This window comes from Rattus rattus, chromosome 1 (assembly GCF_011064425.1).
Source record: "Rattus rattus isolate New Zealand chromosome 1, Rrattus_CSIRO_v1, whole genome shotgun sequence".
NCBI lineage: Eukaryota > Metazoa > Chordata > Mammalia > Rodentia > Muridae > Rattus > Rattus rattus.
The window spans coordinates 215698653-215842831 of record NC_046154.1 but is presented as its reverse complement, the minus strand read 5'-3'; the positions used below and the strand labels follow the sequence as shown (position 1 = coordinate 215842831).

The following is a 144179-nucleotide window of genomic DNA, read 5'->3' as shown; positions in this document are numbered from 1 at the left end:
ACCTACGGGTAAGAAGTGACTACTCTTAAGCACCATGAGTCACAATGACAGTAATTACACACATAGTCTTAAAATCTATGTTTACTGTTAATTTCAGGACAGTGAAAATCAGTGATCTATTTCATTTTTTTGTCTAAAGGTGTTTAAAAAAACCTCCTACTTACCCATGTGATGATGAGGGTAAATGTCAAAGGTCCTATGGGACTAAACGGGATGAATAAAGATTCCAATTCCAATCAGATGCCTTTACAGTCAGACATGGAATCAGCGTCCAAATTTTCATTCTGTTTATACTTGTGTAATTCTGTTCTGTTTATACTTGTGTAAATGAAAGGAGGGTGAAAGGGGGAAGATTCTCTCTCAGGCGGAAGAAATCGGGTGTGATATTCATTCTTAGTTACACGTTCATTTCTGGTGGAAAGCAGAAACCCTCATCTACAGGGAGTTTTCTCTTCACTTCACAGTATGAGGAGTACAACTCCTCCACGAGCTCCAGGAAAATGTGAAGTGTCATGCAAATAGAAGTAAAAGCCAGAACTTTCCAAAGATTAAAATGGGCTTTCTCAATCTCTACTTGTAATATTTTCAATTTATCACATGATAGACAAGGAAAACAAAACTCAGATCTGAGTGTTGGGAATGTATGATACACTTCTAAATTTTTTTAAGTGGATTCTCTTCAGAGCAAAAACTGAAGCCCAATTCGTCCTTTAACCTGCTAACATACCATCTCATAGGCATCCTGAGAGAAACACAAAACTAAGATACTTCCTTGTCACAAAAGTGTGAGATGAACATAGAAAGTTCTTTCAATGTTTTGTGGATATTACATGGATATTAAAGGCTATGGCTCTGCCTCATAGAACATAGAGATAAAATCATGTCAGAGTTTTCTCAATTTCTTGAAAAGAAATTAGTTTTCAAAATATATAAAGACATGTGCCAGTGTGGCTAAAATGTATTAATGAACGCTAGTTTTTGAGTACATAATTCTACTACCCCCAACACGTGCAAACTCATTCTGATCTTATAAGGTCCATCCTAGTCATCGATGTTGGTATTTGGATTTCCATATACACTTGCGTGTTACAGGATTTATCTCTTTATTTCCTTCAATAAGCTCTCAGTTGTGAGTTATTTTCTCTATTTAAAATATTACTCTCATTGTTTTCTCTTAAAAACATGTTTTGGAAAGGTATTTGCCACAGACAATTCTGATTGTATAGTATCTTGGCTAATGAAGTCATAGCCATTGTGTGTTTCTGCTATGTGGAGAATTACTGCATGGAATTCTTCCTATACGCTTACTAATTTTCATTTATTCTGGAAAAGTTTCCATTGAAAAGTGAGTGGAAAGTATTTACACATGTGTTTGTGGTAGGTTGGCCTTATAAACTGATGGCACTTGATCACCTGTTGCTGCTATGGCTCTAAATACAACAGAAGGGGATTATACAGGCTAACGGCTAGAGAATTTAAGAACCACATAAACTAAATACTTTGCTCAGAGTTGCAAAGCCTGCAAGTAAAAAGAAAAACAAAACAAAACACCACAAACCAAGGAAATCACACGTGGCAATGTATGGGAACAGTGAGTAGAATAGTTAAGTCTTTTATGACCAAGCTTTTACATGTACAGCTACAATTTCCCATTGATTAGTAATTACGTGCATCACACACACACACACACACACACACACACACACACACACAGAGAGAGAGAGAGAGAGAGAGAGAGAGAGAGAGAGAGAATAGACATACTGTACTTCATTCAGTTTCACAACCTTAGATCACACTTCATTAGCAGAAATTAAACAAGTATCCAATTTTCTCTCCATGTTCTTTACTACGTTAAAAACTAAGGTGGAGTCATTTGCATTTGTTAGTATTTCTTGAATATATTTTTGGTCGGAAAGTGATGAGTATATGGCAGAAGAGGAAAGATACACTTGGACAATCATTTTTGTCTAAGTCATTTACACTCTCAAATAGTTGCGGGAAAATACATTTTCTTTCCCATTCAAACCGTTGAAGTACTTTTGGCAAGGCAAATGAGGACAGTGAGGAGAATCTTCACCTGTGGCTTCCCAAGATCTCCCTCTCCTTATTTAATTCCAATTTCTCTTCCTCTCCCTGCACTGTTTGCCCAGACCTTAGGGTTTGTGAACAAAGCGCTCAAATGAGCCAATTCTTCCAACTTGCTTGCTAAGCCACTTTGGGAAAACAGCTAAACTTTTGCAGCTTTTTAGCATTAGTAAGATGGAAGGTTGGGCTTCACAGTGACAGAGGAGTCACCAGCAGAAACTTTAGTACCCACACCCCATCCACAGGCTCACCTCTGGCAGTCCAGTTCCAAGATTAACCTCTAATCTGTGTCCTGAAGGACTATCAGAGAAGTCAGGTCTACCCTGACTTGACTAGGCAGACCATGGAAAACAGAAGACACTTTCAGTCATCCACATCAAGCTGGTAGCTACCTTCTAGTGACTGTTCCTGGTCTGTGTCCCCTGGATGCTACTTATTCTACTTTTTCCTGGAGTTCTGGTGCCCACCAGGACGCCTTCAGGTCAGAGCCTCCACCACAGCTTGTTTCTTAGGTCTTTTCAGTACCTCTTTCCCGGAGTCAGCTCCCGCGAGTAGCTCTTTCAGTACCACAGTCTCTGGGCAGCTCCTGTGATCTGACTGGAGCTTCTGACTTGCTGCACGCAGTTTTGCTGGTTTTGGCTGCTGACCAGGGCGGGAGAGGTCGCCCACAGGCTAGCCCCTCCCCTTCCAAGCCTAAAGACACACCTCCTTCACGAGGCTTCTCCGACCAAGTCCAGCATCGCCACTGCGTGTTTGTTTTTGTTTAAACCCGGAAAGGGATAGAGGGGGAGGGCTGCTGAAGTTGAGGGGTGTAAACTAAGAGAACTGAAAAGACTTGTGGTTCGAAAGGTACAAGGCAGAGCAAAGCAGAGCAGGCAGAACAGGAGTGGGTCAGAAGACTGGAGACACACTTGGAAAGAAAGCTAAAAAGGTAGATGAGGCTGTTAGCCCATGCTTAAAAAGAATAAAAACGTGAAAAAACAACACAGCAAGGACATAGTGCTAGTGACTCTGCATGGGGAGATTATTGGCTTGATTGGTTGGTTTTTGTTTTCCCAGAGGATTTTGGTTTTGTATCTTGGACAGATTATTTTTGCTGTGCATGCACGTGTGTGTGTGTGTGTGTGTGTGTGTGTGTGTGTGTGTGTGTGTGTGTTACTAACATTTGAAGCTAGGACCTTGCATATGCTAAGCAAGCACTTTACCACTAAGCTACATCCCCTAGCCTTTTTCTCTGAGTTTCAAGTGTAAAATGAGGAAATCTCTGTCTCCCTTTTCAACATAACAAACATATTTCTGTCATAAACATATTTGCTGTACTGGTTTGTCATGTATTTTTCATGTCACATTTATGAAAACAAAAGCAAATGTGTAAACCCTTGGAGCTCTGGCTCTAAAAGATAGTTTTATTACTACTGTAATTAAAGACTATCTTGGGTTTTAAACAGTTAAATTTTAGAACTCTAACATGGGTATTTTATTACTCTTGGTTTTCATAGAAAACTAAATAAAAATGAACTTTTTCCGGTTCTTACAAGTAACTAATAATTTCCAGCAAATCTTTAAGGCCTCACTAATCTTTTTCGCTCCCTATCCAAGAAATATCTGCTCAACAAAATAAACTTCATATTTGGAGTAATTAGGCAATGCATAGTAATTTCTGGAAAACATATCAGAATTTATTCCTCAGCCCAGAGGGAGGTTTTGAATGGAACAGTTTGCCTCTAGATAAAGCAGCTTGATAGTTTCTAGGTGTATGCTTATTAGATGGGTCACTCTCCTGAATTTTGTCTTCAAAGCCACATCCATGGATATTAAAAAATTGTTGTTGTTGTTGTTGTTGTTGTTGTTGTTGTCGTTATGTCGTTGTTGGAAGTGGCAGCCTGCCTGTGAAGTTTGCTGTGGACGGGAAGAATCGAATGTTAGTAGAAAAGTGAACATAGTGAGACAAGGATGAGGCTAGAGATGGAACATGGTGCCCAGACACCTCTGACAGACGTAAGGAATTGAACGTAAGAGGATTAACTCACAAAATATATTCAATTGTGCGTTTGTGCACACATGTGTGGTGTGTGTGTGTGTATGTGTGTGCGCGCGTGCGCGTGTGCATACTCATGTAGTGGCAGAGGGGGTTTTAAAGGAGCTGGTTTTGGTTTTTGAGTTGTTTGTTGTGTTTTCAGAAAGGTGGGTGGAATGCATTTCATCAGGGTTACTGTCAAAAGTCTTTGACAGTGGTGGGTTTGGCTGTTGAATTCTGAGAGGGCAGGAAGGACAAGAAGGCTGTGCAGTCAGCAAAGGGAGGGAGTGATGACTGCCTTAGGAAAAGAGAATTAAGGTCATTTGCATTCATTCCCCTTCCCCACATGGTTCCTGGGCCAGAGGGCCAGTCCACAGCCCTTCCCTCTTTCTCTATTGCTTTTTTTTGTAAAGATCTAAGCTAACCTGTTAGAACCATCTGCTGAGTGGGGAAAAGGAGACCAGACCAGCACTCAGTTGCTGGCCCATTGGTCTGACGCTAGGAAGCACTGAAGCAGAGAAAAGGAAGGCAACAGGCAGATTTATGAGCAGCAATCTGTTACACCCCGCCCCACCCCACCCCCAGGCTCCTCTGCCGGGAGACAGCCTGGTAATCCATCAACCCCACTAATGAATTAATTAGTATTCCCAGTAATCCTGACCCCCAAGGAGACCTGCCCATAGGCCTGTAAGAAGAGTAGAAACTGCCTTCTGCAACCAGACACTGAAGCAGTGAGACCACTGTCTGACACTGGCCCTAGGGCACTGGGCTGAAAGCCACAGACGCTGTTGGTAACTGTCCCCAGATGTCCCTCCTTCTCGCCTTCCCTCAGGAGACCACTTGCCTTTGTTGAATGAAGACCACTACGTCCAAACACATGGGGTCTAGAGGCATAAATCAAGAGCTATAGGAGGCGAGAAACTGAGCTTCAGGAAGGGAATTACTGGGCTGCACAGAATCACAATAAAGTTTGAACAGGGCCTAAGCCTGGTCCACTTCCTGGGACTCGGGCAGCACTGGGTGGGGAACAGATTGAGAAGAAGGCAAAAGACACAGGTTCTGATCTACGGGAGTTTAGGGCTCAAGTAGTAAAGTGACAAAGAGTCAAAATTAATTGAGAAATGTTTTTAAACTAAGTGGTTTGTGACTTGAGATACTCCAAGTCTGTGAAGAATGACAGCAGGGAGACTCATCACCCCTCTTTACAACCACAAAATACTTCTCCTTTTTCTTAAATTTATTTATTTAATGTATATGAGTCCACTGTAACTGTCTTCAGGCACACCAGAGGAGGGCATCGGATCCCATTACAGATGGTTGTGACCACCATGTGGTTGCTGGGAATTGAACTCAGGACCTCTGGAAGAGCAGTCAGTGCTCTTAACCGCTGAGCCATCTCTCCAGCCCCACAAAATACTTCTCATTCTTCTCACAAATAGGATTCAATGGACTGCAAAAAGTAAATTAATTAATTAATTAATTAATTAATAAAAAGATTGGAAGGAGTATATACATACGTGTATTCTGAACCTTCATCTAGGACTAAACTCCATTTGTCTGGCAGTGCTAATTTTAATTCAGTAAAAGCAGGTGGACTTCTCAGGATCTTGAGAAGGTGTGGTCTAATGGCCCAAGCATAGTGTTCCCCAATGATCATGGTAGATCTCTGATCTCTCATGTGCTTTCTACCTCTAACATTCAGTAATGGCGACACTGTTATATGTCACAATCATCTTTTGAGACTGACTAATTCAAAGGTCTTCAGGTTTGATTAAAGCACCAAATTGGTTAGTGATCAGGTCATAGTCTAAGTGCCGGTGTGTCTCCATCTGTTTAACTGGTAATTTGCTTCGTTTTTCCTCTACTCCATTCATCCGAAGTCTGTACATCTGGGCATCTGTAGTATGCATCAGTCCAGCGTTGTCATATTATTCACATTTGCTTAAATCTGCTTAACCACTCTCTTTAGAAACCTCTGCGCTGTTGCCGTAAGCCTTCCTGGCAATTGCTGTTCCCAAAAGTCCTCTTGTATTCATTGGCTCTTAGAGCTACTATTTACGTATGACGGGACATCCGACAGCTTATTTTCTTCTCTACTCCTAAGCTCTACCATATGTAATGGGGGTAATAGGCTCAGCTAATGAATTTTATCTGACGAGTACACACAGTAACAGATGGTGAATTTGCCAAGTTCTTAGTTTAATGCCTGATACTTAGCAAGAGACCAGTAAGTGTTAGTTATTGGTATTTTATCTTAAACATTAGAATCTGATCTTTCATTGCCTACTGACCAAAGAGCTAATATCAGGATCTCTTACTACAAGATCTGTTTCTGTACTTCAGTGTTACAACAACAATCATGCCGTATTAATTTATCTATTAAATATGTTTTATGCCGCCTTGCCTACAGGCCAAGCTGATAGAGGCATTTTCTCACTTGAACGTCTCTCTTCCCAGACAACCTTAGCCTGTGTTGAGTAGAATAAAAAGCTAACTAGACAGAACCCTTAATTTTTAAAATATATAAATATAAATTAGATGATACATATTTTTACATGTATATAACATCTTTATATAAGGATATTTGCTACAACATAGATCTAAACCAAAAAAAGATGTTTTCATCTTTCGTAAGTATAAAATAGTAATTTGTAAGTTGTGAAAGTAAAATTGGTTTTAAAACATAACTAAAATATACTGTCTTTAAAATGCCATTTCTACCGTGTTAGTTACTTTTCCCGTTGTTGTAAAATATCTCTGACAGAAGCAACTACTGGCTTGCAGGTTGAGGGTACAGCCCATCGCTGTGTGGAGGGGTGGTGTCAGGAGTCTGAGGCACTTCTTATGGCATCCATAAGAAGTCAGGAAGCAGAGAGAAGTGAATGCTTGCGTTCAAATCACGTTCTTTTTCATTATTTCTCTCTTTTATGCACTTTAGAGCCTGTCTCTTAAAATGGAGCTACCCACCCAGGTCCAGTGTGGGCCTTCCCTGCACCGTGAAACTGACGAGTAGCACAGTCACTCACACGCCTAGAAGCTTGTTTCTATGGTGATTTTAAATTATGCTAAGTTGGCAATCAAGGGGAACAATTGAATCTACTCATTACTTCCCACAACTCCACCCTACCCTTCTCAACCCCAAGTCTTAAGAAAAATTTAAACTTGAGAAACTCCAATTTTACAGCTCCTCCGCCTAGAAAACACACAGTGTGAGTCAGTGGGGGTTTCCTGAACAGGGAAGTAGCTGAAACAACACAGTAAAGAGGTAAATACAGTGGAGTACAACCTTCAAGCACTTTCCGCTGTACTTGAGGAACAGACAGAGCACAGGTCAAAATTAAAACTGTTTCACTATGTAGACTCTTAAAGGGTATAACTTGGCCCTTCTAGATAGTCTCTGTTTTATGGTCGACCACTTCATGGTTAGTCTTTGCCATGGGCTTCCACTGGGGCAAATGAGTCACTCTGCAGTCCAAGCCTCCTCCACGACAAGGAAATGACACTCCTAAAACCGTGAGCCGAAATTACCGTCCTCTCTCGGTTTCTGTCCGTTATTTTGCTCACAGTTCACACAAAGTAACTAAAACCTACTGCTACGGTAAATGATTCTTCAACAACTTCCCAGTGTTACCTTGCTGTCGTCCTGATCCCATAGCTACAACTATTTTATTTTCTAAAACTTTTAATGTTAAAATGAGTTGAGAAGGCAGGGAATCAGACACAACAAAAAATACATTGCTGTGTTCACCCTTTGAGACTCAAACTGAATATTGCAATATATCAGAATTATGGAGAAGGGGGTAAAAAAAATAAGTAAGGAAAACAACATTCTCTTGAACAGTCCTTACATCAGCACTCTGAATATTTATCTCCTTTAGAAATACAGATTTGCTGATTTTTCTTGTCTGTAGTTTTACCTACAATCGTTCTTTTTCATAGATGTGATTGATTACTATTGTTATTACTTTTTAACTTGTTTGTCTTTTTGCCCCTGTTCATCAAACCCAAGGCCCAACACATCCTAAACAGGTATTTGGTGATAGAGAACAAATTTGACTAATTGATTCATCCAGTAAAGATTTGAGTGTTTCTCATGCATAATGGATATTAAGGATGCATCAGTGAGAAAAACAGAAATAGTGTTAGCTTACTTCCATGCCTCTCTACTGGTTTGATTTCTTATGTGTCTGAGTGCTTGTGTGTATACACATTTGTGTACCATGTGTGTGCCTGGTGCCCACTGAGTCCAGAAGAAGACATCTGATTCCTCTGGAACTGAAATTATGGATAGTTGAGAGCCACCATGTGGGTGCTGGAAACCAAAAATGAGTCCTCTGTAAAAGCAACCAGTACCATGGAGACTGAGCAATCTCTCCATGCCCTTATTTTTATTTTTAATATCTGAGCTCCAAGAAGATAAATATATTTAAGTGAAACTTCTGTAAGTTAGCTTTCCATTCCAGAAACCTACGTATTCCCAGGTATTCCTATATTGGTTATATATAGGTAGGTAATGGCCCTAGGGGGCCACTCTAAACAGGAATAGCCTATGAAAATTTGAGAAAAATAGTTCCCATTGCTACCTTTTACCTTCCTCTTCCAAACATAGCCCTGCCCATTTAATATATGTCCATATTTAGTCATATATGATGACCAAAAGTTCTGATTTACTTAATACATTCATAGCTTAGAATTACACATAAATAACATTTGAAATATAAATAAAAATATCCAATAAAAAAGAATTATACATAAAACAGTGGTTCCCAATTTACAACTTTAATTTTTATTTTATTAGTGTATAGACAGTTTTCAGAATTTCAGTCTCATCTGTCACTTTGTTAAGAAAGGGTCTCTTGTTTTTACTGCTGCATTGTGACCAGGCTAGTAGGCTGTGATTCTCTGGCCAAATCTCCTATCTCTGTCCCTGATTCCACTATAAAAATGCTAGGCATACAAATGGGCAGCACTATATTTGGTTTTTATATAGGCTCTTGAAATTGAACTCAGGATATCAGACTTGTGCAGCAAGAATTTTTTAGCCACTAGACTGACTCTGGCCCCTTTTTAATTATTTTAGAAGCTCTGTGACTTTCTAAACTATCCCAGCATGAGGCTCTTTGTAGGGTGTCTTTATTTACACTCTCCACTGAGGTGCAGAACTCAACTGTTCATGAACTCTTTAACTTCCCTTGACATTTCCTACTTTACTACACCATTAACGAAAGAAAGCCTTTGTTATCCAGGCTGTAAAAGATTGTGGTATTGAGGTTCAGAGGGGTCCTGGAGGGTTCTAGTGATGAGAACTGGAAAACTTCATTTTTAAAGTGAGGGAAGTAAAAAAAAATAGAAGAGGAAGAAAGAAGGAAAGACAGAGAGAGGGAGGGAGGAAAGAAGGAAGGAAGGAAGAAGAAAGAAGGAAGGAAGGAAGGAAGGAAGGAAGGAAGGAAGGAAGGAAGGAAGGAAGGAAGGAAAGTCCTTTTTATCTCATTCTGTGACTCGGTGAAAAGCCAGCCTCAGGAACATCTTCTTAGTATTCAACTGCCATCCCTTACCTTCACGCAGATGAATCAGAATTTATTTGTTAGGGCACAAATAAATCTTCCGGGTAAGCACTATTTCCCCTTCAGGCTAGGGTGGATGTAACCTCTGTAAAGGCTAAATTAAGACTCTGAATATTTTCTGTGGGTACCAGCTGAGGCGAGGCTGTATTCTATAGGAACCTCTTACAGTACTGTGGTATAGACGTTGCCACTTGCATTGCGAGTGCTCCTGAGCTTGACCGAGTGACTCAGCCTTGTCAAACAGCTGCTTGGAAGGGTGAGCCAGGGCGAGCCAGGAGGAATCAAGGCCGGCTCCTGCCATAACGTGTGCTTACAGCTTTGTTACTTGGGGATACAGGCTGCTCTATGCGGGTTTTTCAATCTCTCAGATAAAATTATTTTAAAACAGACTGAGAAGGAAATTTGAAGATGATTTTACTAAAGTTTGAAAAACATTAAGGCAGGAATGTTAAAAATCTGCCAAGAAGAGGAAGATGGATGGGGGAAAAGAAAGAGTCATGCTTCTGAGTTAAAGGAAGATGATAAGGGAGAGGTTACGGGAAGGGGAGGGAGAAGAGGAAATGGGCAAGGCGATGGGTAAGAAGGAGAGAGAAAGAGAGAGGGAAATGCACATTCACAGTTTACAGTTTCAGGACAAGCAAACTTAGGATTTGAGCTGGTATTCATAAAAAGAGAACTAAAGATAAGATGGAAAAGTCATACTTCTTCAGGTAAATCTCAGAAAAATGGGCACCCTGAGAGGTAAGAGTCCATAAGCAAACGCACTGAGGGAGGACATTCTTGGGTACCCAGTATACATTTCACTAAGGAGACGGCTTTCCCTTCCATCTCTCAAACATGCTCAGTGTGCACTGTGCAGACTGCAGCCAGGTCCGTTTGGATGAACTTTTCGTGTCCGTTCATTTTGTGCATAACTGTGTATTATTTTGATATAATATTTTGAGTAGTTAATAATGCCATGTTGATTTTTTGTTGCTGTTGTTTTGTTTTTGTTTGTTTGTTTTGCCCAAAATGATGTAACAGAGTAAATTAAGAAACATTAGGAAATAATTAATCCATCCATAAAGTAGCCATGTTTCCCAGGAGGAAGCAACATTTTTTAAAGATTTATTTATTTTATGTATGTGAGCACACTGTCACTGTCCTCAGACACACCAGTGATGACACCAGATCCCATTACAGATGGCTGTGAGCCACCATGTGGTTGCTGGGAATTGAACTCAGGACCCCTGAAGGAGCGGTCGTGCTCTTAGCCACTGAGCCCTCTCTCCAGACCCACAAATCTTAATGTGCCCAACAGAACCTTGCTCCTGCATCTGGTCTTGTCCTGTGCTGCTTCAGTAATCACTTGGGATGATTCTTCCCTCTTACGTGTGGTACTGCAAATGCTAAGAGAGTAATTATGACGTTCGTTTATTGTCAAAATCAGTGTTACTGGGTAGAGGGAAGGTGGCGTTCAAAGCTGTTCACAAGGAAAGGGTCAATATCCAGTGGCCCACAAGGATGGTGACTATCTGACCAGCTCTAACATAAGACTTTGGGGAATTAGCAAGACTTTGTTTCAAAATAAAGTGACTGGGGTGCTGGGTATATAGCTCAGTGCAACGCTCCCAGTGCACGCTGTTATATATCTTCAGCATGAAAATATTAGTTTTGCTTGGAGTTTTGAGAATGAATTAGACAACTAAATTCCCTGAGGTCTTAGGACACTAGACCTCAGTCCTTCCCTGTCCACTGACCCCTTACTTCTCAACTGTTCCAGAATAACATCCTAAATACCACCCTCCCCAACTACTTTAAGGTTTAAGGGGATTTCCATGTCCCTGTTCTGCCCATCACTATTGTGTACCCTCTTGTCCCTCCCTCCTCTCTCTTTCCTTTAGTGCACATGTCCCCCAATTTGATTTACTTCAGGATATTGCAATGGCTGGTCCTCAGAGAACCCCCAAAGGGAGCACTCCATCTGTCAGCTTTTCATCTTCTCCTCCCAGGCCTGCAGTCATTGCCCCCACCCCTCTCTTTCTATGCAGACTTTGTGTGCAAGTTGTTGAAGAGTTAGGTAAACTTCCCCTTCCCGACTGTCTCACATTGCCCTGCTTTCTGCCACCCTCACTCATCTTGATTCTGTTTCTGCCCTTAAGAAACCTTTGAAATCGTACAAGTCTGAGAACTTACAGCTCAGCGAAGCTACTTTGCCTGTTCTTCCCTACTGGGATGCCCTGTGATTTGCAATTAAGATGAAGCAGGGAACTGGGTCATCAGTAAACTCCGGACTAGGCACACTAGCAGAGGGGAGTAACAGTGCAGAAAATCCCCATCAGCAGATAATCTAAAATGATATCCTATTTAACAACTAGTATTTATTCAAATCTGTGAAAACACAAGGAAGAATGATATAGTAAATGCCCCGATTACTGACTCCCATTGTCTCCTTGATGGCTATGCAGCCAGACGAACAACTTCATTTGAGAAGCTGTAGTAGGTAGGAATGAACATGCAATGGCTCAAGGGTTGGGCTGGAGAGTTGCAGTAGGAGTTGGAGCTTAGACTCTGCTTTGAGACATCAGGCCTATGAACTTTTATGCTAGGAACTCAGCACCAAGTGTGAACTGGACACGTCTACACATCCTTTATCTTTAAGCTACACAGTAACCTATTTTATTTATATACCATGTATAAGTAAGCTGTCAGGGAGACCTTTCTCCTTGTTCTATCATTTCCAACCGGTGTCAAAAATTCACTGGCATTTTCTGGGGGAGAACGTTGCAAATCAGTAGTAGCATTTAAGATTTCAAGTGTTTGGAACAGTTCTAGAACAGCAAAGCATTCTACATATTAGACTTGTGTATTTTTTTTCTCTTTTGCTCAAAAGAATGAGAGATTTAAGTGCAGAAAATAAAGGAAAAAATACACAATACAGCTGAATAAAGTTACGTGTGAAGGTGGCTTTGAGGCAGGATAGAAAGGTAGGGAAAATTATGGGATGCCCCTCATTCCATGGTCTGGTTGAAACACCATCTCTCCAGCTCAGAGATGGCCATCCCCAAACAACTAACATTTGCTTTAGGTTTTTCCCCCCTCCCAGCCAGAAACCTGGAATTTTCTAGTCAGAAATCCCATTTATAATGAAATATATGTCTTCACTCCCCTGTACAATCCTAGTAGCTCTTAATTTTATTTTATCTGACGATAACCTCATCCAAGACATCTCCAGAGCTCTCTATAATCTCACCTAGTAAACAAGATAGGAAAAATAGGGGAAAGTTTTCTTAGCAACTCCTCAATAAGTAACCTGAGAACCACTAAAATGGAATCTATGGGTATTGCTTAGACACTTAATTACGACTCTCCCTTGAGAAGATCAGACCTCACCTGAGCATGTCTTAGGTGAGCATGTCTTTTTCTTTTTTTTAAACATTTATTTATTTATTATGTATACATCATACAGCTTTCTGCCTGCATGTATGCACCTGCAGGCCAGAAGAGGGCACCAGACCTGATTATAGATGGTTGTAAGCCACCATGTGGTTGCTGGGAATTGAACTCAGGACCTCTGGAAGAGCAGACAGTGCTCTTAACCTCTGAGCCATCTCTCCAGCCCGAGCATGTCTTTAGACACATATGTCTAAAGTCTTTTGATAAACAGCGACTCTCTTTGGGAAGCCTATATCCATGTTTGTATGCTGTATTTTCTCCTAGAGTTCCATGCTTTTGTGCTTTATTCTTTCCCCGAGTACCTTTTTAATTCAAAAAAAAAAAAAAAAAAAAAAAAGAGCTCTTCTGCACTCTGGCTCATTCTGAAATTCCTTTCTGCATCAAAGCAAAGTATCTGGTGCCACCTGCATTTAGGTCCCTATAAAAGTAAGCAAAGTTCTCAGGCTGCTGTGGGTGACAGCATAGGGCTGTCCACTGATGTCTTTTGTGAGGTTCAGTGAGGACCCATCATTGATTGTTTCTCTGCTCTACTCTGGGCTTGTGTGTTACTCTGTATTGCTTCCTTTGCTCCAACTTTCTGTCAAATGACCTAAATAGTGTTTATTAAGTGCCTTTAACACCAAAAGGAGAAACATTTTGGAGTTTCCATACCACATTCCTGGGTCAAATAGAGCACACTATAATTTACACAAAGGAGCAAAAACATGGAACCTTCAATGCCCTAACCACTGTTTTGTACCTAAGCTAGGCATCTTGAGACTCCAGTAAGGTGAATCAGCTCTGATGTAACACTTAAAGGTGATAACTTCATTCAGGAGCAGATTCTAGAATAAAACCACACTAGGGATGACCCCCAAACTCCATAAAGGCATGATCTGTTCCTTTCTACCAGCTCCCTAAAAGCATCCCTTCAATAGATCCTGCGTCTGTCTATAGAATGACATTTATCTCTCCCTCTTGCTCAAAATTTTCTGATGACTCCCTATTTATTTGGAGTAATGAGGCTTTTACAGTGACCAGTAAACTACACATCCTGTTCCCAGTCCCTGTAGGTGTCCTGATGTGATCATAGACCCTGCCTGGCTTGAACACTCTGCTCCAGAATTACTAGCTTCCTTACCAATCTTCAAAAACCCTGGCCACGACTCAGAGAATTCAATTGTTTCTTTTGGTAGCAGTGCTCTCACACTACATATGCATGCACACACCCTGTCTTATCTCTTGCAATTATTATTTCTAGCCAAATTATATTTAGACTAAATTATCATGTATCCTTGAATAAGTTTTTTTTTCCTTTTTTTTTTTTATTAACTTGAATATTTCTTATATACATTTCGAGTGTTATTCCCTTTCCCGGTTTCCGGGCAAACATCCCCCTCCCCCTCCCCTTCCTTATGGGTGTTCCTCCCCACCCTCCCCTATTGCCGCCCTCACCCCAACTGTCTAGTACACTGGGGTTCAGTCTTAGCAGGACCCAGGGCTTCCCCTTCCACTGGTGCTCTTACTAGGATATTCATTGCTACCTATGAGGTCAGAGTCCAGGGTCAGTCCATGTATAGTCTTTAGGTAGTGGCTTAGTCCCTGGAAGCTCTGGTTGCTTGGCATTGTTGTACATATGGGGTCTTGAGCCCCTTCAAGCTCTTCCAGTTCTTTCTCTGATTCCTTCAACGGGGGTCCTATTCTCAGTTCAGTGGTTTGCTGCTGACATTCACCTCTGTATTTGCTGTATTCTGGCTGTGTCTCTCAGGAGCGATCTACACTTCTGCACTTCTTTGCTTCATCCATCTTATCTAATTGGGTGGCTGTATATATATTTTACTACTTACTAAAATACAAGGTAAATTTTAAAATCCATGACACCGTTTCTGTGATAAAATAAGTTTTACTTTGCAGAAAATAGAATAGTTTCTTGTGCCTATGATAGCCCTTGCCTCATCATGCATTGTCACAGTTAATACCATTTGTTCATTTCTTCTGTGGCGGGCACACTGTTTTCATGTGGTGATGCGTCTCTTTCAATGGGTCCTCTGCAGTAGAAGAACAGCTTCTTATATGGGGGGAGGCGGTAAGAGGGCGTGGATGGGGAGGGGAACACCCTTATAGAAGGTGAGGTGAGTGGGGTTAGGGGGGCTTATGGACAGGAAACTGGGAAAAGGAATAACATTTGAAATGTAAATAAGAAATACTCAACAAAAAAGAAAAGAGGAAAAAAGAAAAAGAACTATGGCCATCTCGTCACACTGCCAATTGCAGAGTTTTCATTGACAGCTAAACACAGCTAAAATCACTGCGGATCTAGAAAAGAGCGGGGACACTAAGTCATTTTGCAATTACATGGCATCATTTAGATACAAATAGAAATTTAAATTTTACAAGTGTTCTTTAAACATCAGGTAAAAGCACTAATCTGTGACACTAGGGTGCTATTTGCACTTTAACCTGTCTTAGATTATTATGTTATGCTATGAGATGGCATGTGATTTTCCTTTAGATGAGGAGGCCTACTTGAAAATTTGTCATTCCCTTACGACTTCAGATCTAGTCGTGTTTTTGCTTCTTTCCTGTCATTACTTCCACAGAAATACCTTCCTCCATTTTATTCTTTTGGCTCTTCTTTTCTAATTTTCTAGAATTCAAAATTATCCTCACCTCTAACAATTCTGAACTGTATGCCCCTGGTGTGTGTGTGTGTGTGTGTGTGTGTGTGTGTGTGTGTGTGTGTGTGTGTGTGTGTGTGTGGGGGGGGGGGAGGACTTTTGATATCCTCACACCTACCTTCCGAGCCTAGGACAATAGCCATATACCACACACTTTACTTTTGCTGTGCTGGGCATTGATCCCTCACCAAGCATTCTACCAGAAGGGCTGAATCCTCAGTCACCTTCCTAACCCTTAATATGTATTCACACTTGTATCATGTCATCTTAATAGTTTTTAAAAAGTCAAGATATTTTGATTAAGAGAATATTTAAGTTGTTCTGCGATCGTTAGTTGATCTTTAAAATTAAGTAGTATTTGTATTTTTCCAATAAAACATAATGGAAAATATTGCCAGGTATATTCTTATTAGAGCCCCATTTTTCCTTTCTGATTATGAAATAAATTATGATTATGACCACAAAAACACATGGACTCCTGATTTCTAGACTATTGTGTCTGTTTTGGTGTCTAAAACATTTGGTCATGGGAAGACATAATTTTGTTAGACATGAATTTAAGGCCAGGGAGATGGCTCAGCAGGGAAAGTTGCTTCCTGCCAATACTGACCACCCTACTTGATCCCTGGAACCCACGTGGTGGAAGGAGAGAACCAACTGCCAAAAGCTGACCTCTGTCCTCTAGACTTTGGTCTTGACACACGCTACTTTGTACAAAAGAATAAACAAGTGTAGGAAAAATAAATTTAAGGTGATACTGTATCATTATCTGATTTCTACAATGTGATTTGCCGTGTGCTTTTTCAAACTAAAACCTAAAGCAATACAAACAAACAGTCACAAAAATTGTTATAATAATATATATATTAAAGATCAATACTTTCTAAAATTAGAGCTGGCCACACCTCATAAGTTATAGCTATGAAACTGAGCTGGCCAAATCAAAGGTGAAATTCAAACACAAGTTATTTTACATATTCCCAACAGCAAGTAAAATACTTCATGAAACACAGTTAATCTGTTTAAGGACAATGCACTCGGGTGTCTGAAGGGTCTGTTTCCAGGTAGTTGTAGCTCAGTGATAGAACGCTGCCTCACGTGTACTTATCCCCAGTGTTCCTCCACCCTCAAAGAAGCAACAACAATGACAAAACAAACAAACAAACAAAAACGACAATCTGTAGCCTTTTTACCTCCTGAAACACACTGTGCCTTTGACTATTTTGAGAGATAGTGCTATTATATGCCGTATGCGAATGTTATGCCAGATATAAAGAGGTAAATCACCCCTGGACCATGATGGCACATAAATTTGATATGGTCCAAGTATTTATGTCTAAATGTTTTGCAAACGATTTCTCTCTTCTGATGAGTGCTTTCCTCCCCATTCAGTCTCATCATTATCAGACCCTAGGAATGAGCCTTCCTAGTACCCTGAGATATAAAATAACATTTGACTTCTATGTGGATAAAATATGGTAGTTAGCCTACAGAAAGAACTATAAATTGAGCTTCTAGAAAAATAAATCATATTTATGTGAAAGATTTTAGTAGGTAAGTTGATTGATCAGAATTTTTGTGTTTGCAGAGAGTTGGAATGTTTTAGACCAGAGTAAAATTATCTTGGGCCATCACTAATACCTTTAATAGCTACTCATTACCCACCTTGTCTGACACAGTATCCTTGTCACATTATGTTAATCCTTTTGGAGCATTTTAATAGGCCATAAGCTTTTAGCAACACAAAAGATTAAAAAAAAAAAAAGTCTTCAGATAGCATCTGAAACCAAGTAAGGGATGTCCGTGCTTCTTTGCAACCTGACTGCTTGCTACTTCCAACCACGGATATGAAAAGTGCCCTGCATTTTTACTTTAATTTCTTCTGTAACTATAAAAGCTTCACAAGACTGCTACGATGTTGGAACGTGATATCTGAAGTAACCTAAATAGTGTTCCTGAGAGGTGGTCATTCATATTTGGCCCCAGCATAAATTTATATCTTATTATCATTGATGTGTCAGGACAAATTGGAGTGAAGCAACTGTCAACTAAGGAACGACATGATAGTCATTGAACCACCATAATTTTATAGGATTCCTCTTGTGGGACACCTCTTCAATAATATTTGTTCAGATTCCTTCTCCAAGTCTGTGTGTGTGTGTGTGTGTGTGTGTGTGTGTGTGTGCGTGTGCGTGTGCGTGTGCGTGTGCGTGTGTGTGTGTGTGTGTGTGTGGTGTGCACTCGTGGGTGTGCCCGCCTCGTATTCGTGGAGAAGTTGGAGGATGGCATCAGCTATCTTGCTCTACCACTTTCTCTCTTGTTCATCTGAGGCAAAATCTCTCTCTAAAACCGAAGCTGCTCATTACTGGCAAACCTAGAAAACCCTTTGTCTTTTCTGTCTCCTTCCCCGACAACTATATTTACAAACATGAAAGGATTACAATACATTTGTAATCCTTACATATCCCTGATATGATACTGGATCATTGGAGACCCTTCTTTGAATGCTTAGTTTCATTAACAAAATCTTAATAGACTGAAAGAGAAGCTCACGGTTTTGTTTTTTGGGTTTTTTGTTTTGTTTTGTTTTGTTTTTTAGTTTATAAGAACAGTCCCAGGGCAAGCTAGATCAAGACATCAGCAGCCACCAACAGAAAGGGAATGGAGAACGGAAGGGGGGAAATTCATGCTACTTGATGTAAGTTGACTGGAGTTAAGTTACAAGTCTGGCAAGAAGCTACATTGTGGGAGTGGGGTTTAGAGCGACTATAGGGAAGCCGATAGACCAACAATAGGGCGTTTAGGCTCTTGCCAACATCCAAAAGGAAGATAGAGAAAAGAAAGGAAAAGTTATACCTTGCTTGGTAAGGACCCTGAAATATTGGAAGACCCAACAGAAGCCCATGGGACTGTGCTAACCGATAGGAATTCTTGGAGGGAAAAAGAAAATTATCTTATTAAGGGAATAATTACTATTCCCACCTCTTTAGCAGGGCTTAAAGTGAACCCGCCAACCTGGAGGTAGTTCAACTTTCTTTAGTAATGGGTCCTTTAACCAAGCCATCGGACTGCCCAACTGGAATACTGCATCTCCATCCATTATAGCTTTCTCTTTATGGGCCTTTAATGCCTGCATAACGCAACTGTGTGGCCACACCTGCTGTTTTTTACCCCGGACCACGCACAGCCTGACCGTACTTGCCCTTGATGGTTGGAGATGAGGTGGTGTGGAATCAATGGCTCAGACTCAGAGCAGATGAGAATGGACAGCAAGTTCCTTTATTAATTCTCAGGGAACGCCTTCTATACTCTCCACCTGCATCCCATTGGTCCCAAGGAAGTGTGTCTTTACGTAGCAGTTCCCAATTGGCTGGCACTGTCTGACTCGCCAATCTTTAGGCTCTCGGGCTGTTTTCAATTAGGTCCTCATGCTGAAGCTGCCTCTGAGACTGCCTGACCCCCAACGTTTATTCAGAGGCCTGCTATTCCTCATACACACTTTACTTTTATATTAGTTCTGGGATCCAAACTTTGTTAAATTCTGTGCAGCAAGCAGTTTTCCCCACTATGCAATCTCCCTGGCCTCCTAAGTCTCTTGTGCTTACTGCACAGGAACTAAGAAGAGGACAAGGTAACCATGGATTTCTCTGTAAGCTTCAGAGAAAGTGTGGTCATGGCAGGTTAAAAGCGTGGCGCTTGCTCTTTTAGTACACAGTGCGTATAAAACCAGAAGTCCAATGCTTTCTTAAGGTAGCCTAGGGAACCAATACAGTGTTCTTGTTCTTTGGTCACACAGCACTCACTTTTCAAAAAAATATATTTTTTATTTTTTGAGATTATGACGTAATCGCATCATTTTCCCCATCCCTTTCCTCTCTCCAACCTACCCCTTGCCTGCTCATTCAAATTCATGGTCTCTTTTTAATTGTTACACACACGCACACCATACACACACACACACACACACACACACACACACACACACACACACACCACGATTATATGTATGCATCCACTTCTTAATTACCTAGGTACCAGACTGAAGTCTTCAAGAGAAAGGGCCTTTCTATTCCATAACACCGTTATCTTTAGAGTAATAATTGATATGGTGCAGATAAAACATATTCCGAATTTGCGTATGAAGAAACCAGGTGGCAAAGGAGTTCGAGGACTGCGAGGGGTAATACCAATGATCCGGTTAAAGTAATTCTACTGCAAGAATTTTTCTTTTTAATCCTTTAAATGTTATTCTTTTATGTCCCTACCAAAAAAAAAAAATAGTCCCATTACAGCAGTGCACTTGTTTGTGGATGAAATGGTACAGGCATACTTTGAAAGCCATGACTGGGGTAGCTCTAGACTTTAAGAAAAATACCTGTCCCTGTCAGCTAAAAGGTTTGGGCCCATAGAGCTCTATAAATAAAGCATCATTCTACTCCTCGACACTCATCTCTGTCCCATCCCTACCCAAGAATGTATTTGCGGTGTATCCATTCTGAGAGGGAAAATCAATCTTCTTTAATGGAGCAACAGTGGACGTATCAACCACACTCCAGAGCAGGCTCCACTCTCAGGAATTGACCAGTCCATGTGTTTTGGGTTTATCCGTATGCTTTTTAAATTCTTGTTCATTTGTTTGAAGAAAGAGAAAAACATAAAGTTGAGTGGGAGGAGAGTGGAAAAGGATCTGAGAGAAGCTGGAAGGTTATAAGAATGTGATCGATAAATATTTATGAAATTCTCAAAAATAGGTACTAAAACCGCCCTCTCCTCTGGGTACTTCCTTGATACCCTCTACACTTGTAAGCCATGAACTCGTTACGCCTTTCATGTCTCTCTCTTCATTCTCCTGGTCCAGAATTCCTATTTTCATTTTATTAGCCTTCTGAATGATTTTCAAAATTTTACTTAAAGGTCCTTCTTCAATCAGCATGCCTCTTCTGCCTACAGTACAGTCTATACATGTCTCCTGATTTCTAGTCATATAAACTTATTTCACATATATAAAGCCTGACTTCTCTTTTTGTTCTTGTGAGACAGTGTCTTATGTAGTCCAGGCTGCTCTTGAACCACATATACATCCAAAGATAGCCTTGAACTCCTGATTCCCCTGCCTTTTGTTCCCAAACATACGTGCTACTATGCTTAATGGCTAAGACTTTCTTCAAAGCAAGAATTATGACTTTACGTTTTCTGTCCCCTTCTTGTTAGTTACCACAGCATAAGACTGTAAGTTGATGTCTTTATGCAGGAAGGCAGGTACAGGATAGAACGAGGCCTGTCATTGGACAAGAAGGAAGAACGGATGGGAGAAAAGTTTTAGAAAGAGGAGAAGGAGTCGGATTGAGAAGAAGAGGAGCTGGGATAACGTGGCAGCAGATGTTAAGATTCTTCTCTGCACATAGATACAGGTTGATATGAATATTTTTAAGGGACCGATGTGTACAAGATGTTGTGCTGTCTAGATGGGCAAATTATATCTTATCAGTTGGATCAGAGGTTATTGTGTGGTGTGTTCTTTCAAGTGGCGACTTAACTGAGTTCAAGAGAAGGGGCGGGGGCGGAATTGAGACGCATGCCTGGCCAGGTAACAACCGGCCAAGGGAACTGTGAGTGAAAGCAAAGCAGCGAGGCACTGGAACGCAGACGGCCTGGGTTAGAGAGTACCATGGGGGCCAGTGTGGAGCCGCTGAGATAAATCAGCGCTGGTTCCTACGGCCCTGTGGCCGGACGGAGCCGAACGCAAGAGAGCGACTGCCAGGGTACTTACCGGAACCCGTTGCTCCGCCTTTTTTATTTACTGCAACATAAGATAAATATTAGCGTGACAAATATTGACAGATAAATTGTTTTTTGCAGTCCGGTCCTTTATTTTATTTTTGTACAGTAGGCCTCCTATGGGATGGGCTCCACAGCTCAGGCTCCTTTACGTTAGTCCTCACAAAGTACGCTTCTCTGGGTGGCGCAGGCTGGCGCTTCAGCTGAACCCAGCTGCCCTTCTCTTTGGCTTCCTTTTTCTTCTGGTCGTTCTCCTTCACCCGCTTCAGGTGTAGAACTAGAGTTTTAAAAAGGTTACTCATTGTCAGAGCCCGAATGTGCAGAACTAGAGTTTCATAAAGGTTGCTCATTGTCAGAGTCTGGATGTGCAGGGCCAGATGTGCCTGAGGGAGAGCCAGAGATAGGACTTGCCAAACCAGCTATCAGCCCCAAGGACATTGACTATCTGTAGCCACCCCCTCCCCTTCCTTCACCCCCCTGAGTGAGATGAGCCACCCTACCTGCCTGCCGAGCTGCTAGAGAGCACGTACTCCTTGCTGATGTAATTTCGCATAAAAGTAACTGTGCACCATTTGAATTGACCAATCATGTGTGCCGGCGGATGCCCCCTTACCTCCCTATATAAACCCCGAGTTTGGAAGCTCGGGGTCGATTCCTCTGTCTCCTGTGTGAGATACGAGTCGACCCGGGATCCCGCTAAGTCCTGGGATCTCGTTAATAAAGGTACCTCATGCTTTTACATCAAGAATGGCTACTCGTGATTCCTGGGGGCACCCCACCCCGCAATCGGAGCGAGAGATGCAGTTCCCCGTTTTGGGGTTCGCTCTTTCACAGGAAGCCGTCTCTGCCCTTCGAGTGTTTGATGGGCTCAATCCGCACACTGATCCTCTTGGCCAGAGTCTTGCCCTTAACTTACAAGTTTACAATGATGCCCACGGCATCCTGGGTGACACTGTAGACTCTTCAGGTTTTGTCGTGGTAACACGTATGGGACATTCCTTTTTGAACAGTGCCCTTGATGTCTACAATATCATCTTTCTTGTAGATTCGCAAGTATGTGGCCAAAGGAAGAACTCCATGTTTCCTAAAAGACCTAGAGAACATACTAAGTGCCTCTCTTTCTCTTTGTGTTCGTCATTTTGGTGAGTTAACTGGAAGATGGCTGCCGTGGCTGAAAGCAATTTTTTTCATTATTAAAGATATTTTTAAAAAGAAAGACCCTGTCATCATAAAAAAAAACCAAAAACTATTATTTTCCAGCCATAAACAGAAAAGGCATAGCTGAAAAGCAGTTCCTGAAAATGCTTTGTATTAATAATTAATAATTACGGTAGTATTATATTTTTTATGTGAGACAGAAGTAAAATGTATTTCTCAAGGTTTAGTGGCATATAACTGTAATTCCAGCTACCAGGGAAGCCAAGGTTGGATTATCAGACTTCAAGCCCTGCACATGCCACAGAATGCATTTGAAGCTAACCTGGGCAACCCAATATGACCCTGACTCCAAATAAAAAATTAAACAAGCACGGAGAATGTGACTCAGTAGTGTGGTGCCTTCTTCATAAGCGAAAGGCTCTGAACCCAACCCCCAGTACTGAGGAGATAGAACAAGAATTCAACAGCGATTACTGCAAGAAAGGAGACACAGACATGAGACAGAAAACTGTGCTTGGCAAGAACAGATGGACATGTGGAGGCGGTGGTCGAGGCTTTTTTAAGGAAAAGTCCCCTCCCATCCTCCCTTTGGCCCTACTGAGCTGACCACTGGCCGGAGTTTGGATGGGACTGTGGAGGTCCTTGGAGTAAAACTATATTCTCTCATATGGTCCTAATCTAATTCGAGGGGCCCAAATTGGCTGGGAAGGCAAAACCACCCAGGCAAAAAGAGTCAAATATCCTTGGTAAATATTGGCACTGCTCATTTACTCTTTATTGGACCAGCACCCCAAAGATAGGAGATAATTAGTCAGCCTGCTGGTCTGCATTCTAATTCAATCTGGACAGCTGCGCCAGGAGCTTGTATTAGCATGACACTGGGAGGTGGAGAATACAATTACCAAGCAATAGAGGGAAGGAGCAAAGGGATCTTGACCAATGTATGCCCGCAAGGATGCGGTGGGGGATGGGTGGCTCGGAGGATGAGATTCCCCTGGGAGAAAGGAAAAAGAAAGTAGTTTCTGGCCAGGGATCAACAGAGACATTAGTTTGGCTTTAGAGAAATTACAACATGTACAGGTGTGAGTGCATGCTTGTCAAGAGTACGTGTGTGTGTGTGTGTGTGTGTGTGTGTGTGTGATGTGTGTGGTGTGTGTGTGTGTGTGATGTGTGTGTGTGTGTGTGTGTGTGATGTGTGTGTGTGTGTGTGTGTGTGATGTGTGTGGTGTGTGTGTTGTGTGTGTGATGTGTGTGTGCGTGTGCGTGAGGGCATGTGTGTGTGTGGTGTGTGTGTGTGGTGTATGGTGTGTGTGTGTGGGGGGTGTGGTGTGGGTGGTGTGGTGTGTGTGTGTGGTGTGTGTGTGTGTGGTGTGTTGTGTGGTGTGTGGGGGTGTGTGTGTGGTGTGTGTGTGATGTGTGTGTGTGTGTGTGTGTGTGTGTGTGATGTGTGTGGTGTGTGTGTGTGTGTGTGTGTGTGTGTGTGGTGTGTGTGTGTGTGTGTGGTGTGTGTGTGTGTGTGTGTGTGTGTGTGGTGTGTGTGTGGTGTGTGTGTGTGTGGTGTGTGTGGTGTGTGTGGTGTGTGTGTGGTGTGTTTTTGTGGTGTGTGTGTTTTGTGTACTGTATTTGTGTGTATATGTGTGTGTGTTGGAAGTGGTGTGTGTGATGTGTGTGTGGTGTGTGTGTGTTGTGTGTGTGTGGGTTGTGTGTTTGTGTGTGTGTGTGTGTGGTGTTGTTGTGGTTTGTGTGTAGTGTGTGTGTGTTTTTTTGTGTGTGTAGTGTGTGGTTGTGTGGTGTGTGTTTGTTTGTGAGCTTGTGTAGTATGTGTAGTGTATATGTTGTGTGTGTGTAGTATGTGTATGTATGTGTGTGTAGTGTGTGTGTATGTGTGTTTGTGGTGTGTGTGTTGTTGTTGTGGGTTTTGTTTGTTTTGGTTTGTGTGGGTGTGTGTGGGTGTGGTGTGTGTTTGTGTTTGTTTGTTTTTGTTGTTTGTGTGTGGTGGGCGTGTGTTTGTTTTTTGTGTGTGTGTGTGTTTGTGTGTGGTTGTGTGTGTGTGTTATGTGTGTGTTGTGTGTGTTGTGTGTGTGTGTGTGTGGGGTGTGTGTGTGGTGTGTGGGGTGTGGGTATGTGTGAGTGAGTGTGTGAGAGTGTGAGTGTGTGGTGTGTGTGTGTGTGTGTGTGTGTGTGTGTGTGTGTGTGTGTGTGTGGTGTGTGTGTGTGTGTGTGTGTGTGTGTGTGTGGTGTGTGTGTGTGTGTGATGTGTTTGTGGTGTGTGTGATGTGTGGTATGTGTGGTGTGTGTGGTGTGTGTGTGGTGTGTGTGTGGTTGTGTGTGTGTGTGTGTGTGTGTGTGTGTGGGTGTGTGTGTGTGTGTGTGTGTGGTTGTGTGTGTGTGTGTGTGTGTGTTGTGTGTGTGTGTGTGTGTGTGTGTGTGTGTGTGGGTTGTTGTGTGTGTGTATGTGGTGTGTGTGTGTGTGTGTGTGTGTGTGTGTGTGTGTGTTGTGGTATGTGTGTGTGTGTGTGTTGTGGGTGTGTGTGTGTGTGTGTGTGTGTGGGTGTTGTGTGGGTGTGTGTGGTGTGTGTTGGTGTGTGGTGTGTGTGTGTGTGTGTGTGTGTGTGGTGTGTGTGTGTGTGGTGTGTGTGTGTGTGTGTGTGGGATGTGTGTGTGTGTGTGTGTTGTGTGTGTGTGTATGTGTGGTGTGTGTGTGTTGTGGTTTGTGTGTGTGTGTGTGTGTGTGTGGTGTGTGGGGGGTGTGTGTGTATGTGGTGGTATGTGTGTGTGTGGTGTGTGTGTGTGGTGTGTGTGTAGTGTGTGTGTGTGTGTATAGTTTGTGTGATGTGTGTGTGGTGTGTATGTATGTGGTGTGTATGTATGTGTGTGTGTTTGTGTGTGTGTGTGTGGTATGTATGTATGTGGTGTGTGTGTCTGTGTGGTGTGTGTGGTGTGTGTGTGTGGTGTGTGTAGACTGTGTGTGTGTGATGTGTGGTGTGTGTTGAGTGTGTGTGTGTGTGTGCATGCGCTTGTACAGTGGTGTCTGGAGAGGAGGATTTGTAGCTGAGAACTGGTCCGTTCTGCATGATGAATATGAGTCTGAGAGATCCTTTCTGGGATCCTTTCTGGGTAACCCAGGTGCGAGGGTAGGGGTTGCTGTAGCAAGTTATGGTTGACCTGGGGGAGATATTCTCATATATATTTCCTCTCAATGTGGGAAGCAACGAAGGCCTGAGTGTTGCCCACCTGCTGCGTTACTGCAGTTTAAGGCAGAATAGCTGTAGTTTAGAGAGCAATCCTTAGCTCATTCCTCCCAAGGGGAAAAGCCTCCAGCTACTGATTTGCTTCCAGGTTGTTTACTTTGTGTTGAGCTCTGCTAAGGAGCTTATGGCTATTATCATACAGGGTCTTTACAAAGCCAAGCAAAGCATTAAGTATTATAATCCACCCACGCACCAACTGAAAAATCTGAGGTTCAGGAAAATAAAACAAGATGCTCACAGTCACATGTTCGCAAATGTTGAAGGCAGGACCCAAATCCAGGCAGGACCCAAATCCAGGCCAGACCAATTGTAAATGTGCTTTCCCCATTCACACATGGAGAACTGGGCCTCACAGCAACAGAGCCACTTAATCTAGCTGTAAACATGACCTGGTGTCAGAACCGGAAGTAGACTTCCATCTCGTGAGTTTGCTCTTCGGTAGGATACCCATGGTATTGCTTACCAGAGGTAGAGCTGGATATTCAGGAAAAAAAAATAAAAATAAAAACCAGGTTTCCTTGCCCTCAATCTGATGCTTTCACTGATAGAAGTGGTAAGAGGATACGAGCTGTGCTATTAGCCTATTTACTGTGGAGTAGTTTCACATACCCCCTATTTAGCATCCCTTCCTTGTCATATGAGTAGACAAAGACTTCAGGGCACTGGAGTTTGCCCAAACTCAAATACCAAGTAAATGATAGACTCAAGACTCAAATCCAACAACTCTCTGGGAAGCATACTGGCCTCTTCCTGCATGGTGCCAACCCCACCTCTATACCCCAACAGACTTCCTTTGAAAAGGAAAAGTAACTATACCTCTGAAGTGCATAAAACTTATCTTTAGGATATTGGAAGATCGAGGAGGTGCCAGGCTTAGTGGCACACCCTTAACCCCAGCACTCTGGAGGCGGAGGCAGATGAATCTCTGTGAGTTAGAGGCCAACCTGATCAACATGGTAAGTTCCAGCTAGGACCTACATATTGAGGTCTTATCTAAAAAAAAAAAAAAAAGTAGGATGACATTTGACGGATGGACTTACTAAGAATCACATGTTTTTTAGCCCTCAGAATTAATACTCCTCATGGCTCTCAACCTCCCCCCTGCTTTGTATAAACCTTCAGAATAATTCTCTTTCACCCTACTTGCCTCGAGGATTAGGAGGGCAGAGACAGGGCCCAGATCTTTCTTCTGCCCCACGCAATGAGACGGCCACTTCTTCAGCTTTTTCCAATAACAGCCTCTCTGGGCTTTGAGAGGCAGTGGGAGTGAGGGAAGAACTCGCCAGTTTCCTCTAGTGAAGGAAGCGGGATGCTCTGCCTGACTTCGGGACAGATAGAGCCGGTCTTGTCCTAATAGCTCAGCTGCACAGCATCTGCTCTATACCCAGGAGTGGATCTTCTCTAGGGTCTCTGCCAACCTCCAGGGCTCTGGAAAGAAGAACCAAACAGGGCACAGATGAGCCCTTTTCCCTGAAGCCTGTGGACATCGCTGTGCCACTGCAAATAGCCCACGCGCAGGAAGCCAGAAGGGGTATGAGTATAGAGACATCGACAGCCCACGGGCAGCCTCTTAAGGCCACATCCCCGGAGAAAACCAACAGTCTTTTTCCTAGCAGATTTTTCTACTGTAGATTTCCTCATGATCTCACTGCAAACGGGTGAGGGAATATGGAGTAGATGTCATTTGTCTAACCCGTAGATGAAAATCTACTGTCTACATAGCTAGTGGAACATGCAAGCCGTTCTTCCTTTTCAAGGCTCCTATTTTAGTCGTGTCCCCTTTTGAGGTAAGGAGGAAGCATTTGAGGGAGTAGGTTGAAAAGATGGAGAAGGGTAGCCATGGGGGTGACAGACATCAGGAGTGCGATCTGTGAGGTAAAGATGCTGCTTCTCCATGATATGCAGTTTTCATTTCTCATTTCATTTTTTTTAAAGTCTAGAATTGTTCTTTCATCTTTCTCCATCTCTCATGACATTGGCATTTTTGAAGAATATGGTGTGTCATTGTAGAATGTTCTTGAGTTTGATCTCTCCATAGTTCATGTAAGGAGATTTGGACAGATGGTTGCTGTGAGTGATGCTATCTAAGTGTACAGCACCAAGAGACATGCGGGAAGGCTCTGCCTTCTATGGGGGTTGTAGTCACACTATCTGATAGGTTATTTCTCCACTAGTGCAATGAGCCAATTCAAGCCAGATTAGATTATATTAAAGGCAGGTGTATTGGAAAGCTTGTCTCGAGCCGGAGAGTTCAATGTTCCCAAGAAAAGAGGCCAGGGAAATTGCCATGAGAGGGGATGGGACAGGGAAAAGAGAAAAAGGCACACACAGAGAAAGAGGAGAAAGAGAAGAGAGCAAGAACAACAGACCAAAATGTCTGGATCACATAGGGAAATGCCTCTGTAAGAAAGGCAGCCCAGTGCTTAGACTGGAAAGTTCAAGGCTAGGGGCAGAGTATGACAGGTAGGGACTAAGGGATGATGAGAGAACCTGAAAGCCAAGTCTGCTTTGATGTATAAAATATGAACCCCAGTTCCTTGTACCAAGGGAGGGTCTGAGACCAAACACTTTCTCTCAGCTATACATTTATTTATGGTTTTTCTTTTAAAATTATTAAATTCTTTTAAGTACTTTAAAGTTACATAAACATTCCATTCCTATCAAACTTTCAACTTTAAACTATCAGTTTCGGATATTTCATGTGTCCAGTGATAAATCAATAAAAATTGAGCTTATTGGGATAAAGTTAGAGCTACGTTTAGAAACAGCACCATGAGAAGAGGAGGGAGAGAGAGGGAAGAAGGAAGAGAGGGAAGTAGAGAAAGAGGGGAGGAAGGAGGAAGATTTTTGTACTCTAGCTCCTATATACTATCAACTTTCCTTCTGCCTGAAACTCTGATACTGGGTTCAGAAAATATGTAAACCTCGAGTCTAACACAAAATCTCCATAGATTGGGTGATGATGGGGCTGTTTCCCAAGTCAAGCCCAGTTAGTAAAATGCCACACTACATTCTTCAAAAATGTCAATGTCATAAAAGATGGATGGAGATGAAAGAACAGTTCTGGACTTAAAAAGATAATTGAAAACTGCATGCAATGCACGATCCTGAAAGTTTAAGGTAAGTTTTGTGCATGTATATGTGGTGTCTGCATGTGTTCAATGTTTTTGGGGTTGTGAGTATACTGACAGAGTCTGATGTTGAGATGTCTTCCTCAGTTGCTTCTCCAACTTTGTTTTTCCTTTTGACAGGCTCTCTTACTAAACCCAGAGCTTGCTATTTGGATTAAGATGGCTACCCTGTTACATTCAAGGACCTGCCTGTCTCTAATCAGCCCCCAGCCAGCAGGGTTGCAGGTATGAAGTGTCACATGTACTTTTCCTAGGGTGCTAACGATCCAAACTCCAGCCCTCATACTTGCCCAAGAAACACTTTTCCCATTGAACCATCTCCCTAGCCCAGAAAGTAAATTTTTAATTAAATCTGTATGTTAGAGTTAGATAGCAGTATTGCATCATTGTGAAATTTCTTGATTTTCATAATTACAGTTTAGCTATGAAAATGACTTCGTTTTAAGCTGGATAGTAAGTGAGTATGCATTGTGTCTACAGGACATTCTCAGAAAGTTCAGGAGGAAGGTATGATAAAGCAAGGTAATAGCCATAAATTATAATGACAGTCATAGAGTTACAACCCCTGTAAGTTTGAAATACTTTCAAAACAACTGGGTATTTCCACCACGTTAGATCCTGAGACAAGGCACTGAGTTCCTGCATCTAGCCTCACAGCATGTCATCCTAGGGTTCAATCATTTCCCACTGACAATGTAACCACTTGATTTTCTTCAAATCTGCCTAGCACTTCACATCTTAGTGTGAGCTCAATCCGTGTGCTTTTTGTCTAGCCAGACCTTTTTGTGCTACCTCACCTTTGAAATTCTGTTCAACCTTGGGCATCCTTAATTAAATATGAGCAATTTAAGAAAAAAAAAACCCTTTACTGTGTATTTAGCTGCAAATGTGTTCTCTCCATTAGATAAACACACTGGTCTGCATGCTGCTGCATTCTGCTCTGATTGAGGTCAACCTAGGAAATAAGAACTTTGTAATTGCCACTCCAAAATGGATGTCGGCTACCACCTGGTGGTCATCAACGGTACAGCGGCTTGATCGTTTCTTTTGAACTCAACTTTGTAGGAGGAAACATCTGATTAAAAAAAAAATCATTTCATTCATCAATCGAACCCCATAACCTTTTAAAATACTGTTTTAACAACAGCTAATTAATGTTGTTTGTTTTTAAGTAGTACTTACTAATCGATATTATAAGCAAACAAACTGCAAAGGATTTTATTTCATTTCATCATTTTACAATTAAACATAAAATCCTCTGGGTGAAGCCTCTCAGAGGACAGCCATGTTAGGTTTCTGTCTGCAAGCATAACAGAGTATCATTAATAGTGTCAGGAATTTGGTGCTTGCCCCTAGCATGGGTCTCAAGTTTGGCTGGTTATTGGCTGGCCATTCCCTCAGTCTCTGCTCCCTCCCCAGTGCCTGCATTTCTTGTGGACAGGATAAATTTGGAGTTGAAAGTTTTGTGGGTGGGTTGGTGTCTCTGTTGCTCCATTGGGGTTCCTGCCTGGATACAGGAGATGGCTTCTTCAGGTTCCATCTCCCCGATGCTGTGAGTCACGGCTAAGGTCACCCCCATTGATTTTTAGGCACTTCCCTTATCCCAGGTCTCTGTCTTGTCCTGGTGATTCCCCCTCACCTCCTCACCCCGTCCGATTTTCATTCATTCTCATGGCCATCTAGCCTTCTCTCCTGTCCCTCCCCATACCTGATCCTGAGTCCCCCACATTCCCCTCCCCGTCCCCTCACAGTTCCCTCCCTCAATCTGCCTCTAATTTAACCCCCGTAAGTGAGATTCAAGCATTCTTGCTTGTGCCTTCCTTCTGTGGGTCTGGCTGACTCAGACAGATGCCAACATCCACAGCCAAACAGTGAATGAAGCTTGGGGACTCTTATAGAAGAATAAAAGGAAGGATTGTGGCCCGAAGAGGATAGGAACTTCACAGGAAGACCAACGGAGTCAACTAACCTTGACCTTTGGTGCTCTCAGAGACTGAACCACCAGCCAAAAAACATACATGGACTAGACCTAGGTCTCTTTGCACATGTGTAGCAGATGTGCAGCTTGGCCCTTATGCGAGTCCCGAACAACTGGAGTAGGGGGTGGGGGCCATCCCCAAAGATGTTGCCTGTACTTGGGATATGCTCTTCTAGCTGGGCTGCCTTGTCTGGCCTCAGTGGGAGAGGAAGTACCTAGCCTTGCAGAGAATTGAAGTGACAGGGTTGGGGTGGGGGTAGGGGTGACACACCCACAGAGTGCCCACCCGCTGAGAGGAGAAGGGGAGGGGAGGGAGGAAGGATTGTGTGAGGAGGGGACAGTGAGCAGGATGTAAAGTGAATAAGTAAAAAACAAGAAGTAATTAATTAATTAAAAACTAGTTAACATCTACAGTGGATTTTATTAGCATCTGCCAAAAAAAAAAATAAGAAAAAGAAAGGAAGAAAGAGAAAAAAGAAGGAAAGTATTTGAAGGGAAGCAGAGCAAGGTCAGAAGGGCTGCCTTCTCTGAACACGCATCAGAAGACATCATTTAAATGAGAGCTACAGCAAGTTAGAGTCCATTCACTTTAAGGTGCTTAGGTCATACCGATACCCATTCTCTTTTTCATGACTGTGGTCTTCAGACGCCCACAGTGCGAGACACAGGGGGTGGAGGTGAGTGCATGCTTGGGCAAGACAAGGCCCCAACCCTCACAATTCAGTTCCACCTTCCCCAGCTGGCGAGTCACTTCCTTCCAGGGTCCGTCCCTGCCTCTGAAACCGTCTCTCTTCTTTCCTCCCCTCTTCTACTCTGTGCCCTCCTTCCTTTCTTTTTATAAAGTAACTTTTAAAACATTATTTATCTATTCACTTCAAAAGGCCCTCTTTCTGACAAGGAGAGCTCTGAAGCAAGTCTCCTGCACTGACCCCTCTCAGGAGCGTCTGTAGACATCTTCTGTTCAGAAATCAGCTGTTGTCTCATTTCCTTTGAGGAACTGATGCTTAAGACTGCATTCCTCCCTTCCTCCACATCACCCACGGTGTCCTGCCAGCCTTGGGAGTGGGGGTGACACAGATGTCCTGATTCTGACTGAGCACCCTGACAGTTATGAGTCTCTACATTAACCCTGCCCATTGCAGAAGGAAGTTTCTCCGATTAGCATATTTTGAAATTTTAATCTCCAAGGTGATATTAAAAGATGGTGATTTAGGAAATGATTTGTTCATGAGGACAGAGCCTGTGTGGATTGAATTAATACCCTTGTTTTTTTAAAAAAAAAAAAATCTAGAGGGCTAGCTCGCCCTCATCATCATGTGAAGACAGACAAAAGACGTGAACTAGGCAGCGACTCCTGGCCAGACACAGAATGTACTCTCAATTTGAGCATGGATTTCAAGCCTTACTGATGAGAAATCGATTCCTTTTGCTTATAAACTACCCACTTTATTTTTATTATTACAGCCTGCTGTATGACACTATTCCTAGGGAGATCTGAATGAACATTTACTCTCCCCAGATAGAGAACTGAGGACGGACCAAAGAGAGGACGCCGTCTAAGTTCAACATGGTGAAACAGTGTGTTTTCATTGAGTTACTTATAGAAATATGGGTGAGGGATTACTTATAAGAACAGAAATAACTCAAAAATGGCAACATTGCCAAAACCCCACCGCAGTATGAGCGAAGCATGCGAACGTTGGAGACCTGGAGCACACTGCATAGCCTAAATGCACCGGGGGATCTGGTCTGAAAGCTTTTTCCACATTGTTCCCCTGATCTCTGCCTCCTCTAGGAAGCTTGGTTAGTGTGTGGACATCTCTCAACAGTCCTTACCGCTTTGTAAGTGTGCAGAGAAAGCAAACTATGGAATTTGACACTTCAGTTTCAGGGACTTCTTGAAGATTTTGAATTGTTTACTTCCTGGGTTTTAATATCATAAAGGAATGTTTCAATGGACTTTAGAATATTCCAATCTTAAGACTCTTCCTTCTAAGATCAAGTCTTTTATATCAGAAGAAATTGCAACACAACATATCCCAGATAGACTAGGAAAGCTTCAATTCTAAATTGCCTGTTTTTCTTTCTACCTCATCTACCTTCCTATGCGAGGTTACTTTAAACCTTCTTTTCTTCTAGGTAGAGAGAGCAGATCTGAAACTATTAAAGTCCGTGGATCTCTACAAATAGTTGGTTTGTTTGCTTGTCTGTCGTAAACTCTCAGGGTAATGGCTCCCATACTCAATCCCCAAATGTCCTTCTCCACTGTAGGTCCATCTCATCCTAGGTGTTAGCAATTCCTCTAGGCTCCACCCAATAGTTAGCTAGCAACAGTCAGGTATGAGCCTGGCTCACATAGGAAGACTTCGGACTGTTGAAGGCTCTCACGCTCTCCCTCTCCCTCTTCGTCTCCCTCCCCCCTCCTCCTTTCCCTTCCCTCTCTTTCCTAGGTGTCCCCAGCTGGTTTCTTCTCTCTTCTTCTTTCTTCTCTTTCTATCCTTCTCTGTCCCCCTTTCCCTGCCTTCCCCCTTTCCAGTTCTCTGCTCCCCTCCCTAGCTCCCTTCCACCAATAAACTTCCTTTTGTCCTTGGCTTGTCCTGTGGCTTGATTCTTCAGGGGGACACCTTGGCAGGGCCCGCTGAGGTGCTCACTCCCGCATTATTACACCTCAGTTCATAAAACAAAACATTAGGGTTGGTTAAAAAAAAAATCTAAATTCATTTGGGATCTCCATAAGCCCCAGTGCTTCTGAACTGAAAGGGCTTGGACAGAAGAGAGTTGGTCCATGGACTATAGGCACATCAAACAGTGCACGTGAGTACACAGCCAAAGACACAAATACCAGTGTATAACTAGAAAAAATCATAAACAAGGGACAACTTTCCAAAACTAATACCCTCAATCACACCTCAAAAAAGACAAAGCAGGGTTAGTGAGGTGACTGGGTGAGTATAGCACTGGGAATCACCACAAGGTGGCAAGAGAATCTAAGCATTGTTCTCTAACCTGCATGCACACCTTGTGTGTGTGTGTGTGTGTGTGTGTGTGTGTGTGCGCGCGCGCGCGCACACACACACACACATACACTTGCCAGAAACAAATACAGGCAGTCATTCAGGAAAAAAAATCCACTTTCCTTGAAGATGCACATTTCAAATCTGTTTATGAACATTTCCAAGAAGTTAAGCTTTAAATATACAATCTGATCTCTTCCTCCTCCTCCTCCTCCTCCTCCTCCTCCTCCTCTTCTTCTTCTTCTTTTTATTTATTTATTTTTTTTATTAACTTGAGTATTTCTTATATACATTTCGAGAATACACTGTTTTCTTAGTTCTTTAAATTCGCTGCTTCTTCTTCTTCTTCTTCTTCTTCTTCTTCTTCTTCTTCTTCTTCTTCTTCTTCTTCTTCTTCTTCTTCTTCTTCTTCTTCGTATTTCCCCAATTTATCTCATCACAGAACCACACATGTAAGAAGTAATGCTTTTCCTTCCGACACTTGTGCCCATGGACATGAGCATTCACATATGGACATTTGGAAGGTGACCAGTACCACAGCTTTAGTGGACTTGATGTCTAAAAGAACATCTGAGTGTTCTAAGTTCCGCTGGACTTCAATTTCTCTAGTCAGAGGAAATCCCTACACCAAGAGGAGTGATTCGAGAGAAGGCACAGGCTAGAAGAGTGAGAGTCCACTTCTCAAGATCCTTCACTTCCAGAATGCAGAGGAAAGGACAGCAGTCCCTAGACAGACACACTTCTCCTTGTAAGAGACCCCTGATGAGCTGCCACTGTCTTCTCCTTTCTAAGTACAGCGTCCCACTAAAGCCCAGGCTGGCCTGGGTGACACTATGTAGTGCTTGACAACCTTTTTGCTTTGCTTCCTAAGTGCTAAGATTATAGTCAGGAGCCCCACATCTGGCTGTCCTCCTACTCTGGTGCTTTGATATACGGAGGAAACAAATCACATGAGCAGATAAAAAACAATAGATCCCTACACCAAGTAGTGTTTTTTCATATCACGGGAGCCCAGCTTCGAATGGAGCAGATGTCGTGCATCTGGGCTGGGGCAGAGGGGCCCAGCTGCTAGGCAGAGCCGGGCTCTGAGCGGCAGCTTCTTCTCTGAGCAGCTGTCCTGGTTATGCCCCAGGTCTGGGCAACCTTCCAGATGAGCCTTAGCTCCTCAGCTTCAAACTTGTGCCTGGCCCCTCCATCTGTCTGATGGGCCCATCAGAGCTCAGAAGTAGCTTGGACATTTGTGTGCACAGATATTATTCAAAGATGATACAGATTTGGTTTGAAGTGGAGTAGAATCTTTATTATGTTTTCTGTTACATGTATAACTTTTTACCATATCCTCATCCTCCATAACAAGTCACATGATAGATATTAGACAATGAAGAGAAATAATTAGTATAGATGCTATAGGGATTTTTTTTTTACTGAACAATCACTTTAAGTAAATAAATCATGTAAATCCTTAATTTTAGAGGCATTTACTTATTGTATAAAAACATTGAATTTTTTATTAACATGAGATAAAGCTTCCATCTATTAGCTCTCTTTTGTTAGCTCACAAAACTGAAAAAAAAATGCCTTAGTTATTCTTCTACGAAAGCATCCCAGCAATGTGGTGAAACATAAGAGACTAGAAATATTTTCAAATTTACCAAAGCAATATAATTGTATCAGTGTTATTCTCTTAAAATACTTTTTGTAGCAATTTAGCTAGCAAGAGAACATATTTTTAAAAAGTTCTCATTTGTAGAATAAAAACACTTGGAACATATTTTTGCAGTATCTTTATTACAAATGATGTCCCGGTAGATGATAAAATGTCTGAGCTCTCTGACATCATTCATCATGATGTCATTCATCATGATGTCATTCATCATTTCCCTCTTCTCCATCATGTAATGGCATGTGTAACAGTCATTTCACTAAACCCAAGAGACTTAGTCAGGACTGCCCTCCTTTTAGTTCTGGAGAAACCAGAATATAAAAATACTAGTAAGTTGTTGTTCACATATACACTCTAAAGGGGCTAGAGCTGTACTGAATGAAGTTAAATTCCCTCCTCCAACAAGGTAAAAGTCTGACTAGAAACACCAAAACTCAATGACCACAGCACTTGCTAATATCGTGCACTTTTCATTTCAAAATGTCTTCCAATTACACTTTTGTTTCTTCAGTGAAATTCACCAAGACATTAGATACACACAAATAATGATTTTTGCCTTTATTTATATATCTTCGGCCTGCCATTTTTATTATAAGTGGCTATTTATTTCTCATTAAAGCTCATTACAAGTTTAAAAATTCAGGTCCATGTGTTTTTCTTCTTTAATTTGTAAGAGAAACTCTCTCTAGGTTGCTACCTTTCAGCTCACAGTGCTCTGGCCCCAGTGTCCTACTGGGGGCACTGCAGGTGAGCCACACCGTTCCCAGCCAATTTTCTTTATTGCTAAGCAAGAGGAAACAGACATAACTTTACTGCTGGTTTCATGTTGTCACCCTTTCACTCTCCATTGAAACAATTCTTTGATATCTCCCTTCCTTCAAATATAGACACGACGACAATGGAGTGTTTTTGAAACTCATGTTCAATAAAGTAAACAGAATAATAAAAACAGATACTAGTTTTATAAGTTTATACTCATTTATTAGTAAAGATATTAGTAATAACTAATGTAATATCCACAGGTAATATACAATTTTATCCATAAAACTCAGTCATTTACAAAAGTAGAATTTTACCAATCTGTCACACCTACAGTTGGGTTTCTACGCAAGCCAACTCATATAATAAAGATAAGAATAAGTGCATATTTTTAAAACTCCAATGTATCTAGCACACATGTGCTAATAATGTTTTTGGATAATTAAGGTAGGGACAGTGTACTTTATAATAAACTTTTTTTTAAAAATGAAAAGCTATATCTACCAGATGCCATGTGAAAAACGAGCCCAGAGCTACTGCAGTGGACACGCGGGATAGCAAGCAACTCCTTTTTATGAGCTGGAAGGACAAGTGGACATGTACATGTGGGTCAATATATCTGTTGCAGTTGAAACAGATTCTACAGAAAACAGTCAATATGTCTAACGGTTGTGTTCTGGCATTAGGCAGAGCTCTTAGTTGCCATATGTGAAGTATGTCCTCCCAAAACACTCTCATGTCTTGTTCAAGCCCTATGACCTTTCAGTACCAGACTACTTTTGCCATTTTCAATGAAAATATGTAAGGTGACTTCCTGTTACAAGGAAGTGAAATTTTAAGTGTTAGCTATTAATGTCTGAAGAAATTCTGTGCAAACACAGTTAAATAGTTCATTTCAAATTTTATAATCAAGTATTTAAAATCAACATTGTTGATTGTGGCTACAGTAACAACCTATTACAAAGAATCAACTATTTTCAAACAATTTACTTTAGGGTTGAGTTCTCAAATCATAAAAAAGTGAATAAAAGAGGTGGCTCTTTGAAATATTTAAACTTTTCATGACTAAAATCTTTTTATTTGCTCAGTGATTCGATATAAATAAATCAGGTTTCAGCCCAGACCAGATGTTTTCATTTAAACGCCATTCACACTGACATTTAAAGGCCTTCATTTAAAGGCTGCTGAACTAAGTAATTAAGGGTAATAATAACCATAGTTTCTGACCAAAAATATAAAAAAGACATTCTGTATTTTATTTAAATGAACAAGATAAAAATGGAATGACAGTAAATTTGGCTTTTTAGATAGAATAAGGAAATATATGGCATTAACAAAACATCTATTTCTAGATATGTAACATTTGTAAAATTAAACATAAAATATTGTGTTGTGCTATCTAAAGACATCTTTTGAACATAACATAGAAACCAATCATAGAAACCAATAAATAAGTACAAGGGGTGTTTCATTTGCTGTACATAATGACATAAATGTGTGGAATCCTCCTTTGGAAGCAACTATTCTCTGATCATCGTGTTCCAAGGACTCTTAGCTTCAAAGATAATCTTAAAGCTTTAGATGTACAGAGATGAAATAAAGAAGGGGGTGATCATAGAAAAATGGGGTAAGAGAAAAAGAAGCAACAAGAACACCAAGAAGAGTAGTGTGGTCATTTGGTCAGAGTGTTGTAACACCAAAATAGAAATCAGACCTTTGGATTCTACTGAAATATGACATTTCAGTATTAAATGATACCCAATAAAATATTTTTAACTTTTTAAATCAGAGCAGGATACTGAGCTTTTAAGATATTTACCTATTCATTCGTTCATGTTAGTGTGTAGGTTGTGTTTGCCTGAGTTTGTGTGCACTAGTGCAGAACCTTATGCAGGCAAAAGATCATTGGCTCCATTGGACAGGAGAGCCAGAAACCTGTTTCCAGGCTCTGCCAGGGCAGCATATATTGTGAAATACTAAACCATTCCTCCAGCCTCAATACTGATTTCTAAATATCCTTAATATTCTGTGGTAAAAAAATATAAAAAATGAAATATATTTACATATAAACAAAGGATAAAATATACATGCATTTATCATCGACAAATTATACAATATGTATGCATTTCTATGTATTTTAATATTCATATGAGTATGCATTTTAAAGTAATATATTTTACAGGTCATGTATACATGTGCAAAACTGTGAGCCAGGCCTGGTGAATCATGTCTGCAATTCCATCACTTGGGAAGCTACAGCAAAGAATTGCCAAGAGTTCCAGGCAAGTTTGAATTATAGTGTAAGAGCCTGTCTTTAACACAATGTGCATATTGGTTCTCACATTTTATATTAAATGAATGACATACTTATATGTGTTGTGGTTTGCCCTGAAGCTATCTGTATTTTGATGCTAATTCCACTGCCCCAAGGACAACTGCCTAGTCACTACTCAGGAATCAGGTGACTTCACCAGAACCACCTCCCCACTGAATTTGTAAAGTACAGGTGAGGGGCAGGTACAAGATAGAAGGAAGCCTGTTATTGGAGGAGAAGGAAGGATGGACGGGAGAGAAGTTTGAAGGAAGAGGAGGAGACTAGGAGAGAGAGGGGAGAAGCCATGGCAGGTAATGTTAAGATTCTGCTCTGTGTATTTACAGGTTGTTATTAACGCTCCTAAGGGATGGATGGTACCGGGCTTTGTATGTTTAAGTGGGCAATTATATCTTACCAATTGGGTCAAAGATTATTGTGTTGTGTGTTCTTTTATGTGAAGGTTTGAGTATAGGAAAGTGTGTGGTGGCAAGAGACACTGGGTCGCCGAGGAGTGGGGATGTGTTTCCACCAAGATATTTAGCAGATATCTTGGGCACCGCTGTGAGGACCTAGCGAGTAAAAGACCCGTCATTTTTTTTTTATTTTTATATTTTTACAACAACATATATGTTGTATGAAGAAAAGGTGCTATAGCTTTTAGAGCCAAGAGCGTCTTAGTGGATTGTTTCTCTTTGTTAGAAGAGAACACTGACATGCAAGAAAAGCAAGCAATTGGCACTTACATTGAAATCAGATGCATCTTAACCCAGCCCTGTGTTCTTGCAATTTCTATAAAGAATAAAGTCACCTGGAACGACAAATTGACCATAAGATGTGACATCAAACCCTTGAAGCATATACACAGGTGATAGATACTTTATTATCTCGGTTAGCATCAGACTTTCTTTTTACAATCAAAGGAAAGATATACAAAAAGTATTTTTAAAATGCTGAAATCTTGAATAGCATCAACTTCATAAATGCCAAGTGGCTATATTTTCATGAACCATGTGAAAACATGATCAGTGACATTTGTGGTGCTGAATACAGTCAGAGGATGGAGGCGTTGAATACAGTCAGAGGATGGAGGCGTTGAATACAGTCAGAGGATGGAGGCGTTGAATACAGTCAGAGGATGGAGGCGTTGAATACAGTCAGAGGATGGAGGCGTTGAATACAGTCAGAGGATGGAGGCGTTGCATACAGTCAGAGGATGGAGGCGTTGAATACAGTCAGAGGATGGAGGCGTTGCATACAGTCAGAAGATGGAGGCATTGAATACAGTCAGAGGATGAAGGCATGCAGATGGAAGACAAGGGGTGAGTATTGAGACAGCAGAGGCCCACTGAGGCAGAAGATAAGCACAAAGAAACACTGTAAAAACCAATCTTTATCTTTGTGTCTCAGCAATTACTTGTAGAAAGAGAAAACATTTTTTTCTTTAAAAAAGAAGTCAAGTAGCAATTTTCTTTTTTATTAAGCAATATCTCTAAAAAATGTTTGTGAAAAGGCTTTTTAAAAATGGGACATAGCTGAATGCATTAAAAGCATTTTACTTTAGAAATATTAAGAAAAGCTGTGATGATTGAGCATTTTCTTTGAGGTGAGCATAACTGAACATTCCAGATGGCTTTATCCCCGCTACCTTTGAAACCACTCCTTCAGGATTATTGTAGCCAGGAACACGAAGGCCTGAAGATGTTAGCATGTCCACGACTGTAGAGGCACTAAGAGCTGGATTGTCACCCCAACGCCTGGACATTCTAGCAATGAAATTATACATAAGTGTCAACAAAATTCTGGCATTTTGGGCACAAAAATTATTTGTTTTATTCTGAATACCCACATGCTTTCAAAGGCATCCAGTATCTTTGCCTTTCAGACACTAAATGCCAATATCAGTATCCTAGCTCTGTGAAACCTAAAATTCCTTCATGTTTCCAGATTCCCAGTTGACATGTCTAATCTCCATATCCAAAACATGGTTTTAAAAAAACATTTAAGAAAATAATGAATTAATAAATAAAATTTATTAATTTTTCAATTTTTACAGATAATTCATAGATGAAAAATACTATTAATAAAGAATAGGCAGTTCTGGGTTTATAATAAGTTTTAATTTTTAATTTTTGCATAATAATTTTTATAGTAATTTTTAATTTTGTGTATTTCTCTTATATTGGAAAATTTGTTCAACATTTTCAACCCTGGCTATAAAGAAATGTGATAGGGTAGAGGTCTGGAAAGATAAGACACAGAAAATATGATTGTCAATTCCTTATAGTATGGTTAAGAAAATAATCTGTAGGAGAACTGGTGAGGGGCTCAGTAAGGAAAGGTTCAGGTCTGACAACCTGGAACTTACATGCTGGAAAGTGAAAACAACTCCCAATAGCTGTCTTCTGACCTTCAAGTATGAGCTTTGGCATACGTGCACACACATGCATACACACACACACACACACACACACACACACACACACACACACACACACTCTCTAAATGTAAAAACTCCATATGAGTTACCAATCAGTAGGACCCCAGAGGCACTAAAAACAATATGGGGGTTGCCATTGCTCTTACTACCCACTGTAACTACATGGTAAGATCACTGCTGAAAACATCACATACTTCAGTTGCACGACACAAAACCTCTATACAATGCACCCAGAATCTCTCTGATGGCTGACTCTCATAATTCTGGAAGGTTCTATGAAAGCTGGTGGGAGAGGACAGCATCAATGATCTTAACCATCACGGACCCTGCATGATACAATATGCCAGACAATGTGTCCATCTGGTACAATAGTGACAAGGCTACTTATGAGATTAATCAACTCTTCTCTTGATTGGATATAAGGTATTCTTCGTAGAAGTAAATCCATGCATGATAGTGTAAACATGCTCGAACTTATGGCCTAGGTAAGACCTTATGGGAGAAGAATTGATATTGTTTGTCTAAATGTCTAAGTTATCAAATACCTTCTAAATATCTGTAGGTTGGTGCGGCTCCCAGTCTTACACAGAGAAGCTTCTTAATTCAGTTAGGAGTAGTTACTGCAGAGAAACATCACTGTTCAAGGTGTGGAGAACAGTGGAGTGTGAGTGCTCAGCTATAAATATGACATATGCATCAACTTCCAACCTAAAACCCAAGGGACTTCATTGAAGAGGGAAGGATATAAGAGCCATGGGATGTGGAGGAGTGGTATGAAAAACTGTGCTCTGGGCTGTTGCACATGTGAACCCAGTACAGCAGCAATTACTCATGCAAGATCTACAGATAAAACCAATCCAGTTAAATATTCCAGCACGGAGCAGGGCAGGGACTCCCAAGAGCCCACCCTAGCTGAGGAGCTAGTTAGCAATTGGTGACTGCTCTAGGAGGGAGAGGCATAATTCTTTAAGAGTGTGACACTACTTGGAGTTGGTGGTCTAAAAGTAAATGATAAAAGGAGACTATGAAGGTGGAAGGTTGATGTTACAGGTCCTGTGAGGAGTTGGAGGATGGGAGATAAAGAGTGGATATGATTCAGACGCAATGAATAAATGCATGACATTTTCAAAGACTAAAGAAAAAAGATGAAAAGAGAATCATGTTCCTAGAATTAAATTTTCTGACCAAAAACTTTATTTGATCCTTTTCCCACCATGTTACAGCTGTATTTAAACTGTATATGGCTATTCAAGGGGGTTCTTATTAGGATTTGAAAAGCAATTTGGTGCCATAGTTAAAAAGAAACCCAACTTTCACTTCAATCCTAAAATTAAAAAAGAATGAACATGTGGAAGCAGCTCCATTGAGCATATGAGAGGGTACCTTGTACAGTGACTATTCTGATAAATATTTATAAGTAAGCGTGCAGGCAACCAGAGAGTTGGCTTGGCCAGCTGCCTTGAAAGGCACGCATCATAGGTTTTCCAGGTTAGAACCCATGGCTCCTGGAGCACAATGTGCCTTCCAGTTCCTGAGAGACTGATGCACTCCCTCGGGCAGTGAAGCATCCGGGCCTCTTTGTTGCCCTCGGAAGTCTAAGAAGCAAGGAAGCTTGACCAGACAATTGGTTGTAGACATTAATCTTGTGTACCCTGTGTAGCTTGCAAATGTCATTGTACCCTGGCAACTACCACTGCATTGATCCTGGCGACTGCCATCACATTTTGTTTTTGATAAGGGTATAAAAAGTCTGGTTGCTCTCAATAGAATTGCCACAGCCTCAGATTGTGCTGCGGCTACTCAAACCTAGATCGATATAACTCCCTGAGGCCATGTCAGGTGACCTTGGTTGGAGTTAAGCACAGGTATTAACTTCAATGGTCAATTTGAAGAGACTTGGAGATACTTAGGAAATGGGCACGCCTGTTAAGTGATGACCTGGGTAAGTCCTTGAGCTTCGCAGACCTGCTCACTGGGTGTGGCTCCTTTCCCTGGGCTGAGATGCTGGGTTGTATAAAAAGAAGAAAGGGAGTGGAGCACAAGTGTTTATGGCTTTCTCTTCTCCGAAGATGCGATGTCACCAGCTACATCAACCTCTTCCTGTGACTTCCATGAGCCAAAACCAATCCTTCCTCCCTTGAATTGCTTTTGTCGAGGAAGTCTTTTATCACAGTGGCTAGAAAGGTAGCTAAGGCAGTGCATTATTCAGAAAGGAAAGAGTAAAAGCAGAAGAGGTAGGAGACGTCTAGACTGAATAGGGACCAAAGACACAAAGAAGACAGCCCGATAGGAGAGGCTGAAGCTGTCTGTACCACGTGCAGGCATGGTCAGTGGTGCCAAAAGCTACCCAGGATGACAGTGAATGAGGGAACGTCTTCTGGAGTTAAATACGGCGTCCCTGAAACTGAAAGACGGCAAACTGGAGATGGCTCCAGGGTACAGTCAAATCTAAAAGTCTCATTCTTAAAAACTTATCGGAAAAGTAATCTTTCCTAGAATAAGGGGACTTGAAGTAGGTTTAAGCATAACAAGCAAAGCGTTAGGACATGGACACAGGGTCAGTGTGATGGCTCACAGTGTAATGGTTCAGGTGCCTTCTACTAAGCCTGATGACCTGAGGATCTACATGGTGGAAGGAGAAGGCAGACTTCTTCAGACTGTCCTCTAACCTCCACATGCAGGCTGTGATGGGGGGGGGTGAGAGACAGAGAGAGAGAAAACATACAGAAACACAAATAAATCTGATAAAATTTTTAAAAAGAAATTAATGCATAAAAATTGCTTTCACTGATACTATTTAAGAAAAAAACTTCTGGGGAATTTACCTTAATATGAAAGAGTTATGAAAAGCCCAGGTAGGAGGAAAACCTCATCTATAGGATAACTGTGAGTAAATTTCTATGGAGAGACAAGTCTAATTTTTAAATCATTTTCTACATTTTCTGTGTATGTTTGACTACAGGAGTGGATTCTAACTATATTGGAGGAAGACTTTCCCAGATTCCCATTGTCTAGTGGGCAATGCCCCTCCCTAGGTGTAGAAAACTGAACTCACAGCAAGCAGCCATTTCAGGGAATGGGCTCTGTCTGTAAGCTTATGAGTAATACAGGCTTTATTCTTCAGTCTTGTAAGCTATAGCAGAGGATGCGGCTGGCTAGGAGGCGGAGGCAGTGCAGATGTGTGTATAGATATCTGTGTGTTGTCTCACACCCGCTTCCTCTTTTGAGATGACAGGGGCTGCAGCTGAAGGCAGCCAGCAATTAGACAAAAGAAAGAGGAGGTGGAATCATACACATGCATCATACACACACACACACACACACACACACACACACACACGTACATGCAATGAGTAGATGAAGCAAGACAAGCTCCAACAACTTAACACACACACATATACATACATACATACATACATACATACATACATACATACATACATACATGCATGCATGCATATACATATACACACACATTCACACACTGGATGGATGGAGCAAAGCCTCAACCAACTTCACATATATTTAGATATAAATACATATACAAATATACACATATATATATTTGGTGGATGGATTAAACCCTAACAAGTTGACCCTGACAACTTCATTTTTTTTCTCTTAGCCTTTTTGTACCATTTAAGTCAATGTTCTCTATGTAAGAAAAAGATTATATCATAGCTACAAGTTACATAGTCTCTAAAAAACAACCCACAAAGACATATTCTTCAAAATAGATTAAAAATCATTATGCAAAAGGAAATTACAACAGGATTATTGATTATGTATTTTTCTTTTGAAACTCACACCTAACTAAATATTTCCAATCTAACTTTCTTCCTACAAGTTTATCATAATCCCGAAGCAGTACTTTTCTGTCATGATTAATAAGATTTAAGCAAGCATGTCTATAAGGGCGAGTTTTTCCCTATGCTTAGCTGACAATCTGTATTTACCGAGAAATAGATCCTCATCCACCTTACATCTTTTTTTGAAGTCTCATTCAGGTAAAATGGCTAATCATCTCATACTCAGAAGTATTTACTTGTTCCATAACCTTGTCTTTTCCTGGTGTACAGCAAAACATGTGGCCACATCCCTAGATCACAAGATCCAGGAACTCAGACCTAATCTAGAATGAATGTTTTCTTTGACCATTCACTTGTCCCAAGCAATTTCTCTTCCAAGTACAATTATGGGCTTATAATCCATGAAGGCTCACTGTCCTCCTTTTTATAGTGGTGTCAGCCCTCACCATTATACAAGGGAGGGAGCATGTTCTGTTCTTAATTCTAACTTTATTATATGTTTCTGGCGAAACAATTTAAATCATCTCCTTAAACTTTCTATCAATTACTCTAACCTCCTAAAACTATTTAAATCACATCATGAATTCCATACAATCATTAATTCATCTAAACAACATTGTTCTATGAAAATTCATCTTTATGTTGATCTGTAGGAAAATGGCTCAATAGAGTGGGCTATCACCCAGGGAGTCATGCCAGGCTATGGGGAGTGAGAGTCTCCCCACATGGAATCATACCAAGGAATATAGCAATGACAAGCTGAGAAGGCACATCAGTAGCAAGAAGCAATCCTGGGATGAAGCCCTGTGTCTATATGCCTACCTGTCTACCTATGTGCTATATACCCATAGCAACTGTGCGAAATGGTGGGCTACCTCCAGGGAGCTCCCTTGCCCACTGCAGTTCCTCCTGCACGAAGTCCGCCATGTTACATTTCATAGTTTCTACTATTTACTAAATAACGCTAGCTTTTTACTTATTTATTTATTTTTATTTACTAAGTAACACCATTTTTCTACCCCCTGAAACAAAGGCAGAAGTGCTGTAAGGCATGAAAAAAGAAAGGCAAAGAAATCACATTGTGTACCGTCTACTATTTACTAAATGATGTCCTTTTTTCTTTTCCCTGAAGCAGAGACTGAAGTGCTCCCTTAGGTCATAGATGTCTCAGAGAGCTCCAACATTCTAAGAATAAGTTTTGACCTAATGATCTTCTTACTGCCACACTGGATTAGAAGCCAGGAAGAAAGTTACCATGTAACAGCCTGTTGTAGGTTTTGATATGTAAATTTGAAGAGGGTCAGCCTGGCTTGAAGTTAAATTTGCCCTGTCCACAGAGAAATGCTGTCTGCTCTGGGATTTCCCCAGACGTCTGAATTGGTAAGACTATGCCTGGGCTATGGAGGTAGAAGTTCTATTGGGCCACATCATGGAAACTGTTTCCTTTTTCTGTTTTCTTATGCATGATCTCACTCTCAGCCCCAATTCACAGATACTGCTTGGGGCATAAGGAACATACAAATAGAGAAGAGAGGCCTGTCTGGTCTGTTGGTGGAGGAGATCCAGAGCACTGAAGACTCATCTAGAATCCAAGAGTGGTAGGAAGAACGCTGTGTCATAAAAAAAAAGAAAGAACACATCTGAGATACAAACTTGTGAGTCCTATTTTTTATCCTCCCTCTCTCCTTCCCCCTTCTCTCCCTCCCTCCTTTCCTCCCTCCATCCTTCTTCCTCACTCCTTCCCTCATCTTTCCTTACCCCTTCTTATCTCTGCCTAGTTTCCTTTACTCTAAAACGAGTGTCCAGGATTAGATTTCTCTCTGGTCCTTCTGGACATTATATAAAGATAGGCACTTTTGAAACAAAGAATAATTTAGTGGGTAAAGCTAGATGAGGATCTGAATTCAGATTCCCAGGACTCATGTAAAAGCTAGAGGAGGTGGTGGTGTAATCTGTTATTAATGCTGAAGTAGTAGAGATAAAAGAATCCCAAGGACTTACTGTCCAGCAAGCCTAGCAAATCAGTGTATCCCAAATTTAGTGAGAGTCTTTTTCAGAGCAATAGAGGAAAATACCAAATATAGACCATTGGCCTCTCTGGGTGCACATGTGGCTACATGCACATGTAAATATATGCCACACACACACACAAATAAATAGAAAATAATAAGGGATTATTTTTCTCACAGTTCATCTCTGCCTAATGTGAGCGCCTCTCTTTAACACCCTGATGTGGTGCACTCTCGTGTATCCTAAAGATCATTTTCTTGTCTCCCTTCTTATTCATAAAACTAGACTGGCTTATATTGAGAGAAAATTAATAACAACCTTGCATATTATTTATTATATAATGCCTAAATTTGATCTCCAATAACCCAAAATGTGTGGCAATTACCAATTTACATATTGAAAACACTTAGGTACAGAGAGGTTGAATGGTTTTTCTGAAAACTCACATGTGTAAGTGGACAGACTGTGATTTTAAACAAGGATACTCTAATTCCAAGCTCTGTCTACATTTTTTTTCTTTCTCTGAGTTTCTAAATGAAACTGTGAAGAAAACCCTACACGGAACCATATACAAGCAGAGCTGTTATCTGTCAGTTTCACAGTGGCAGGCCCATTTTTTATATTTAAATATTAAGATAGGTGGGGAGAATCTGGGAGGAGTAGAGGGAGGGGGAAACTGTAACCAGGATATATTATATGAAAAAGGTCTATTTTCAATACATATAAAAAAGAGGAGAAGGAGGAAGAGAGGAGGCAGAAGGAAGAAGCGGGTGAGGAAGAGGCAGCAGCAGCAGTCCATTTGGCACATTGTTAATATATCCCATCCCAGAGAAATGCATCAACCACAATTTCCAGTTTTAAATAAAACTCAAACCTCTGCCTTAGGAAAAAAGATAAGTCCACAGTTAGTAGTGGGTGATAGATACTACTGGTCCTCTGAACACAGCACAGTCTACACCAGCTGCACCTGCTTTTTCCACAAGATTTCCCAGACTGTTCCAAAAAAAAAAAAAAAAATCCAGCAATTCAGTACCTAGGCCTGTGCTGAGCCTGGCCACAGGGCTGTGACTGTTGTTAACTTTGTTAGTTCCGTGCCTTTCTACACTCGCTGCTAAATATTCTAATCCTACAATCTGAAAGCAATCAAGAATTCTCATGTAATCCCAAGTTGAACATTGTTGGAAAAATGACTTAAAAGCCCAAGGGAAATTAGTCGGCTTCCAGATCACCAAGAGTCAAGAGGAAAACTATGCTGGTAACACAAACAAAGCAATACTTCTTTTGCCGTGATCATCACACAGCTCGATGTGTGATCTACACAATGTGTTAGGTTTATGCTGTTTCTCCTCCACTAGATTATAAAATAGACAGCTGAACACCAAGTAAAGCAGAGATTACTAAAATAATCTTGTGTTTTAGGAAACGCAGCATGATGTGGAGAGAGGGAGGCAGGCCTAATACAGAAGGAAGTTTATTGTTGGTGGGTGTTGAAGAGCAGAGGGGACCTTGAAAGGATAGGAGGCAGGGAAAGGAAGGGAGACAGAGAAGGACAGAAAAGGAGAGGAGAGAGGAAGAAAGGAAGAGGTATTTCAGACTTATGGGGTTGGCAGGGCACATAGACAGAGACAGAGAGGTAACCAGAGCGGTCTTAAGTGCCTGGCTCAGACCTGGCAGGTGGAGACACAAACTGTTACTAGGTAACTGTTGGGTGGAGCCTAGAGGAATTGCTAACAAGAGTGTATTATCTGCAGAGACTTGGATGACAATAGGCTACTTTATTACTCCAGTATTTGTGTAAAGACTGTACAAGAAGTCAAACCAATGCAAGCTTAAATTCAAGCCCTTTAAATATCTAAATACACGTCCTTGAATAAGACATTCTCTCTGAACTTCAGGTGCTAATGATTAGCTCTGAAGATTGGTCAGGATTAAGTGAAGTATTTTATAGGGCATATTGTGGATAAATATTAGGTGCGCTACACAAATCAGTTATTACTAGTCCCTGCTCCTTTGATTCACCATGTCAGTATATTGTGAAACTGCAACTGAATCTTCTAGAACATGGCCTAGCAATGCAGCAGGACGTAGACAATGTTCTCAATTCAGCAATGATGACACTTTCTCAACAGTTTCCTCACTACTGCTACAGGCATTGCATTTGATAATGTTTTATTAGGACACAGTCACAGTTCTTAAACAATTCTGTGATCGTAAGTCACAGATGTGACTTCATCCCTACTTCTATAAACTCTTCACAGAATAAAGAACATCCTCTCTTACTCTATTTGGTTGTAGTTAATTCCAGACTTCCTGGTAGGTTATGGAAAATAATTCAAGAAAAAAAATTCTAGAGAAATGTCTAGATTTTTGGGAAATTCAGACAAGAAGTAAGTAGATCCTGTGTAGCACTTTTCTTGAATTATTGGTAAAAACAAAAGATAAAATATACAGGTCACCACCTTCTCTCTCTACATTGTGCATAGTACAGCCAATGTTATAATAAATTAGCATCAAGGAAGGTAGCAGTCAAAGTTCAGAGAAATTTTTGGGTAGGAAATGAAAAATTAGAATGGAAAGTTATTTTCTAAAGATAGCATAATTTTCTAGTTTGAACTTTAAAATTTAAAAGACTTGAGTTACCACTATGGAACTAAAGTACGGAAATATGGTCCCATATAGCATCCATTCACTACAAGGTAGTCAGTATACACACAGAAGATTTGAAGCCACGGAGAGAAGCAGGTGGGTCTGTGCCACTTCAATGACATAAACAAATTGAGGGAAATTTCCCAGCACAAGTATGAGTCTTGCTCTTCAGCAAGTACAATATTTGCTAAATTATCTCTATTAAAAAGCAATACACTATGCCCTGTCATGGGGCCCAAGGAAGAGTAGTCCAATTAACACAGACATGCTATATATTTTTTACATTTGACAAAAGCACACATGCTGGCTGCTAGAAACTGATCAGAGAAATGATGTGAATGTGATCGGTAATTCATATTTTTCAGCTTTTACTTAGTAGTAGTATTTTCATTATCATTGTGCGCATGTGTATGGTGTGTGTTGGGGGTGTGGGTGTCAGAGGCAACAGTTTTCTCTTTCCACCTTGGATTCCAGTGACTGAACTCAGGTTGTCAAGCTGTGTAGCCGGTGTTCTGACCATGTTCCATCATATTATGGGAACACACTTTTGTCTGATGACTATTGTTATGACTGGAACATTTGGAGAAAATATTTCCATCCCCATGTCTCTATTAGCCTCCCTCCAAAAACTTCCAAAGCTGTATCTGTACTCATCTATCATTTCTCTGTGACATACTCACTGCTGGTGTGTTTATCTGATATCACTTGCCACATCCTTCAGATTCCCAGAAACAGAACCTAGTTTCTTATCTCCCAGCAGAATATTTTCATTCTGTTACTATGAACCAAACCCTTTGTTTCTGTTGCCCAATATTGCTACCCATTTCACAGTAGGTCCATTTAATGTTTTGTGAACAATTCATGATGTCCCAAAGACATGACAACAATTAGGGAAAATTATTTTCTATTTTAATTTTCCACACCAAGATCCACATTTGAGAAGATTAGTTCCTTTGCATCTTCTCTCTTGAGATCACTGGGTGTGGGGGATGCAGGAGTGTGTGCACACAGACATGCATGAGCACATGTATGTTGGAAGCCAGAGGTCAAGGTCAGGGATTCTCTACTAGTCTCCATCATAAATCTTGACATAGGATCTTACATTTACTCTGGAGTTTGCTATACTGTCTGACCAGTGAGATCCAGGAATCATCTTAAGTCCACTCCCAGTGTTGGGATTAAGAGCATATGGTCCAGCTCTCAGCTTTTTCATATTGGTTCTGAGAATGCAGTTCAGGTCCTTGTGCTTACATGGCAAACACTTTAGAGTTTAAGACACCTTCCAAGCCCCTACCATAGATGTCTTTTAAAGTGATTTCATTCTCATCCAAACTGCCAGAAAATGAATGTTCTTTGCAATGTGTGTTAGAGCTCTTAGTGTGTGTCTTTCTGCTGCCTGTAATTGCAGTCAGTTTGTGACCCTTCCTTTGTAACTTTTAAAGCATTAAGCATTCTGTTTCCATATCCACTTTGCTTTAGGTAGTTGCAATAAGTAACCAGTCTGAATAAGGATGTCCAGATGAGAAAAAGGCATTGTCAGGCACATGCAAATGCTGTTCAGAATTGCAGGAACTTTCAGAACAGAAACAGGATTTAGAACGATCATTTCTCTGTTCCCCAACTTTCTGTCCCTAGCACTTATTTAAAGCTTATGGGAGCCTTGGAGCTTCGTGCTGAGTGTGTCTGTGATAACTTGTTAAGGCACTAGGCTCTCATGGGGTATTGTTTAGCCAACAACATGTTTGATTCTGGTTTAGACATTAGAAACACAGCGGTGGACAATCCAGACAAATACATCTGACCCTGGAGGTTATGTTCCAATTAGAAGAGGAAACAAAACATAAGATAAATTAATAAAAGTGTAATGTATGTTGATGATAATACCCAAAAGGAAAAGTCAAGCAGGGAAGTCGTGCAGAGACAGGGTTAACACCAACTGCAGAAGCCACATCTGACTTCCTGGAAGAAATGGGTTGAGAACACGTTGAGTGTGTCTTTGTGGGTCTAGTGTAGCAAATACCTAGAGGGGGGGGAGGGAGGGAAGGAGGGAAGGAGGGAGAGAGAGAGAGAGAGGTGTAAGAAAAACTAAGGCTGAAAAGAGGTGGAGAAGAAATTCACTTATTTGAATGAGAGCTTCAAAGATGAGAGGAACATAAAATAGTCATATCAAAGATGGTGCTGACAGAGCACTCAGACGACAAAAGGAGGTCAAGGGGATACAGATCGAAAAGAAGAAGTCAAAATATCACTATTTGCAGATGATATGATAGTATATTTAAGTGATCCCAAAAGTTCCACCAGAGAACTACTAAAGCTGATAAAACAACTTCAGCAAAGTGGCTGGGTATAAAATTAACTCAAATAAATCAGTAGCCTTCCTCTACACAAAAGAGAAACAAGCCGAGAAAGAAATTAGGGAAACGACACCTTCATAATAGACCCAAATAATATAAAGTACCTCGGTGTGACTTTAACCAAGCAAGTAAAAGATTTGTACAACAAGAACTTCAAGACTCTGAAGAAAGAAATTGAAGAAGTCCTCAGAAGATGGAAAGATCTCCCATGCTCATGGATTGGCAGGATTAATATAGTAAAATGGCCATTTTAGCAAAAAGCGATCTACAGATTCAATGCAATCCCCATCAAAATACCAATCCAATTCTTCAAAGAGTTAGACAGAACAATTTGCAAATTCATCTGAATAACAAAAACCCAGGATAGCTAAAACTATCCTCAACAATAAAAGGACTTCAGGGGAATCACTATCCCTGAACTCAAGCAGTATTACAGAGCAATAGTGATAAAAACTGCATGGTATTGGTACAGAGACAGACAGATAGACCAATGGAACAGAATTGAAGACCCAGAAATGAACCCACACACCCATGGGCACTTGATTTTTGACAAAGAAGCCAAAACCATCAATGGAAAAAAGATAGCATTTTCAGCAAATGATGCTGGTTCAACTGGAGGTCAACATGTAGAAGAATGCAGATTGATCCATGCTTATCACCCTGTACAAAGCTTAAGTCCAAGTAGATCAAGGACCTCCACATCAAACCAGATACACTCAAACTAATAGAAGAAAAACTAGGGCAGCATCTCGAACACATGGGCACTGGAAAAAATTTCCCGAACAAAACACCAATGGCTTATGCTCTAAGATCAAGAATCGACAAATGGGATCTCATAAAACTGCAAAGCTTCTGTAAGGCAAAGGACACTGTGGTTAGGACAAAACAGCAACCAACAGATTGGGAAAAGATCTTTCCCAATCCTACGACAGATAGAGGGCTTATATCCAAAATATACAAAGAACTCAAGAAGTTAGACCGCAGGGAGACAAATAACCCTATTAAAAAATGGGGTTCAGAGCTTAACAAAGAATTCACAGCTGAGGAATGCCGAATGGCTGAGAAACACCTAAAGAAATGTTCAACATCTTTAGTCATAAGGGAAATGCAAATCAAAACAACCCTGAGATTTCACCTCACACCAGTGAGAATGGCTAAGATCAAAAACTCAGGTGACAGCAAATGCTGGTGAGGATATGGAGAAAGAGGAACACTCCTCCATTGTTGGTGGGATTGCAGACTGGTACAACCATTCTGGAAATCAGTCTGGAGGTTACTCAGAAAATTGGACATTGAACTACCTGAGGATCCAGCTATACCTCTCTTGGACATATACCCTAAAGATGCCCCAACATATAAAAAAGACACGTGCTCCACTATGTTCATAGTAGCCTTATTTATAATAGCCAGAAGCTGGAAAGAACCCAGATGCCCTTCAACAGAGGAATGGATACAGAAAATGTGGTACATCTACACAATGGAATATTACTCAGCTATCAAAAAAACAATGACTTTATGGAAATTCATAGGCAAATGGTCGAACTGAAAATATCATCCTGAGTGAGGTAACCCAATCACAGAAAAAAACACACATGGTATGCACTCATTGATAAGTGGATACTAGCCCAAATGCTTGAATTACCCTAGATGCAAAGAACACATGAAACTCAAGACGGATGATCAAAATGTGAATGCTTCACTCCTTCTTTAAAAGGGGAACAAGAATACCCTTGGCAGGGAATAGAGAGGCAAAGATTAAAACAGAGACAGAAGGAACTCCCATTCAGAGCCTGCCCCACATGTGGCCCATACATATACAGCCATCCAATTAGACAAGATGGATGAAGCAAAGAAGTGCAGGCCGACAGGAGCCGGATGTAGATCTCTCCTGAGACACAGCCAGAATACAGTAAATACAAAGGCGAATGCCAGCAGCAAACCACTGAACTGAGAACAGGACCCCGTTGAAGGAATCAGAGAAAGAACTGGAAGAGCTTGAAGGGGCTCGAGTCCCCATATGAACAACAATGCCAAGCATCCAGAGCTTCCAGGGACTAAGCCACTACCTAAAGACTATACATGGACTGGACCCTGGACTCTGACCTCAAGGGAAACAATAAATCTCCTAGTAAGTGTACCAGTGAAGGGGGAAGCCCTGGGCCCTGCAAAGACGGAACCCCCAGTGAGGGTGATTGGTGGGGGGGGGGGGGAAATGGGGGGGGGATGGGGGGGGAACACCCATAAAGAGGGGAGGGGGAGGGGTTAGGGGGATGTTGGCCCGGAAACTGGGAAAGGGAATAACACTCGAAATGTAAGTAAGAAATACTCAAGTTAATAAAAAAAAAAAAATACTAAAGGGATTGAAGTCAAAAAAAAAAAAAAAAAAAAATGGTGCTGAGAATCTTTACCTGCCATCCCAGGTGGGGAAAACAAGGTGTCTCCAGTGTTTTTGGTACAGACAATAGGACGTCAGAGTCCAGTGTAGCAGTCCTATGGACCTTTCTATTTGTGTCCCTCTTCTCTTTCTGTCCTTTTTTTTCCTCCTCTTTCCACCTGTTTCCTTCTCTTCCCTCTTTCCTTCCTTCATTTCTTCCCCAGTCCCTCCCTCTCTCCTCCTTTAGTATCTCTTCCTCACCTCTCCCTCCTGTCTCCCCCTCCCAGATCTTCCTTTCCCCCATGTTTTTCTTCCATTGCTGCCATCCTTTTAAATACCAGAAATGTCCTTGTGCACCAAGTACTCCTTATGGTTTGTGTGAAGAAATGAAAGAAATGAGCAAGTAAGTTTTGGCATTTTCTTTTCTTGGGCTGTCTAGAAATAGCCAATTAAATATTTTGGAAGACAGGACCAGGCAAACACATTCTAATTTCAGGCTTTCCAGAGGCTTTTCCTGAATTCTTTCTGGAGGCAGTCTCACCCTAAATCACCCAACGCTAGCAAGTCTCCTATGCTGACCGTTTCTGTGGCTTTTCTTTGTCCTGAGCTTAGTTAAGTGGTTGACTATTCCCTAAAAGGCAGAAAGGGAGTGCAGAAACATCTCACAGTGCTAAAGCTGCCTTCCCCAGAAGAAAAATTCTGGACTGGGCACAAAGCGAAGGGGCCTAGAGTAGACAACAATAATTAAAGATTGTCTTTTCTCAGTATACAGCAAAACAAAACAACTGAAACAATTTTATTGCACTAGAAGAACGTTTTGTGTCCAGGATGTTCTTTAAAAAAAAAAAAATAGCTGCTTTAGTAACTTTGACTCTTGAGTGAAGTCTCTTGAAATTCCTCTATTTTTCTCTTCTGTTTTCTCTGCCTTTGACGATTCGAAACATAATTTTGAAGATGAATCTGTGTGTGGCAGCTCCAGAGGATGGAAGTACGAGATCTGAAAGCCTTGTCGCAAATCTACCCACGCACCATGCGGGATGCGGCTGTGCACATTAGCTCCTACCTTCCAAGCTCTGTCTGGACAGCTGATTGATTCTTCCCATGACTCTTCTCAAGTTCTGTGCCTAGAGGCATTATACACTTTGGAAAAGAGTGCAAAGGTGTCCAATTAACCATCAGTTTGTGGAGTCACAACTGCACCGACAGGCTAAGTAATTCATAGTCAATATGAAAATCACAAATTAGAAAGTGACATGCGGAAGGTGTGGTCTGCTGATTACTAAAGGCAGTAAGTTCAGTGCCTTCTTGTTTTTAATTATAGTTTTTTCCTTTTCTTTTCCTGGGGGGAAAATCCCATGTGTTTCCTAGAAAACCAAACAAATTCAGAAAAAAGAAAGGCAAGTTAGAAGCACTAAAGTTATGACCACATTTCTTTGTGGAAATTTGGCCTTCTTAGATTTTGCCAATCCTAAACTTTAAAAATCTATCTCCACAAGGATTAAATGAAGTATAGATTTAAAGATTTTTGTTTTTCTTCCCTTTCATTAATTGGAGGGGGGCAGAGGGCAATGGCAATACCTTCCTGAATCTCCCTTCACCTTATTTTTTGAGATAGGGTTTCTCACTGAACCTAAAGCTGATTGAATCAACTAAGCTGTCTAACCAAAGAGCAAACTACAGAAATCGATCCTGCCAGCTAAAATTAGAGACCTACCCCTGTACTTGGCTTATACGTGGGTGCTGGATATCTGAACTCAGGTCCTCACACTTGTGTGCCAAGCACTTAACTGACTGAGGCATCTCCCCAGTTCCTCAAATATTTTTGTTTCAATGGTAGATTCTGAGATGCAAAATTATAAAGAGTAAAGAAAACAATTCTTTTAAACATGGTCTCTATTGAACTGTGGCTAAGATTGATCTGCCTGGGCCTTCTAAGTTCTAGAGCTACAGGTATGCGCTAATGTTTCCAACAGAGCATTTCAGCTACCACAGGAAGTAGAGATACTTTAAGTCAAAACATTTTCTCAGAGTCCCCTGACACCTGTGATGTTTGAAGCTTTTAGACTTACTAACTTGCAAAACTTGACCTGGCACTTAGATATTTTTCAGGCATTCCCTTTTTTGGTGGTGGTGGTGGTGGTGTTCCAGGAAGCATTTGTGAACCACAAAAGACCACCAAGGAGCCAATTCCGATGCAATCACATTAGGGCCTCTTTATTCAAGCTCAAGCTTGAGCCTCATGCAAGAGACCTGGAGGAGGCAGTTTAGTTTCACACAAGCATCTACAGAGACAAGAAGGGAACATCTATCCTGGCACACATCTGATTGGGGAGCCATTGTGGCCTTTAACATAATTGGTTGGTGCTGGGAGCCAAACCATAAATTTAACTTCTCTGGTTTCCTGATTGGTAGTTGTTAGGAAGTAAAGTGCCAGGGACAGGCTTATAACCTGGGGGTGCAGATTTGTTGGGGAATAACGTGAAAACTGGTGCTAGACAGAGGTCTGGGGAGAGGTGGGGATGTAAGCTGGAAACTGGTGCTAGGTACAGGCCTGTTAGTTAATTTGAGTTCAACCTTAGGTCAGGGTCTCTAAGATGGAGTCTGAACCCAAAAGATCTAGTGTCTCAGTGGTGGATGGGTTGAAGCAGCAAATGGATAAGCATCATTTCTTTCCTGATTAGGCAGTGAGCAGGCTCTTTGTATGACAGAAGATTAGACAGTCACCTTTAGAGGAGTTGATAAGAAGTGAGGGTAAAAGATTTTTTTCCCCATGTTTCAACTTTCAGGAAGGTGTCACTGTGGTAGGAAGGCCTGAAAGTGGGTTCAAACAATGGAGGCATCAGTGCTGAACCCCACATCCTGGGAGAAATGAAGGGCCTGGCTATGACAGAGTTGAAACTGGCAAACCCAGGTCCTGGAAGAGGAAGCAGCAGCTACCCTGCAGGATACACTGGATCCTGAGCCCTCCAGCCTGGACTACATTTTCCAGGAAGGTAAGAAAATGTTGAATATCACACAGATGTCTACTGTACCTTGCACAAGTCTGCAGGATGGATATAGCCTCTGTTTAGAGTAGAGCCTCACAAAGTCTCATTGTGACTCTTTTCAATGATCGTAAGGAAGAAGGGTAGTGTAATATGATACATGAATCATGTGAGGAGGCATCAGGCACATATGGTCGGGAAACTGAAAGGGACACCTGTATATCATCCTGAGAAACTTCCGTATGAGTCAAGGAACAGAACAGGGTTTGTCTGTGAATTAAGTTTGTGTAACAAGACTACATATAGCCTATGCCCAGACACAGGCTGCAGCTTTGACACAAGTGAGCTTTGAAAAATCACTTTGAAGATTTTTCTTACTCAATGAAGCAACTGTTCTTTTTCCAAAAGCCCACATTATCTGATGTTCAAGAGAAATACCAGAGCTGTAGTCAAGATGTCAGCTAAGCGATGAACTTTCTCAGCACAGAGTGACTGGCAGGCAAATCCCAGCTAGCTCTACTTCAACAAAGTCAACTTTTCCTAATTCCCCTTGGGCCCCAGAAGGGAATTCTTCACCCCAATTCAGCTGGAAGCAGAGGAGGAAGATCATCGTCCCAGTTCCTTATGTTGGGGTGGATGGTTCTGGTTATTCTAAGAACTGTGGATATGTTTTCTTTTAAGGGATACTATACAAATGTAGCTTTGGGCAGGGGGAACTAGAGAATTTAAACTCAGGGATTGCTACCTTTCCTTTCCTCTTTTCTATCCTTCTTAGTTTAAAAAAAAAAGGGGGGTGATATAGTTAGAAGTTAGAGAAATAGACAAACAAGGATAGATTAGCTTACTCTTAAACAAAATTTTACAGCTATATCTTACATTGATAGAAATGTTTGTAATTGATACAAAGTTGAAGCTGCAATCTTTTCATTGGTATAGAATGCATTTTACACAAATGTGAGGTTTTCATTGGTATACTTTCTTATTGATTTATAATTGAGATTAATATTGCTACTTTAACATAAGCATTGTGCCTCCACTGTGCATCTAAGAATACAAGTCTTAGACCCAGTCCTATAACTGCTATTATACATTATTTTTAGTTGATTAACCAGTACCAGCTAAAGACCAGATAGCAAAGTCATGATTCTGAGTCAGTTTAGATGGGTTTTGGAAATACTTCGATTAGAGAGGGCCAACAGTAATCTATGCTTAACAGTTCAGAAATGCCTATGTAGATAGGAAATATTCAAGGGCGTCAGAAGTCCACAGAATAACCCGTTTATGGACATTTCTTCGTCTAGATCATTTGACTAGAGACCTGTCTGCCACTGACAGGACCCCTTAGACTCGAAGAAGAAATTGAGCATCAATGGAGTTGCTCAAATCGTGGTGACACAGCCACTGAGCAAATTGCTTCAATTCAGCTACAGACAAAACACTGTCCAGAAAAGGACAAATTATGCAGAATAGTCGACTGATAATCTCTGCCAAGGCAGGGTGATCAGCCCTTCAAAATCTGCATTACAAAGGTCTGTCAGATGATCCTGGGCCAGAAGGCTGAAGACTGATGCTCCGACATATTAAGGAATAGGGGGACTGTCCAGGTGATCAGCAGTCTCTATAAATTGGCTAAGCTTGGAAGCCATGTTTTGTGCTTCCCATATTTTCAGGTAATATTAATCATTCTTGGATTTCTGATGTGGTTGGAGACTGGTAGTCTCATAGACAACCCAAGCGGTTTAGTATTGAGAAAGATGATAAATCTGTTAGGGCGGTTTTCAGGTGGCATAGGATCTAGAACCAGGATATAGTCAGGTATAGTTTTTAGTATAGATGACATGGTTAATGAACAAAATTGATGGACTGGGTGATGAGTGTATTGTTGGTTTTATAAATTGCAGAATGGTAATGATACTTAGTTCACATATGTATTGGGAAAAGGTTTTTTAACTGGACAAAAAAGGGGGAAATGTTGTGGTTTGCCTTGGAGTTCTCTCTGAATTTGTAAAATAAAGGCAAGAGCTTGAGATTTGGGCAGAGGGAGGAGTCGGGAGCGAGAGGGGAGGAGTCAGGAGAGGGGAGAAGGAGTCAGGAGGGGGAGGAGTCAGGGGAGGAGAAAGGAAAGAAGCGAGGAGAGAGAGAGTTGTCTGGGAGAAGGAGAAGCTGGAGACCTGGCAAATAAAAGGTGCAAGGGATGGGGGCTGGGGATTTAGCTCAGTGGTAGAGCGCTTACCTAGGAAGCGCAAGGCCCTGGGTTCGGTCCCCAGCTCCGGAAAAAAAAGAACCAAAAAAAAAAAAAGGTGCAAGGGATGAGGGATTTGGGAGCTAGGAATAGGACAGTGTAGGGTGGATCTGCCCAATCCAGACGCTAGATTGTTTTCATATTAATTGAGTTGCGTTTTCTTTGTACTGGCCGATTCGGGTTGGAGAGGAAACTGCAACAAACTGCAACAGTCCTTGCTTATTTGTTAGGAAATAAAAGCAGAGCACCATCCCTTGTTTTCTTCTTGGGAAAGGAACCATCCTTTCCCCCCAAACTTTGGAAAAAGGAAGTAGAAAGCATGGTAGTCTGGACACTGGTAACTTTTTGAAGTCTACTGGAAAGAAGAGGCATGTCCAACATCTTTACATCTGCGTACATTCCTTTCATACACACGCACACACATCGAAAAGAGTCATGCTGTGGCTTGTGTAAGGACAACTTGCAGAATGCCTGAGTTTCCCACAATCACCCAATGTCTGCTTTTTCTAGGGAATCCAATCAACAAGATTGAGGGCTGTGGGTAAGTGCTCAAAAAGCAAAGATTTGGCTGGTAGATGGCTATGATGATGGACATGGCCCCTATGAACTCAGAGACAAGGAAGAGTTAACACTGGTTTGGTGTGCGGGCATGTTGAAGAGATTTGAGACTTGGGTCAGTTGGTAGTCTAGGCTGTTGGATAAATGCATCTCGAGGCTGAGATGAAGTTCAGCAAGAAGATTGAGAATCCAGGAGAGACCTGGGTTAGAGCTAAGAGTAGACAGAACTCTGCATCTACTTGGAATCACAGGCGTGAGTGGTAGTGCCCTCCCAATGGTTTTCCCCATTCTTACTACAGCGTTACATAACGTGTCAAACCAGGGAAGACACGGAGGCAGAGCATTCTCCTCAGGAGCAGAGCACAGGAGGGGCTCAAGGACTCGACACCATGAGGAGTTCAGACACTTTAAAGTATATTACCTGTTTTCTCTAATATACTTTAAAACATAAGTCTTTCCTGAAACTCCTCCAACCTGTACCATTTTAGACTCAATCTCCTTAGACACAGGGAAGCTTCTGTGACCTAGGTAGGTCTGACTGTTCTTATAAGAGTGACTTCTGGGGTGTACAACTTCTGCCTGGTCCTCATTTTCCATCCAGGGACGTCTTCAGCTTTATATAACCTTTAATCTAAACTCATCAGTTAACTGACATAAATAAACCCACCCTGGCTTATTTGGCAGGATATAAATGGTACTGAATAGTACTGAATAACCTAAGGTTGTTTATTTTAAATAATCTGCCCTGAAAGGCAGTTTTTACAAAAGGTGCTATATTTCTAACCCTAATCTTAGACAGAACTTATTGACTGTAAAAGGCAACCTCCCAGTGGTGGAAGGTGACAATGGCAAGAATAGATGTTTTGCAGGTTTTGATGAGAAGCCATGATGAAAAGTTCTGTTTATTATGGTGCTGCACTAGACACATGTAGAAGGAAGGGTTGGCAGAGCTAACGTCTTTATCTCCTTGTCTAATCTATTCAATTCCTGCTGAATAATGATTTAATTATTCGTGTTTAGATATATGTCTTATGGTTACACTTGCTGTAATGAATCACCAAGACTAAATCAACCTGGGGATGAAGTGGTTTTTGTTTGTTTGTTTTTTTTTTTTTTTTTTTTTTTTTTTGGTTTTTTTTTCGGAGCTGGGGACCGAACCTTGGGGCCTTGAGCTTCCTAGGCAAGCGCTCTACCACTGAGCCAAATCCCTAACCCCTTTTGTTTGTTTTTTTTTGGTTTGGTTTGGTTTGGTTTGGTTTTTGGCTTATGTTTCCATGTCACAGCTCATGATCAAAATAATTCGGGAATTTAGCCAATGTCATTTTAATGTAAATTTTATTGAAATGTACCATGTATATCAGCAGCATCTTATTTTTATTTTAAAGTCTATTAAGTATAATATTCTTACTGAAAAATAAATGAGTATGAACTAATACTGTTGAATGAATGTTTACAGAACATTACCAGCATTTTAAAAGATTTTTTTTGCTCATTTTCTGTTTCTATTCATTCTTCTGCCTTCCAGGATAATCAATGTCTTGACATAACATCATACACAAGTTATGATATTTCTGAACTGTTTTCTTTGGCTTTATATTATTAGTGATGTTCGTGTATGCATTTTTGTGAAACCATCAACCCCCTTTTATTATTGTGCAGTATTAATTTAACTTATTTAAGTTAACTTATTGTAACATTTTTTCACTTTCCAAAAATTAGAGATTCTTGGACTTTTTCTGAGTTATTATGACTAGTTTTCTTTTGCTAAATATATGAAGATATTATTATTGACTCTAGAAGTGAAATAATATTGTTTTAATTGTACTTCTGATAATAGTAATTAGGCTGAAGAAAGTGCAGCTCTAATCCAAAGTCTTCTTAAATATGGAACTTTTGAATGCTAGGATGACATCATCTGTAGAAAAGTCTACATCTAACCTCATGTGTGCAGTGGTATATATTTAATCCGTTCTATGTGCCCAGTGGGTGTGCATACCTTCTTTACACCCGCCCAAGTGTTTTGGATTCACGAATTAATGACACACACATGTAGTCTCAGTGGTTGGGCCACTTTCTAACTCCACGCAGCTAACATACACTCCCCTCCGATATTCCTGAGTTAATATTTACTAAATCTATATTTCATCTTTGCTGCCCTGGACCCTGCTGGGCAGCCCTCCTGGGGCCCTTGTACCTACATTTCAGCCATCTCTCCCTCCGGTACCTTCTGCGTGGTCCGTCTTCTACATCCCTATCATGACAGAATCCCCTCTTCCTCCTTCCTCAGACCCTTGCTGGGAACCCTAAAAGTCCCACCTCTGTCTCTATCCAGTCATTGGCTGCCAGTAATTTTATTAACCAATCAAAAACAATCTGGGGATAGGCTTCCTGTAGTCCTGTAAACAGGTTTTTGGGTAACATAGCTAATATGAAAACGTAAGCCGCTACACATGTAATAGGTCACAGTTGAAATGCAGTCACTTTGTATAAAATACTGTATAAAGTAACTGTGACATTTTAGACTTGACTGTCTTTCCCAAGATATATTATTATGCATATGTAGATATTCCAGTATAAAATAATATCTCCAATCTATTTTATCTCAAACATCTTGGGCAAAGGATACTCAGCTTGTATGGTGCATTTATGACACAAGTATTAAATGCAATTATTATAACTACATTGGCAATCAGTGGTTAATAGTCTTTAAAAATAATTTCTATTAACATGTGAATAAATATATATAGTATAATATGCAAAGTATTTCTGTGCAATTATATATTAAAAAGATTAATACATATTAGTATGTTCAGTTGGATTATAAATTATACATTCTTAATTAGATTGATATAATTCACACCTGATATATCTTTATACACAGTTTTATTATAACAAAATAACGATTCAAATTCAAGAAAACCAGTTGATGTTTTTTCACGATTAATAGGAAGGTATTAGTTGAAAATACATGTGATTAATTTGGAAAAATTGAAGCACAACTTTGCAGATACCCAGTTATGAGTCCATTTCCATTGCTGAGGATCTAAGACAGTTCAAGAGCCTGTAGGTTAAGTACACTGCTGGACACAGACAGAGGGAAGGTTGACTTAATACTAGTCCCATCAGCTGCGCTTTAGCCTTTTCCTTTGCTAACTCGCTTTACCAACACTTCTTCACAGCTCCACCTGAGGCTACATTCAAAGCATCACTTTGGGCTCCAAACTCTCCATTCTAAAGAATGTTGAGAAAGCAAATACTGCAAAACTCAAAACACGTCAGTGTTTCAATCAGGTTTTAAGGATGATAAAAAATCAAGGGATCCAAATTCTGAGATAAGCCAGAAATCTGGAATGGGGGAGGTCTCTGGGAGGATATGGGGATGACCCTAGCTGAAAGCCCCTGAGGATATGGAGCTTGAAGTGGACACCTCCTGTAGCCAGGCAAATCTCTGCATTTCTTTTCTTCTATTTTAAATTTACATTTTAAATGTTATCCTCTTTCCCAGTTTCCCCTTCAGAAACCCACTATAGCACCCCCACCCTGATTCTATGAGGGTCCTCCCTCACGCACCCACCCACTCCCTCTGACCTCCCCACCATGACATTCCCCTACACTGGGGCATCCAGCCTTGACAGGACCAAAGGCCTCTCCTCCCATTGATGCTGAATAAGGCCATCCTCTGCTACATATGTGGATGGAGCCACTGGTCCATCCTTGTGTTCTCTTGGGATGGTGGTTTAGTCCCTGGAAGCTCTGAGGTTCTGGTTGGTTGATATTGTTGTTCTTCTTATGGGGTTGCAAACCTCTTCAGCTACTTCAGTCCTTTCCCTAATTCCTCCATTGGAGACTCCGTTCTCAGTTCAATGGTCATTTGTCAGGCTCTGGCAGAGCCTCTCAGGAGACAGCTCTATCAGGCTCCTGTCAGCATGCACTTCTTGGCATCCACAATATTGTCTGGGTTTGGTGTTTGTATATGGGATGGATACCCAAGTGGGGCAGTCTCTGGATGGTCTTTTCATCAGTCTCTGCTCCACAATTTGTCTTCATATTTCCTCCTGGGACTATTTTTGTTCCTTCTTTTAAGAAGGTCTGAAGTATCCACATTTTAGTCTTCCTTCTTCTTGAGCTTCATGTGGTTTGTGAATTGTATCTTGGGTATTCAGAGCTTTGGGGCTAATATCCACTTATCAGTGAGTGCATACCATGTGTGTTTCTCTGTGATTGGGTTACCTCACTCAGGATGATATTTCCTAGTTCCATCCATTTGTCTATGAACTTCATAAAGTCATTGTTTGTGATTGCTGAGTAGTACTCCATTGTGTAGATGTACCACATTTTCTGTACCCATTCCTCTGTTGAAGGACATCATGGCTTTTTTCAGCTTCTGGCTATTCTGAATAAGGCTGCTATGAACTTAGTGGAGCACATGTCTTTTTTATATGTTGGGGCATCTTTTGGGTCCTCAGGTAGTACAATATCCAATTTTCTGAGGAACCTCCAGACTGATTTCCACAGTGGTTGTACCAGTTTGCAATCGCATCGACAATGGAGGAGTGTTCCTCTTTCTCCACATCCTCACCAGCATCTGTTGTCACATGAGTTTTTGATCTTAGCCATTCTGACTGGTGTGAGGTGGAGTCTCACAGTTGTTTTGATTTGCATTTTGCTGATGACTAAAGATATTGACCATGTTTTTAGGTGCTTCTCAGTCATTCAATATTCCTCAGTTGAGAATTCTTTGTTTAGCCCCATAGCCCATTTATTAAAAGGATTAATGGAGTCTCACTTCTTGAGTTCTTTGTGTATATATTGGGTATTAGCCCTCTATCGGATATAGGATTGGTAAAGATCTTTTCCCAATATGTTGGTTGCCATTTTGTCCTACTGACAGTGTCTTTTGCATTACAGAAGCTTTGTAATTTTATGGGGTCCCATTTGTCGATTCTTGATCTTAGAGCATAAGCCATTGGTGTTTGTTCAGGAAATTTTTCCCTGTGCCCATGTATTTGAGGCTCTTCCCCACTTTCTCTTCTATTAGTTTTAGTGTATCTGGTTTTATGTGGAGGTCCAAGGTCCACTTGGATTTGCTCTTTGTACAGACGACAAGAATGGATCTATTTGCATTCTTCTATGTGCTGACCTCCAGTTGAACCAGCACCATTTGTTGAAAATGCTATCCTTTTCCCACTGGATGGTTTTAGCTCCTTTGTCAAAGATCAAGTGACCATAGGTGTGTGGATTCATTTCTGGTTCTTCAATTCTATTCCATTGATCTACCTGCCTGTTTCTGTACCAATACCATATAGTTTTTAATCATTATTGCTCTGTAATACAGCTCGATGTTAGGAGTGGTTATTCCCCCAGAAGTTCTTTTATTGTTGAGGATAATTTTTGCTATCCTGGGTATTTTGTTATTCCAAATGAATTTGTAAATTGTTCTTTCTAACTGTGTGAAGAATTGACTGGTGATTTTGATGGGGAATGCATTAAATATGTAGATTGCTTTTGGCAAGATGGCCATTTTTACAATATTAATCCTGCCAATCAATGAGCATGGGGGATCTTTCCATCTTCTGAGATCTTCAATTTCTTTCTTCGGAGACTTGAAGTTTTTGTCGTACAGATCTTTCACTTGCTTGGTTAGAGTCACCCCAAAGTATTTTATATTATTTGTGATTATTGTGAATGGTGTCATTTCCCTAATTTCTTTCTCAGCTTGTTTATCCTTTGAATAAAGGAAAGCTACAGATTTGTTTGAGTTAATTTTATATCCAGCACTTTGATGAAATTGTTTATCAGATCTAGGAGTTCTCTGGTGGAATTTTTAGGGTCACTTAAGTATACTATCATATCATCTGCAAATAGTGATATTTTGACTTCTTCCTTTCCAGTTTCTTTCCCTTTAACCTCCCTTTGTTGTCTGATTGTTATGGCTAGGACTTCAAGTACTGTATTGAATAGGTAGGAAGAGAGTGGGCAGCCTTATTTAGTCCCTGATTTTAGAGGAACTGCTTCAAGTTTCTCTCCATTTAGTTTGATTTTGGCTGCTGACTTGCTGTATATTGCTTTTACTATGTTTAGGAATCCTGATCTTTCCAAGACTTTTATCATGAAGGGGTGTTGAATTTTGTCAAATGTTTTCTCAGATTCTAATGAGATGATCGTGTGGTTTTTATCTTTGAGTTTGTTTATATGCAGCTTATGTTGATAGATTTCCATATATTGAACAATCCCGGCATCCCTGGGATGAAGCCTACTTGATCATGATGGATCATCACTTTAATGTTTTTGTTTTTGTTTTTGTTTTTTTTTTTTTGGATTCAGTTTGCAAGAATCCTATTTAGTATTTTTGCATCAATATTCATAAGGGAAATTGGTCTGAAGTTCTCTTTCTTTGTTGGGTGTTTGTGTGGTTTAGGTATAAGCATAATTGTGGCTTCATAGAATGAATTGGGTAGTGTTCCCTCTGTTTCTATTTTGGGGAATAGTTTAGAGAGTATTGGTATTAAGTCTTCTATGAAGGTCTGATGGAATTCAGCACTAAACCCATCTATCTGGTCCTGGACTCTTTTTTGGTTGGTAGACTTTTAATGACTTCGACTATTCCTTTAGGAGGTATGGGACTGTTGAGATGGTTTATCTGATCCTGATTTAACTCTATTACCTGATTGATATATGTCTAGAAAACTGTTTATTTCATCTGGAAAATCTCTACATTTTATTGGTTGCAGTTTTCTGCATTTTTCCTCCATCTTTTACAAAAAGAAGTTTCCTCAATGAGACTTGATGATTACACTTATCTATGGGATTAAAGGCAAATACTTAGAGTGTAATCAGGGATTATGGTGATTTAGTAAAGTAATGGTTGTAAGTTCTACTTTACAATCTAAGCTTTCACCATCCCTGAGTTGTTGGATAGATTCCCATACATAATTTCCCTCTTCTTGAGCATATCTTAAGTCAAATTAGAGAGCTATTGGATACTGCTTAGATATGTGTGCCACTACTGCACCTGTAGGGTTATTCTGCAGTGCTGGTCCTTTGTGCAATTCATAGGCACCATACCCTGGTAGGAATGTTGGTTACTTTGCATTCTTTGGAAACTTACCTGGCACCTTATTGTCCCATGAAAGCTAGTCCTCAGGGAGAATGCTTTTGTGTCAATTCCAGTTCAAGGACCTCTTTGCTCTCTTTCTGAAGTACATGGTATCTTCAGCAGTAGGGACTTACTTTGTACTTCTGGGCAGGGGAAAAACAAGTGCGATAGCAATAGTTTGTAATATTTTAAGAGTCTCATGGAAACTTGACCAACAACTCAAAAGAGAGCTTCTCATGCTTGGTGTTGGAGTCTTTGTTAGATGGACTTGGCTCATGAAGGAAGCATTGGCAGTCCAAATGAGAGAATTCCTTTCAAGCTATATACATATTTTTACATATGCCTATATATAATTTTTAAATGTTTTAGGTGGATAGTTAATATCTAATACCTAATGTATGATTCCTCATTTCAAACACCCTTACTATCATTTTACCTTCCTCCTTCCTTCTCTATTTGTCTGCATCCTCCCTTCCTAATTAGAGACCTTCCCTTTTTGCCCATTTCCCCATCTGATCACTTCTCTGCTATTCCCCTCACTATTGTTCCCCCACACACACACCTACCCCAGAAATGGTTCAGTTTTATTTTCCTGATTTCTACAATTATTCTAGGATGTGTCCTCACAACTGAAAATTTGGAATCAGGGACCTCTGATGAAAGAAAACATGGGATGTTTGTCTTTTGTGTTCTGGGTTACCTCACTTGATATGATCTTTTTCAGTTCCATCTATTTACCTAAAAATTTCATGATGTAATGTTTCTTACAATTAAATGACATGCCTTTTGAGTTATGGTTCAAGAAAGCCATTGTGTTCATCCACAGAAGTTGGCAAGAGGTACAAGTTGGAGGAACCAGCATGTTGAGAATGAGTTAGGATGCTCACAGTGTCAGAGATATCCTTCTTAGCCTTTTGGATGGCATCAGAGAAGGGAGGAAGAAGGAAGAGGAAAAGTTACAATCTTCTTAAGTTATATCTCAGAAAAGCATGCAAGCTTAGCAGTGCTGCATGGCAGAAGCTCTCTCTGTAAGACAGTCCATTGTGAGTAGGCTTCTTCACATCCCTTAACATGTCCTCAGGTGACAGATAATTCACAGGCCAGATGGAATAACTCTTAAGGAAAGAAACAATAGTACTTGGTGCTCTAATCTTTGGGGGCAGATCAGAATGTCCTATTTCTACTCAAGGATAGAGCAAGAACTGAGAGTCTATTGTTTGACCAAGAAGAATTAACTTTCCCTTAACGAGCCTCAACGAAGCCTTAGTATCTCCATCTTTTGATAAGGCACTTGAGATCCTAAGAAGAGGCAGTTGTGGCATTTTCCTTTCTAGGGTTAATGGGGAAAGGAGCGGAGATCTAAAACTGATTATGAGGAAAGGGCTTATCCTTTATGGCCTCCAAAGGTAATAATGCCTGAAGTAGTACTTAAAAATAAGATGATAAGGTAAAACTCAAGAATCATGGAAAAGGTTATAATGCTATTTTTTTTCTAGTTTCAATTCTGTCCTAGTTTTTCTAATTTTCATGGTGAATATGTGCATTTAACTTTCTGTGTGTTAAAGTAGTAAGAACTAACTTCCCATTCTGCAAGATTCCAACCTGTGTTACTTCTTCCAGAAAGGGATTATTAAAGTTAGGCATTTTCAGGGCTGGAGACAGAGCTCAAAGAGCACTGGCTTCTCTTCCAGAGGTCTTGAGTTCAATTCCCAGCAACCATCTGTAACGGGATCCAATGCCCTCTTCTGGTAGGTCTGAAGACACACATATTTCTTTGTATTAATACAAATAAAATAAATAATAATAAAAAAGGCATTTCCCCCATTGACTAGTGGAATTGAAATTAGACTTGACAAGTCACTGAATACATATATTACATTGTTGATTACAAAAGTTGCACTGCTACTTAGAAAAAGTCTTAAAAAGAAAGTATGTCATGAAGTAAGAGATTTTTGTAACTTGAAATTTTTCAGTTTTCTTCTGTTAAAAACTGTATCCAATAATTATATTATTTTGTAACTTAATATATAAACTAGGAGAAGACAAGACTGAGTCCTGGGTGCTTTGATCCCAGCTCAAAGCTCTTCTATAGATTACTTTGTTCACCTATTTCAAGCAAAGGGAATTTGTTTTGTCTGTAAAACTGCTGCTACTTCTCACTACCTGTTATACTGATTTCCACTGTTCTTCTGGTGAAGATGGTGATGGGTGATAAAGTACCACTACAAATTTTCAAAATATCTATTCAGGATGCAGTTTCTTCTGTTTCTTGAAAGATGTAATAGTCAAACAAGAACATGGATGCTAGTAAAGTAAGATGTGGGTAGATATGGTGAACTGACAAGCCTAAAAATAACTGACACTTGCATATGTTATATGGAAATTTGACATCAGAAATTGTCAAACTCCAGCTATTAGATCACTACAAAGTGATGGAAATTATGGTATCAAAAAACTCTGCCCAATCTAACCTATTTCCCCAGTTTTGCTTCTATATTTCTTTCCTATTTTGATAAAGACTGATGAACTATTGCAAAACGAACTTCAGGCAATGTGGCCATAACAATAGTAGCACATTTAGAAATAAACACATTTCAATCTCAGATTCTCACAAGTACTTCTCTGAACCTGTTGGTCAATTAACCACAGCCTAATTGTCTCCAATATGAAAGCAAATTCAGGAGTTCTTACTCTCATTGGAAAAATTATGTGGACATATGGGAATATTTGAAGAAAGACAGTTGAAAATATAACTATATTTTTAGTTGTAGAGACACTGAAGAGGAACTTTCTGAAGAAACAGCAATCTAATTACAGTGGTGAGCTGTTCTAGGTTCTTTTCTATTTGGATATTGTGCAATGTGCTTTCATGCTCTCTCTCTCTCTCTCTCTCTCTCTCTCTCTCTCTCACACACACACACACACACACACACACACACACACACACACATCCTCTCAATAACTTTCAGTCACTTCCTTTAGAGTTCTTTCTATTTAGGTTATGTTCCTGTCATGGTTTATATTTACTCAACACCCTCAGGCCCCCATCCTTGAATGTGTGGTCCCCGATTAGTAGAACTAATTGTATAAAACTGTATGACATTGTGGATATAGTTGTGTCAATACTGGTGGGCTTTGCGATTTCAAAAGGCAGGTGTTTTTTCTTGCCCTTCTGTGTAACAGCATGTAATACTCAGCCCCATGCCTTCCCACCATGATGTTTCCTTTCAAGATTGTAATGAAGTAACTCTCTGTCAATATAATCAATGCCAAAATTAAAAGCATTCCATTACAAGGGTTACCTTGGTCATATTGCATCTTCACAGCAGTACAACAATCAGTCACCAAGGCAGGATTTTTGTATATTATTTTGGCATATAATCTCTGTATTCTGTGCATGTCCTGTGAAATCAAGTAAGACTAAGTGAAAGAATAATGGGGTGATCTCTTGACAAACATTCAACCTGTGGTAGAAAGTCTTTAATTTCTTTATTTTTGTCTTGACTCATTTTCCATTCATTAAAGAAGTGTTCAGGTTCCATGCGTTTGTAGATTTCTGATGTTTCTGCCATTGTTTCTATCCAGCTTTAGTCTTTGGTGGTCTGATAGGATGCCCAGAGTTATTTCAGTTTTCTCGTATCTGTTGAGACTTGCTTTGTGTCACGTGTGTGGTGAATTTTGGAGAAAGTTCCATGATGTGCGTACTGTGGAGTACTCATCACAGAAGACTACTTGGACACGGGTTTAAACCAATAAAAAGTCTTACTTAGCTGCTTGGTGACTACACTGGCTGTTTGGGATCCCAGTTTATCCCTGAGCCCTTTTCAGGATGAGCTTTAAAGTAAAAAAACATGTTTTGGGTTATCAAACCAGTTAAAAATAAAAATTCACAAGAAGTGGAATTACAAAAGCAAAAAAAGCAAGGTCAGTACATTGAGAGATTTAATCATAATTATGAACATTGATAGATTAGACTCTGTTTTCATTTTGGCAAGTGGTGGTAACTTTACAGCCTTAACGGAACTTCCATCATAGACTCAGTTGTGCTCAGGCCTGGTGGCCTACTAAGGTCTGGCGGCCTATTACATTTTGTACTGCTTAGTTAGAACTAATTTCCAGGTTCGTTCTAGCATCCCTTTGGCTACTCACTCACTGACCCAGACAGTATCATTGGACTGCAACAATGGCAAATTGGTGGTAGACTTGGAGGTCAGCAGTAAATAGTCAAGCCATGGATTCATCCTGTTTTAGTTTAAGACCCAGGGCCTCACTGTTAATCCAATCAGAATGAAAATGAAAGGCCCACCCATTGCTGATATCAGAGTAGTTACTCAAGTGGACTCAAGAGAACAAAGACTGGTGTCAATTATTTCCCCAACCATGACAAGATTTTTTAAAATTACTCCTGATCAATTTGCATAACAAAACATTTTTTTTCTAAAGCCAGACATGGTTTCTTTTATCGCATGAAAAGTAAGTAAGTCTTTTCCATTTTGTAGGATCATCTCTGTAAAGAAATCTAACTGTTGTTAAATACAGAAACTTTTAAAACCATTAGGCCCTGATTAACCTGTTTACTTACTTTGAAAAGCATCAGAAGAGGCACATTTAATCAAACCATTACTGCATATTCGCAAAGTAGTCACAGGGACTCAGATGAAATTAACCCATAAAGCAGAACATTAATTTGGGCTGCCCCTCATCACAACTTTTGTCAGCCAATAGGCTGAAAGTCTGGTTTGTTCCTATCCATGCATAGAATGAAGGGAGCCGGTGTCTGAGTATAACCAGCAATATTCGCTGAAATCTGGCTGGGAATGTTTAACTCTACATCCAGGTTGCCTTCCTGTGGCATAGACTTTGATTATCCAGGATTTTCCTGTTTCCAAAAGCCCAGAATCTTTTTAAAGGAAAAATTCAGGAAGCTTCAGTTTCACAAAGCCAATTTTTGTAATGGAAACTCCTCTCTTTCTGGCAGCCAGGGGGCTCAACCACAGGGCATTATAAATTCTTGTATCTTTATCTCAAAAGACAAATCTCCATCTTTCCTCTCTATGATATAATCAGACATTTAAAGTGGGCATCAGTGAGCAAACATCAACATGAATATGGGTTACTGGTCTGTAGTTACATTAGGTAATACCTTTCCTGTGTCTGTCTTTCTTACTTCCCAGGCCCAGGCCTGATGGACTGTATTCACACCAAACTTAAGAATGGGATAAAGCAGGGAGTGGAAGGGCCTGGAGACCAAAGCCTTAATTTTAATGGGTCCAAGAGACAGTCATTTGACAGCATTTGTGGCATCTACTATTTGACCTGGGTATGGGTATGATTCACAGTGTAATACCAGTTACCTTCACTGCCAGAGGAGTGGATAGAATTATATTTTAAACCCAGAAATGAACCCACACACCTGTGGTCACTTGATCTTTGACAAATGAGCTAAAACCACACAGTAAACAAAAAGATAGCCATTTCAACAAATGGTGCTGGTTCAACTGGAGGTCAACACACAGAAGAATGCAAATCAATCCATTCTTATTGCCCTGTACATAGCTCAAGCCCAAGTGGATAGTGGACCTCCACATCAAACCAGATACACTCAAACTAATAGAAGAAATAGTGGGGGAAGAGCCTCAAATACATGGGCACTGGGGAAAATCTGAAAACAACAACAATGGCTTATGCTCTAAGATCAAGAATCAACAAATGGAGCTTCATAAAATTTCAAAGCTTCTGTAAAGCAACAGACACTGTCATTAGGGCAAAACGGCAACCAACAGATTGAGAAAAGATCTTTACCAATTCTATAACCAAAAGAGGGCTAATATCCAATATATACAAAGAACTCAAGAAGTTAGACTCAAGAGAATCAAATACCTATTAAAATATGGGGTAATTCATTTAAAGAATGAATTACCACAAAGAATTACCCACAAAGAATTCTCAACTGAGGAATATGGAATGGCTGAGAAGCACCTAACGAAATGTTCAATACCTGTAGTCATCAGGGAAATGCAAATCAAAACAACCCTGAGATTCCACCTCACAACAGTCAGAATTGCTAATATAAAAAACAATGCTGGTAAGGATGTGGAAAAAGATGAACACTCCTCCTTACTTGGTGGGATTGCAAGTTGGTACAACCACTTTGGAAATCAGTCTGAAGGTTCCTTAGTAAATTAGACATAGTACTACCTGAGGACCCAGCTATATAACTCTTGGGCATATACCCAAAAGATGCTCCAACATATAACAAGGACACATGCTCCACTATGTTAATAACAGCCTTATTTATAATAGCCAGAAGCTGGACACAACCCAGATATCCCTCAACAGAAGAATGTATACCGAAATTGTGGTACATTTACACAATGGAGTACTACCTAGCCATTAAAAACAGTGACTTTATGAAATTCTTAGTCAAATCAGTGGAACTAGAAAATGTCATCCTGAGTTAATCCAGACACAAAACAATACACATGGTATTGTGTATTGCTTCGATCCTACATAGAATGGGGAACAAAATAATTACTTGAGCTAGGAGGGAGGGAGGGACCAAGGAGGGTGAGGTTAAAAGGGGGGGGCAGAAAAAGGTATTGGAAGGGACAGGATAGAAGTACAGAGGATCAGGAAATTGAATAGAAAGGTATAGTAGAGGGAGATGGGGAACTGGGGTGGCCACTAGAAAGTCCCAGACTCTGGGGAAATGGGATACTCCCAGGACCCAATGGGGATGACTTTCTTTGAAATATTCATCAAATGGCGATACAACCTATAGAGATTGCCCCCAGTAGGTAGGCACAGCTCCCATTTGAGGGATGGGGCCACTCACCCAATCTCAAAAATTTACGCCCAGAAATGTTCCTGTATAAAGGAAAGACAGTGACAAAAAAAGGAACAGAGGCTGAAGAATAGGCCATCCAGAGACAGCCTCGCCTAGGGATCCATCCCGTCTGCTCTACTTCGGGTGTTATTTTTCTCCTTGAATTTAACAGAGATTGTCCAGAAAACAGCTTTGATAATGGAGCCAATACCTTAGTAGTAATAGCCTGATAATAGTGTATCCAATTGATATGCCCTAAAACCTTTTGTAAGTAGTTGAGGGTGCACTGTTTAGGAAGTTTTAAGTTGAGAGGAGGATGGTGAATTTGTTCTGAGTAATAATGTATTCTAAATAATTGTATGACGGCTGCTTTTGTGTTTTATATGGAGCTGTGCTTAAGTGTTATTCTCTTAGTTTACATATCACAAATGTTCAGCATTGATTTAAGTACGAGTGAGACGAGCAGGAGAGGAAAACATCATCCATATAATGAATGACCAGTACCTTAGGAAATTAATCAGCACTGTTTAAAGTGCTTTACAAAGTACTGACATACAGTGGGGCAATTCTGCATCATCTCTGATAAAGCCTTCCACTGATATTGGGTCATGGGCTGTTGATTATTTAAGTAGGAACAGAGAATGTAAAGTATTCTTCATTATCACAACCTAAGGAGATAGAAAACAAACAGTCCTTTAAGTTTAATAATACAGCGTCCTCGTCATCATAGCAGGAGCAAAGAGCCCAGGCTGAAGGGCCTCCACTGTTTTCATTCCATTGTTTCATTATTTCATTTATGCCCCTGAATTCATGTAATAGTCAAAATTTACTTTTTGTGCTCTTATGAATTACAAAAATAGGAGAGTTCTAAGGACTACCAAGGACTCTGTATGTCTTAGCCAGTACTGGTCCTGTACTAGGAGTTGAGCCTGTTTTAATTTTTCCCCATCAAAGGGTCATTGAGCAATCCATAGGGGATAACTAGAGACCCAATGTAATTTTAAAGGTTATATGGATGGCCCATGATCAATGACCCCAGTGGTGTGGGCCTATATCTTCTTGTATTATCATATAAATAATTAGCTTCAATCATAATCACTGCTTAGATTTATTGTAATATATCTTTTCCCCACAGACCTTACGAAAGTTCTAAGACAATATAAGGTTCAAAAGTTCCAGAAGAATCCTCTTCAGTACAATTTAAGACATCAGTAGTTTTTAAAGAATCCTGTTGTCCTCCATCACCTGGAAAGGGTTGGCCTCTAGACACTGACAAATGTAGAAGCCACTGTACTTGACTAATAACTGCCTGATCTGCCCCAGTTCCTAGAATGCCTCTTAAAGGGCAGTTTTTCAATGTACAATGTCAGTAAAGGATGGCCATCCTCAATTAATGACCTTGTCCATAAAGCTAAGGGATTTAATCTCGGTCCGCTAGATCCTGTTGTCTGTAAAACATCTGGAGTACACTCATACCTTTGAGTTTTAGCCAGAGCTACAGCTTTGAATTAAAAAATATGATCACTTTTTCTCAGATCCTGGGCTGGATATATTGACTGGACAAAGATGTTTTTAGCCCAACTGGAAGCATCTTTAAGTATACATTTAGAAAGCAATAAAAGGAAATTTAAACTCTGGAATTTCTACTGAAGAATAACAATCAGTGACCACTGACCAATGTTAACTCTGAAATTCTGAGCTCTTCATGTAACAATAGTATAGAAGAGACATCTGAAACATTTCCCTTTTTCACATACCTTAAATAACTTTCTTATACCTTTATAACTCACATTTCCACACCTTAAGTCATTTTACTAGACCATCAAAACTTACATAAACATCCATATCCTCAGATCTTTATATACCTTAGAATGCTTTCTTAGACTGTCAGAAGTTGCACGGACTTTTGTCACGCAACTTTTCATTTCTTCTAATCATTTACCAAAGATTCTTAGTTATCACTGAGAATAATCATTGCAAAACACGTTATTTTAAATAAAGGAACAGTGAAAGCTACAACAAAGCTATTATCCTTTAATATGAAGCCTTGTAAACAAGGCAATCCTGCCTGCCTTTTCTTAACAAGAAACCTAGTAGTGCTAAAAAAAAGAAAAAAAAAAGTCAAGGCCTATTATTTACATATCAAATGAACTAACCAGATTCCTTTAGCCTTGGGAGAAGGAATTAGTTGCCTGCTGCAATTAAAATGACAAAGCTACAATTAGCATAGCCATAAATGCCACTAGAGATCGGAGAAGGATAAATTATAGTAGGAAGTATAAACCAAATAGCCTATGTACCAATTAAAATGAAAAATTTTCCCATTACCTAGATGTTTTCCCTAGGCTTCAGTGGTCTTGGTGGTGGGAAGGTGGTGCTAGGTTTTCAGCCATCAAACAGAACAACATTTAATATTTAATTAACACACATAGCAGTGGGGTTTTGACTGTCTGACCCAGGTCTCAGAAATTTTTCTATAGAGGAACAACTTGGGGACATGATCTTATCTTGAGTAGACAGAGTAGGGTAATCGATCCAAAAGTGTTCATACCGTGAACAGAGCCCTGGGCGGCAGGCGAGGCTTGTGCGATTTTGGCTCAGTGGTTAGTATAAACCATAATTCAGGTGGTAGTCCATCTATCTTCTTTGGACTGGGTTCCCATTAGGAATGGATATGCCATATTCAGCAAATCTCTGAGAAGGTTGAGAAACATCGTATGTTAAGTATAAGTGATATATACAGACTGGATTGTGTTTAGTTACGTTCTTTATGTTTAACCTTGAAAACATGTACAGGAGGCTAAATAAGGCTATAATTGATTATTATAGTACTTAGTATGACTGCGAGTATAGTCCTTAAAACATTAAAGAATTTTATCATTTATGAGGTGACTGACCATTAACTTGCATGTCTTTAACAGTTCACAATAAGTTACTAGCTTTTAACTGAGTATTCCAGCTTTATTTATGTTAAGTTTGAGCCTTAGAAAATGACAATTTCTTAATTAAAACTCCTTTTAGTATCAAAATAACACTTCAATTCATAAACACGGTCCACAGAAACACTGGGAACTTTCCTGATCCTTTTATTGTACATCATTACAAAAATGTAACAGTTTCTTATGTGATTCAGTTTATCAAAATAGATAAAGCTTAACAAAGTTAGCAAAGACTAGGAAGCTAGACATACATTGAGCCTGAAAGACTATGTGTAAGAAAAGACTTTCTTTAAGCTGGTAGCTCTCAACCTTCTTCATGCTGTGACCCATCAACATGTTTCCCATGTTGCAGTGAACCACAACTGCAAAATTATTCTCATTCCTATTTCATAACTGCAATGTTGCCAGTATTATGAATCAAAATGCAAACATCTGACATGAAGATGGTCCTAGGCTTCCCCTATCTCCCCCGAAGAGTCATGGCCCACAGATTGAGAACCAATGCTCCAAGCTCTTTACCAGATGGCTTTTGTGTATTTATTGTCTGGCTGCCTAATAAAATAGGAATAACCCAGTTTCTCCTGTTTAGTGCTTGGTGCTGACAGATGCAGCCTTAATTCTTTGGTTTTTATTTATTTGTTTATTTAAAATAATATGAAATATTTTATAAACTCGAAAAAGTCCTATCATCTTACAAATTGAGATCATTTCCCCTTTTTAATATAAAATTTCTGTGAACTACAAAATTCTTCATTAAAAAGTTTAAAATCTCTCAACTCTGTGGTCTTGCAATATCAGAAATAAAGTACTTTTTTATTTCCAAAGTGAGACACAACAATAATTCCCAGAAGGCAAAACCAAGCTCCAACAGTGCCAACAAGTCAATGCTCGACATCTGGGATCCATTCCTAATCCTTTGTGCTTTACTGAAGGACTTAGGTCACCTCTTATGGCTCCACACTCAGCAGCATATGCAGCCTGCCTTCTAGAACCTGGTCAGTTCCATTTCATTGCAGCTGGTGTTTCTGGTAATTATGACATGGCACCTGTACCTCAAAATCTTTTAGGGTCCCCCCATTGCAACTGGGTCCTCTTTAGGAACTCCCACCCTACCACACACTGGCAAGTCTCAGCTGATCTCCATAAGCCCTTCATTTCTTTAAAACAAAAGTTTTAAAGTGACTCTTGTGATGGTTTAAATATGCTTGGCCCAGGGATTGGCATGACTATGAAGTGTGGCTTTGTAGGAGTAGGTGTGGTCTTGTTGGAGGAAGTGTGTCATTATGGGCATGGGCTTTAAGTCCCTTATCTTAGCTGCCTGAAAGCCAGTCTTCTCCTCGAAGCCTTCAGATTAAGATGTAGAAATCTCAACTCCTCCTGCACCATGCCTGCCTTGATGCTGCCATGTTCCTGCCTTCATGATAATGGGCTGGACCTCTGAACCTGTAAGCCAGCCCCAATTTAATGCTGTCTTTACAAAAGTTGCCTTGGTCGTGGTATCTGTTCGTAGCAGTAAAACCCTAAGACACCTCTTATGTTTGCCTGCTAGTGCAAGGTACATTCTTGCATATGAATGCATGGAGATGCAGTTTCAATACTTTATTAAACAAACATTGTTCTAAATTCCAGGATTCCCTAAACCTTGTATTCAGGACAAAAGTTATCATATGAAAATCCATCCTAATCCAAAATGCCTTAGAGACTTGTCTTCTTGATTGACCCATGGCATGTTGTCAGCTTTAATCAAGAGAGTGATGAAGTCACTTGATAACATTCCTCTCTAGCCCTAAGCAAAAATGGCCACCAAGAATGTGGCTTCTCAAAGACTGTGGCAAACCATGTGTTATTTATATATAAAGTCATGCCACAAGCTTCTTTCAGTATTATGTTTGCAGAGATTTTTTTAAACTATGAATTCTGTGTTTAAAATTTTGTTATTTTTTCACATATTTTTATCCACACCCAATAAACATAATTTTTGGAGTACAGAAATTTGATATAATGATCTTAGGTAATTAAATGAAGCCAATAATCTTCTTGGCTGTTCTGCTTGGCTCTCTTCTCCCTGTCACAATGTCAGGTGTCTCACCTAACAACAGACAGAGCAGAAACTTTTAGATATGCTTGGGTCTAGAAAAGGGAAAGCTATAACTCGTCTTGAGAGCCAATTTCCCAGTAAAGTAGAATAGCATAGAACAACTTTAATGTTATCCATACCAAAAGACATCTGACTTTCTGCTAACCTGAATCCAGAGGCTACAAAAGTCTCAGAAATAAAATGTGAGCCCTGGCAATAAAAGCAGCTATGGTAGCAGTGATGGCTTGCAACTGGCAACATGAGAGCAAACTATACATATATATATATATATATATATATATATATATATATATACATATACATATACACATACATATACACACACACACACACACACACACATATAAACAAGAAATACAGAACACAGAAAACTTATATAATCAAAGAAGAGCAGTCAGAAACAAACCATGTGGTGGTGGTTACCATTCATTCATACATTTTGTAACAAAACTTAAAGACACTCCATAAAACACAGACAGACCCCCTCACACAAAACAGGCAAAGATAAAACTTCTTTTTCTTCCTTCTTTCTTTTGTGTGTGTGTGTGTGTGTGTGTGTGTGTGTGTGCACGTGCATGCATGTGTGCATGTGTAGGATGTCATACAGGTGAAGGCAGGTACAAGATAGAATGAGGCTTGTCATTGGATGAGAAGGAAGGATGGGCGGGAGAAAAGTTTTAGCCAGAGGAGGAGACGGGAAAGGGACTGGAGGAGAAGCTGCTGAGAGAACATGGAGGCTGATGTTAAGATTCCACTCTGCACCTTTACAGGTTGTTGTGAACGTTCTTAAGAGATGGATGTGTAGGGGTTGGGGATTTAGCTCAGTGGTAGAGCGCTTGCCTAGCAAGCCAAGGCCCTGGATTTGGTCCCCAGTTCCGAAAAAAAAAAAAAAAAAAAAAAAAAAAAGATCTTTCATCAGTTGGAGAATTTAGCCAGAATACAGCAAATACAGAGGCGAATGCCAGCAGCAAACCACTGAATTGAGAATAGGACCCCCGTTGAAGGAATCAGAGAAAGAACTGGAAGAGCTTGAAGGGGCTCGAGACCCCATATGAACAACAATGCCAAGCAACCAGCGCTTCCAGGGACTAAGCCACTACCTAAAGACTATACATGGACTCACTCACCCTGGGCTCCAACCTCATAGGTAGCAATGGGGGGAGGATGGGGAGGGGAACACCCATAAAGAAGGGGAGGGGGAGGGATTAGGGGGATGTTTGCCCGGAAACCGGGAAAGGGAATAACACTTGAAATGTAGATAAGAAATACTCAAGTTAATAAAATAAATAAATAAATAAATAAATAAATAAATAAATAAATAAATAAAAACATGATCTGCCCCAGGTTTGTAATAAGCCAGAAGCCCTCTATTTTCCACGTCTACACTCCACATATTATTGAATTTCATAGTGGACTTTTAGTAAAATAAATATGGATTCTTCATTTCTAAAAAAAAAGAGATGGATGTGTACAAGGGCTTTGTATGTTTAGGTGGGCAATTATATCGTATCAATTAGATCAGAGGTTATTGTGTTGTGTGTTCTTTCATATGACGATTTAAGTTTAAGAGAGTTTGTGGTGGTGGAGACAGTGGGCCACAATGGAATTGAGATGTATATTTCTGGCATGGTGACAACCTGACTTGGGAACTAGATGGGTAAAGAGATTGTTACCTGGCTCAGAGAGAAACTATCAGCAGTGTGATATGGGATGAAGCAGAGCAGGTGAGATGCTTTGCTGACCGAGATGAAGATATCCACCAGATATCTTGGGACACTGAAGCACCAGATCTAGTGGGGGTAAAAGACAGCTTTTAATTTTTTTATTATTTTACAGCAACGTGTGTGTGTGTGTGTGTGTGTGTGTGTGTGTGTGTGTGTGTGTGTGTGTGTGTGTGTGTGTCCAAATTTCTTTATTACAGGGGAGCAGGATGAAAACATTAGGTATTTAGTCCAGGTGGGGCACGCAGCCAGAGGTTCTTGAGCCTCGTTCAGGTCTGCAGCAGCATCAGTCAGGACTGAAGCTGAGGCCTCTGCTTTCTTTCCACTAACAGCCACTCTCTCTGTGCCTCTGGTTAGTCTGGCTACGAGTTTATCTATCTTGTTGATTTTCTCAGAGAACCAACTCCTGGTTGTATTTACTTCTTTTTGTTCTAGAGCTTTAAAGTGTGCTGTCAAGCTGCTAGTGTATGCTCTCTCCAGGTTCGTTTTTGGAGGCAGTCAGAGCTATGAGTTTTTCTCTTAGCACTGATTTCATTGTGTCCCATAGGTTTTGGCATGGTGTGCCTTCATTTTCATTAAATTCTAAAAAGACTTTAATTTCTCTCTTTATTTCTTCCTTGACCAAGTTATCATTGAGTAGAACCTTGTTTGGCTTTCATCTGTATGTGGGCTTTTTCTGTTCTTGTTATTGAAGACCAGCTTTATTCTGTAGTGACCTGATAGGATGTGTGGGATTATTTCAATCTTCTTGTATCTATTGAGGCCTGTTTTGTGACCAATTCTATGTTCAACTTTGGAGAAGGTCCCATGAGATGTTGAGAAGATATATTCTTTTGCTTTGGAGTAAAATGTTCTTTAGATATCAATTCAATCCATTTGGTTCATAACTTGTTAGATTTGACTGTATCTCTGTTTACTTCCTGTTTCCATGATCTATCCAGTGATGAGAGTGGGATGTTGAACTCTCCCACTATTATTGTATGAGGTGCAATGTGTGCTTTGGTCTTTACTAAAGTTTCTTTTATGAATGTGGTGCCCTTGCATTTGGGGTATAGATGTTCAGAATTGAGAGTTCATCTTGGTAGATTTTTCCTTGGGTGAGTATAAAGTGTCCTTCCTTATCTTTTTAGATAACTTTTGGTTGAAAGTCAATTTTATTCTATATTAGAATGGCTACTCCAGCTTGTTGGTTGGGAAATTGTTTTCCACACTTTTACTCTGAGGTAATGTCTAACTTTGTCACTAGGGTACATTTCGTGTATGCAGCAAAATGCTGGGTACTGTTTACATATTCAGTCAGTTAGTCTATGTCTCTATATTGGGGAATTGAGTCCATTGATGCTAAGAGATATTAATGAAAAGTGATTGTTGCTTCCTGTTATTTTTGTTGTCAGAGGTGAAATTATGTTTATGTGGCTATCTTCTTTTGGGCTTGTGGAAAGAAGATTACTTTCTTGCTTTTTCTAGGGTATAGTTTCCCTCCTTGTGTTGAAGTTTTCCATCTATTATCCTTTGTAGGGTTGAATTGGTGGAAAAATATTGTGTAAATTTGGTTTTGTCATGGAATATCTTGGTTTCTCCATCTATGTTAATTGAGAGTTCTGCTGGATATATAGCCTGGGCTGGCATTTGTGTTCTCTTAAGGTCTGTATGACATCTGCCCAGGATCTCTGGCAGGACATCTGGCTTTCAGCATCTCTGTTAAGAATCAGGTGTAATTCTGATAGGTCTGCCTTTATGTTACTTGAGTTTTTCCCTTACTGCTTTTAATTCCCTTTCTTTATTTTGTGCATTTGGTGTTTTGATTATTATGTGATGGAAGGAGTTTCTTTTCTGATCTAATCCATTTGGAGTTCTGTAGGCTTCTTGTATGTTCATGGGCATCCATTTCTTTAGGTTAGAGAAGTCTTCCATAATTTTGTTGAAGATATTTACTGAACCTTTAAGTTGGGCATCTTCACTCTCTTCTATACCTATTATCCTTAGGTTTGGTCTTCTCATTGTGTTCTGGATTTCCTGGATGGTTTGTGTTAGGAGCTTTTTGCATTTTGCATTTTCTTTGATTGTTGTGTCAATGTTTTCTATAGTATCTTCTGCCCCTGAGATTCTCTCTTCTATCTCTTGTATTCTGTTGGAAATACTTGCATCTACGACTCCTGATCTCTTTCCTAGGTTTTCTATCTCCAAGGTTGTCTCCCTTTATGATTTCTTTATTGTTTCTATTTCCATGTGTAGATCCTGGATGGTTTTGTTCAATTTCTTCACCTGTTTCCTTGTGCTCTCCTGCATTTGAGGGAGTTATTTTTGTTCTTCATAATCATCCATCATCATCATCATGTGATGTGATTTTAAATCCAAATCTTGCTTTTCAGGTGTGATGGGGTATCCAATACTTGCTGTAGTAGAAAAAGTGGGTCCTGATTATGCCATGTAGTCTTGGTTTCTGTTGCTTATATTCTTGCACTTGCCTCTCACCATCTGGTTATTTCTAGTGCTATGTGACCTTGCTGTTTATAACTGGAGCCTGTCCCTCCTGTGATCCTGGTGGTATCAGAATGCCTCAGAGTCCAGCTGTCTCTGAGATCCTGTGATTCTGGTATCCTGTGATGCTGAGATCCTGGGTGTGTCAGAGCTCCTGAGAGTCAAGCTGCCTCTGGGATCTGATATCCTGGTGTGACCAAACTCTTAAGATCCTGTTGTGTCAGAGCACCTGGGAGTCAAGCTCCCTCTGTGAATCTGTGATCCTGTGATCCTGGGCATTTCATAGCACCTGGGAGTCAAGCTCCCTCTGGGTGTTGTAAGAGTGGATGCAGAGCCAGCACTCTAAGTCTGTCCAGGTGCAGGTTCAAACTGGAAGGAACCCAAGCCACTGGCTGGGTGGGGCTCCTGCATCCCTGGACCCCGGGAATCCCAGTTACTCCGTTTGTTGGGGCAGTTGTCCTGACCTCCTCACCCGTGATCCTGTGCATGTTAGAGCACCTGGGGGTTGGGCTTCCTCTGGGTGTTGTGGGAATTGGTGTGGAGTCAGTGCCCAAGGTTTGCTCAGGGCCCCCTCTTCAATTTTTAAACACAAGATATCCAGAGCCGTTTTGATTTGAAAAGTAGATAAGTCTAATTGTCATTTGATTCATTAGTATCCTACAAGAAAGCTAATTATAAACTTCTTGTTCTGCTGCTACAAACAAGAATCCAAGCAATGTCCAGTATTATTGGTTACAATAATCTAGCGAATAGCTTGAAAATAGACCCATAGGTAAGTAGTTCTGATATCTCATAGAACATAAGCCCGTGTTAGCCTTAGCCCTTAATAGGAATATGAATGCTACACTGTCCTATGCAAATGAAAGTGATTCAAATACCAAGGAAAAATTAAATGCATTCTTCAGATGAATGAATATGTGTATTATAGTCCCAAGGTCCAGTCATAAACACAAAGTTATTATTATTGCTAACAGGAGCTAAGTCCATCAAGTGAGTTGAAACAAAGGAGGAATAGTAGTTAGACCAAAGCAGATGCTTAGTGGCAGTCATTGGAGATTTACCAGTCAGTATGGCTAACACTTCCAGAAAAAGATTCTCTTGTGACAGAACTCTTATTTCGTAGAATTTCTCCCCCTCCTTTGTTTATATAGCCTTAGCTCAACATGGGATGATTTGAATTCTGAGAATACCATTGATATCTCCTTTTTGTTTTTAGCTGGAAGAGTGGTATATTTTTAGTGACTTCCACTGTCTCCTCACCCTGCAAAGTTTTACTTGAGATCCTGAGGCTGGAGCAGCTGAAGAGAAATCCGTAATGTTTCAGAGGATCTATATATAATGACACATACTTGTCCCTTTCCAAATTTTCACCCAACTTGATTTCCAAGTCTTAAATTGTTTAATTCATTATGCCCTACCGAAAGTCAATTCAGAATGAACTGTGAGAAATATTTTTGAGCTCTTAAACATATATTCCTTGAGACAAATTTTAAATGTAAGAGTAAATAAGGAAAATACAACAATTCCTCTTGCTGTACCCCTTAATTGTTTTAATGTTTTATGTGTATTTTCATTTATATCTGACCTTGAGAATTTTAAGATATGCCTATAATCTGAATAATAGCCTATTCTTTACTGGGTGATTGGAATGTGAACAAGTATAATTAGTAAACAAAGAATATTTGTAGTTTCTACCAGATGTTGGAGTTCTTCTTTTAATTGAAGCATAACAGGATTTGAAGATATAATTAAAGAAGTTTCTACTGGTGGGATTATTCCTGCAACATGAACAGAATCTGAAACCGCATTTAAGGGTTTATATATTAACCATAGTACATGAGTCAAAACAGCCAGTTACACTAGTAATGGGTATTAATAGATTGATTAAAGTATGGACCATCAATTCCTTCTAACCATTAAATGAGCTTTCAATAAAATTAGTATCTGCCTGTAGAATGGGAGGTTAGAATTTTTTCAACGACGACAACAACAACAACAACAAATCAGTTCCCATGAGAAAATCCCATATCTGGCCAGCTGGGCAATAATTTCTTACTTATCCTTAGTAATCTGCACATAATTTTAAAGTTCATTGATTCTTTAATGCTCTTAAACAGAGCTTGTTACTTAAGGGTTATAGAATATAACAACAATCAAATTCCTATAACTGCTGACATCAAGTTCTTCTGTAGAACTAGAGTTTTAAAAAGGTTACTCATTATCAGAGTCCGGATGTGCAGGGCCGGACGTGCCTGAGGGAGAGCCAGAGATAGGACTTGCCAAACCAGCTATCAGCCCCAAGGATATTGATCATCTGTAGCCACCCTTCCTTCACCCCCCCTGAGTGAGATGAGCCACCCTACCTGCCTGCCGAGCTGCTAGAGAGCAGGTACTCCTTGCTGATGTAATTTCGCGCCGAAAGTAACTGTGCACCATTTGAATTGACCAATCATGTGTAAACTGCCAATGCCCTTACCCCCTATATAAACCCCAAGTTTGGAAGTCCGGTCGATTCCTCTGTCTCCTGTGTGAGATACTGAGCCTACCGATCTCATTAATAAAAGCTACCTCTTGCTGTTACATCAAGATGGCTACCAATGATTCCTGGGGCACCCCACCCCGAGATTGAGCGAGAGACGCGGCCCCCTGCTTTGGGGTACGCTCTTTCATTTGGGGGCTCGTCCGATCGGAGCGACCCCCCGAACCCCGAATGCCCCTTGGAGGTAACGTTAGTGTGAGTGCTAGAAAGCGGCCGCTGAGTGTGTGTGTATGCATGTGGATGTGAGTTATGTTACGGATTTTGCATTTTTTTCGCACCGTACACAGACGCCTGGGAGTAGAAGAGGTTTTCCTCTCCGGGTAGAAGAGTATTCCCCAAGGTGAAGGCCTGGGAGTAGAAGAGGTTTTCATCTCGCGGGTGGATGAGTATCCCCACCCAGTGTAAAGGCTAGCTTGAGAGTGCACTCGGGTAGAAGAGTATTCCTACCCAGTACAGATAAGCGGAAGGGGGACGCCCCGACTCCGCAGGCTCTGGGAGACGTTCCACGAGCCGAATTTTGTCAAGAGGACCCGGCAACTGACAGTCAAAAAGATCTGACTGTGACTTGACTTTGGAGGTCGCGTTCGGCTGCCTATTTAAGTATAGGCATGGACAAGTGTGCTTAGATGTGTTAGTGTCTATTGTCTGTATTCTGTTTCTGTGTTTGGTATCCCAGAAACAGCTAGGGTTAAGCTGCAGTTTGGGCCAGGTAATGAAGGTACCAGGCATCTGTGGAAATTGGTTATAGGATGCTTTGTTTTGGTCTTGTTTGTCTGGATTGTTTTCTGTGGTATTGTCCAATGTCTTTTTGACGTTTGTTTCGTGTTTGAATCTTGGACCGACGACTGTGTTTGAAATCATGAAACTTTGCTTTGTTTGTCAAAGAGTTTTACTTGGTCCTGTTGGTGCTTAAGTTAAAAGTTGAAAATAATTTGCTTGAGAGAAATTGTTTTCTGCCGGGGAGTTTTATCTTTCTCTCTTGAGCCTCCTCCCCAAGGAGAGATGCCCCAGGTTGGGGGGGGGGGCAGAGAAGCCCCTAAAATAGTTTCAAAGAATCTACAACAAGCTGTAAAGAATTTTGTTTTGTTTTTGCCAGTCAAAATTTAGAATTCAGGCTTTGGCGGTGGCCAAGGTCAGGATCAATATTTTCTTTTCCATGGGCCTTTTAAACCCAGTGAGACAGTGTGGTAAAGGGCTGCTACTGAGGTCCTGATAGCCCCAGGTGAATTGGTTACGATTCTTTTGTCAGCCACCTGGCATCTAACACCCAGGTTCTAACCATCTCTCCATCCTTTTGTTATTAGTTGTTACTAGAAGCCTAGTGTCATTTGGAGGCTGGTTCTCTTGAGAGGCAAAGCCATGGAGCTGACACTGAAGAGAGATACTCCTTGAGGGAAAATCTAAGCTTGTGCTTATTTGTACAATGGCCTTTTTGTCCAAGAAGGCCTCCTGGTTTAGTTGTGTGACTAAATGCTGTTTGCTCTCTTCACAAGATTCTCTTGTTTTCTCACCATCCCATTTGAGATGCTTGTTAGTAACTGTTAGAAGTCTTCTTTACCACTGAGGAAAGACGGAATCCTATTGGAGGCCAGAAAGAATGTTCCAGACACGATGGAAGGCCTTCACTTCTGCCTGTTGACTTCAATACGCCTAAAGGTAGGGAGTGCCAGGTCTGCCGCCAGGCTCCAAGGGTGGGTCTCTGAGGGGCTGGAAAATGCTCCACCAATCTGGCTAAGATAAGGAAAAGATATGAAGAGAAAGTTACAGAAATTTGAAGGGTTAAGCTAAGTTGCTGAGAGTTAGTATAAGTTACAGAGAAAGTAAGGTTAAACAAAGAGAAAGAGAAAGAGAAAAGAAGGTAAAAAGAGCAGAAAGCTAGGGAAGAAAAGAGACAAAAAGAAGAGGAAGTTAGAGAGCTAAAGAGAGATAAAAGACGAGAGAGGAACATATACTGGCCACAGTAGTTAGGGAACATAGGAAGATAGTACCTGGCAACAGAAGAGAATTCCTGGCTAAAGATCAGTGTGCCTAATGCAAAGAAAAAAAGACAGTGGGTCAGGGACTGCCCCAGAAAGAACAAGAGGGGACACTGGAGAGCCTCTCGGTCCTGGAGTGCTGGCTATGCACAGAGATAGAAGAGAAGCCCGCCCAGTTGTTTTGTGGATACAGGGACCCAATGCTCTGTGCTCCTATGCTCCAGTGGGCCAGTATCCAAAGACCTTGGGTACAGGGGCCTACTGGCAACGAACAATACTTATGGACTGCCCGAAGAACAGTGGACCTTGGCGTGGGCCGGGTAACCCACCCACTAGTTCATGGTCATCCCTGACTGCCCCTATCCCTTGCTCATGAGAAAATTGCTCTCCAAATTGGCTTGCGTGGGCTGAAATGGCTGGGTGAGGCCATGTTATGCATTATCTGCAGACTGTGAATGTGGAGCTTAAGACCTGTCTCAGTGCACCAGTACCTGATGCTAGGAGATGTGTGGCTTAGTCCTGTTCTGCCTGGAACACACCACTCCTGCCAGCCGGGCACTAACAATTATCACCCAAAACTGTGATAGAGTGGCTGATGTCTTGCCTTTGAATAGAGTGTCCCAAAAGATGGGACCACTGGTCAGCTGCCATGGAATAGATTCTCCACCTGTTGGGGGCAATCTGGTCACCTTGCTGCCCAGTCCGGACCTGAAGCCATTGCAACATGAGTGTCAAGCACTGGCAGAAGCCCATGGGTGGAGGAAAGACCTCTGCGACTGGTTGATTGACCCCTGCTGAAAGCCGAGGCTACCTTGTCTACAGACGGGAACAGTTCTCTTCATGAAGGTCAGAGATAAGTGGGTGCTGCCATGGTGGACAACACAATGTCATCTGGGATGGCTGAACCTCAACCCCCCAGTACATCAGTGCCGCAGATGCCTTTGCCATCTCTTGGATGCCCTGGTGAAGCCAACAACTGTGAGTACTATTCATTGCTCAGGATATCAGGAGGGAAGAGATTCAGTGGCATTGGGCAGTAACAAAGTAGATAAAGTGGCTCGGGAAATGGCTATGCAGGAGCCTATCCTGGTTGCAAGCCTGCAAGAGACAGCCACTGAGAACTAGGATCGGACTAAGGGATGGCCTCACTTAGAAAAGGCCCAAATTGCTTAAAAGATAAAGGACAATGGCACACTTGAGGGGAAAGCTATACTCCCCAGAGAACAAAAAAAAAAAGACTCACTTTGCCAAATACAGATATGGACTCACTTAGATAAAAAGTTTGTCCAAATAGTTAAGGTGTATGTAATAGACTTCAAGATTTTAGCCAGAGAGACAGTAGAAAGTATATGTCAATAAGTGAATGCTTAGCAAGCAAACAGTGCAAAGAGACCTAGAGCATTTAGTGAAAAGTCGAAGTGAACTACACTGAGATAAAACCAGAACAATATAATCACAAGTATCTCCAAGTGCTTGTAGATACTTTTTCAGGAATAGATAGAAGCTTTCCTCACCAAATGAGAGACGGCCTCTGCAATCATCAAGAAGATACTGGAAGAAATCTTCCCCCGATTTGGAATGCCCAAGGTAATCTGGTCAGACAAAGGCCCTACTTTCGTTGCCAAGGTAAGCCAGGGTGTGGCCAAGTATTTAGAGGTCGATTGGAAATTACATTGTATTTACAGACCTCAAAGTTCAGGACAGGTAGAGTAAATAAATAAAATTTTAAAAGAGACCCTGACCAAATTAAATTGACCATGGAGACTGGCGCAGACTGGGTGACACTCCTTCCCTCTAGCTCTCTTCAGAGCAAGAAATACCCCTTCCAGATTCAGCCTTACCCCCTTTGAGATCTTATATGGGGTCTCAGCTCCCCTGACTGTATTAGATGATGTTACTGAACCAACATGTCATAGTGCCATAGTAATAATGATTTGTGTGTCAGGCTAAAAGACCTACAGGTGATACAGAAAGAAATCTGCTCACAGCTGACAGCAGCCTATGCCCCGGAGACCCCTGAGACATCCCATTGGTTCCAGGTTGCAGCTACACTGAGCCCAGACATTCGAGTCTCGCTGGAAAGGACCGTACCTGGTGCTGCTGACCACCCTGACAGCTGTCAATTCTCAGCCCTCACCAGCCATGTACTAGCTGTTGGGGCTGAGAGCTGGGACCTAGAGGAAAATTCAGTCATGTTTGTCCTGGGTTCTATCAAGATAGGTGTGAGGATAGGCTTGATTTCCATTACAAATGATGTAACGCTACATACGTTAGTACTCCTAATACTTCTTGGGACTGTGCCTCAGGGATCACAGTCTGTATAAGCTTAGAAGTTCTAAAAGCTAGTCATGACCTTGGTGTATAGGCTTGGATAGTGTCCAGATTAGAACCCTCATGTTAAGACAACAATACCAAGCTGTTATGCTAGATGAAGCTGAGTTCTCCATGCAGTTCTAAGATTAGAACTATTAACAAGAAAAGAAGACGGGAATGTAGAACCAGAGTTTTAAAAAGGTTACTCATTATCAGAGTCCGGATGTGCAGGGCCGGACGTGCCTGAGGGAGAGCCAGAGATAGGACTTGCCAAACCAGCTATCAGCCCCAAGGACATTGATCATCTGTAGCCACCCCCTCCCCTTCCTTCACCCCCCTTGAGTGAGATGAGCCACCCTACCTGCCTGCCGAAATGCTAGAGAGCAGGTACTCCTTGCTGATGTAATTTCGCCCAAAGTAACTGTGCACCATTTGAATTGACCAATCATGTGTAACCGTGCGAATGCCCCTTACCTCCCTATATAAACCCCGAGTTTGGGAAGCTCGGGTCGATTCCTCTGTCTCCTGTGAGATAATTTAGCCCCGGGATCCCGAGTCGAATTCGGGATCTCGTTAATAAAAAGCTACCTCTTGCTGTTACATCAAGATAGCTACTCGTGATTCCTGGGGGCACCCCACCCCGAGATTGGAGCGAGAGACGCGGCTCCCCGTTTTGGGGTATGCTCTTTCACTTCCTGATTTACTGAGCAGAAAGAGTAAGGAAGTGATTATCAGTGGCCTAATACCCACTCAAATGGCCTGCTTACATCCCGGGTGGTCCACAGTAACCAAAGACATGGGTGAGAATCTTGCCCAAATACTCCAACTGGGACACCCACACAGCCCAGGTGACATGAGACCTACTGCTCCACCCCTACCCCTGCACCCATACCCCAAGCTCCACCTTCCTTGCTGTGCACTTCCCCACCCAAGCCAGTTCAACAGCCCTATGTTGTCATGAATCTCCAACGCTAATAAGCATGTGTAAAAACCATACAATTTAGTTATAGTATGTATAAGCTATATGCCTAGATTGGGCAGATTTATCACTACACTACTCTATTCCCAAGCTATTAGATATCTTGCTATTTGTGGTTCTTTCCGGGAACGTGCTTTTGTTCCATCTTTGTTTCACCTTCTCTTCCTCTGATTTTCTTTCTCTCTCTTCTCATTTCCCCTTCCTATTTCCCCTCTTCCCTTTCTAAAATATCCAGTCCCACCTTTCCCATCTCACTGCACTATCACAGGCTCTGACCTTTATTTGACCAGTTAAAATGGGGAGAAGGTTTACATGAAATCGCCTAAGTACAAGATCCACTCCTTATCAGGGAAGCCCCTTGAGGAAGCAGAATCAACATCAAAATACAAATAGCACCAGGCCAGTCCACAACATTCCTATACCCACCCTAAGGATACAAACTGCAAGGCTTCCAAGAGGTCTGCAGTAACCAAGGGCACAGAAGGTTCACAATACCAGAGGCACAGGAAGTCCACAGTAACACAGGACACAAGAGGCATACTCAAACCAGGGACTCAAGAAGCCAACCTCAAACAGAAACAATACTGCATATCTTCAAGGTTAGTTCCAGTCAGAGACACCAAGACCAGTTAACACCAAAGAGAACCAGATGGCCAGAGGCAAGGACAATATAAGCAACAGAACTCAATGTAATTAGACATCATCAGATCCCAGCTCTCCCATCACAGCAAGCCCTAGATACCCTAAAATATATGAAAAGGAGGATGACCTAAAATCCCATCTCATCAAGATAATAGAGACCTTTAAAGAGGATATAAAGAACTCTATTGAATAAATACAGGGAAACACAAACCAATAGGTAGAAGCCCATAAATAAGAAACAAATCCCTAAGATAAATACAGGAAAATACAATGAAACAGGTGAAGGGATTGGACAAAATGGTCCAAGAATTAAAAGTGGAAATAGAAAGCAATTTAAATAAACACAAAGGGAGGCAACCCTGGAAATGGACAATTTAGGAAAGAGATTAGGAGCTACAGATGCAAGCATCTTAAACAGAATACAATAGATAGAATACAGAATCTCAGAAACAGAAGATACCATAAAAATATTGACATGTAGGTCAAAGAAAATACAAAATGTAAGAAATCCCCTAACCCAAAACATGCAGAAAATTCAGGACACCATGATAAGATCAAGCCTAAGAATAATAAGAGTAGAAGAGGGTGAAAAACCCCAGGTCAAAGGGCCAGAAAACACCTTCAACAAAGTCATAGAAGAAAACTTCCCTAACCTAAAGAAAGAGATGGCCATGACTGTACAAGAAGCCTACATAACTCCAAATAGGCTGGACCAGAAAAGAAAATCCTCTCATCACATAATAATCAAAGCAATAAATGCACAGAACAAAGAAAAGATATTAAAAGCTGTAAGGGAAAAGAGGCAAGTAACATATAAATTCAGACCTATCAGAATTACACCAGATTTCTCAACAGAGACTCTAAAACAAGAAGATCCTGCACAGATGTCATCCAGACCCTAAGAGAACACAAATGCCAGTCTGGGATACTGTATCTAGTAAAACTCTCAAACATCATAGATGGAGACACCAAGATATTCCATGACAAAACCAAATTTAACAATGTATCTATTAATCCAGTCCTACAGAGGATACTAGAAGCAAATCTACAACCCAAAGATGGTAACTACACCCAGAAGAACACAATAAACAAAACATTTCACAAGAAAACCAAAACAAGAGAATCAAACACACATACCATCTCCAGCAACAAAAATAACAGAAACTAATGGTCATCTGTCTTTTATATCTCTCACCAGCAATGAACTCAATTCCCTAATTTAAAAAAACAAAAAACAAACAAAAAACAAACAAAAAAATGCTAACAGACTCAATACAACAGGATCCAGCATTTTGCTGCCTACAAGAAAAATACCACAGTAACATAGACAGAGACTACCTCACAGTAAAATGCTTGAAAAAAGTTCTCCAAGCAAATAGTTCCAAGAAACAAGCTGGAGCTGTCATACTAATATCTAATAAAATAGACTTTCAACCAAAAGTTATCAAACAGGATGGGGAAGGACATTTCATATTCATCAAATGAAACCTCCAAGACAAAGTCTCAGTTCTAAACATCTATGCCCCAAATACAAGGGCACTCACATTCATAAACGAAACTTTAATAAGTTCAAAACATATATTGAACCTCACACAAGAACAGTGAGAGACTTCAACATCCCACTCTTACCAATGGAAAGGTCATTGAAACAGAAACTAAAAAGAGACACAAGGAAACTAACAGAAGTTGTGAACCAAATGGATTTAACAGATATCTACAGACCATTTCACCTCAAAACAAACAAACCAAAAAATAGGCCTTGTCTTCAGCAGCTCATGGAATGTACTCCAAAACTGACCATATACAAAAGTTAAATCAACATCAGGAAAACTATCTAAACAGTCCCCTAAGGAAATAGAAATAGTCATCAACAATCTCTGAACCAAAGAAACGCCCAGGGTCAGATAGCTTTAGTGCAGAATTCTACCAGGCCTTCAAAGAAGAGCTAATACCATTACTCCTCGAACTATTCCACAACATAGAAACAAAAGGAAGACTACCTAATTCATTCTATGAAGCCACAGTTACTCTGATACTCAAACTGCACAAAGACCAACAAAGAAAGAGAATTCCATATCAATCTCACTTAAGAATATAGATGCAAAAATGCTCAATAAAATTCTCACAAACTGAAAAAAAGAACACATCAAAACTCACTACAATCAAGTAGGTTTTATTGCAGAGATGCGGGGATGTTTCAGTATATGAAAATCAACCAATGTCATCAATGTAATACAATATATAAACAAAGTCAAAGAAAAAAATGATCATTTCACTAGATGCTGAAAAAAACCTCTGAGAAAATACAACACCCATTTATGTTAAAAAGTCTTGGAAAGACCAGGAATTCATGGCACAAACCTAAACATAATAAAAGCGATACACAGCAAACCAACAGCCAACATCAAATTAAATGGAAAGAAACTAGAAGCAATCCCATTAAGATCCAGGACAAGGTTGTCCACTCTCTCCCTATCTATTCAATACAGTACTCGAAGTTCAAGCAGAGTAATTAGACTACAAAAGGGGATCAAAGGGATACAAATTGGAGAGGAAGAAACCAAAATATCACTATTTGCAGATAATAGTATATGGAAGTGAACCACAAAATTCCACCAGAGAACTACTAGAGCTGATAAACAACTTCAGCAAATGGCAGGATAAAAAATTTAACTCAAACAAGTCAGTTCCTTCCTTTACACAAATTATAAACAGGCTGAAAAAAGAAATTAGGGAAACAAACACCCATTATAATAGCCACAAATAGTATAAAATATCTTGTTGTAATTCCTACCAAGCAAGTGAAAGATCTTTATGACAAGAACTTCAAATTCCTGAAAAAAGAATTTGATGAAGACCTCAGGAAAGTTCCCCCATACTAATGGATTCGTAGGATTAACATAGTGAAAATGGCTATCCTACCAAACAAAACAAAACAAACAACATTGAATCTACAGATTCAATGTAATCCCCTCAAAATTCCAACACAATTCTTCAAAGACATGGAAAAAGCAATTCTCAAATTCATATGGAAAAACAAAAAGCCCAAGATAGCCAAAACAATCCTGAAAAATAAAATAACTTCTGGGGAAATCACCATCCCTGACCTCAAGCTGTACTACAAAGCTACAGGTCTGAAAACTGCATGGTATTGTTATAGAGACTTACGGGTTGATAAACTGAATAGAATCAAAGACCCAGAATTAAACCAACATACCTATGGACACTTGAATTTGAAAAAAGCCAAAAACATAGTGGAAAAAAGAAAGCATCTTCAATAAATGGCTCTGATCTAACTGGCAGTCTGTATGTAGGAGAATGAAAATAGATCCATATTTATCACCTTGCACAAAACTCGCATCCAAGTGGATCACGGATCTCAATATAAAAGCAGATACACTGAATCTAATAAAAGAGAAAGTGGGAAAGTGCCTTGAATACATCCTCATGGGGGAAATACTGTAAATAGAACTCCAATGGCTCAGCCTCTATTATCAAAAACTGATCAATGGAACATCTTGAAACTGAAAAACTTCTGTAAGGCAAAAGACACCTTCAATTGGACAAATTGGTAACCTTCAGATTGGGAAAATCTTCACTAACCCAACATCCAATAATATCCAAAATATAAAAAGAATAGAAAAAGCTAACCTCCCAAAAAAAAAAAAACCCAAACAACCTAATCAAAAAGTGGGTTACAGAGCTAAACAGAATTCATAACATAGGCATCTTGGATGGCAGAGAAGCAATTAAAGAAATGTTCATAGTCCTTAGTCATCAGAGAAATGTAATCAAAACGACCCTGAGAGTCCACCTTACTCTCATCAGAAAGGCTAAGATGAAAAACTTACAGTTTTTCAGTGACAGCACATGCAGTCAAGGATGTCAAGCAAAAGGAACACTCCTCGATTGCTGGTGGTATTGCAAACTGGTACAACCACTCTGAAAATCAGTCTAGCGGTTCCTCAGAAGATTGGAAATAGTTCTACCTGAAGAACCAACTCTACCACTCTTGGACATAGACCCAAAAGACACTCCACCATACCACAAGGACATGTGCTCCACCATGTTCATGGCAGCCTTATTTGGAATAGGCAGAAGCTGGAAACAACTAGATGTCCCACAATGGAAGAATGAATACAGAAAATCTGGCTCATTTACACAATGGAATACTATTCAGCTATTAAGAACGAGGACATTGTGAATTTTGTAGGCAAATGGATGGAACTAGAAAAAAAAATCATCCTGAGTGAGGTAACTTGGCCCCAAAATGACATGCACTGTATGTAGTCACTGATTAGTGGATGTTAGCCAAAAAGTACAGAATACCTAGGATACAACCTCCAGACTGTACGTGTAACAAGGAGAAAGGCCCAAGATAGCATTCTTCAATCCCACTTAGATGGGGGATGAAAATAATCATGGGAAGCAGAGTAAGGGAGGGATCTGGGTGAAAGAAGGGACGGAGGCGGGGAAGGAGAACAGGATCAGACATGGGTGGGGATAACAGGAGAGAAGCCCAGAGAGCCAAAAGGAAAAGAAAAGAAAAAGAGTAAGGAAGCATTTAATATTTTCTGAGCCTTATGGTGTAAATAAATCTAATACAAAGGTTCATCCTCTTATGCTGTAAAACATGTAGCAGTTTGGTAAAAAAAAATTAAGGTAGCAAAGAATCCACATGCTACACAAATGCCCCTTTTATTCTGGATCCAAATACCTTTATTTCTTAACTTGCCCCTTGAGGGAACATTCAGGGTCTATCCAACGTCATCTAACAGTTTTAAATAAAATCATTAGTGCATGATTAGATGTTGGTAAAGAATGATGTGGCCAATTAATATGCTCTGCTAATTTCTGAAAGCCATGAACTTTTTTTAAATTGTCTTTTTTAATGGAATTTTATGGTTTGGCAAATGTTATAATAATGAGATGTTCCAAATATTTACCTTTTCAGTGCAACAATAAGCCCATTTATATGTAGCAGATCCTGAGATGTTATATATGGATCGTTGCCTTTGGGGGTGGCCAATATGGTACCAGCTATAGAATAAATAATTAATCCTGAGGGAAGGCCTGCCTCACGAGTTCTAAAACCGTCAGTGTAGCATTGAAATGTAATAGGGCAGCCTGCCAAGCCTTTGGAAGTATAGTTCTTTTGTATCAGGGATGATGTTCTTTATAAATTGAGGGATCAAAAAAGATAAAATAGATCTTATCATCAGGATGAACATGTATAGTATAAAAGCAAACCTCAATCCAGTACTATTAAATTAGTTTTAGGAATATCTGTGGGTTAAGGTAAACAAGTTTGTAAAGCTCTCATTGTCCAGTTTGTATTTTCTGACCATTATGGTGTAAATAAATACATTCCAAAACTTTATTTTCTTGTGCTATAACTCCTATAGGACACAATTTAGTAGGAATTTAGTAGGAAAATAAGTAATTTTAGACTCAATGATAAATCCACACAACACAGGCCTATTTTGGTATGAATTCAAATACCTATAGTTATTTTTGACTCTCAAGATGCAGGAATTACCCAAGGCTATTTTAAATAGATCGGTTAGTGCATAATTAAATGTTAATTATTTTGATTTTGCTGAATTTGCACAGGAAATACCAATCTCAGTTCATGAGGCCACGAAGGAATTGGAAAATGAAGTTAGCTTTTTCACAGGTACTAAGTTCTCATCAAAATGGAGAGAATTCAAGATTAGATTGAACAGGAACTTCCGGTCCTTGTTCCACCATCTTCTAGAGATGGTGGGAGAATGAAGCTTTTAAGTTAGGAAGATCAGTCTCATGCAATAGCCAACTTTATTAAAGACTCAGACTTTAAATTTTGATGTTTAAGAAACGGCAATTGAATAAAGTTCTTATGTGCTCAAGTTAGATCACAAAACAAGTCATAAAATCAGAAAAACAAGTCATGTGGAACAAAAACATTTTTCCACAGAAGTATATAAAGGATAGTTTAAAACTTTAATTGAATAACAGCAACCAATAATGAGTAATAGGGACTAAGCTCTGCTCTAACTGGTGTACTGGAGGAAACCAAAACACACTTTGTCAGAGGATGTTGCTATGTACTGTATATTCAAATGCTGATTTTTTTATATTGGATTTTTTTATTTACATTTCAAATGTTATTCCCTTTCCCGGTTTCCCAGACATAAGGCCCCTATCTCATCCCTCCTCCCCTTTTTCTATAAGGGTGTTCCCCTCCCCATTGACTCCCCATTCCTTCCCCCCGACATTCCTCTACACTGGGGGTCCGGTCTTTGGAGGACCAAGGGCTTCTCCTTCCATTGGTGCCCAACAAAGCCACCCTCTGCTACAATATGCAGTTGGAGCCATGGGTCAGTCCATGTATAGTCTTTGGTGGTGGTTTAGTCCCTAGGAGCTCTGGTTGGTTGGCATTGTTGTTCTTATGGAATTGCAAGCCCCTTCAACTCTTTCAATCCTTTCTCTAATTCTTCCAACAGGGAGTCCTAAAACAAAAGGATATGCCTTCTTCTCAGCACCTCATAGTATCTTCTCCAAAATTGACCATATAATTGGTCATAAAACAGGCCTCAACAGATATAGGAAGATAGAAATAATCCCATGAGTCCTATCAGATCACCACGGACTAAGGCTGGTCTTCAATAACAACAAAAACGACAGAAAGCCCACATATACATTGAAGATGAACAACGCAAATGCTGATTTCTGTACCAGGAGATTTGGTTGAAGTCTTGAAGTCAGGACGCTGCCATTGCCAATTCTATGAAGCATCTCCTGTCTCAATGTTGAGTAAAAATTGTTCTCCCATCACTTCTGATTTGCTAAGAGCTGAACACCCAAATAGCTGAGCAAGAGAGTCAAAGGTGGGACTTCTGATTCCAGTGAAGGGGAGAGCAGGGACAGGACTGGTGATGAGAGACAAGCTATAAGGACATGGGATAGAGCAGGAGCAGACACAGCACTACTAAGAAGGTAGGCAACAGGCCACAAGGCTGGGTAGTAGGTCAGTGTCAGGACTGGTTGGGTAAATTTAGATTAGCTAATGGAGAATCTGTGCAGATTTAGTGCCAGAAGCTTATAATAAAAAACTAATAGATCTCCATTTTGTCATTTGAGAGCTAGGACAGAAGGAGAAAAGCTCATACATTTACAAGTCAATCTAAGAACAATACTTTCTTTTGAAGAAATCTAGGTCAAAAGAGTATTGTTTTCTTTGAGTATTCACACAAGCACTCAGAACTCTCCTCATGCCACCATTCCACTACAGTGCTCCAACAATATACATTAATTAAATGTGTTTAATTTTAATTAAAAAGTAACAAAAATACATAGGAAAGCCCTTTTTAAAATACAGAACAACACACATAAGTACACACACACACAGAGGTTGATATATATATATATATATATATATATATATATATATCAACATAAGAATACCAGATTCCCAAAAGATTGGGAAAAGATCTTTACCAATTCTACATCTGATAGAGGGCTAATATCCAATATATACAAAGAACTCACAAAGTTAGACTCCAGAGAATCAAATAACTTTATTAAAAATGGGGTAGAGGCTAAAAAAGAATTCTCAACTGAGGAATATCAGATGGCCATGAAGCACATAAAGAAATGTTCAACATCCTTAATCATCAAGGAAAGGAAAATCAAAACAACCCTGAGATTCCACCTCACATCAGTCAAAATGGCTAAGATCAAAAACTCAGCTGACAGCAGATGCTGGCGAGGATGTGGAGAAAGAGGAACACTCCTCCACTGTTAGTGGGATTACAAGCTGTTACAACCACTGTGGAAATCAGTCTGGAGGTTCCTCAGAAAATTGGACATAGTACTACCTGAGGATACGGCTATACCACTCCTGGGTATATACCCAAAAGATGCTCCAACATACAACAAAGACACATGCTCCACTTATTTATAATAGCCAGAAGCTAGAAAGAACCCAGATGCCCTTCAACAGAGGAATGGATTTTAAAAAAAGGTGGTACATTTACACAATGGATTACTTGGCTATTAAAAACAATGACTACATGAAATTCTTAGGCAAATGGATGGAACTAGAAAATACCATCTTGAGTGAGGTAACCCAATCACAAAAGAACACATATATGTACTCATTGATAAGTGGATATTAACCCCAAAGTTCGGAATACCCCAGATACAATTCACAGATGACATCAAGCTCAATAAGAAGGAAAATCAAAGTGTGGATGCTTCAGTCCTTAGACTGGGTAACAAACAAAATACAGTAAGAGATATGGAAACAACAGAGACTGCCCCACCTGGGGTCCATATCGTACACAATCACCAAACCCAGACACTATTGGGGATGCCAAGAAGTACATGCTGACAGAAGCCTGATATAGCTGTCTCCTGAGAGGCTCTGCCAGAGCCTGACAAATACAGAGGCAGATCCTCGCTGCCAACCACTGAACTGAGAACAGGGTCCCCAATGGAGAAGTTAAGAGAAAGAACTAAAGGAGCTGAAGGGGTTTGCAATCCCATAGGAAGAACAATATCAACCAACCAGACCCACCAGAGCTCAAAGGGACTAAATCACCAACCAAAGAGTATTGGTTGCGACTGTTGGCTCCAGCTGCATAAGTAACAGAGAATGGGAGGAGAGGTCCTTGGTCCTGTGAAGGCTGGATGCCCCAGTGGAGGGGAATGCCAGGGCGGAGAGGTGGGAGGGAGTGGGTGAGTTGGTAGGAGAGCACCCTCATAGAAGCAGGGGGAGGAGTGATAGGATAGGGGATTTCTGGAGGGGAAACTGGGAAAGGAGATAACATTTGAAATGTAAACTAAAAAGTCCAAAAAAAAAAAAAAAAAACAGGTTCCCAAGGAAGACAGAAAAGTTCATCAAATATCATGGATCAGGATTTATAGATACCTCTATGCCAGCTCAGGTGAGTGCTAGATTATATTAGGAAAAATTCTATAATGTAATATATGTTTTATAAAAATGATTTTTATTTTATATGCATAGCTTTTTTGCTTGGATTTATCTGTATGGGGTATTAGATACTCCAAATCTGGACTCATAGACAGTTGTGAATTCCCATGTGTGTACTGGGAATTGTAGCACATTCCTTTGGAAAAGCGACAGTCTTTCCAAACCCTATTTTTGGATTTTTTGAGACAGGATCTGTCTACATAGTTGTGGACATCCTAAAACTAACTATGTGGGCTAGACTGGCCTCAAAATCAGAGAGATCCACCTGCCTCTGTCTCATAGGTGATGGAATTACAAGCATGCAATATGTGGTAGTTTTTATATCCTTGGCCCAGGGAGTGACACTATTTGGAGGTATGACCTTCTTAGAGGAAGTATTTCACTGTGGGCATGGGGCTTAAGATTCTCCTCCTAACCATGTGGAAGTCAGTCTTTTTTCTGTTTGCCTTTGGAACAAGATGTAGAATTCTTGCCTCCTCCTACACTATGCCTGCCTGGATGTTGCCATGCTTCCGCCTTGATGATAATGGACTGAACCTCTGAACTTGTAAGCCAGCCCCAAAGAAATGTTGTCCTCATAAGAGTTGCCTTGGTCATGGTATCTGTTCACAGCAGGAAAACCCTAAGACACAATACTATGACCAGGTAAGAATGTGTGTGCATGTGCGTGTGCGTGTGCGTGTGCGTGTGCGTGTGTGTGTGTATGTGAAGACCTATCATTGAATCAAACAGTAAAAGGACAATGTAAAATTTAAATAAGAACCATCATATTTTGATAAACAGTACTATTGGAATTTTTCAATGTATTAATCTGAACTGATAAATTGTTTCCTATGTTCACAATATTTTGATTAATTGCTTTGGAAATTTTACCTCTTTAAAAAGTTTTAACTGTATAAACATGCTATGATGCTCATGTGCCAATCAGAGGACAGTTCACAGGTATTTATTATATAGCTCCTCTATGTACATGCTAAGAAAAAATTTAGCTCACCAAGTTTGGCAGCAAGTATCTAAATCTGCTGAGTGAACTCACTTGCTTTTGTTTCCATTTGAAAAATATTTATGCAAATTCTAGTATATGAGGGTGCATATAATCTAAGCTTAGTAATAGGAGAAAACTTTGAATGAGGTCATCAAGCTTCGAAACAACTACCTTTACTCTCTGAAACAATTCTCTGGCATTATTTTTGTTTCTGAGAAAATGTTAAGAACAAATATTTAGTCCTCAGAATAAAATAACATGATCTGTGGGCATGTGTGGCCAGGGAACTTGACCTGAAACAAGAGTGAGATTGAGACATGCCCAAAATCCTGAAAATCTTATCCTGAGATTGGCAGGAAATTGAACTTTCTCCCTGCCCTTAGCCTACAAGCTCTGGCACACAACCCTCCCACCTCTGAGAACACTCACGTAGACTATGGCAACATTATACATTGTTCAACTTCCTTGATCCCAATAAAGTTCTTGGAATTTCTCTTCATCCAAATTAAGCATTCCCAGCACGTCAGCCCTAGACAGCAATGTATACCCACCCTGGAAATCCCTATTCACTCACCAAGATCTATAGGTATTGCTCACCTAGAATAAAGTGGAACTGTCTCAATGCAACTGACCCCAAAAGTCACCTGGCCTATCCAAGGCATTCCAATCCTTGCACACCACACCATCATGGGCCAGTGGCTGATGACCTCTAAGGAAGGGGAGACACACAATAATCCAAAAAATAATAGATGACAACATAAGTATCAGTTTCACTTGGAATAAGTTTTATTATTCAAATTGTTTGTTCCTAGATCCTTGGATGACAATATGTTTACAATTTGTAAAGGAGACAGTATTTTAATGATGGACTGTTTCTAATCTTACTCAAGCCCCAGTAAAATAGCTCAATGGGAAAAATGTATGTGGAATGCAAGGAAGGTTTTACCTCACTCATTAGGTTCATGGCTTTTTGCCAGTATGAATTCTGTCATACTTTTAAAAGTTGCTCAACATGTAAAGGCTTTACCACACTGATTACATTCATAAGCCTTTTGTCCAGTGTGACTTCTTTCATGCCTATGAAGATGACTGTTCTGTAAAAAGACTTTACCACACTGTTTACAACTATAGTGTTTCTCTCCAGTATGTCTTCTTTCGTGCCTGTGAAGGTCACTTTTACATGCAAAGGCTTTACCACATTGATTACATCCATAGGGCTTCTCCCCGGTGTGACTTCTTTCATGCCTATGAAGATGACTGTTCTGTGAAAAGGCCTTACCACATTGATTACATTCATAAGGTTTCTCTCCAGTGTGACTTCTTTCATGCCTTTGAAGATTACTGTTACGTCCAAAGGCTTTACCACACTGACTACATCCATAGGATTTTTCTCGAGTACGGTTTATTTGATGACAGAAAAGATGACTATTCTGTGCAAAGGCTTTACCACTTTGATTATATTCACAGGGCTTTTGTCCAGTAAGACTTCTTCCATAAGTGTGAAGATTCTTCTTCTGTGCAAAGGTTTTACCACATGGTTTATGTCCATAGTGTTTCTCTCCAGTGTGACTTCTTTCATGCCTTTGAAGATTACTGTTGCACCCAAAGGCTTTACCACATTGATTACATCCATAGGGTTTCTCTCCAGTATGACTTCTTTCATGTCGGTGAAGATGACTATTACGTGAAAAGGCTTTACCGCATTGATGACATTCATAAGGTTTCTCTCCAGTATGACTTCTTTCATGCATTTGAAGATAACTGTTACATGCAAAGGCTTTACCACACTGATTACATCCATAGGGTTTCTCTCCAGTATGAATCTTTTCATGCCTGTGAAGATGACTTTTATATGCAAAGGATTTACTACACTGATTACATTCAAAGGGTTTCTCCAAATTAATTCTTTCATGTACTTGAAGACAACAGGGACATGCAAAGGTTTTACCGCATGGATCGTACCCATACCTTTTTTCTTTAGTATGAGATGTAGGCACCTGATGAAGACTATGAGTTGCAAAGGCTTTATCACTTTGATTATCTTCATAAAGTTCTATCTCCAAATGACTTCTTTGCTGTAATTGTAAAGATGAATTAGATCTAAAGGCTTTATCATGTTGACTACATTCATAGAGATTTTCTTCACTATTGCTTCTTTTGTGTGTTCGAAGATACCTATGAGGGTTAAAGCCTTTAGCACATAGTTCAAATTTATCATTTCCTTTTCCCACCAGAATTTTTTCACATCCTTGAGGAGAACTGGAAGGACTCAGAGTTTTACCACACTGATTATGTGCACAATATTTTCCTATACTATGAGTCACATGACAGGTACAAAGTGAACCAGTATAGACAGATGAATTTCTGCATTCCTTGTACTCATGAGGTTTCTCTCCAGTGTGAGTTTGTTGATGCATTGCCATGGAAGTTGGAAAATCAGTTAATTGCAAACTTGTATGACAGTCATCATGTTTTCTCATAGTGGGGATTACTATGTATTTTCTAATTGTTCTGGGAGAGACAAGGGTACATTGCTTCTTTTTATATCCCTTATCCTCACATGGCTTGTATCCAGAGTGACAGATGATATACCTATTAAATGAAGGATAACAAATAAAAGATTTTCACATTGCATTTACATAGTCTAACCATTTGTGTCTCATAGATACAAATAGGTATAAGAATTGAGGCTTGTCAACTACAACAGCCTTCTTTTTCTTTTCATGAACTGTTCCTCTCATTAAACTAGGGAAAGTCAATATAAGTATATGAGGAACACTAGCTTTAACATGCATGATTTGCTTATAAAAGATCTTAGATATACATTAATCTTCTTATCAATGTGTATGCCTTTTACAATAATTAGATAATACATGAGGATACACAGTTCTATATACACAGGTCTCACATGTAAATGAATAGTTATAACATCTGTTACAGCACTGTTTCCTAGTCTCTCGATTCATTCTCTTTTGGTTGAGGGAGTGTGATGTGAGACCAGGTTTCTCTTCATAGAAAGAGAAACCTTCCTGGCTGCCCTGAAACTCACTCTGTAGATTAGGCTAGCATCGAACTCTTAGAGACCTGCCTCCTCTAACACCTGAGTGCTAGGATTAAAGGTATTTGCCATCAATGTCCAGCTTCTTGTTTTGCTTCTGTCTTTGTTAGGATTTCTATTGTTATAAAGAGATTCCATGACCACAGTAACTCTTAAGTTTAGTCCATTATAGAAATAGAGAGAAACATGGTGCCATACAGGCAGACATGGTGCTGGAGACAAGAGTTGAGAGGTCTATATCTAAATCCTGAGGCAACAGAGGGAGATACTATAACATTGGGCATTGATTACATTCAAAGGATTTCTCCAAATTAATTCTTTCATGTATCTGAAGACAACTGGGACATGCAAAGGTTTTACCACATTCATCATAACTATACCTTTTGTCTCTAGTATGAGATCTATGTAATTGATGAAAACTATGGGTTGCAAAGGCTTAAGCATAAAGGACCTCAAAGCCCACCTTCATAGTAACAAATATCCTCCGACAAGGCCATATCTACCCCAATAAAGCCATACCTCCTAGTAGTATCGCTATGGGCCAAGCATTAAAACACATAATTCTATGCAGGGCATACCAATTCAAACCACCACAGTTTCTTAAAGGAAGGCTCTACACACAATGATCATCTAACTGGCAAAGCTGTGCTTATTTACACTTCTACTTTTTATTACAACTTCAGAGTACCACCTAAACCCATGGTAGAACAAAAAGACTGGTCTGCTCCATGATCCCAAAGCTATCTTTCTCCATAATCCAGAACACAACATACCTGTCTCCCAGGAGGTCTATAATAAGCAGGAGCATAGCCCACCTCTTTCCCAGGAGGTCCGTCATAACCAGGAACACAAACTGTTATGCGTGCTCCCAGACCACAAAGCCAGCCTGTCTCCCAGGTCTGTCCTAACTAGAGACACAAGGACACAAGAAAACAGAAGGCCTACTCTAACCAGGGACACAGGAGGCTTGCTCTAAGATACCACTGTGTGCTTACTAGAAGGCCAGCTATAACCCAGGTCACATAGCTCTACCTACCTCCAAGGAGGCCTGCTACACTCCATGACACCCAGGCCAGTTAAAAACCAGAGATAAACAGATGGCAAAAGGCAAATATAAGAACATAAGCAAAAGAAGTCAGTAAAATATGGAACCATCACAACCCAGTTCTCTTACCACAAAAACCCCTGGATACCCTAATATACCTGAAGAGCAAGATCCTGACCTAAAATGCCATTTCATGAAGATGATAGAGGCCTTTAAGGAGGATGTAAATAACTACATTTAAGAAATACAGGAAAACACGGGCAAACAAGTAGAAGCCCTTAAAGAAGAAACAAATGAATCCGTTAAAGAAATATAGGAAAATACAAACAAACAGATGAAAGAATTGAACAAAATAATATAAGACCCGGAAATGCAAAGAGAAAAAAATAAAGAAATCACAAATGGAGGCAACCCTGAAGATGGAAAACCTAGGAAAGAGATCAGGAACTTCAGATGCATCACCAACAGAATATAAGAGACGGAAGAGAGAATCTCAGGCGTAGAAGATACCAGAAAAGATATCAACACATCTGTCAAAGTAAATAAAAAGGGCAAAAAATTGCTAATCCAAGACATTCAGGAAATTTGAGACACAATGAAAAGACCAAACCTAAAAATAATAGGAATAGAAGATGAAGATTCCCAGTTCAAAGGGTCAGAAAACATCTTCAACAAAATCATAGAAGAAAACTCTCCTAACCTAAACATTAAATGCACAGAACAAAGAAAGGATAGTAAAAGTGAAAGGAAAATTATACAGATTTAAAATTCACAAACTCAGGACTAAACACTGTGAAAAGCAAGTCCAGGCAGCCCCGCCCTGCCGCTAGAACTAACAGACCATAAAAGGAAAGGAATGCAGAACAGACCAGGAGTACCAGATCTGACTCACAGGCCACCTGGCAGGAAGAGATAAGCCCCCAGCCCCCGACATTCAGGACGCCCCAAACCTGCCAATGTGTGTAGCTATACCTTATTACCTCATCCTGTGAAATAGCCAATCATATGTGAACATGTCTATGTGCCTCGCTTGAATCCACCAATCCCGTGAACTATGCATCTGCTTCTGCACGCCCACTTCTGCTTCCCCAAACCCTATAAAGCCCCATGTTGAGCTGCTGGGCGTGCAAGTCCCCCAAGAGACTGTGTGCCAGGTACCTGTGTTTTCAATAAACCCTCTTGTTGATTGCATCCGAGTGGACTCGCCAGTCATTGGTGCTTGGATCTCCTCCTGAGGGAAAGGTCCTCTCCGGAGGGCTTTCAAAAGTGGTAAGGGAAAACAGCCAGTAACCTATAAAAGCAAACCTATCAGAACTACACCAGAATTACAAACCTATCAGAACTACACCAGACTCTAAAAACCAGAAGATCCTGGACAGATGTCATCCAGATCCTAATAAAACCCAAATGGCAACCCAGGATATTATACCCAGCAAAACCCTCAATCATTATTGTCTTAGGATTTCACTGCTGTGAACAAATAGATACCATAACCAATCCAAGACATATAAAGGACAAAATTTAATTGATGCTAGCTTACGGGTTCAGAGGTTCAGTCCATCATCATCAAGGTGGGAGCACATAAGCGTCCAAGCATGCATGGTGTGGGAGGAGCTGAGAGTTCTACATCTTCATTTAGAGGCTGCTAGGAAAATGCTCACTTCCAGGTGAGGGTCTTAAGCCCACGCCAAAGTGACACACAACTACAACAAGGACAAACATCTTAATAGTGCCACTCCCTGAGCTATGCATATACAAACCATTACAATCATAGATTGAGAAACCAAGATATTCCATGACAAAACCAAATTTAAACAGTATCCTTCTACTAATCCAGATTTACAAGCAAATCTCCAACACGAGGAAATACTATACCCAAGAAAACACAAGAAATTAATTATCTCACAACAAACCCCCCAAAAATAGAATCACATACACATAATACCACCTCCAACAACAAAAATAACAGGAACTAATAATCATTGGTCTTTAATGTCTCACAACATCAGTGGACTTAATTCCCCAATAAACAGAAACAGGCTAACAGACTTGAAAAGGAAATAGGAGCTTGCTGCCTGAAAGAAACACACCTCAGCAACAAAGGTAGACACAACCTCAGAGTAAAGGGCAGAAAAAAATTTCTCCAAGCAAATGGTCCCAAGAAACAAGGTGGGGTCATCATTGTGATATCTAACTATGGAGACCTTTTGGGGCCACCCTGTAGAAAACTGGCAGAAATTAGACTTTGGGCTAGGACTCAGGAAGTAGGCTCAGATAAGAATATTTACATTTGAAAAAAAAAAGAATATTTACATTTGGGTTAATCCAAAACTAAAGATAAATTCAGCAGAGGAATGAGTGACATTCCTTTTATCTTGGTCATCCTGATAATCCCCTAGAAACAGTGATCATGGGACTTTGTTTATTGCCTTGTTTGCTCCTTGACCTAGAACTGACCTTAGTCTTTGCATGTACTTAGAATGGTATAAAAGCAGCTGGAAAAAAATACACCTGCTTCAGCCTCAGCACTGGCTGGAGCCATGTTATAATGTTGTCTAATTGTCTTTGTCCTTTCAATCCTCATTCCCTGCCTTGAGACCCAGTTGACTGACTGAGCTGGCTTGGTCAGGTGGCACCTCAACGTTGGAGCTCAAGTAAGGGGGAAAAGGAGCACTCACAAAGGAAAATAAAGAAGATTTGGGCTAGCCACCAGTGGAAAAAAAGAGTAAAAAGGGACAAAGTAATGGGAGAATGCTTTCTGTGTATGTTTAGTTTTGCTAAAAATGTAGAGGAGTGAAGATATGTTCACCCATAATGCTTTGACAACATAGAAGAAAAATTAATGTAAGCTGTTCCAGAGCTCTCCTATGGACAGGTTGGGAGACATCCTGCTTCCTCTCTGTCTCGTACTGGAAGAATGCTTAGTTCTGGTCCTGGGTCTCGTGGTAGGATATCTGGGTCCCTTTGACACATCTAGTTCTCTTCCCTCTCTGTTTATTGTCTGTCTTTGGCACACCAATCTGTCCCTGTCTGTCAGTTCATGCATGTGTTTTCATTTTGTTGCTTGAGTGTTGCTCTGTGTTTCTTGTTCAAAAGAAAAAAAAAAATGGTTAAAACTTTATCTGCTGGTTGTTTGCCCTTTAGTCATACCTCATTTAAGGGAGGGGGGGTTGTCAACTGACATAACAAAAACTGATAAACTGCCTTTGGAGCCCTGCACCTATCACAGCTGGAGGAGCCCTGCACCTATCACAGCTGGAGGAGCCCTGCACCTATCACAGCTGGAGGAGCCCTGCACCTATCACCTATCACAGCTGGAGGAGCCCTGCACCTATCACAGCTGGAGGAGCCCTGCACCTATCACAGCTGGAGGAGCCCTGCACCTATCACAGCTGGAGGAGCCCTGCACCTATCACAGCTGGAGGAGCCCTGCACCTATCACAGCTGGAGGAGCCCTGCACCTATCACAGCTGGAGGAGCCCTGCACCTATCACAGCTGGAGGAGCCCTGCACCTATATCAGCTGGAGGAGCGCTGCACCTATCACAGCTGGAGGAGCCCTGCACCTATCACAGCTGGAGGAGCCCTGCACCTATCACAGCTGGAGGAGCCCTGCACCTATCACAGCTGGAGGAGCCCTGCACCTATCACAGCTGGAGAAGCCCTGCCAGGAGCTGACTGTCTGCACACACCCCTCATAAAGGGGCCGGCAGCTTCTCAGCTTCTCTGGACGGGAAACTGATGGCTGTTTTTCCTGGAAAACTTTCTGTGACTGTGTTTATTGGATTCGACAAGTGACAAGGTGCTTTTCGCTTGAAATTACAGCTAGAAAAAGTAAGAAAGTTTTGTCTAGTCTAAATATATAAGATGTGTGTAACCACTCATTTTTTGTTTCTATATGGTTTTAAATGTATAAATATGCTCTGCGTGTCTGTAGATTATTGGCTTATAAGTTACTGGGTATGACTAAAAATGTGTAACATAGGCAACAGAAACTTGGCTTAAACTGGTAACTCAATCATTCTAAACAACACGTAGCATGAGCCAACCCAGGGAAACCGGTGTCTAAAGATATCTCTAAATTGGAATAATATTTTATGTAATTATCCTAGAAACCAGACTTATAAAAGATGGGATTTAAAAAAAATGTTTCTTCCATATACAAGAACTGAACTGGCACCAAACTTTGTCACGTGAAAGTAATGATCTTGGTATTGACTTTAAACAGAATGGGTTGTTTGCACTGTTAAAAACTGGGTTTTGTTTACCAAAACTATGGTTATGTTCTAATACTGCAAAAGAAACTTAAAAATTATAGTTAAACTGCCAATGTTTCATTAGCTGCAGTTTACAATTCAATCACAAGCTCAAGATTTTAATTCTCCTTGGAACTCACCCATATTTGTAATTAAGAAAAAAGTCAGGCAAGTGGAGGTTATTGCAAAATTTATGAAAGGTTAATAAAACTATGGAACGTATGGGGGCATTGCAGTCTGGGTTACCTACCCCAACTGCCATTCCAAAATATACATATAAAATTATCATAGATTTAAAAGACTGTTTTTATGCTATTTCATTGCATTCTCAGGACTGTAAAAGGTTTGCATTCAGTGTGATTTGGCTATTGCAGTCAAGCATTTGAGCCTTTCTGTCGACAATTTAATATTACCCATATTATCATAATTCATTATACTCCTCAAGGACAAGGTACTATGGAACTTTAAAACAATATATTTATAAAATAAAAGGGGAATTATATCCCCGCATGCCACAAATTTATTTAAATCCCAATTTTATTTTAAAATTTTAAAAATCTGGAAGCCAAGGAATTCTCTGTTGAGTGTCTATGCACTCTACAACTAGACACACTCATACCTAGATGAAATGGACGGACCTACTCACTGGCATATGGCATGATGTCAATCAGGTGTTAATACGGGGAAGAGGGCATGTTTGTGTTTTTTTCTGCAGGATGTTAAAAGAGCATGGTAGCTTCCAGAGTGACTGGTGAGACATGCTGATGCTGGGACAAAGAATGATGCCAACTGTAAGCTTGCTGACCGCTCACACAGTGGTGACAGAGAAGCTGTATTGGGCACATGTTCCTGACCCAGCTTTGCTTGCCTATATCCCAGATGTGACAAGCTGCCTTGCCTCAAGTCTTTAGAACTTGTGAAACAGAAAACATGGAGACTGCCTTTGGAAAATTAATCATATAGAGACGTTATAATGACGCTTCTCTGTGATCAGTTATTCTGACTTGGTCATAGACTGGTCTAGAAATCAATCTAATATTGGTAGAAAGGAAATGAGAGTCTCCATTTGGAAGGCTGATACTTGACATTTTCAGAGACATATTTGAAAATGGACAACTACCTTGCATTAAGTTACATTTGCAGTGGATAAAATTGGAATAAGATCTGGATTTCAAACAAGTGTTACTGCATGTGTTAAGCCTCCTAATCTTTTATTAATTGGCCATGTGAAGATTACTTTTGTTTCTTCCACAGTATTTAATGTAAGCTATATTGACTGTACACTTTCTAATTGTGTTAGTGTGTTGAAACATGGCATGTTTGTTATGGTGGGCCATCAACCAGCTTTTGTTTTATTGCCAGTGAGTATTACAGGACCTTGGTATTCTTAAAAAAAAAAAAAAAAAAAAAAAAAAAAAAGCTACAAATACTGGAAGAAATGAGTCAGGATTTAAGCAGAAGCAAGAGGGTAGAGGGCTTGATTATTGCTGGTACAGCAACTTTTATTACATTAATAGCTATCCCCACTGCTTCTGCAATTACTTTGACACAAGAAGTTAAGACAGCTACTTTTTAGCAAAAAAATGCTACTAAGGCTCTAAGTATTCAAGAGAATTTAGATAGACATCTAGAACAACAAATTGACATTCTTATTGATACTATTCAAACTATTGGACAGGAGGTTCAGAGTTTAGGAATAAGAAGTCATCATTAGTTTCGTGCTAAATACCAAAGGATAATTCAAAGACACTTGCAGGGTATTTGGTATTCTAACAGCTCTCTGGATGTTTTAACTTTACATACCAAGATTATGAATATAAAGAATGTTGCTCCTCTGAGCTTTGATGCTACGATACTGCTGATAAAATTATTCCTGGCCTGAGGTCAGTGTTTCCATCTTGGTCAAGCTTCAAGAATGGCATATATAGCTTGATCGTGCTAGTTCTTCTTGTCATTGGGAATGTTTTTACTCCTGCCCGTTGTGATAAACCTTGCCTTAACAACTTCAATATGTTGGAGGCCAAAAATACATGGCTTGCAACAAAATATGGATCCCCAGAAGAGTTGTTAATGTAAGAGGCTGGCAATAACAATGGATAAGATTGTGCAGGGCCTCACCAACCTCAGAGGGAAATGCATTGCTTTCCAGAGTGCACATCTGACAGCAGGTAAGGAAGGCATTCACCTCAGAACCCAAGACATGTGCAGTCTTATTCATGAATATATATGGAGATACGGGGATATATGGAGAGCTTTTGGGGCTGCCTTGGAGGAATTTGGCAGGACTTTGACTTTGGGCTAGGATTCAGGAAGTAGGCTCAGATAAGAATATTTACATTTGGGTTAATCCAAACTCAAGATAAATTCAGCAGAGGTCATCCTGATAATCCCCTAGGAACAGTGAACATGGGACTTTGTTTATTGCCTTGTTTGCTCCTTGACCTAGAACTGGCCTTAGTCTTTGCATGTTCTTAGAATGGTATAAAAGCAGCTGGAAAAAAATACACCTGCTTCAGCCTCAGCACTGAATGGAGTCATGTTACAATGTTGTCTAATTGTCATTTTCTTTTCAATCCTCATTCCCTGCCTTGAGACCCAGTTAACTGAATGAGCTGGCTTAGACATCTAATAAAATATACTTTCGACCAAAAGTCATCAAAAGAGATAGGGGCAGCACACATCACACTCATCAAAAGAAAAAATTCACCAGGATGAAGTCTGAATTCTGAAAATCTAAGTGTACCCATATTTATAAAAGAAACTTTACTAAAGTTCAATAATAGGGGTAGATTTCAACACCCCACTCTTACCAATGGACAGGAAATTAAACAGATACATACTGAAATTCACAAAAGTATGAACCAAATGGATTTAACAGATATCTACAGAACACCACCCCACCCCAACCCCCAGAAAGAAAATATACCTTCTTCTCACCACCTTCTGAAAACATTCCCAAAATTGACCATATAACCAGAAACAAAACAAGCCTCAACAGATACAAGACGGTTGAAATAACCCCATGTATTCCATCAAAACACCACAGATTAAGGCTGGACTTCAAAAACAAAAAACCCACATACTCACAGAAACTGAACAACACTCTACTCAACGATAATTTGATAAGGGAAGGAATAAAGAAATTACACCTTCTAGAATTCATTGTAAATGAAGGAACACCATACCCAAACTTATGGGATATAATAAATGTAGTGCTAACAGGAAAATACATACTATTAAGTGAATACTATTAAGTGACTTCATAAAGAAATGGGAGAGATCCTATACTTGTAAGTAAACAGCACAGCTGAAAGCTCTAGAAAAAAATGAGGCAAACATACCCAAGAGAAAGATGGCAGGAAATAATCAAACTAACTGCTGAAATCAACCAATTAGAAACAAAGAGAACCTTTGGATATAGGAACCTAGGAGCAGTCAGGTACAGGATACTTCCAGGCCCTACCTAAACCCAGAGCTGAAATCCAGTTGCCAGGAGTACTGAAACACCTAAGAGCAGAGGTAAGACCACCACTTCTGCTCTGAGGGCACCTGGAGCCCTCAGGAATAGTGAACCCAGGAGCAGTCAGGGTCAGGACTCTGCCTGCTTCTAGAGCTGACCCGTTCCTACATCTCTCTGTACCCAGATCCCGCTGGAAGAAAGCCAATCTCCAAGAGTGTTGAAACACAGGATTAGAGAAACAGGTCAAGCCACTATCAGAGATAGCAAGACAAACTAACACCAGAGACAACCAGATGGCGAAAGGCAACAGCAAGAACCTAATCAAGAGAAACAAAGAATACTTGGCATCATCAGACCCCAGTACTCCCAACAAAGCAAATACTGGATATCCAAACACACTGTAAAAGCAACAACTGGATTTAAAAATCGCATCTCATGATAACGGATAGAAGACTTTAAGAAGGAAATAACTAACTCCCTTAAAGAACTACAGGAAAATACAACCCAACAGGTGAAAAAATTGAAAAAAAAAAAAACCATACTGGATCTAAAAATGGAAATAGAAACAATAAAGATATCACAAAGGGAGATAAGCCTGGAGATGGAAAACCTAGAGAAGAGATCAGGAGTCATAGATGTAAGCATCACAAACACAATGCAAAAGATAGAAGATAGAAAACATTGACACAACAGTCAAAGAAAAGGTAAAATGTAAAAAGATCCTAACCCAAAATATCCAGGAAATTCAGGACACAATGAGAAGATCAAACCTAAGGATAATAGCTATAGAAGAAACTGAAGATTCCCAACTTAAAAAGATAGGAAATATTTTCAACAAAATTATAGAAAACTTCTCTAACCTAAAGAAAGAGATACCCATAAACATACAAGAAGTCCACAAAACTCCAAATAGATTGAACCAGAAAAGAAATTCCTTCTGTCACATAATAGTCAAAACACCAAATGCACAAAACAAAGAAAGAATACTAAAATCAGTAAGGCAAAAATGTCAAGTAACATATAAAGGCAGACCTATAAAAATTACACCAGGGTTGGGATTTAGCTCAGTGGTAGAGCGCTTGCCTAGGCGCAAGGCCCTGGGTTTGGTCCCAACTCCAAAAAAAAAAAGAGAAAAAAAGAATTACACCAGACTTCTTACCAGAGATGATGAAAGCCAGAGGATCCCGGGCAGATATCATACAGACACAAAGAGAACACAAATGCCAGTCCAGGTTATTATATCCAACAAAACTCTCAATTAACATAGATGGAGAAAGAAGATATTCCTTGACAAAACCAAATTTACACAATATCTTTCTACAAATCCAGCCCTCCAATGGATAATAGATGGAAAACTACAACAGAAGGAGGAAAACTACACCCTAGAAAAAGCAAGAAAGTAATTTCCTTGCAACAAAATCAAAAGAAGAGAGACACACAAATATAATTCCAATAAAAGAGAGACACACAAACATAATTCCACCTCTAACAATGAAATAACAGGAATCAACAATCACTATTCCTTAATATCTCTTAACATCGATGGATTCAATTCCCCAATAAAAAGACATAGACTAACAGACTGGATACATAAAGAGGACCCAGCATTTTGCTGCATACAGGAAACACAGATCACTGACAAAGACAGACATACTACTTCAGAGTAAAAGGTTGGAAAACAACTTTCCAAGCAAATGGTCTCAAGAAACAAGCAGGAGTAGCCATTCTGACATCGAATAAAATCGATTTTCAATCAAAAGTCATAAAAAAAGATAAGGAAGGACACTTTATATTCATCAAAAGAAAAATCCACAACGATGAACTCTCAATCCAAAATATCCATGTTCCAAATGCAAGGGCACCTACATTCATAAGAGAAACCTTACTAAAGCTCAAAGCACACATTGCACCTCACCCAATAATAGTAGGAGATTTCAACACCCCACTCACAGCAATGTACAGATCATGGAAAAAGAAAATAAACAGAGACACAGAGAAACTAGCAAGTTATAAACAAATGAGGTTAACAGATATCTATTGTCTGGGACCGGACTGCCTGACTGGACAAAGCTAGAGCCCTGCCCTGAGCAGATTTCCAGGAAAGGCTTGACCTTTCAATAAGAACATGTTCCCAGAAGACTGTTGCCTCATTGTCTAAGAAGAACATCTTGAGGTTTAACCTTATGTCCTTGGGCACTTCCCAGTACTCCCCCCACCCCCCTAAGCTTCAGTTCCTACTTCAGAGCTTTAAATGCTGTACACTCCTCTCAATAAACAGACCTTGACAAGAACACTGCTGCTTGGTCTCGCTCCTCTTTCTCGCCCATTCTTTCACAGGTACAGTTTCCCCTCGACCCCATGATTAACTGAGTCCCCGCTGGCGGGGGAAATCTATAGAAGATTTCATCCAAAAACAAAAGAATATACCTTCTTCTCAGCACCTCATGGTACCTTATCCAAAATTGACCATATAATCAGTCAATAAACAGGCCTGAACAGACACAAGAAGACTAAAATAATCCCATGCATCCTATCAGCTCACCATGGACCAAGGCTGGTCTTCAATAACAACAAAAACGACAGAACAACACTCTACTCAACAATAACTTGGTCAGGGAAGAAATAAAGAAAGAAATTAAAGACTTTTTAGAATTTAAATTTAAAGAAAATGAAAGCACAACACTCCCAAACTTACAGGACACAATGAAAGCAGTGCTAAGAGGAAAACTCAAAGGTCTGAGCACCTCCAAAAAGAAACTGGAGAAAGCATACACTAGGAACTTGACAGCACACCTAAAAGCTCTAGAACAAAAAGAAGCAAATAAACCCATGAGGAGTACACAGCAGAAATAATCAAACTCAGGACTGAAATCAACCAAGTAGAAGCAAAAAGAGCTATAGAAAGATTCAACAAAACCAGGAGCTGGTTCTTTAAGAAAATCAAGATGATAGATAAAACCTTGGCCAAACTAACCACAGGGCACACAGAGATAGTATCTAAATTAACAAAATCAGAAATGAAAAGGGAAATATAACAACAGACTCTGAGGAAATTAAAAAACTCACCAGATCTTGCCATAAAAGCCTATACTCAACAAAACTGGAAAATCTGGAGGAATGGACAATTTTCTAGACACCTGGTACCAAAGTTAAATCAGGATCAGTTAAACCATCTAAACAGCCCCATAATTCCTAAAGAAATAGAAGCAGTAATTAAAAGTCTCCCAAACAATGGCAGGCTGGTACAATCAGTCGGGAGGTTCCTCAGAAAATTGGACATTGCACTACCTGAGGACCCAGCTATACCTCTCTTGGGCATATACCCAAAAGATGCCCCAACATATAACAAAGACACGTGCTCCACTATGTTCACAGCAGCCTTACTTATAATAGCTAGAAGCTGGAAAGAACCCAGATGCCCTTCAACAGAGGAATGGATACAGAAAATGTGGTACATCTCTACAATGGAATACTACTCCGCTATCAAAAACAGTGACTTTATGAAATTCATAGGCAAATGGATGGAACTGGAAAATATCATCCTGAGTGAAGTAACCCAATCAAAGAAAAACACACATGGTATGCACTCGTTAATAAGTGGATATTAGCCCAAATGCTCGAATTACTCTAGATGCACAGAACACATGAAACTCAAGACGGATGACCAAAATGTGAATGCTTCATTCCTTCTTTAAAAGGGGAACAAGAATACCCTTGGCAGGGAATAGGGAGGCAAAGATTAAAACAGAGACAGAAGGAACACCCATTCAGAGCCTGCCCCACATGTGGCCCATGCATATACAGCCGCCACATTAGACAAGATGGATGAAGCAAAGAGTGCAGGCCGACAGGAACCGGATGTACATCTCTCCTGAGAGACACAGCCAGAATACAGCAAATACATAGGAGAATGTCATCATTAAACCACTGAACTGAGAATGGAACCCCCATTGAAGGAATCAGAGAAAGGACTGGAAGAGCTTGAAGGGGCTCGAGACCCCATATGAACAACAATGCCAATCAACCAGAGCTTCCAGGAACTAAGCCACTACCCAAAGACTATACATGGACTGACCCTGGGCTACAACCGCATAGGTAGCAATGAATAGCCTAGTAAGGGCACCAGTGGAAGGGGAAGCCCTTGGTCCTGCCAAGACTGAGCCCCCAGTGAACGGGATTTTTGAGGGGAGGGCGGTAATTGGAGGAGGATGGGGAAGGGAACACCCATATAAAAGGGGAGAGGGAGGGGCTTGGGGGATGTATGCCTGGAAACCAGGAAAGGGAATAACATTTGAAATGTAAATAAGAAATTCCTAATTTAATAAAGATGGAGGACAAAAAGTCTCCCAAACAAAAAAAAGCCCAGGACCAGATGGGTTTAGGGCTGAACTCTATCAGATCTTCATAGAAGACCTAATACCAATACTGTCCAAACTATTCCACAAAATAGGAACAGAAGGAACACTAGCCAATTCCTTCTATGAAGCCACAATTACTCTTATACCTAAACCACACAAAGACCTAATACAGAAAGAGAAATTCAGACCAATTTCCCTTATGAAAATTGATGCAAAAATACTCAATAAAATTCTTGCAAACTGAATCCAAGAACACATTAAAATGATCATCCATCATGATCAAGTAGGCTTCATCCCAGGGATGTAAGGATTGTTCAATATACAGAAATCCATCAATTTAACCACTATATAAACAATTCAAAGAAAAAAACCAAATAATCATCTCATTAGATGCTGAGAAAGTATTTCACAAAATTCAATACCCCTTCATGATAAAAGTCCTGGGAAGATCAGGAATTCAAGGCCCATACATAAACATAATAAAAGCAATATACAGCAAGCAGTAGCCAACATCAAACTAAAAGGAGAGAAACTTGAAGCAATCCCACTAAAATCAGGGACTAGACAAGGCTGCCCACTCTCTCCCTACTTATTCAATATAGTACTCAAAGTCCTAGCCAGAGCAATCAGACAACAAAAGGATATGGGTTGGAGAGGAAGAAGTCAAAATATCACTATTTGTAGATGATATGAGAGCATACTTAAGTGACCCCAAAAGTTCCACCAGAGAACTACTAAGCCTGATAAACAACTTTAGCAAAGTGGCTGGGTATAAAATTAACTCAAACAAATCAGTAGCCTTCCTCTTCTCAAGTAACATAGATGAAGAAAGGATAAACAGTCTGAGAAAGAAATTAGGAAAACAACATCCTTCACAATAGTCACAAATAACATAAAATACCTCGGTGTGACTCTAACCAAACAGGTGAAAGATCTGTATGACAAAAACTTCAAGTCTCTGAAGAATGAAATTGAAGATCTCATAAGATAGAAAGATCTCCCTTGCTTGAGGATTGGCAGGATTAATATTGTAAAAATGGCCATCTTGCCAAAAGCAATCTATGGATTCAATGGAGAGATCAGGAGTTCATGGCACATACCTAAACATAATAAAAGCAATACACAGCAAACTAACAGCCAGTATCAAATTAAATGTAGAGAAACCAGAAGCAATCCCACTAAAATCAGGGACAAGGCAGGCTGCCCACTCTCTCCATATCTATTCAAAATAGTACTTAAGTTCAAGCTAGAGCAATTAGACAACAAAAGGACATCAAGGATATACAAATTTGAAAGGAAGAAGATACTACTATTTGTGAATGATATGATAGTATACATGAGTGACCCAAAAAAGGAGTTGAAGATCTCTTTCAGCTGATAAACAACTTCAACAATATGGCTGGATATAAAATTAAACAAATCAGTAGCCTTCCTTAATACTAATAATAAACAGGCTGAAAAGTAATTAGAGGAACAACACCCTACACAACAGCCACAAATAATAGAAAGTATCTTGGTGTAACTCTATCCAAGCAAGAGAAAGATCTGTATGACAAGAACTGCAAGTCCCAAAGAAAACATCAGAAGATGGCAAGATCTCCCTTGCCCACGGATCAACAGGATTAACATGGTAAAATGGTTATCTTATGGAAAGCAATCAACAGACTCAATGCAATCCCCATCAAAATTCCAGCACAATTCTTCAAAGACATGGAAAGAGCAATTCTCAACTTCATATGAAAAAACAAAAGGCCCAAGATAGGCAAAACAATTCTGTACAATAAAAGAACTTCTGGGGGAATCACCATCCCTGACCTCAAGCTGTACTACAGAGCAATAGACATAAAGACTGCATGGTATTGGTTGATCAATGTAATAGAGCTGGTGACCCAGAAATAAACCCACACACTTGTAGGCACTTGATCTTTGAAGAAGATGACTAAACCGTACAGTGGCAAACTGAAAGCATCTTTAACAAATGGTGTTGGTCTAACTGGTGGTCTGCATGTTGAAGAGTGCAAATTGATCCATATTTCTCACTCTGTACAAACCTCAAATCCAAGTGGATCAATGACCTCAAAACAAAAGCAGATACACTAAATCTAATAGAAGAAAAAGTGGGAAATAGCCTTGAACGCATTGGCATGTGAGAAATTTTCCTGAACAGTACCCCAAATGGCTCCAGCTCTAAGATCAACAATTGATAAATGGGACTTCATGAAATCTTGAAGCTTCTGTAAGGCTAAGAGACACTGTCAACAGGACAAATTAGCAACGTACAGATAGGATAAACATCTTCACTAACCCTACATATAACAGAGGGCTAATATCAAAATATATAAAGAACTTAAGAAACTAGACTCCAACAAACCAAACAAACCAATTTAAAAATGGGATACAGAGCTAAATAGAGACTTCAACAAGAGTAATCTCTAACAGCTGAGACGCACTTAAAGAAATGTTCAACATCCTTAGTCATCAGGGAACTTCAAATCAAAATGATCCTGAGATTCCATACCAGTCAGAATGGCAAAGATCAAAAACTTAGGGGACAGCAGATGCTGGCAAGGATATAGAGAAAGAGAACACTCCTCCATTGCTGGTGGGATTGCAAACTGGTACAACCACTATGGAAATCAGTCTGGCAGTTCCTCAGAAAACTGGACATAGTCCTACCTGAGGACACAGCCATACCACTCCTGAGCCTATACCCAAATGATGCCTCACAAAACCATAAGGACAAGAAAATTTCCCATTGCTAAGTCCATAGCAGCCTTATTCAGAATAGTCAGAAGCTGGAAATAAACCAGATGTCTGTCAACAGAAGAATGAATACAGAAAATGTTTATTTACACAATAGAATACTATTCAGCCACTAAGAACCAGAGCATCATGAATTTTTCAGGCAAATGGATGGAAGTAGAACATATTATCCTGAGTGAGTGAGGTAACCCAGACAAAAGGACATGCATGGTAAGTACTCACTGATAAGTGGGTATTAGCCAAAATTGTACAGAATACCTACAATATAACTCACAGACTGTATAAACATTAACAAGAAGGAAGTCCAAAATGAGAATGCTTCAATCCCTCTTTGTAAGGGGAACAAAACAATCATGGGAAGCAGAGGGAAGGAGAGGAGGACCACGTATGGGGCGAGACAGGAGAGAAACCCAGAGGGCCAGGAGAATGATTGGAAACATGTAGCTTTGGGGTATGGGGGCAGGGGAGTGTGTGTGAAGAGAACCTAGAGAACGTCCCAGAGACCTGGGATGCGAGAGGCTCCCAGGACTCAATAGGGTTGGCCTTAACCAAAATGCCCAAGAGTCAGGAAATGGAACCTGAAGTAGACAGACAAGGCCCCCAGTGGAGGAATGGGGCCATCCACCTACCTTCAAAATTTCTGACCCAGAATTGTTCCTGTCTGAAGGAAATACAGGGACATAAATGGAGCAGAGACTTAAGGAAATGTCATCCAGTGACCAGCCCAACTTGGGATACATCCCATATGCAGACACCAGACCCTGACACTATCACACCATGTTGTGCTTCCAGACAGGAGCCTAGCATGGCTGTCCTTTAAGAGGATCTACCAGCAGCTGACTGAGAGAGAGGCAGATACTTACAGCCAACCATTTGATGGAGGTCAGAGACCCCAATGGAAGAGTCAGTGGAAGGACTGAAAAAGCTGAAGGGGATGGCAATCCCACAGGAAGAACAACAGTGTCAACTAACCCGGACCCCTCAGAGCTTCCAGAGACTAAGCCACCAACCAAAGAGGGCTGGTCTGTGGCCCCTGGCACATATGTAGCAGAGGACTGCCTTGCCTGGAATCAGTGGGACATGCCTAAACCTGTAGAGCCTTGATGCCCCTGGACAAGGGAGTGCTAGGGAGGGTGAGGCAGGGGTGGGTGTGTGGGTATGTGAGTACTCTCTCAGAGACATAGGAAAGAGGAAGTGGGGTGAAGAGCTCTCGGAGTGGGGTTGGGGAAGGGAGACAACATTTGGACTATAAATAAATAAAATAATTTAATAAAAAAAATTATGGGGTTGGGGATTTAACTCAGTGGTAGAGCGCTTGCCTAGGAAGCGCAAGGCCCTGGGTTCGGTCCCCAGCTCCGAAAAAAAGAACCCCCCCCCCAAAAAAAATTATGAGCACTTCTAGAAACATTTTTTGTGAGAAAAAAAAAAAAAACTTCAGGGCACATTGATATTTCCTTAGAGGCACATATATATAATCTTGCACATGAAAATTACCTTTCATGTCTTCCAGAACTTTGATAATGTTCTTCAATGTTGCAGTCTTCCCATTTACACCCTAAAATACAATATGAAAAGATGTATATTAATGAAAACTATGAAAAATTGAAATTAGTATCTTCGGCAAACCTTAGATCAATGCTTGATTAATTCCTCACACACTTCCTCTTTCAAAGTAAAAACCACAGAAGAGCACCAATCTCTAAGAAAGGCTCCTTAAGATTAAAAAGTGGAGGAAAACTCTAGTTCTTACCTATACCACAGAGGTTCAAGTAGGTTTCCAGCATCACATCTTTGTAGAGATTCTTCTGAGAAGGATCCAGCAAAGCCCATTCCTCATGAGTAAAGTTCACATGCACATCATCATAGGTTACTGGATCCTAAAATATGCCACACAAATACATAATAAAAATGGTGTTTTACTGTGTTGTAAAAGTATAGTTTGAACTGAACTGAACCGGTCACACAGCTCCCTCACCCAAATCCTGGGGGCAGAGAGCTGGACCCTCAGAAGTGCGGACACTCCTGAGAACTCAGAGGAGACTACTCTCTGCCCACATTCCCAACCCAAGAGGAAACTGCCTAGTGCCATCTGTGCCCTCTGGGCACAGGGTCCTAGGAGCAGTCAGGGGCAGGACCCTTTGGGCTTCTGCCTGAACTGAGAGCTGAAAGCCAGTCGCCAGGAGTGCCTACACAACTGAGAGCAGAGCTCACTGTTTCCAAATGTACCTGAAAGAAACCAGGTCTACAGGAGTGCTGACACACAGGACGGTCATGCCACTGTCAGAGACAGCAAGACAAGCTAACACCAAAGACGACCTGATGGCGAGAGGCAAGCACAGGAACCTAAGCAACAGAAACCAAGACTACTTGGCATCATCAGAACCCAGCTCTCCCCCAACAAGGCAAATACTAGATATCCAAACATACCAGAAAAGCAAGATTTAGATATAAAATCACATTTTCTGATAAGGATGGAGGACTTTAAGAAGGACATAAATAACTCCCTTAAAGAAATACAGGACAACAAAAGTAAACAACCAAAGCCCTTAAAAAGGAAACACAAAAATCCCTTAAAGAATTACAGGAAAACACAACCAAACAGGTAAAGGAATTGAAAAAACCCGTCCAGGATTTAAAAATGAAATAGAAACAATAAAGAAAGCACAAAGGGAGATTATATGAAATTATCAAACTGAGGGCTGAAATCAACTAACTGGAAACAAAAAGAACTATACAAAGAATCAACAGAACCAGGAGCTGGTTTTTTGAGAAAATAATCAAGATAGATAAACCCTTAGCCAGATTAACCAGAGACTCAGAGAGTCTGAGTTTAACAAAATCAGAAATGAAAAGGAAGATTTAACAGCAGAACCTGAGGAAATTCAAAAAAATCATCAGTTCCTACTACAAAACTGGAAAATCTGGAGGAAATGGACAATTTTCTGGACAGATTTCAGGTATCAAAGTTAAATCAGGATCAGTTAAACTATCTAAACAGTCCCATAACTCCTAAAGACATAGAAGCAGTCTTTAAAAGTTTCCCAACCAAAAAAAAAAAAGCCCAGGACCAGATGGATTTAGTGCAGAATTCTATCAAACCTTCAAAGAAGACCTAATGCCAATACTCTTCAAACTAGAAACAGAGGGAATACAACCTGATTCATTCTATAAAGCCATAATTACACTTATACCTAAACCACGCAAAGACCCAAAGAAGAAGCAGAACTTCAGACCAATTTCCCTTATGAATATCAATGCAAAAATACTAAATAAGATTCTCCCAAACCAAATCCAAGAACACAATGAAATAATCACCCATCACGATCAAGTAGGCTTCAACCCAGGGATACAGTGATGATTCAATATATGGAAACACATAAATGAAATCTATTATATAAACAAACTCAAAGAACAAAAACCACATGAGCATCTCATTAAATGCTGAGAAAGCATTTGACAAAGTTCAGTACCCCTTCATGATAAAAGTCTTAGAAAGATCAGGAATTCAAGGCCCATACCTAAACATAGCAAAAGCATATACAGCAAACCAGTAGCTAACATCAAACTAAATGAAGAGAAACTTGAAGCAATCCCACTAAAATCAGGGACAAGACAAGGATGCCCATGCTCTCCCTACATATTCAATAATGTCCTAGGCAGAGCAATTAGACAGCAAAGAGAGGTCAAAGGGATACAAATTGGAAAATAAGAAGTCAAAATATCACTATTGCAAATTATATGATAGTATACTGAAGTGATCCCAAAAATTCCACCAGAGGATAAACAACTTCAACAATGTGGCTGGGTATAAAATTAACTCAAACAAATCAGTAGCCTTCCTCTACTCAAAGGATAAACAGGCTAAGAAAGAAATTAGGGAAATGACACCCTTCACAAGAGTCCCAAATAATATAAAATACCTTGGGGTGACTCTAACCAAGCAAGTGAAAGATCTGTATGACAAGAACTTCACGGCTCAGAAGATAGAAAGACCTCCCACGCTCATGGATTGGCAGGATTAATATAGTTAAAATGGCCATTACCAAAAGCAATCTACACATTCAATGCAATCCCCAACAAAATCCCAAATCAATTCTTCAGAGTTAGAAAGAGCAATTTGCAAATTCATTTGGAATAACAAAAAAAAATCCAAGATAGCCAAAACTATTCTCAACAATAAAAGAACTTCTGGGGGAATCACCATCCCTGACCTCCAGCAGTATTACAGAGCAATAGTGAAGCCAGAAAGAACCCAGACACCCTTCAACAGGGGAATGGATACAAAAAATATGGTATGTGTACACAATGAGGTACTACTCAGCTATTAAAAACAATGACTTCATGAAATTCATGAGCAAATGGATGGAACTAAAACACAGCATGCTGAGTGATGTAACCCAATTACAAAACCACACATGGTATGCACTCACTGATAAGTCCATGTTAGCCCAAAAGCTTGGAATACCCAAGATACAATCCACAGACGACAGGAAGCTCAAGAAGAAGAAAGACTAAAGTGTAGATACTTCAGTCCTTCTTAGAAGGGGGAACAAAAAACTCACAGGAGGAAATATGGAGACAAAGTGTGGAGCAGAGACTGAAGGAAAGGCCATCCAGAGACTGCCCCACCTGGGGATCCATCATACACAGATACCAAACCCAGACACTATTGCTGATGTCAAGACAGGAGCCTGATGTCTCCTGAGAGGGTCTGCCAGAGCTTGACAAATACAGAGGTGGATGCTTGCAGCCAACCACTGAATTGAGAATGGGGTCCCCAATGGAAGAGTTAGAGAAAGAACTGAAGTAGTTAAAGGGGTTTACAACCCCATAAGAACAACAATACCAACCAATCAGAGCTCCCAGAGCTCCTGCAGACTAAACCACCATCCTTAGAGGACACAGGGATCAACCTATTGCCCATCTGTATCTGTAGCAGAGGATGGCCTTGTTGGGTATCAGTGGGAGGCGAGGCCCTTGGTCCTGCCAAGGCTTGATGCCCCAGTGTCAGGGCAGGAAAGCAAGGGGAGGTGGGTGGGTGAGGGAGCACTCTCGTAGAAGCAGAATTGAGGGATTGGATAGTGGGTTTCTACAGGGGAAACTAGGAAAGTGGATAACATTTAAAATGTAAATCTAAAAAATCCAATAAAAGAAAAAAAGCAAAAAAAAAAAAAAAAAAAAAATAAATAAATAAAAAAAAAAGAAAGAAAGAAAAGAAAAGAAAAGAAGGAAAGAAAAGCTATCCATCTGTTACACTCCAAGAGCAGGATCACCTATTTTTTGGGGTTTTGTTTGTTTGTTTGTTTGTTTGTTTGTTTGTTGCTAGACTCCTGATTACAGCCTGGGGTGGTCCCTGTGTGGAGGTGGGGAGAGTCCTGGCCTCTTATTCAGGCCACACCCAAAGCCCTACCCCTGAGATACCTAATCATCATACACACAGGGAGGGGAAGTAGTTTTACCAAGAAGTCATCCTCTCATTCTGCCCACTATAAGAGTCCTAGGGAGGGGGAAATGGTCTTCTGAGTTAAGCCATTCTCTTCCCTAATTTATGTCTCTTGTTCAACCAGTGACCCATAAAACCGACATTCTCTGAGAGAAGTAAAAGCTCTGCCTGTGGCTGCTCAGGGAGACAGCTGCCAGGCAACACAGCCTGGACAGAGCAGATTTTCCCTCTGTGCAACACTGACCAAGGTGACACTAAGTACTTCTTAGAAAGATTAAAAGACAGCAGCTAAAAAGATTTTCTTCTTCACCGATTGGCTCCAGATATTAGAAAATAAGATTAAAGAGTTAAAAAAATTTGCAGCTTCTGGAGGTGCCTCAAAAGCTATTTAACAAAATAAAACTGATTATTGGGATAAATTTTGCATAAACTCAAAGCCACTATTACCTTCTCTGATAATGAGGCACATTTATACTTAAGAGAACAAACAAGGTGAGGATCTTACTCTCACAGCACCACATGACATGGTGAGCCCCTCCCCAAGAAGCACCAAACACTGCCTGTCAGTGCCTTGTGGCCCAGTACCAGGCCTTACTTCTGACCCACACTCCAGCACAGCTCCCCTGTTGTCTAATAACAGAGATGCTGGTGCACAACTGTCAGGAAGCAAAAGCTGAAACTGAGTAAGTGGGAGCTGCAGCAGTGACTATAACTGAAACAATTTGGGTCCAAGCCAGGCTCCTCAGCCCAGACAGCAGGACTGATTGCTCTGACCCAGGCTCTCAGGTAGAAAAGGAAAGTCCACCACCAAACACATGGGCTGAGACTATGATTTTACTACCAGTCATGTCCACACTGTGATCTACACAGAAACAGGACTTCTCACCGTGACTGGGCAAAAGGAGACATTAAAAAATCTTGCCCCTCCTAGACTCCTTTTGGCTTCCCCTACAAACTGTTCTCCTCCACTGCTAAACTTCTGACCTGGCTTCCACACAAATGGACGTAAGAGCAATGGTGCCTGTTGATACTCTGATGACACTGCAGCACCTCTTCCTGCCCGAGACTCCACAGTAAGGAAGTGCACGGCTCAAACCTACAGGCTGATGGAGGCCACCAGAGCTGAAGATCATTCTCCCAGAAACAGCTGGCAGGGCTGCTGGTAACTAACCTCACCAAGCTACCCATCTGGGTCCACGACACTTTCTGAGTTGCCCAGACCAAAGTATGTTACACCAAGACTGGACAGCCTAGCCCAGGATGCCAGGTCCATGCTCAAATGAATCAAAATCAGGGATCCCTTATCCAGAAATGGGTCCAAATGAGAGACCAAGATCCCAAAGAACTCTGGGAAAACTGACTTCACCAGATCTGGCCTGACTGGGGGGGGATGAAAGTACTTGCTAGTTTTTATACATACCTTTTCCAGGGCCGTAAAAATGTTCCCCACCTGCAGTAAAACTACTCAAATAGTACCTTAAAAAACTCCCAAGAACTGATCTGGCCTCCCTGAGCAACGGGGTCCAGCAATGACCTGGCCAAAATCTCTCAATTAATAGCGAAAGCTTTAGACAGAGATTGAAAACTTCATTCCACATATAGACCTCAGAGTCCTGGCCAGGTAAAAAGAACAAACAAGACACTTTTAAAAACCAAAACAAACAAAAACCTGTAACAAAACTCTCATTAGAGTCTACCAAAGTACAGCTAGGCCTCCTTCCTTTGCTTTTACTTTGGCCAGCTGCACCCCACGTAGTGGGAGATGTACTCCACTGTCAGATTTTGTTCATAAAACACTCTACCTTCTTTCACAGGCTCAGAGACTGCAGTTGGCAGAACTCTCCAACTATTCTTTCTCAAGTCCCTACAGGCACTCCAGTCCTCCATAAAGACTATTGGACTACCTGAGAGAAACAGTCCACCTGCATGTCCACCACCAGTTTGCCCTTGTTCCAATCCAATGATATTTGGTCAAAGGAACACTGAAACTCACCTGGACAAACCCTAAAAGGTGATTCTCTCCACTCGTCTGGTAGTGAAGGTAGAAGGCATTGCACCATGGATCCACCACACCCAGATCAAAAGGTAGACAACACGATTGCTATCAAATAACTCTATAACTGACTACAGACCCACTCAAATTAAGGTTCCATTGGTTCTCCAGGTCCTTCTGCTCTCTGACCCTCCATCTCCACCTGAGTCTTACGTTTGGTATGAAATGAGAGTTATGGTCCAACCCCCTGCCCTCAGGACTGAATTTGGAAACTAAGAAAAGTATAAACAGAGAAGACATTACCTAATGTACCTACAGACCAGCAACCCATATTCATTTTAACCTTTGCTCACTGATGCCCACTTTAAAATGTATAGTTCTACTACAGAAAGGAAAAGTAAAGGGGTTTACCTATTCAGATAGAAATACAAACTTTACAGTCTACACGTGCCCTGTAGTTGAGTTCCCTGGTTGCCAGAATGAAGAATGTTTCCATTACAAAAATAGGGTTTCTAAAACTGGGGATTTCAGAAAACTTCTGTTAAAGGGATTCTGGCCTGGGGGAAATAGGTAAAACCCAGAGAATCAACCTCTATTCCACAGAAAGGGACTCTGAGGATGGAGGTTAACATTCCCAGCCAGAATTCAGCCAAGATTGTTAGATGCTCAGACACATGCCCCCTTAGTACTACATACAGGTTTGAACAAACCAGTGGACTTTCAGCCCACTGACTGACAAAATTCACAGTGTCTAGGGACAACCCTTATTAAGGTTCTTCTTCACAGATTAATTCATCTGAATAACAATATTACTGAGCCCCCGAGAGTACTTCGTGAGCATATACTAATGGTTTGACTGTACATGCCTCTTCTGATGCTTGCCAAACTAAGTAGAAGGGTTGATCAGGATGGAATGGTATCAAAAGTTTGTTCCTCAAATAAAACAAGTTAGATTCCCTTATAAAAGTGACCCTACAAAATTGAAAAGTCTTAGATTTATTTCTCCTGAGATAAAAGAAAATGTGTCTTGCTTTGGAAAGAAAGCCTGCTGTTTCTTTGCTAATTGATCAGGATTAATTTAAAAAAACTTCCCATGGTTAGGGAGATAACTGATACTGGTCTCTGTTCTCTTGGTCCCCTAAGGAATCTGCTTTCAGCACTGACTGGGTCTTTAATTTTCACTCTGACCAGATTGACACTGGGGCCCTGCATCTTAAACTGAAATAGAATGAGTCCATGATTTGACACATTCACTAAGACCAGTGGGGATGGAACATGGGCCCAGACCTTAGCACAACTGACTCCATGATGACTGTACAGTCAGTCAGCACATAGACAGCACCACCTGCCAACAGTAAAAACAAAGGCCTTATCCATCGACGTCCGCAGTTATAGGCAATCTCTTCAGGAACTAACCTGGCTCTGTGGCTTCTATAGTTCCCCTTCTGGCTTACTGTTCTCCTTAACTGAAGTTTGCCAATCCAGAACATGGGTTTTGTGCTTAAAAGCTCCTCCTGAGAAAGGCTCGGGGATAAACTGGGGTGGGCTTGCCTCAACGGGGAGCTGAGCCAACCTTGAGAAGGAAGCAACTCTGTGGTTTGCTGACATCTTGGCATTATGTCACTAGCATGTTACAAAAATACAGAATTTAAGCTACAGATTCAGTGAAAGCTCAGTAAAAAGCCTAACAATTTATGCTCCAACCACAGAAAACTGATGAGAAAAGGAAATCATGAATGAAAACTGATCGAGGCAAGGCTAAGTATTAAAGACTGGATCATCCTCGGACTTCCCATTATGAGTACAACTGCAATCAAAACTGAACTGTAGCTTGGCGGTGTGGTTCATACCTTTAATTCCAACCCTAGGGAAGGAAAAGCAAGTGGATTTCTGTGAGCTCCAGGCCATCCTAGTCTACACTGAGAAACTCTTGTTTCAAAAAAAGGACAGCAAATCAAACAACCCACAACAACAACAGAAAAAGGAAGAAGAAGAAAAAAAAACAACAACCAAACAAACAAAAGATCTGTCTGGGAAAGAATAAAGAGAGTGACTGAATATGAGAATAAACTTAGGGGGGAAAAAACTACACAATTACTATAGGGTCAATTTTAACGTGAGACCAGGAAACCCACTGAGTCTGGCCCAGCGCGGCATCTACATGCGACTGTGTTAATAACGCAGACTTTACACCGGCGCAGAGTTAACTGCAGACCGATCCTCCACCTGAATGTGCCAAATGCAGAACTTCTAGAAGACAGACGCTGGAGTAACTAGGGCTCTGCTCGTCAGCAAATCTGCCTTCCCCAGCAACAATAAAAGCAGCGGAGGTGCTGGCTGCGTGGTGACGTCAACAGGGATGTTTTCACACGAAGGCCACACTTCCCATTCTCTGCGCAGGCCTCATCATGTCTAAGTCATTCAAGGGTCCTGCTCTGGCCTTGGAGGTGCAGGAACCCCACGGAACTCACGGGACTTCATGGGGTACCAAATCATGCCGGTTCGCGCACCCCGGAACAAACGCCACGCGGGCTACCAAGACTTCTCCCCGTATGGAGCCCCGCTCACCATGGCGCGAATTCAGAGCTCTCCCCACTATCCTTTCAGCTTCCGCCAGCGGGTAGCAGTGTAACTCACAAGACCAAGAGCCCTGTCTTCAGCACTCTATCTTGGCCTCCAGCCTGGTGGACCGGAAGTGCCCTCCCCATTCTGAGTGACAGTCCTTTCGGAGGCCCTGATTGGATAGTGAGAGCTGAGTGACAGGAGAGACAGAGTTCTAAGTTTAACAGCCCAGTGATTCGAACTCCTGTTTCCATCTTAGGCACTGAATTGTCCCACACCTGCAGAGGCTTACATTGCAGAAGAACTTGTTCCTTGCACTGTTCCTGCACTCAGTAGACACTTCTCCGAGTAGGCATAGGATCTCTAGTATGCACGGATTATTACAAAGCGCAGTGCCTCACAACTAAGGATGCCTAGCCCACCTAGGTCAAATTTAATATTGGATATAAAATTTGATATTCATCAAGCATCTGCAATTCCAGTAAGGCACATCTAGGATTGATCACTCCTCTCTCCCCTGCATATTGGTATTCAAGACATTAACATTTTCTGTTGTGACAGGGGCCTACCATGCCAGCATTTGGGAGGTGAAAGCAGGACATCAAAACTTTAAAACCCAGTCTACGGAGAGTCTCAGGACAGTCAGGGAAAACCAGAGAGAGAGGGAGAGAGGGAGAGAGGCAGGGAGGGAGGGAGGGAGGGAGAGAGGGAGAGAGGGAGGGAGGGAGAGAGAGAGAGAAGCAACTTGCTCTAAGACACTAAATACCAACAATTACTGCCCCCAACCCCCAAGTGGAGATGACCAGAAGGTAAGGACCTGGGATGAGAAGACCAGGATAGAAAGAAGGGTTGAGGTCAATATGTTTTACAAAACCTGATGGCTCATGTTAAGCACATTTATTAACATATATGGCTCTGATATATGTGGAGACAGCGGAAAAGCTTTAGCAATGTTGCCTTCCCTTCCCAGATGACTATGCCAGGGTCCTTATCTTCACATTCCAGCACACTAAGCATATCACGCTTTCGAAGCATAAGCTCACGTTTATTTACACCAGCTTATTGTGAACATAAAGATAGCCACCAAAAATTCTGTATTGACCCTGGTTCTTTCTGAGAGTACAGTGAGGGGAATGCTCAAAGTTCTCAGCACTGGTCTTTGACACTACAGGTTAGACCAGGGCAGGCAGTAAGGTATGCTGTTGGTGACTGGGATCAGAACTGATCAGCACGGGGTTGGGGATTTAGCTCAGTGGGAGAACCCTTGCCTAGGAAGCGCAAGGCCCTTTGTTCAATCCCCAGCTCCGAAAAAAAAAAAAAAAAAAAAAAAAAAAAAAAAAGAACTGATCAGCACTAAGGAGGGCTGACAGGATTCTGGTCACTATCTGTGCTGATACTGGCTGTATGGCAGCAACCAGTGATTAGAGAAATTACTCAGCTGACTTTCTCTGAGAGAATAAAGCTTGACTCACTGGAGCTGGTGTACCCCATGGCCAGCAAATTACTCTGTACTCTTAACTCTTAGGGGCCAGTAAGAAAGAAAAGAGAGGAAATCATACACACACACACACACACACACACACACACACACACACACACACACACACATTGAATGGATGAAGCAAAAGGTAGACTCCAATAACTTTCCATACATACAAATACATACATACATACAGACAGACAGACATTCACCCAATGAATGGATGAAGCAAAGCTCCAGGAAGCAGGCTCCAAGCATTTCACACATACACATTTATACACGTATATATGCAAATACACAAATACCTGGTGGGTAGATGGAACAAAATTCCAACAAGCAGGCCCCAATCATTTCAAACATATATAGATACATACACATATACACACAGTTGGTGGATGGAGCAGATTCCAACAGATACCCAAACAAGTTTTATACATCTACATACTGTGGAGGTCCAGGAATTGCCTCACAAACCACACAGACACCAATTTCAGTCAGACAGGGACAGTTTATGAGAATGTGCCCCAGGACTAGTCAACCATGGCCATGGTCCAGATTTGGGGACTGAACAAGACCCTAAATTAAGATCCTACAGGGTGTTCAAGCCCAAAAGCTACAACCATTTATGCTAAGTTATTTTGCCAATCAGAATTTAGGGATAAGGGAATTAATTAGTGACCTGTCTTTGTTGTATAGTATACTGCTCCCATTGGCTAAGGTATTCAACTGTGACAGCAGAATTGCCTTGTCTAATATTCACGTCCTAACTTGTCTACCATGATGGGACTTGTATAACACTTATGTCTTAACTTGCGAACCAGGGGCAGCTTATAAAGGCAAATACAACGAAAGCTTATACACAATTGCAATAATGGCTGCTGGGTGATGATTTCGGTTCCAAGCTTATTGTGAGTAACTATACAAAGCACTTCTGTTGACTTTTAATGTGGTTGGTTTCCAAGGGCACAAAACTAAACAAAATATGTAATCAGTCTTGGCAGCAAAAGGTTTCCTAGCAACAGCAAAAACATATGACATTCCTTAAAATGGCAGGCTATGGGGGTTGGGGATTTAGCTCAGTGGTAGAGCGCTTGCCTAGCAAGCGCAAGGCCCTGGGTTCGGTCCCCAGCTCCGAGAAAAAGAAAAAATGGCAGGCTATTCAGGTAACAGTTGCCTAGACCTTGACATTTTACCCAGGCCTTAACACATACATACATACATACATATTTGATGGATGGACGAAGTCCCAACAAGTTTATTGTTTCTCTCATGGCTTATATATCCCAGCAAACTTTTTCAAGCAGTACAAAAGGACAATGTGATTACATTCTATTTTTCTTCTAGTGAGTGACTATGAAAAACAGTATGTTCCCTAAGCCTCTAAAAGATACAACAGCATGCAGTACAGGTAAAGAAACCAAATTATTCCCAAGAAGCCATGTAAAATTTGTAACTAAGCAACATTTTAGAGATTGACACAATGCAAGGAGCAAGCAAGGGAGTTTTCTCAGCCAGTTTCTCATAGGGGCAGGCTGCAATTTGTGGTTACAAAAAAGGGATTAATTATTTTATTAATTATCTTTAAAAGCAATATTTTTATGTAAATGTATCATGTTTTTATTCTAATGTCTTATGCTAACAATTTGTTTTCTTTTTAATTTTATTTTTCATGAACATTTTATGTATTTACATTTCAAATGTTATCCTCTTTCCCCCTCTCTCATACCTCCTCCACCATCCTCCTGTTTCTGTGAACATGCTCCCATTCCTACCCACCCACTCCCACCTCAATGCCCTGGCATTTCCCTACACTGGGGAAACAAGCCATCACAGAATCACAGAATTTCCTCCTATTGTTGCTGGACAATGCCACCCTCTGCTACATATGTGGCTGGAATCATGGGTTCCTCCATGTGTACTCATTGGTTGGTGGTTTAATCCTTGGGAGCTCTGGTGGGCTCTGGTTGGTTGGTGTGGTTGTTCCTTCTATGCTTTTGCAAACCCCTTCAGCTCCTCCATTCTTTTCTCTTAACTCCTCCATTGGGGTCCCCATACTCAGTCCAATGGCTAGCTGCAAGCATCCTCATCTGTATCAATAGGGCTCTAGCAGAGCCTCTCAGGAGACACACATATCAGGCTCCTGTCAGCAAGCACTTCTTGGCATCAACAATAGTGACTGGGTTTGCTGGCTGCATATGGCCTGGATCCCCAGGTGGGGCAGTCTCTGGATGACATTTTCTTCAGTCCCTGCTCCACTCTTTGTCCCTGTATTTCCTCCCATGAGTATTTTGTTCTCCTTCTAAAAGAACACATTTGGTCTTCATTCTTCTTGAATTTCAAATGATCTGTGAATTTTTTTCTTAGGTGTTCCAAGCTTGTAACAGCTGAGTAGTACTCCATTGTATAAATGTACCACATTTTCTGTATGCATTCCTCTGTTGAAGGACATCTGGGTTCTTTCCAGCTTCTGGCTACATGGAACAATTCCCTGAAGGTAGGGAGCTTGAAAGTCTATCATCAGACTCTGATGGTGGGTCTCTGAAGGGCAGCACGACACCCCACTAATCTGACCAAGGTAAGGGAAATGGTCCAAGGGCTGACTGAATCCCCCTTGGTGTTCCTAGAATGCTTAATAGAGGCATTCCACCAATTTACACTCTATGACCCCCAAAGCAGAGGAACATAAGGCTACCATCACAGTTGCCTTCATAGACCAGTCATCCAGAGACATTAAAAGGGAGCTACAAAAGTTAGAGGGTTTGCAGGATAAGACACTAAGAGAATTAGTGCAAGTAGCTGAGAAAGTGTTTTGTAACAGAGAAATGGAGGAGGACAAAGAGGAAAGAAAGCAAAAAGAGCAAGAAGCCAGGGAAGACAGAAGACAGAAAGAAAAGGAGGCGAGAGAGTTAAGGAGAGATAAGAGGCAGGAAAAAAATCTCCACAGAATCCTGGCCACCATGGTAGAAGAGGCTAGAGGACAGTGAGAGTCCAGTACGACAGTACCTGGCAACAGAAGAGAGACCTTGACTAGGGACCAGTGTATGTGCTACAAGAAAAAGGGGCACTGGGCAAGAGACTGCCCTTACCAGCACAAGAAGAAGAGAACCCCAAACCCCAGAGTACTGATGATGCAAAGAAAAGATAGTTAATAGAGGGGTCAGGGTTCAGAACCCCTCCCCGAACCCAGGGTAACTCTCAAAGTGGAGGGGAAGCCCAACTGATTTTTAGTAGATACAGGAGTACAACATCCAGTCTTACTGGAAACTAATTGGCCTCTGTCCCACATGAAATCATGGGTACAAGGGGATACTGGGAGTAAGCAATATTCATGGACTACCCAAAGAACGGTGGACCTAGGCGTGGGCCAGGTTCCTTGTTGTACCAGAATGTCCATACCCATTGCTGGGATGGGACCTTCTCACCAAATTAGGGGCTCAAATCCATTTCCTCCCCAAAGGCCTGTAGTTAAAGGATGGAAGAGCGAGCCCTTACAGGTCCTGACTGTAAAACTAGAAGATGAATATAGACTTTTTGAACAGGCACAACCACAAGATAAAAAAATGAACAGGTGGCTCTGCGAGTTACCAGAGGCTTGGGCAGAGACAGCTGGCATGGGCAAGGCTAAATATCAGCCCCCAGTCCATGTTGAACGTAAAGCTCAGGCCTCTCCCATAGCGGTCCGTCAGTACCCCATGTCTAAAGAGGCTCGAGATGGAATAAGAGCTCATACCCTGTGCCTTCTTAAATTGGGTATTCTAAGACAATGCCACTCTGCCTGGAATACTCTTATTCTTCCAGTACAAAAACCAGGAACCAACGATTATCACCCGGTTCAGGATCTGAGGGAAGTAAACAAGCGAGTAACTGACCTACACCCAATGGTGCCCAACCCCTATAATCTCTTGAGCACCTTGTCACCTAAACAGGTGTGGTACACAGTATTAGATCTCAAAGATGCCTTCTTCTGCCTGACCCTGACTCCCTCGAGTCAGGAGTATTTCGCCTTCGAATGGAAAGATTCTGAGTCAGGGACAACTGGACAATTGACAGGGACTCGTCTGCCGCAAGGACTTAAGAACTCCCCTACCATCTTTTTTTTTTTTTTTTTTTTTTTTTTTTTTTGTTCTTTTTTCGAGCTGGGGACCGAACCCAGGGCCTTGCGCTTCCTAGGCAAGCGCTCTACCACTGAGCTAAATCCCCAACCCCTCCCTACCATCTTTGACGAAGCCTTACACCGAGATCTGGCTGCTTTCAGAGTCTCCAACCCTCAGGTAACTGTTTTGCAATATGTAGATGACCTATTGGTGGCGACAGAGAGCAGAGAATAGTGCCTAGAAGGAACCGGATGTTTACTTGCTGAACTTGGGAGACTGGGATATCGAGCATCAGCTAAGAAAGCACAGATCTGCCAACAACAGGTCAGTTACTTGGGCTATTTAATAAAGGGAGGACAACGGTGGCTCTCTGAAGCTAGGAAAGAAACTGGGTTTCATATTCCCCCACCAACAAGTCTAAAACAGGTTAGAGAGTTCCTGGGCACTGCAGGCTTCTGCAGATTGTGAATTCCAGGTTTCGCTGAGTTGGCAGCCCCACTATATTCCCTTACCAAAGATAAACGATCTGGGGTGGGGGGCAGGAAAAAAAGATAAACAATCTTTTAGATGGGGAGACAAAGAGCAACAGGCATTTGATGCTATTAAGACTGCCTTAATGTCAGCCCCAGCATTGGGTCTCCCAGATGTAATGAAGCCCTTTCATCTATTTGTAGCTGAAAACAAAGGTATTGCCAAAGGGGTCCCCACCCAGAAACTGGGGCCCTGGAAAAAACCTGTGGCATACCTGTCAAAAAAATTAGACTTCATGGCTGCAGGTGGCCTACCGCTTGCGCATAGTAGCGGCTGTAGCTTTATCAGTCAAGGATGCAGATAAACTGACTCTGGGTCAGGACTTGGTGATCGCGGCACCACACGCACTGGAAAGTGTGGTCTGACAGCCCCCTGATTGATGGCTGACCTATGCCCACATGAGTGTTGCTCCACTCTGATAGAATAACATTCGCCCAACCTATCAGTCTAAACCCTGCCATGCTGTTGCCAGATCCAGACCTGGAGCCTCCTCTCCATGAATGTAAGCAGGTGCTGGCTGAGGCACAGGTTGGCACAAAGATCTGTCAGATCAGTCCCTTCCAGATGCAGAAATTAGTTGGTTCACCGATGGCAGCAGCTTTGTGAGGGAAGGGCAGTGAAAAGCAGGAGTAGCAGTAGTTGATGGACATGACATGATATGGGCCCAGGCCCTGCCTGAAGGGACATCTGCACAAAAAACTGAACTTACTGCCCTTACAAAGGCATTGGAATTGGTGAAGGACAAGAGGGTCAACATCTACACTGGCAGCAAGTATGCCTTTGCCACTGCACACGTACATGGGGTGATCTATCAGCAGCAAGGCCTCCTGACTTCAGGGGGCAAAGAGATTAAAAACAAACCTGAGATCCCGGCACTGCTTGAATTCCTGATGAAACCTACAAAAGTGAGTATCGTACACTGCCCGGGGCATCAGAAAGGAAACTCTCTCTAGTAACCTGAGGAAATAACCAGGCAGATCAAGAAGCTCGGGCTACCTACATATACAGACATCCAATTAGACAAGATGGATGAAGCAAAGAAGTGCAGACCGACAGGAGCCGGATGTAGATCGCTCCTGAGAGACACAGTCAGAATACAGCAAATACAGAGGCGAATGCCAGCAGCAAACCACTGAACTGAGAATAGGACCTCCGTTGAAGGAATCAGAGAAAGAACTGGAAGAGTTTGAAGGGGCTCGAGACCCCATATGAACAACAATGCCAATCAATCAGAGCTTCCAGGAACTAAGCCACTACCCAAAGACTATACATGGACTGACCCTGGGCTCTGACCTCATAGGTAGCAATGAATATTCTAGTAAGAGCACCAGTGGAAGGGGAAGCCCTTGGTCCTGCTAAGACTGAACCCCCAGTGAACGTGATTGTTGGGGGGAGGGCGGCAATAGGGGGAGGATGGGGAGGGGAACACCCATAAAGAAGGGGATGGGGAGGGATTAGGGGGATGTCTGCCCAGAAACCAGGAAAGGGAATAACACTCGAAATGTATATAAGAAATACTCAAGTTAATTAAAAAAAAAAAAAAGAAAAGAAAAGAAAAGAAAGAAAGAAATGTTCAGATACGGCCTCTGGGGGGGGGGGAAGAAGCTCGGGCTATAGCTTCAGATGCAGCCCCTGTGATGGTATTAAAAGGCCCCTATGCAACAGATCTAAAGTTCAAGTATACTGCCGAAGACCTAGCAGTTATAACAGAAAGCCGTGGAAGTGGTTTAGCCAGAAAACAGGCATTTGGTATACACCTGAGAAAAAGAAAATTTTCCTCGAGAATCAGTCAAAGCAATGATTAAGCAAATGCATCAGTGGACTCACATGGGGGTGAGCAAATTGACTCAAACTGTCCTAAAGACTAAATATTAGGTTCCGGGGCTAAAACACCTGGTGGAGCAAATTGTTCATAACTGTGTACCATAACAAAAGGTAAATGTTTGCATGAATAAAGTTGACTCTTGTAGGAGGCTCCGTGGAGATCGGCCTGGGGTCTACTGGGAAGTGGACTTCACTGAAATCAAACCAGAAAAGTATGGTTATAAGAACCTCCCAGTGTTTGTAGATACTTTCTCAGGATGGGTAGAAGCTTTCCCCACCAAGCAAGAGACAGCAGCTTCGGTAGTTGTCAGAAGATATTGGAAGAAATTTTTGCCCAAATTTGGAATGTCCAAGGTAATCAGGTCAGATAACGGCCCTGCCTTCATTGCCAAGGTAAGCCAGCGGGTGACCAGGTATTTAGAGGTCGATTGGAAATTGCATTGCTTCTACAGACCTCAAAGCTCAGGACAGGTAGAGAGGATGAATAGAACTCTAAAAGAGACCCTGACTGAATTGACCATGGAGACTGACACAGACTGGGTGGTGCTCCTTTGGCCCTTTTCTGAGTTAGGAAGACCCCTTCCCGCTTCAGCCCGACTCCTTTTGAAATTCTATTTGGGACCCCCGCACCCTTGATGGTGTTGGGAGATGTTCTCAAACCCACTTGCCACAGTAAAGTGACTTGTATGCTAGGTTGGAGGGGCTGCAACTGGAACAAAAAGACGTGTGGTCACAGCTGGCAAACGCCCACGAGCCAGGGACCCCTAGACATCTCACTCATTCCAGTTTGGAAATTCAGTCTACATGCGGCGACACCGAGCCCAGACGCTTGAACCACATTGGAAAGGACCATACCTGGTGCTGCTAACCACCCCGATGGCCATCAAGGTAGATGGGATAGCTGCCTGGATCCACGAATCCCACATGAAGGCAGTCCAGTCGGCACAAGCAAAGAACAGCAGTCATGATTGGACAATTCAGGCCACTGAGAACCCTCTAAGGTTAAAAGTCATTTAAAAAACTGAGAATGGGGCTCCTCCTCCTCCTCCTAACAGTGATATTGTGTCTTAGTTCTCTCCCCTTATACCCATCTAGTGCCAGTCCTCACCAGCCACAAAACCTGACTTGGATGGTGATCAATCGAGCCAGAGATGTGGTATGAAGTATTTCTAAAGTTGCTGTCCCCAACCAATGGTGGCCAGACCTAACGTGTAAATTAGCTGCAGGGGCTCCAAGATGGGATCTAGAAGGGTATTCTGATTTTTGGTTGTGAGCCTAGCCTTTAACGGCTGAGCCATCTCTCCAGCCCATATTCTGATTTTTATAGAGTTTCCCATACCTGTGTGTCACCCTGGGACTGGGACACCACCAGGCGTTTCCATGGGGGTTGCTGTGACGAAACGCTGGAGAAAGTTACTTCAAAAACAGGAGGTCTATGTTTGCCCTGGGTCCCATCAAAAGAGGTCCCTCAATCCTAAGTGTGGAGGCCTTGAAGAATATTATTGTAAAAGTTGGGGTTGTGAAACTGCGGGACAGGCATACTGGAATCCTAAATCAAACTGGGACTATATTACAGTAGCCGCAAATTATACTCTCTCAAAAGGAGAGTGTGAATGGGACTGGTGTCATCCTTTACTGACCAAGGGGAAAAGGCTACTAATTGGGTGAAAGGATACTATTGGGGCCTCAGACTTTATGTTGATGGATATGATGATGGATTAATATACCACTAAGCTTAATATAGAAACTCCCTATGTTCTAGTAGGCCCTAATTTGGCCCTGAGCCATCCCCGTCTACTTCCAAACGCTCCACTACCCATTACTCGAGTTAGATCTGGGCCTGCTGAAGCAACCACTTTGTTGGCTGTATGTTTGTCTACACCCCATGTAGATCAGAAGACTTTATCCAGGCCCCCTGATACAACCTCCACAATTAGATTTAAGTCATAACCCTCTCCTCAGTAGGCTTACCAACGCCTTTTTGGTACTCAATGTTACAAACCCTGAAATGACTAAACAACATTGGCTATGCTATGATGTAGCACCCTGTTACTATGAAGGCATTGCTTACATTAGTACTCCTAACGCTTCTCTAGAAGCCTCTCATTGCAGGTGGAATCAGAAACAAGTCCGCCTAACCCTCTCAGCTGTCACTGGAGAAGGCCTTTGTGTAGGTCAGGTCCCACAAACCCATCAACGTCTGTGTAGTGCTTCTTATCCTCTGGTAGAGAGTCTAACTGGGTATCTCCGTCCACCTCTAGACGGCTGGTGGGCCCTTGACTCCGGGATCACAACCTGTATAAGTCTGGTAGTTCTAAAAAGCAATCATGACTTTTGTGTGTTAGTTCAGATCGTGCCTAGATAGTTATACCATCCTTATGAGGACGTCCTGAACTATTGGATCCAAATACTAGAGGATTAATAAGACCCAAAAGGGAATTGGGAGTTACTCTGGCAGGTAACTAGGGGTGGGATTGGGGGCAGCAGGGGCAGCTACGGGAACATCTGCTATTGCCTTATAATACAACGCTTATGGAGAATTAAGAGCTTCCATTGACTTAGATATTGAAAGGATAGAAAAGACTTTAACTGACCTCCAAGAATCCCTGACCTCCCTCTCAGAAGGGGTCTTTCAAAATAGGAGAGGATTAGACCTGTTATTCCTTAAAGAAGGAGGTCTGTGTGCTGCATTGAAGGAAGAATGCTGTTTTTACATAGACCATTCAGGAAAAGTTAAAGACAATTTAGCTAAGATTAGAGACGATTTAGAACAAAGAAGAAGACAGCTCAAGATAAAAGTTGGGTTGAAACCTGGTTCAATTCTTCCCTTTGGTTTACAACTTTGGTCTCTGCTCTTATAGGACCTTTGATCATACTCCTGCTATTGCTTACTTTTGGCCCCTGCATTTTATATCACTTAGTTGCTTTTAATTGAGAACATATTAGCGCAGTACACATAATGATGTTAAGGCAACAATATGGGCCCATCGCTAGTGATGAGGCCTTTATGATTTTAAGATTAAAAAAGGTCAGAGTGACCAGGCTTAATGGAAACTAGCCAAAACAAAAACAACTGTTCTCCCTATCCCTCCTTGTGGTAGATTCCAAGAACAACCACAAGATGTCATCCTGACCCTGCCCGACCACTCAGTTCACCCCCCACCCCCAAGGGATGCGCCAACTTAGCCCTTTCCCAGTGATTCTCCAAGGCCAGGTGTAGGGCTGGATGAGGAAAGTACCTAACTGAGCCAAGAACAGCCCCTTGATCAGGCCAACCAATACCTGACCAGATCCTTGTCCTGTGTTCCACCAATGAGAATAAGCCAGCTGACCCTGTTGCTGAAGTCTGCCCTCTGTAAAGAATAAAAGTTGTGTGCTTTTTGGGTTTGGGGTTGCCTCTCCCTTGTTGGATGAGCAACCCTACATACATAGATCAATAAACCTTATATCCTCTTGCTATTGCAGCGGTCACTTTGTCAAGCCTTGCTCTGTGGATGGCGCTCCTGATGTAGGGCCACTTCAGGGATTTTACAACAGCCCCACCAGCTCTGGGTGCAGATGGAGACCAGATGGGGCCTGTCCTAGGCTGCAGTGCAATTCCTGGGCCACATGTGCTTTTAAAAGCAATCTTATAAGAATGTTAAAAGAATCACAAGTCTAAGCTTTTATATTAAAAAACTAGTCACAGCTACTTTAAATTATCAGAATACACATCTATTCATCAGTGATCTTTATTAAACCATATCAGGAAGATGAGCACAAAAATGGACATAAGAAATCAATCATCTCCAGTCCAGCCTCAGTGAGAGTCAAATCAGCCAGGGCTGCCAATGTTCTTGTTCCTTGGCCTTAAAAAGTCTCTTCCTTAACTAATAAATGTGTGCCTTTCTGAACCTCAAATTGTTTCCTAGAATTTTCTACATCACAAAGTTTTGCCAGTAGCAGAAACATCTTAACCTAGCTTCACTAGCTATTACATTTTTCAGGATGTTTTCTAGAGGTAGTACTCAATGTTGGCAATCTACATTTCCAAGTTCCTTCCTAGGGTGATGATTGAATCATTAATCTGCTCTAGCAGCAGTACCTAAGAAGATCAAGCATTATTACTGTGAGTGCCAGAGATACTGCCCAGTGCTTTCAGCCCACTTTGAGTTTCCATACAATTCTTAGATACAGGGGAATGAAGGCAGCAAGCAGAGCAAAGCTCCACAACAGCATGAGTCCTCGGGGCCACCCCTCTCCAAGACAAACCCACTGTAGCTGTGCTAACCTGTGGGCTGCATTCCTTGAGTTCCAAAGCCATTTGTGCTTGGTCCTCAGAAATTTAAGAGAACATTGTAGATCTAAGAAGACACTTTTAGGTTGATTATACAAATTCTGGTAGGAATTCATTTAGGTAGAAAAACTTTAAACTCAACCAGGTAGGATAGAAAATAGAATAATTTCTGCCAAGTTGCCAAATTTCTGCTATGCAGGAAAAGGTAAATTATTGAGGCTTGGTCTGGTGTTATATATTGTAAATGCTAAATATTGACCCCTAAGATCTGGTTGCCCCCAAGGAAGGGATCCATGTGTATGTCAAGTGATGCTTTGTAACCTATCTCCTTAATTTAAAACTTTTGGTTGAATAAAGATGCAGACAGTCTGAAGCTGGGCAGAAGAGAGGTAGGCAAGGCTCCAGTTCTCTGGCTTGGGATCTGAGATAGAGACCACACCATGAGGAGAAAAGAGAACGAGAAGATAGCAGAGAGAAGAAGCCATGGGGTAGGTGGATTGTGAGAGCATGGCCATGAGGGCTGACCAGTTGAAGTAGGAGCAGCCCAGGCAGAACATGACAAATTATATCTCAAAGTTATTGACAGAGAAGTATATAAAATAGGTTGATATCTGCCCAGCTCTAGGGCTTTTAAGGTTTATTATAAGTATAAAGGCTTGGGGGTCTTTATTTTTGGAACTAAATGATCAAGATGAGTAGAAAGCCCCAATTAATTTCCACTACAACCGTAAATCATAAATAGAAGTGCCGGATGAGGAGACCCATGTTGTTTCTAGACATTGGACTTTTAGGACTGTATTGTGAGTCAGAGTTTAAACTTAGAGAATGGGGATAGCATTCTAAAGTAATGTAAATCATGTGCAATTCCATCTGTTTTACTATTGGATAGCTAAAAATCATTGAAGCATCTCTAGTACCCTTACCAATTTTTTTGGTGATATCTATAAATACTAGTTGTGCAGAGGATATCTGCTGAAGCCTGATATGTTTAGGAAATAGATCCCCAGCTCCGAAAAAAAGAACCAAAAAAAAAAAAAAAAAAGAAATAGCATGTTTTGGTGCAAAACTAATTAAGTTTACTGGAAGAAAAATGATTATCAATTTGAAAAGAAAATGTAGCAAAAGCCAGTGCTAATTCATCTAAAGCATCCACTGAAAGTTCCAACTGATTTCATCACAAGGAACACAACACTTTATTTGCTCTCGACCAAATAATTGTTTTTACTGAGACCTGCCCAGAATTATCA

The 144179-nt window shown here is 40.9% G+C and overlaps 2 protein-coding genes across 4 annotated transcripts in view; both read right to left on the bottom strand.

The window, feature by feature from the left end:
* The window catches only part of Neurod4 (neuronal differentiation 4), a 12136-nt gene extending 9454 nt beyond the window's left edge, over positions 1–2682 (bottom strand). The window contains exon 1 of the mRNA XM_032914819.1: positions 2611–2682. The gene's annotated coding sequence lies outside the window, so the exon portion shown is untranslated. The remainder of the gene's footprint in view (positions 1–2610) is intronic.
* A 73592-nt stretch (positions 2683–76274) lies between these two features.
* On the bottom strand, positions 76275–130841 carry LOC116911041 (zinc finger protein 431-like). Of its 3 annotated transcripts, XM_032914799.1 has the most exons (5): positions 130734–130841; positions 122480–122606; positions 122224–122284; positions 103759–104382; positions 76275–76834 (listed from the first exon to the last, which is right to left on the bottom strand). In XM_032914799.1, the coding sequence occupies exons 1-5, from the start codon at positions 130734–130736 to the stop codon at positions 76762–76764; spliced, it is 888 nt and encodes a 295-aa protein (XP_032770690.1). In that variant the 5' UTR covers positions 130737–130841; the 3' UTR covers positions 76275–76761. The 3 variants fall into 3 exon arrangements, with proteins under 3 accessions (XP_032770690.1, XP_032770698.1, XP_032770682.1); XM_032914807.1 differs by lacking the exon at positions 103759–104382; XM_032914791.1 differs by lacking the exon at positions 76275–76834 and having other exon boundaries at positions 102555–104382.
* Between the last annotated feature and the right edge of the window lie 13338 nt (positions 130842–144179).

Coding starts and splice junctions, on each gene's coding strand:
- LOC116911041 (XM_032914791.1), bottom strand. Junction 122,285..122,479: donor CTTGAACCTCTGTGGTATAG/GTAAGAACTAGA, acceptor ATTGTATTTTAG/GGTGTAAATGGGAAGACTGC. Junction 104,383..122,223: donor AGTTCTGGAAGACATGAAAG/GTAATTTTCATG, acceptor TTCATTTAATAG/GTATATCATCTGTCACTCTG.